A 144,179-nucleotide genomic window follows, 5' to 3' on the forward strand; every position below is an offset into this window, starting at 1 on the left:
CTCTCTCTCTCTCTCTCTCTCTCTCAATTCAATTTAAGGGCTTTATTTAAGGGCTTTATTGGCATGGGAAACGTGTGTTAACATTGCCAAAGCAAGGGAAGTAGATAGTAAACAAAAGTGAAATAAACAATAAATATTAACAATAAACATTACACTCAGAAGTTTCAAAAGAATATAGACATTTCAAATGTCATATTATGTATATATACAGTGTTGTAACAATGTGCAAATAGTTAAAGTACAAATGGGAAAATAAATAAACATAAATATGGGTTGTATTTACAATGGTGTTTGTTCTTCACTGTTTGCCCTTTTCTTGTGGCAACAGGTCACAAATCTTGCAGCTGTGATGGCACACTGTGGTTTTTCACCCAGTAGATAAGGGAGTTTATCAAAATTGGGTTTGTTTTCGAATTCTTTGTGGATCGCTGTAATCTGAGGGAAATATGTGTCTCTAATATAGTCATACATTTGGCAGGAGGTTAGGAAGTGCAGCTCAGTTTCCACCTCATTTTGTGGGCAGTGTGCACATAGCCTGTCTTCTCTTGAGAGCCAGGTCTGCCTACGGCGGCCTTTCTCAATAGCAAGGCTATGCTCACTGAGTCTGTACATAGTCAAAGCTTTCCTTAAGTTTGGGTCAGTCTCTCTCTCTCTCTCTATTAATCTGTCTCTCTCTCTCGTTCATTTCTCTCTCTCTCTCTCTCTCTCTCTCTCTCTCTCTCTCTCTCTCTCTCTCTCTCTCTCTCTCTCTCTGCCATGTAGAGAGGAGGCAGAACTAGGCCTACTTCCTACTTCCTGATTAATTGGGGACGGGGCTTCACCTGTGGTTCTATTTGTGAACATCCTGTCTTTTCTCCAGCGGTCAAAATGCAGTAAGATCCGCGCTGCGAGCCCGTCAGCAGAATCTCTAATGCCTTCTGCCACTATGGGAGCCAAGGATCTGGGAAATATCTCCATTAAATATGCACAAGGTCCACAAGGGACAGGCAGTATTAATATTATTAGAGTCATGAGGTAGGCTATACTCTGGGAAAGGGTCCAACTAAAACGTTAACTCAGGAAGGTTGAAATGGAGCCTTTATTTATGGAGGTGATTAACTGGGACTGGGTAGGGTCAGAAGCAGACTTGTTCGGTGCTTGGCATGCAGTGAGGGGCGTTTTGGAGCCTTCTTCTGGACAAAATGACTGGAAGCTAAACGTAGTGCGGTACATGAACTGTATACTGACTGTCATTTATGGTGCTGCGTTCATGTGCTCTCAGAATTATTGGAAACTTACAGAACTCGTGACTGAGAAACTCCCGGAAATCCCCTGGACTCGTCATAACTACGACTTTTAGACTTCCAAATCAGTTCATAATGAGCTTTGATGAATAGAGGGAAATGTTGGTAACAAAACATTTCAAGTCAAAATACAAAGACATCTTAATCCATGTTTATTGTCATCATAAATAACAGTCTGAAACAGAAAATACATCTTTAATCCGTGTTTATTGTCATCAGAAATAACAGTCTGAAACAGAATCTGTGTTTATTGTCATCAGAAATAACAGTCTGAAACAGAAAATACATCTTAATCCGTGTTTATTGTCATCAGAAGAACTAACAGTCTGAAACAGAAAATACATCTTAATCTGTGTTTATTGTCATCATAAATAACAGTCTGAAACAGAAAATACATCTTCATCCGTGTTTATTGTCATCATAAATAACAGTCTGAAACAGAAAATACATCTTAATCTGTGTTTATTGTCATCATAAATAACAGTCTGAAACAGAAAATACATCTTAATCCTTGTTTATTGTCATCAGAAATAACAGTCTGAAACAGAAAAGGACAACAAATTATAGATGTAAGTGAACAATACGTCACAGGAAAATATGCTATAAAAACAAATAAATTGTAATGGGATGCTGTTTGCATGACAAAGAGTTAAACTTTGATGGTATTGCCACTGTACAAAAAGGATGGCCGTACATAGCTGAGAGACATGTCCAAGTCAGTTTTTCAAACACGGTTTTCTTGTACTGTACTGAGGTAAGGTTCTGTTTTAGTTCATGAGAACAACAAGGAAACAGGATGCGTAGGGGTTCTAGTGTGGTACAACACAGCCATAATCCAAGATCATACTGACCTATCAATCTATTAAACAATGATCTCAAAACATGTCATAAATGAAAGAGTAAGTAAAAATCTGGTTGCTATAAATTTGTCAAACTGCATTAATATCACTCTATTTCTATGTGAAGGAAAAGCATTTACAATTTGGAAGCAATTTTCAGTTATCTAAGTACACAAGCAATTATGGTCATTTTGATTAAATTAAAATGTGTGTAAAGAGAACGTGATTTAATCTGATTTCAATGCATGTTATTTTTTTCTTACTGTCTTTATGTTCTTATGATACGTTCCTACGATCCGGTTTAAATTATAGATATTTTTGAATGATATAATTTGTTAATCAATATGCACTGAAATGCGTCTTAGTGACTGATTTGAAAGCTAGGCATGTCTTCCTGATTCATCCACAGAGAAACAGACCAGGAGAAGATTACTCTACATCCTTCCTCTTCTGTCCATCAAGGGGGACTCCTTTATAATCTTCAGTATCTCACAATCTGACACCAACTTCCCTTTAGTTTTCCTTTTGGACTTCCTGGATTATTTCCAAGTGGACGGATCAGTAACATGTTTGCCACTTGTTAAAGTTGTTGAGTCTCGTTTCTGCTTCTTTTTGTTACTGTCACCTGCTTCACCATGCCCAGTTCTTTACTGTGTGAAGGTTAGAAAAATACATCCATCCATCCATCCATTCAACTCCCATCCAAAATGCTGAGTGGGTTAACAGACTACCATAATGAAGCTCTTGCAGTAATCCAAAATTGCTGGAAAGGCGTGTTCTGCTGCTGCTGCTGCCTCGGCCTGCCCTCTGTGCCCTTTGCCTGAGGTGGGAGAACATACCACGGTGGGGGATCAACACTGAGGTGGGAGAACCTACCACGGTGGGGGATAAACACTGAGGTGGGAGAACCTAACATGGTGGAGAACCAATACTGCATCTGTTGCGACCACATCAACTTATGTACAGAAGGGAAAAGGTGGATCCTACTCTAGTTCACCTGAGTTCTGGTTTCTGTACCTTATCACTTGGCCATACTTTACCTGGCCATGCAGGGAGATAGCAACCAGGTTGGGGGGGACACGACATATACTTGCTGTGTTGTGCTGGAATGAATGGCTGGATGGGGGGGCAGGGGTGTTAGAGTATTGTATTGTTGCCTAGCAATGAGAGCGCAGAGGGAACAAGAGAGAAGAGACATTCATTTCACAGGCAGGCGCAGGCAGAGTGGAGTCTCTGGGCACGTGGTTGGAGTCTTTGTTACATGCTTTGTCGTGGAAAGCCGCACGGCCTCCCTACGTGTCCAGGCGTCTGGCAGGTTTTCTCTTGGCTTTGCGTGCGTACAGGAAGTACATGGTGTGTCCCGTGGTGATGAACAGTACAGATATGATGACCAGGATGCCAAAGTGCTGCGGCTGCGGAGCAGAGATGACCATGATGAAGTGGAGAAGGTCCATCAGGTAGTTCATGGAGCTCTGGACGCCGTTGACCACGCCGCGTTCCGACTCACAGATGTTCTCCTGAAGCAGCTGGGTCACGGTCAGGTCGAAGGACCACAGACCTGGAACACACAGGATACACAGAGAACAGACGGTCAATGGTTGCTATGGTCTATACAGATAGACTACTACACTATGGTCTATACAGATAGACTACTACACTATGGTCTATACAGATAGACAACTACACTATGGTCTATACAGATAGACAACTACACTATGGTCTATACAGATAGACAACTACACTATGGTCTATACAGATAGACAACTACACTATGGTCTATACAGATAGACAACTACACTATGGTCTATACAGATAGACTACTACACTATGGTCTATACAGATAGACAACTACACTATGGTCTATACAGATAGACAACTACACTATGGTCTATACAGATAGACAACTACACTATGGTCTATACAGATAGACAACTACACTATGGTCTATACAGATAGACTACTACACTATGGTCTATACAGATAGACAACTACACTATGGTCTATACAGCTAGACTACTACACTATGGTCTATACAGATAGACTACTACACTATGGTCTATACAGATAGACTACTACACTATGGATCCATTGCTGTAGTCTCCATTCAGTCAGACACTGCAATCAAAACTGGTAAGCATTTTTCTGGTATAATACGAAAATGATTATCTTCCAACACTATTTGAACTAATTTACTGTTGAGTTTCAAAGAACTGAATACCCACAGCCTATGCTAGAAACATATATAGTACAGTTGCTATTGTTAAGCTGTGGATCAGCAAACCACTAACTCAATCTGATTGTGAAGGGCCTGGGCCTGGTCGTCCCTCTTACTCACCGATGCGTGCTGTGATGACACCCAAGAACAGCAGGATTATAGAGATGTAGGAGTCTGGCTCCGTGCCCGACGGCATGTTCTCAAACAGCACTGTGTTATTGGTCCAGTGGATGGACGAGCGGTCGGGCAGCAGCGGCTGATTGATGCCACCCCGCATCGGGTAGGTGTGTTTCTGCCTTTGGCCCGCCACCATCCCCCCGACCGCCGCCAACGACGAATTGGCTTTGGTGTCCAGGAAGGGCATGAGCAGGCTGAGGTCCATGGGGCTGCCAGGGGCAAACACAGAACACACACACAGCAGCAGACAGCAAAGATGGAGACAGCTGGAGATGATGCCTGTGTTGACTAAACCGTAAGCCTTCCTCAGCTTGGTGAACATGACGGTGCCCATGAGGCCTGTTATAGCCGAGACGCCCATCAGCAGACTGAGCAGGGAGCCGCTGATGCCCTGGGTGTAGGCGTAACCCGTGGTGATGCAGTCAAAGCCAAGGACAGTTGTGTAAAGGAAGGCCAGGCCCATCCCAGCCAGGAAGACATCCTGGCGGTAGTAGGCCCTCCAGCCGTCCTTACAGGTGCTCAGGAGCCAGCGGAAGCGTCCGAAACACAGAGGCAGGTTGGTGATCTCCTTCAGGTTCAGGCTCATGTCGTCATCGCTGAGGCCCGGGGCTGATGTCACCACCTCACTCTGCTCTACTGAGAGGGAGAGGACAAACATCAGTCATGCTGCTAACATCATCCATTCACTAACTTAGGGCAATGGTGTTTTCAAGTAGTACTGCTTTTCCATAGAGATGAATAAGCATGTATGTGCTGTGCATGTTGTGGAGTTACAGTTAGGTTTCTTGACCTCACGTATCTTCCAACCAATTTCCAAATTACAGTAAAGCTATACTTCACTGTAAAGTTGGATGAAATAGGTTGGAAGATCCACTATACTTTACTTTACCAACTCAACTACTGAAGCAGTCACACAGTGACCAGGACACCAGGACCCCAAGGAAACTGACCTTGTGACCCCCTTTTCTCCACCAGTCCCTCGGTCCTCTCTTCTGGTCTCTCCAGGGTGGCCTGGCCGTCCTCGGGCGTGGGTGGTTTGACTGACAGCGCCGGGACAATGCGGTAGACCCGGGACAGGAAGATAAACTCCACTATGAGGGACACCAGGTTCCAGCCCAGGATGAAGCCGCAGCCAATCACGTTGGAGGCCAGGGTCATGACCTGTCCCACCGACAGTGGTGCCAGGATGTTGGTCACCTGATCGATGCGCCGCATGGTAGCATTCATCCCTGCAGATCAGAATCAAACCAAACGTACAGGGTTTTGTTTGGTTGTGGTGATATTAGAACTTGTGCTACCAGTTTGTACTAATGCCTAAATTAGCAAACTATTCTACTTCTATTGTAATGCATGTGATACATCCTAGAAAACTAAATACATAGAGTGTTTGATAAACTTGAAGTGCTTTAACCACCAGCCAGTTCAGCAGCTGAAACAGAAACAACAATCCCTCATGATGTAATAGCTTGCGGCAGGTCTGCCAGTCTCACCGGCGAGGTGACCCCGGTTGTAGCCAGTGATAACCACAATCCAGTCCCTCTGGATGGCGATGGTCAGCGCCGTGCTTGCTAGGTTAGCCACATCTGCCAGGACGATCACCACCGTATAACAAACCACCTTGTGTAAGTTTTGTGATGCAACACGTTACTACGCATGACAGCACAGAGCAGCAGGAGGCTCAGAACAGCAGCAGCAGCAACAACATGGACACAGAACAGTGGCAGTAGAAACAGCAACCGTCACAGCAGTTTACAATCATATATCTAGCCTGATTCTCAAGAGACCTGGGGTTTAAATAGTATTCATTTTCTTTAGAATACATTGAGTGTTTGAATGAGCATGCCTGGAGCACAGGATGGGTGGAATTTGTACTTTTAGGACTATTCCATTGGTTCCATTGCACCAGGCATACTCAATCAAGTGCAGATAAAGTCTTTGAAAGAATACAAATACTATTTGAATCCATGTCTGATTCCAAAATATACTGTAGGTTCACATCATGAGAGTTTAGACGGTATGGGAAAGAAAGGGAGAAACATACTCACAGTTAACCAGCCATCCCAAATGCTCTCAATCCACTGTTTATATGAGAAGACCAACATGAGCACAATGCTACACACCGTCACTGAAATGTTCTGAACCAACAACGATGCATGCGCCACTAAAACCAAGGAGGGAGAAGAAACTAAGATTCTAAAATATTCTGTAACAGTGTATCATAAATACATCATTGGTCTTAAAGGGGCAATCTGCAGTTGCTACAGTACATACATTTTGGGACTTTTAAAGTAATGATACAGTGCATTCGGAAAGTATTCAGACCCCTTGACTTTTTCCACATTTTGTTACGTTACAGCCTTATTCTAAAATGTATTAAATAGTTTTTCCCCTCATGAATCTACACAATACCCCATAATGACAAAGAAAAACAGGTTTTTAGAAATTTTTGCAAATGTATTACAATAAAAAACGGAAATATCACATTTACATAAGTATTCAAGACCCTTTAATCAGTACTTTGTTTAAGCACCTTTGGCAGCAATTACAGCCTCAAGTCTTCTTGGGTATGAAGCTACAAGCTTGGCACACCTGCATTTGGGGAGTTTCTCCCATTCTTCTCTGCAGATCCTCTCAAGCGCTATCAGGTTGGAGCGGGAGCGTCGTTGTACAGCTATTTTCAGGTCTCTCCAGAGATGTTCGATCTGGTTCAAGTCCAGGCTCTGGCTCGGCCACTCAAGGACATTCAGAGACTTGTCCTGAAGCCACTCCTGCGTTGTCTTGGCTGTGTGCTTAGGGTTGTTATCCTGTTGGAAGGTGAACCTTCGCCCCAGTCTGAGGTCCTGCACGCTCTGTAGCAGGTTTTCATGAAGGATCACTCTGTACTTTGCTCCGTTCATCTTTCCCTCAATCCTGACTAGTCTCCCAGTCCCTGCTGCTGAAAAACATCCCCACAGCATGATGCTGCCACCACCATACTTCACCGTAGGGATGGTGCCAGGTTTCCTCCAGACGTGACGCTTGGCATTCAGGCCAAAGAGTTCAATCTTGGTTTCATCAGACCAGAGAATCTTGTTTCTCATGGTCTGAGTCCTTTAGGTGCCTTTTGGCAAACTCTAAGCGGGCTGTCGTGCCTTTTACTGAGGAGTGGCTTCCTTCTGACCACTCTACCATAAAGGCCTGATTAGTGGAGTGCTGCAGAGATGGTTGTCCTTCTGGAAGGTTCTCCCATCTCCACAGAGGAACTCTGGAGCTCTGTCAGAGTGACCATCGGGTTCTTGGTCCCCTCCCTGACCAAGGCCCTTCTCCTCCGATTGCTCAGTTTGGCCGGGTGGCCAGCTCTAGGAAGAGTCTTCCTAACTTCTTCCATTTAAGAATGATGGAGGCCATTGTGTTCTTGGGGACCTTCAATGCTGCAGACATTTTTTGGTACCCTTCCCCAGATCTGTGCCTCAACACAATCCTGTCTTGGAGCTCTACAGACAATTCCTTCGACCTCATGGCTTGTTTTTTGCTCTGACATGCACTGTCAACTGTGGGACCTTATATAGACAGGTGTGTGTCTTTCCAAATCATGTCCAATAAATTGAATTGACCACAGGTGGACTCCAATCAAGTTGTAGAAACATCTCAAGGATGATCAATGGAAACAGGATGCACCTGAGATCAATTTCAAGTCTGATAGCAAAGGGTCTGAATACTTTTCTTTTACCAACATTTCTAAAAACCTGTTTTCGCATTGTCATTATGGGTTATTGTGTGTAGATTGATGAGGGGAATGTTTTAATCCATTTTAGAATATGGCTGTAACGTAACAAAATGTGGAAAAAGTCAAGGAGTCTGAAGACTTTCGGAATGCACTGTATATAGCCATTGAGTCTAAAATAATATAACTTGTAAATGACTCATGAGCTTAGCTCATCTGTCGTACCCCATCAGAACCCCAAATATACTATTGTTTTACTTTGTAATTGTAAACTAACACGGTATAGCTTCAAAACATGATTAAAACTATAATTTGCATCTCATGGATGGTCAGTACTTGCGTCCATAGCTCTAACTATGAATTTGAGAGTGGTTACATTTATCCATCCCCATCCCTCAGCAATTTACCAAAACAGTGGCGGGGTGGAACTTTGTTAATGTTTGAACTGCAGAGGGCCCCTGAGAGGCAGGAAATTAGGACTGTGTCCCAAATGGCATCCTATTCCATATTATATTGCAGTACCTTTAGGGTGCCATTTGGGACTAGATATCAGTCCCTATAGATGTAAATAGAAATGATTGTTGGTCTAACCTTTGTTCCTGGGGTTACGGTCAACCCAGTCCCCAATCAATGCCCCCAGCAGCAGCACTGACCCCGCCACCACCAAGCCGAATATTGCGGTCAGCAGCAGGTTACGACCATACAGCTCGATCAGGAACACCGAAATGGCAAAGTGCCACATACGGTCACCCTATTAGAAAGACAAATAGTCATCATGACTGAGAAAAAACGTTTTTAGCTTTTGGCTTTAAGCTTTTTACTCTTTCTAGGGCTTTATGTCATAAGAGAAATGTAAATTGTTTCCATCTTTCATTGATTTGTAAGATACTACCAGGTTGATGACACATAAACTGTATAGTGTCCAGCCGGTATGGCTTTGTAGCTCCCTTACCAATTGTTGTTACATGAAAAGGCTTCTTACCCACATGGACAGTGCTCCACTGACGTAGATCAGGAATTTAGGGCCCCTGAGGTAGATGAGGGCTGATCCTGGTGAGTACATTCAACAGAGACACATAGTAACATGAACAATAACCAGAGGTAACATCATTACGGATCTACAGGACACATTCTGCAAATAAAGCTGTAAAACCACCTAATATTAAGCACTGGTCATCAGAGTATGTCTGAACATATTTAGGACCAGGATGTTTTCTGACCACTTGACCTGATCAAAAAGCAAAAGCATTAAGTTGCTCTTATACCTAACACTTTACATTGAGTAGCTCTTATACCTAACACTTTACATTAAGTATATCTTACACCTAACACTTTACACTAAGTTTATCTTACACCTAACACTTTACATTAAGTAGCTCTTGTACTTAACACTTTAAGTTAAGTTGCTCTAATACCTAACACTTTACATTAAGTTTCTCTTACACCTAACACTTTACATTAAATAGCTCTTATACCTAACACTTTACATTAAGTTGCTCTTATACTTAACACTTTACATTAAGTATCTCTTATACCTAACACTTTACCTTAAATAGCTATTATACCTAACACTTTACATTCAGTTGCTCTTATACTTAACACTTTACATTAAATAGCTCTATACCTAACACTTTACATTAAATAGCTCTTATACCTAACACTTTACATTAAGTTTCTCTTACACCTAACACTTTACATTAAATAGCTCTTATACCTAACACTTTACATTAAGTTTCTCTTATACTTAACACTTTACATTAAGTTGCTCTTATACCTAACACTTTACATTAAGTAGCTCTTATACCTAACACTTTACATTAAGTTGCTCTTATACCTATATAGTAAGGCTGTAGTTCCGACAATCACAACATGTTGTTACATCATCATTTAGTAATAGCTATGTAGTTGTATTGTCAGATCATGAGGTCAGGGTAAAGTCCTGGTCATCTATCTCTCCCCTCCCGCAATAGACGAGCTGACCTGGTGTACTCCTGGCCTTCCTGGCCCGAGCCTCCCTGATGTCATCAGACTCAAGCTCCACCACCACCCCTCCACACTGGGCTGCATCTGCTCGCAGGGACATCGCCTGTACAGGGACCAAGCCAGGTCAGGGGTCAGAGGTCATACAACTACTGTACAATATTACAGAAGGGGCCTGTCAACTCAATGGAACTAGTATAATTAAGAATGGGCCTGCTCAACTCAATTGAACTAGAATAGAACTAGTAGTATTAAGAATGGGTCTGTTCAAGTCAATAGTCTTTGTATAAAGGTCTATGGGTGCATTGCAGAGTCCTAAGGGCATACACTAGTAATAGAAAAACCCACACTCATTGAACATATTCTATAGAACATGTGTCAAACTCATTCCATGGAGGGCAGAGTGTCTGCAGGTTTTTGCTCCTCCCTTGTACTTGATTGAGGAACTAAGGTCATTAATTAGTAAGGAACTCCCCTCACCTGGTTGTCTAGGTCTTAATGGAAAGGAAAAAACAAAAACCAGCAGACACTAGGCCCTCCATGGAATGAGTTGACACCCCTGCTTTATACATTCAATTCCTTATAACAGCACATCAAATTGAAATGACAGGTTTAAGAAAAGTTGAATTTGTTGACATGAAGTAAAAGGCCACCTTATTAAGCCTCAACCATGTAAAACATGTTAATCAGTTGAAGTCAGTATCTATCAACCATGTCCTCATGTCCACTTATCTCTGGCCATTTCCTCATTCACATACCAGGGGGCCATTCTAGAAAAGACCAACACAGAGGCTAGCTACATGACTTTACTAAAACATGGGAAAAGTCTGGTTACATTTGACAAGATCAGATTATGTTCAGTGACAGACACAGGATGGATTCTGATTCATAAACCCTCATGTTAATTATCTTAGTGCCACCAGTCTTCACATCTTGCACCTTATTCTAGATCCCAAGTAACTCCTCTTAATGACGTTTTTTTCGTATCTCAGAAATCATCTCATATAAACGTATCTCAGACAAAACATTGTCAAAGAGAAAGTACATCACACCGCAAATGTTGTTTTTAAGTTGTTTGTGCCTTTGCCCATCTGAAATTAATTCAAATAGTATTTCAGCGTTATTAAACATGACTTGCAGTTCAGATTCTGAGGCCTACATATAAAATGGCTCCCATAGGTCATTAGGTCAAATAATCTGCAGCAGGGTACACATTCTGTTTACCTCAAATCTGGCAATAACATACTGTACCTCAGGAAGACATTTCACAATACATCAAGCCAAGAACACACATTTTAAACACATCTTAAATCCCTAAAATCAAAGAAATTTGAGCATTTCTAGCACTGTACTTCGATGTGCTGCTTCAATGTGCACTAAACTGCAGAGCAAAACCAAGACAACAATTCCAATCCTCCATGGGGGAAAAAAAGATATTAAAATTTCTCAAGACATTTCTCAAACGATCCCAACATCACCTTGGCTCTGATGTTAGGGTGAATCCTTGCTGGTGCTCCTTGACGAGTTGTTTTTTGCCATGTGTCCTACATGGGGGATGCTCCTCTTTCCTGAGAGCTGGAATTCAAGCTACAGTAGTCTGAAAGGCTTGATATAATCAGTGTGTAAAAGTGCAGCATTGTATGAAAGTGCCAGAAAGGCAGAATGAGCAAAGGGAAAACAAAAGCAGCCAGAGTATTCCAAAGCACGTGACGATGAGGGGGACAATATCACCCCCACAGAAAGGGGTAACCATTGATAAGAGAACTTCAGTTCTTACAAAACTGGACCGGTAATAACATGAAACCATAACAAATGACGCAAAAGTTATTCACAGTATGTAAGTTATACTGAACAGAAATATAAACGCAACATGTAAAAGTCTTGATCTCATGTTTCATGAGCTGAAATAAAAGATCCCAGAAATGTTCTATACGTACAAAAATCGTATTTCTTTCAAATTTTGTGCACAAATTTGTTCGCATCCCTGTTAGTGAGCATTTCTCCTTTACCAAGATAATCCATCCAACTGACAGGTTTGGCATATCAAGAAGCTGATTAAACAGCATGATCATTACACAGTTGCACCTTGTGCTGGGGACAATAAAAGGCCACTCTAAAATGTACAGTTTTGTCACACAACACAATGCCACAGATGTCTCAAGTTTTGAGGGAGCGTGCAATTGGCATGCTGACTGCAGGAATGTCCACCAGAGCTGTTGCCAGAGAATTTAATGTTCATTTCTCTACCACAAGCCACCTCCAACGTCATTTTAGAGAATTTGGCAGTACGTCCAACCGGCCTCACAACCGCAGCTACTTGTAACCACGCCAGCCCAGGACCTCCACATCCGACTTCTTCACCTGCGGGATCATCTAAGACCACCCACCCAGACAGCTGATGAAACTGAGGAGTATTTCTGCCTTTAATAAAGCCCTTTTGTAGCAAAAAAGTGGGTGGGCCTATGGCTGCGCCCCTGCCCATTCATGTGAAATCCATAGATTAGGGCCTAATTTATTTATTTAAATTGACTGATTTCCTTATATGAACTGTAACTCCGTAAAGTCGTTGAAATTGTTGCATGTTGTGTTTATATTTTTGTTCAGTATACATGGCATTGTTTAGACATATTACAAATTAAACACAACACAAACAAATAATTGCATCATTCATTGTTGGGTGTATTTAGTCTTGATGGTCATGCTATGCTAATCATGCTATGCTAATCATGCTATGCTAATCATGTATGAGCTGATTGGAAGCCCTACTCTTGCCATGTGAGCCACAAAGTAGTGAACACAGGGAGCATACAGTACATTCTTGAACAATTCATTTTACGTCTGCGTGAGTGGCCAGTAATTGATTAATCCAAACAAATATTTTGATCTGAAAGGAAAGCTAATGTTGATATCACAGACTGTTCAGGAAAGCCAATCAATCCTTCTAAGTGAGTTCTGCATCATTAGCCATGGAAAGATATTTATATCTTCATTAGAACAAATACTGGCACATCAAACAGAGGATGTAAGGAGCTTTCCGTATTTAGTTCCGTTCAGTCTGCCTCTGTTTTTCCATATGGATATCACTGTGCAGTGATGAACTTGGCTGGCTACTGGTCCTCTTGCATCAGTCTCACCAATAACAAGCCACATATGCCATACAAAAAGCAGGAAGCTGTGGGAGTAAAAAATAGTGCTCAAACACTGTTGAATCATATCAATTGAATAAGGTTTATTTACTTAATATTAACCTATAAATTGTATCAATATCATTGCCCATCTGACCTATGTAGCAAAAAGTAATTATGTTTTGAAAAAGAGAAGGTCATTCAATAATGAAAGATTATGATAGTGAGTGTTGTTTTAATGTACAGTGCAGGTAAAAATTATGACACTGAATTGACCACCAAGTACCCTTTCGGGAATGTGTGTGTGTGTGTGTGTGTTTTGTGTGTGTGTGTTTTGTGTGTGTGTGTGTGTGTTTTGTGTGTGTGTGTGTGTGTGTGTGTGTGTGTGTGTGTGTGTGTGTGTGTGTGTGTGTATCAGAGGGGTTGGGTACAGCAGAAGACACATTTCTGTCTGATATGGATAAAGTTTTCTTCTTCACGTTTCTACATGTCTCCGAACTTAAGTGTAATTCTCAAAGGGGATTGTGATTGCCTCTGTCCATGATCCGTTTCTTCAGGAAGAGGGTGGATCTGTAGAGGGCCACTAGAGGGATGGAGACACAGGGTAGAGCAGACAGCGCCACACAGATAGCAAACACCCAGCGGGGATAGGGCTGCACCTCAGCCATGGGGAAGTGGACCTATGGAAAGGAGAGGATGTGTTTTACCCAGTTCATCTAAAAATATATCTCATTTGCATCAATTTACTGGATGTAAAATGACTGGATTAAACAATAAGTAATATAATAATTTATTCATATCTGTATCTTGTCCTACTTCAGCCTGAAGTGATGCAACATTGCAACATGAATCAACATGCAACAAAATCTGTCTCTTACATAGTCAGGGTTCCATGCAGTGTAAGTGGGTAGAGTTTCAGCCTAGACTATCACATAAGCCAGGAAGACCACCAGCAGCATCAGAGGGCTGATCACTCTCCACTTGGCCTGCCAGAAAATGTTAGGCCTTCGCCCCGTCATCCGCTCTATGTCATCACTGAACCTGAGAACATAGAAACATTCTCAGATGAGTTTCAGAAAGAAAAACAAAGGTTTAGTACTATTTTGTTATCTTTGCACTTGAGATTGAGCTTGTTCACAAGTGAGATAATTTATAGATGAAAAAAAAATTATGAAGTAGTACTAAGTTGTTTATCCCATAGATGTAAACCACAGCGATTATCTCAAAGAAGGCTATGATGAGTAGAGGCAGGGATCCTACATAGCTGTTGTGTCAGTGTTTTGAGGTGGATGTGGGGTTGGAGTCAGGCGCAGGACACAGAAGCTTAGTCCAAACAGACTTTACTTGTCAGCAAATGACAATACAAAATAAAGGGCCTCAAATAACGGAGGCGAGCGATACGCAAAACAGTGCGTAAAACACTAAACATAAGCGATGCGCAAACAGTGCGTCAATACACTTAATAACAAGAATGCAAAATCCAAAACCTCAACGGACAGGCGTACAACAACACACAACTACAAACAAAACCAAAGGAAACGTATAGGTGACATAATCAGGACAGGATAAGACACAGGTGCACCAAACAGACAAAACCAAACAAACACAGAGAACATCAAACGGTAGCAGCTAGTACTCCGGGGACGACGAACGCCGAAGCCTGCCCGAACAAGGAGGAGGAGCAGCCTCGGCGGAATTCGTGACATGTTGAAGATCTCCAGCCAGTAGTTTCCTGAGCCCATGGTAAAGATCAGTGCCACAGTGAAGGAGGTGAGGCACATCAACCCTAAGAAAACAAACAGACAAATACATTATTATCCATGACAGTTTTTTAAAAATGTATATTTGAAAGTATTTTCTGACTTTATTAAACAGATAGAGAGAGAGAGAGGATGAAAGTTGGGAAAGCTAGAGAGAGTTTGTGTCAAAGGGCAGTTTAGACCAGATTTGAAACTTATGGCAACACCAGCATTACCGCTAGACTAGCCAGGCCATGACCAGCCAGACCACTACCAGCTAGGCCACCAGATATTAGAATAGCTGGGAACATTGGGTAGAATGTTTTGGAGTCTGTAGGAGCTTGAATGGTATGTCTACAGCCTAGTTAGAGTAGCCAGAAAAATGCATGTTTTTAGACGAGAAGAATAATCTATTTTCACGAAAAGAGTGTAGCATTCACAACCCTTTGCTAGGCTGAGAACATTGTGTAGAAATTGTTTCAAGTCTGTGAAAGCGTGTGTGGAATGCTAATATATACCTAGCAACTACTTTGCGCTATTCTGATTGGACAGATGTAATTTCATTGTTGGAGGAGAACAGAAATTAGTTGAATTGATGTATGACTGTAAATGTAGTCAGTTCATCATTAAATCTGCTAAATAATCTCCATCCAGTGTTTGTCTATATAAAGAGTCATCCATCCACCTTCCAAAGAACCCTCAAACTACATATTATTGTTTACCTGTGAAGATTTCTTTAGGCATCCACGAGGGCACCATTTTCAGGTCCAGCAGTGGTTTGAGGACCCCTTCTAGATTGCTAAACATGGAGGACAGGCCCAGGCAGAAGAGCATGATGAAGAACCGCCCATACCTTTATCACTGCCTCTGTGAACACTATGAAGGCCAGTCCTGTCCCTGAGGCACTCTACAGGTAAGAGACAGGAACACACACACACACGCAGGCAACACAACACACACAGGCACACACACACACACAGATACACGCAGGCAACACAAACACACACACACAAACACAGAGGGAGCGAGAAGAGAGAGGGTGAGATAGACACAGTCTTAAACAGTTTTTCGTAAACAAAATATGATAACATAATGACTTTATTATCCCCATGGGGAACTTTTGGTTGCACCTGGTCAAGCAAGGTTTGAAGATTGCACGTCTTCAAGTTGAGGTTAGCATCTTCCGACTGGTCGGTCTCATTCAGGTGGGTCAGCCAGTCTTTATAGTTTTCAGCTGTTATATTCTCATCTCCAATATTGAATGCATTTGTCAAGGCCATAATATTCCTGTAGAAGTGCATGTATAAAAATCATTATAAAAATGTACCAAGCCAATTGCAATAAAACAAAAATGTATATAAATGTCCAAGCCTGCATTGATTAACAAAATACTGAGACATATCCGATAACACAGTCATTGAGGTTAGCATTCGCCTTGAATCCAAGGATGGCAAAAATAGGAATGGATGCGTAGATGTAAAGCTGTTGGCACATCCCACTATAATCTGGAGGCGAAAGAAATGCACACCTGTTTAGGCGAGATGCTGGCTAATGGAGTAGAACACCTGTTTAGGAGAGGTGCTGGCTAATGGAGTAGAACACCTGTTTAGGAGAGGTGCTGGCTAATGGAGTAGAACACCTGTTTAGGAGAGGTGCTGACTAATGGAGTAGAACACCTGTTTAGGAGAGGTGCTGGCTAATGGAGTAGAACACCTGTTTAGGAGAGGTGCTGGCTAACGGAGTAGAACACCTGTTTAGGAGAGGTGCTGGCTAACGGAGTAGAACACCTGTTTAGGAGAGGTGCTGGCTAACGGAGTAGAACACCTGTTTAGGAGAGGTGCTGGCTAATGGAGTAGAACACCTGTTTAGGAGAGGTGCTGGCTAATGGAGTAGAACACCTGTTTAGGAGAGGTGCTGGCTAATGGAGTAGAACACCTGTTTAGGAGAGGTGCTGGCTAACGGAGTAGAACACCTGTTTAGGAGAGGTGCTGGCTAACGGAGTAGAACACCTGTTTAGGAGAGGTGCTGGCTAATGGAGTAGAACACCTGTTTAGGAGAGGTGCTGGCTAACGGAGTAGAACACCTGTTTAGGCGAGGTGCTGGCTAACGGAGTAGAACACCTGTTTAGGAGAGGTGCTGGCTAATGGAGTAGAACACCTGTTTAGGAGAGGTGCTGGCTAACGGAGTAGAACACTTGATAAAGGAGGAGAGCCTCACACTCTAGGAGCTCAGATGCAATAATTTAATAACCTGATAAACAACGATTCGACAGACAAGCTGTCTTCATCAGGGTATCAGGACACATCCCACTATAACAGCTTCACGTTCACAATTATTCCTGAAGGAAGAATACAATACAAATGTTTTAGTCACAAACAATTGAGCGATATTTTCAATTGTTTTCCGTTGTTGTTTACATATTGTAGGACAGTCACTGTCATGTGTGATGAATGTAGGTGCTCTTACTTCTGAGGATTGTAACTGGAGAACGCAAAGAGGCCTCCAAAGGCCAGTGACAGGGAGAAGAAGAGTTGAGTGGCAGCATCCAACCACACCTTAGGATTCTTCAGTGTTTCCCACTGCCAAGAGATGAGATTCAAAATAGTTACCGGAAATAACTGATATACTGCAGGACAGTGGCTTTACAATGAGGATGTTTTATTTTGAATTGTTTTCTCAGAATGTTGAGGAGGACCGTTCCTCTCTACCTCCCTGGAGGTGGTAGGCCTAATAAATAAAACATGTTTCCTCCTAATATCAGCCATCAGAACTACACAATGTGTTCATAAGGATGCTGTGTAAAGTTTCTCTCACATTTGAAGTGAACAGATATACCAGACCATCAGTTGCTCCTGGCAGGATCATGGCTCGGATCAGAAAGATGGTTAGCACAAGGTATGGGAATGTGGCTGTCACATACACTGCCTTTACAAAAAAAACACAGAAAACAGATACAAAGTCCCAACCTTTCTTGGTAGCATTTAGAAAAGTATACATTCACATTATTGGTGATGAAGAGTATAACTGGTTGATTTATGTCAACATATACAGCGGTAACATTCATTATGTTCCGGAAATGTTGTTCAATAACTTTCCTTTTAGTTATTATTGAGGGGGAGACATCTGTACAATAAAGATGGTTTCTAGCAGTAAAAATAACATTGCAACTGTGTGAATGTAGATTTTTCTGTTCACTTCCAAGGCTTTGTGAAGTCCAGACAACTGCTTGCTGACTGCCCATTGGGCCAGCTGCTTGCTGACTGCCCAATGGGAACCTAGACAACCAGTTTGAATACACACGGAAGCCCATCAGATGTTAATGGGCCATCAGCAGCCAATGAAGCATGTTCATTTACATCCTGTGAGAAGATCTGTGAGAGGGTTTTGTGCATGCAGGAACAGTCATGTATGCTATTTCTTTTTTTTACATAACAGTGTAGGTTAACAGAAAGAATAAACCATATAGATATCAAACAATCTTGATATAATATTGAATTATTGATATTGGTGCCCAGCACTAGTTTCTAGGAAATGTCAGAGATGATAACAAACCTTTCCAGTGGTCTCAATGCCACGAATGAAGCAGACATAGACGATACACCAATCTGTGGCCAGGCACATCACCAGCCACAATTGCAAGGACCCGCTGGTCTCAATATTGGGTGTTATGTTCAGTGTTTTCCAATACCAAAAGTAGTTCACTGCTGTGCTCTTCTCACATTCGCTCACATAACCTGCATAATCAAAGTGACAGAAATGGCTATAAAGATGTTTTAGAAAGTCATTTTGCATACATATGGTTTTTGTAAGAGATTCTGATTCAATACATTACATTTGATACAGTATAAATATTTTATGATAAATATTATTGTTTTCTAAGTCAATGTTGTGTAGTTCTAAAATATATAATTGGAATGGTAATTGATTATCTACCTAGCAACTACGTGCTCTATTCTGATTGGTCAGATGTTGGTTAATTGTTGGAAGGGAACAGGAAGTGGTTGAGTTAATGTATGGCTGTGAATATGGTTAGTTCATTATTAAATCTGCAAAATAGTAATCGGTCTCCATCCAGTGTTTGTCTACAATAAAGAGTCTTAAGTCCACTTTCTAAAGAACCCTCAAACTACGATAACTATTGAATGGCTGAAAAATATTGATTTGAATGGTCATCCATCCACTTTCTAAAGAACTCTCAACCTAAAATTACTTGATAACTATTGAATGGCTGAAAAATATTGACTTGAATAGAGTATTAAATACCTGTGAGGTTTTGGTTAACAGGACAGTCCCTCCAGGGTAGTGGATTTTGGAACGAGTGGAAGAAGTGCCAGAGGACCCAGGCCAGTTTGGTGTTGTAGAACAGCCCCACCAGGAAGCACACTATCATGGAGGCCACACCTGTGCACAGAGATAGTCCATGATTCAGACCCCCAGGCCAGCAGAACCTCTGTCTCCACTGAAGCCCATAAGGTGAGTGGGAACAATTCAATGGGAAAGAAGGGAAGTTAAATTCTCAGCATGAAAAGTAGATGATTGTAACTAGGGTTGCAAAATTCGAGTACATTTAGAAAATTCCCAGGTTTTCCAGAAATCTTGGTTGGAAGATTGCTTATTAATGAATTTTGCATCCATGAAACCTATAAAATACAATTTCTCAGATATTTCCAACAAACCATCACATTTCCAAACTGTTAGTAACAGTACACATGGAATTATTACACATGTAACTATTTCAGATCTGGATTTCCTTGATGCCAAACCAGCCCACCTACTCCTCCTAGATAGGGTGTGATTGAGTTCCAAACTCCAATGCTTCCCATACGGAGCCTCTGTCCAATGGCCAGCTCCAAATGCAGCAGGTGAAGGCCCTCAAACACCAAGGCAATGAGATAAGGGATCAGGAAAGCACCTTTGAAAGCAGAGTTAACTTTTAGTCAGAATAGCACTAGTAATGTTATTATTTATATGTTTATTTGTCAGGGATCATGTACAACATGCCATTGCACCAGATTTAGCAAGACAGCTAATTTTCATCTGTAGTCCCTGGACAGAAAACAATCAACATCAATACATCAATACATCAATACAATCCTACAATATAACACACAATTAATATATATATACACTACCAGTCAAAAGTTTGGACACACCTACTCATTCAACGGTTTTTCTTTATTTTTACAATTTTCTACATTGTAGAATAATAGTGAAGACATCAAAACTATGAAATAACACATGGAATCATGTAGTAACCAAAAAAGTGTTAACCAAGTCAAATATATTTAATATTTGAGATTCTTCAAATAGCCACCCTTTGCCTTGATGACAGCTTTGCACACTCTTGGTATTCTCTCAAACAGCTTCATGAGGTAGTCACCTGGAATGCATTTCAATTAACATGTGTGCTTTCTTCAAAGTTAATTTTTGGAATGTATTTCCTTCTTAATGCGTTTGAGCCAATCAGTTGTGTTGTGACAAGGTAGGGGGGGTAGAGAAGATAGCCCTATTTGGTAAAAGACCAAGTCCATATTATGGCAAGACAGCTCAAATAAGCAAAGAGAAACGACAGTCCATCATTACTTTAAGACATGAAAGTCAGTCAATACGGAACATTTCAAGAACTTTTAAAGTTTCTTCAAGTGCAGTCACAAAAACCATCAAGCGCTATGATGAAACTGGCCCTCATGAGGACCGTCACAGGAATGGAAGACCCAGAGTTACCTCCGCTGCAGAGGATAAGTTCATTAGAGTTACCAGCCTCAGAAATTGCAGCCCAAATAAATGCTTCACAGAGTTCAAGTCACAGACACATCTCAACATCAACTGTTCAGAGGGAACTGTGTGAATCAGGCCTTCATGGTCGAATTGCTGCAAAGAAACCACTACTAAAGGACACTAATAAGAACAAGAGACCTGCTTGGGCCAAGAAACACGAGCAATGGACATTAGACCGTTGGAAATTTGTCCTTTGGTCTGGAGTCCAAATTTGAGATTTTTGGTTCCAACCGCCGTGTCTTTGTGAGACATGGTGTGGGTGAACGGATGATCTCCGCATGTGTAGTTCTCACCGTAAAGCATGGAGGAGGAGATGCTATGTTGTGGGGGTGCTTTGCTGGTGACACTGTCTGTGATTTATTTAGAATTCAAGGAACACTTAACCAGCATGGCTACCACAGCATTCTGCAGCGATATGCCATCCCATCTGGTTTGGGCTTAGTGGGACTATCATTTGTTTTTCAACAGGACAATGACCGAACACACCTCCAAGCTGTGGAAGGGCTATTTGACCAAGAAGGAGAGTGATGGAGTTCTGCATCAGATGACCTGGCCTCCACAATCCCCCGACCTCAACCCAATTGAGATGGTTTGGGATGAGTCGGACCGCAGAGTGAAGGAAAAGCATGTGGGAACTCCTTCAAAACTGTTGGAAAAACATTCCAGGTGAAGCTGGTTGAGAGAATGCCAAGAGTGTCCAAAGCTGTCATCAAGGCAAAGGGTGGCTATTTGAAGAATCTCAAATATAAAATATATTTTGATTTGTTTAACACTTTTTTGGTTACTACATGATTCCATATGTGTTATTTCATAGTTTTGATGTCTTCACTATTATTCTACAATGTAAAAAATAGTACAAATAAAGAAAAACCCTTGAATGAGTAGGTGTGTCCAAACTTTTGACTGGTACTATATATCGATATATAAATAATAATGAAAATATATATAATTATCAAAAATATACAATAGACAATAACATGCTAATTTTACGTCAGAGTTTAAATGTCCCTTGGTCCTACAGTATCTGACATCTTAAGAGTGGGAATATCTTACCGTTCACATGACTGGTTTGCCTTCAGCCACTTCTTCAGGTTTGCCTTGAAGCTAGCAAAGGTATTTTACTCTCTCACACTGGTTGGCAGGTTATTCCATAATCTAGAAGCTCTGACTGAAAATGCTGTCTGGACAAATTTAGTGGACCTAAACTGAGTTGAGCAGTCCCCTCTGGTTGAAGCTCTTGTTGTCCTGGTATTGTCCTTGCAATATGTAACAAACTGCTTAAGAGGTGGTGGGGCAAGGTCATGAGTGACCTTAAACAGCAGAGAAGTGTTGGCAAGGCATAAGAAACTGTCAAAGCTCAGTAGGTTGTATTTCTTAATGACATTGCAGTGGTGATAAGTGTTTGGTTTTTCTATTTATAGAGCTTTTGAAGTGGTTTCATTGCTGTGATACTAGCTTGTGACCAGGTTGTGACACAGTACGAGAGACGGGATAAAATAAATGAGTACATGTACTTGTTTAGCAGCATTTGTTGACATTTGGTTTATGATCAATTTGAAATTTACCAGGTTGCGTTTTGCTGTTCCATATACTTGTTTTTTTTTGTTTTTGGAAGGAAAGGTTAGTCAATAATTAAAGTATTTAAAATGTGACACCAACTCGATCCTCTGTCCCTTTACAGTTACCTCAGGCTGATGGGTGTTTGTGCTAGCTGATAGGTTGTGGGTTGACAGTTTGGATAGCAGCACATTGTGGTTCACTGTGTCGAACACTTCCTTTAAATTTAAGAAAACAGCTCCCACAACTCCACCTTTGTCAAGTTTGGACTTTATTTCCTCGACAAAGAAGCAGTTTGCCGTTTCGGTTGAATGATGTGTCCTGAAACCAAACTGCATTGGATGGAGAGTGAACTGAGTTTAGGTGGGCTATTAATTGGTTGGCCACCACGTTTTCTACCACCTTGGATATGATTGGCAGAATGCTGATGGGCCTATAATTGGCCACATCAGTTGGATCTCTAGCCTTGAACATTGGTGTTATGACAGCAGATTTCCAGTCGTCAGGGAACACTGCTTGTTTAATTGTTAGATTTACCAGATAAGTCACTGTATATGATCGGTCTTATCTTGACAGTTAAGACTACAGTACTGAGACACGTGAGAAGGGTTTTGGATTTACATAAGTATTTATTTTAGGGATATTACTGTAGATCAAGTTTCAAGTTTTAATGTCACATGCACAAGTACAATGAAATGCCTTTCTTGCAAGCTCTAAACCCAACAATGTAGTGATCAACATCAATGTAGTACAAAAAAATTACAAGGTAGAACAAAAACACGAGAAATAAAAATAAGAAATAAGAACACCAGAAAGTAAGAAGCTATATACATAGGGTTGCAAAATGTTGGTAATTATCCCAAAATTACCAGGTTTTCCAGAAATCCTGGTTGGAGGATTCACGGATCTCCTGCTTATTCCCTCCTGATTCCAGAAGTCTTCCAACCAGGATTTCTGGAAAACCTGGCAATTTCTGGAAAGTTATCGGATTTTTGCAACACTAATTTCTCACAATAGATACTCACTTTTAGGAGCTGAGCGCTGGATACTGTACTTGTCCACTGTACAGTCGTGGTCAAAGTTTTAAGAATGACACAAGTATTGGTCTTCACAAAGTTTGCTGCTTCAGTGCTTTTAGATATTTTTGTCAGATGTTACTATGGTATACTGAAGTATAATTACAAGCATTCCATAAGTGTCAAAGGCTTTTATTGACAATTACATTAAGTTTATGCAAAGAGTCAATATTTGCAGAGTTGACCCTTCTTTTTCAAGACCTCTGCAATCCGCCCTGGCATGCTGTCAATTAACTTCTGGGCCACATCCTGACTGATGGCAGCCCATTCTTGCATAATCAATGCTTGGAGTTTGTCAGAATTTGTGCGTTTTTGTTATGTCCACCCGCCTCTTGAGGATCGACCACAAGTTCTCAATGGGATTAAGGTCTGGGGAGTTTCCTGACCATGGACCCAAAATTTCAATGTTTTGTTCCCGAGCCACTTAGTTATCACTTTTGCCTTATGGCAAGGTGCTCCATCATGCTGGAAAAGGCATTGTTCGTCATCAAACTGTTCTTGGCTGGTTGGGAGAAGTTGCTCTCGGAGGATGTGTTGGTACCATTCTTTATTCATGGCTGTGTTCTTAGGCAAAATTGTGAGTGAGCCCACTCCCTTGGCTGAGAAGCAACTCCACACATGAATGGTCTCAGGATGCTTTACTGTTGGCACGACACAGGACTGATGGTAGCGCTCACCTTGTCTTCTCCGGACAAGCTTATTTCCGGATGCCCCAAACAATCGGAAAGGGGATTCATCAGAGAAAATGACTTTACCCCAGTCCTCAGCAGTCCAATCCCTGTACCTTTTGCAGAATATCAGTCTGTCCCTGATGTTTTTCCTGGAGAGAAGTGGCTTCCTCATTGCCCTTCTTGACACCAGGCCATCCTCCAAAAGTCTTCGCCTCACTGTGTCACAACCCGGGCTAGAAACTCCGGTCTCAGATGTGGAGAGCTGGGGGTACTACCCCTTAGCCACAGAGGAGGTGTTGTAGGACCCAAATGAAACACCCAAGGCAATACTCCAGGCAAGTAGATTTAATGTTCCAAAACAGGAGGCAAAACAAAACAACTCCACGAGGGGAGAAAAACAAAACTAAAGATAACTTTGAACAACTTACTAGGACAGACACGGTGGGACAAAGCAGGAGACACATAGTCAGGACGCAATAACCAAGTGAGAAACAAGGGGAAAACACACAGCTAAAATACACAAGGGGAAACAAGGCACAGGTGACCTGGATCAAGCTAATTAGGACACATGAGGAAGAACTAAGGCAGAGGGGAACACAGGTGACCTCTAGAGGCCCGGAGACAAACAGGAGGCAGGAAGCTGACACACACGAGGAAGAACTAAGGCAGAGGGGAACACAGATGACCTCTAGAGGCCCGGAGACAAACAGGAGGCAGGAAGCTGACAGGACCCCTCCTCTAGGAACGACTCCTGACGTTCCTTCCAGAACACCCTGGCCCCAGGGTGCGAAAATCTCGGATCAAACCTGGGTCCAGGATGTCCCTGGCTGGAACCCAGGAGCGCTCCTCCGGCCCGTAGCCCTCCCAGTCCACCAGATACTGCAGAGAGTTCTGGACCCTCCTGGAGTCCAGTATCCGGCGGACTGTGTAGGCTGGCTGGCCGTCAATGATCCTGGGAGGTGGCGGGGGTCTGCGTGGGGGGGCAAAGGGAGAAGACAAGACAGGTTTAAGGAGTGAAACATGGAAAGTGGGGTTAACTCTAAGGGAGCGAGGGAGAACCAAACGATACGACACAGGGTTAACCTTTCTAGCAATGCGGAAAGGCCCGATGTATCTCTGGGAAAGCTTCCTGGATTCGACCTGGAGGGGCAGGTTCTTTGTGGCCAACCAAACTCTCTGACCAGCTCGGAAACTAGGGGCCGTCCGGCGGTGGCGATTAGCCTGACTTTGGTATCTCTGGGAGGTCCGAAGGAGGGCACGCCTGGCCTTCTTCCAGGTCCGCCTACAGCGTTGGACAAAGCGCTGGGCCGAGGGAACACCAACTTGCGCCTCCTCCTCTGGAAACAATGGAGGGTTGTAACCGAACTGGCATTCGAAGGGGGACAATCCGGTGGCTGAGGACTGGAGGGTGTTGTGGGCATATTCAGCCCAAATGATATAGGTGGCCCAAGACGTGGGATTACTGGCCGCCATACACCGCAGGGTGGTCTCCAGATCCTGATTAATCCGTTCCGTTTGGCCATTAGACTCTGGATGGAACCCCGACGATAGGCTGGCTGTGGCCCCAACAAGCCTGCAGAAGGCCCCCAAAACCGGGACGAGAATTGGGGACCTCGGTCAGAGACCACGCTCAGGGGAATACCAAATATCCGGAAGACATGGTTCATGAGGAGCTCAGCAGTCTCCTTAGCCGAGGGCAGCTTGGGCAGGGGAATAAACCGGGCAGCCTTAGAGAACCGGTCTCACCACCACTAGGATGACGGTGTTGCCCTGGGATAGAGGAAGTCCCGTAACAAAGTCCAGAGAAAGGTGTGACCATGGCCTTCGAGGAACAGGTAAGGGATGGAGCAGTCCCTGGGGTCGCTGGCGTGTCGACTTTCCCTGGTTGCACACAGGGCAGGCCTCAACATAGACCTGCATGTCCTTCTTGATGGACGGCCACCAAAACCGCCGTCGGAGGAACTCCAGTGTGCGAGCACTGCCTGGATGGCATGTCAAGGGCGACTCATGACCCCACTGCAAGACGCGGCCCCGAACAGAGAGAGGAACGTACAGGCGACCGGCAGGACCACCGCCTGGATCGGGCTCCTGGACAAGAGCTTCGTACCCTCTTTCTAGTTCCCACTGAAGAGGTGCGACGATCCTAGACCTCGGAATAATCGATGCCAAGGGCTTCTCTTGTAACTCGGGAGAATAGACTCGAGACAGAGCATCCGGCTTGACGTTCTTGGTGCCAGGTCGGTAAGTCAGGAGGAACTGGAATCGATTAAAGAAAAGGGACCATCGTGCTTGCCGAGGGTTCATCCGCTTAGCCTGTTGGAGATATTCCAGGTTCTTGTGGTCTGTGAGAACCTGGAAAGGGTGCTGAGCCCCTCAAGCCAATGGCGCCACTCTTCCAATGCCAGTTTTACCGCAAGCAACTCTAGATCCCCCACGTGGTAGTTGCGCTCGGCCTCAGACAGGCGGCGAGACATGAAGGCACAAGGGTGTAATCTCCCATCCGCACCCCTCTGTGACAGGACGGCTCCCACCCCCCACCTCTGAGGCGTCCACCTCCACCACGAAAGGTCTCTCTGGGTCAGGGGTCACCAGAATCGGAGCAGACGTGAAGCGGCGCTTGAGATCCTCGAAGGCCCCTGCTGCTTCCGGACCCCAGTGAATCTTGGTCCCTCCTCCCTTGGTAAGCGTCGTCAAGGGGGCTACCACCGAGCTGAAATTCTTAATGAACTTCCGATAGAAGTTAGAAAAGCCAATGAACCGTTGAACCTCCTTGACCGTGGCAGGTGTGGGCCAATCGTGGACCGCCTTGACCTTCTTGGGATCCATCTCTAGGTGCCCGGGAGTGACAATAAACCCGAGAAACTGAGTCTGAGAAACATGAAATTCACACTTCTCAGGCTTAACGTAGAGGTGATTGTCAAGGAGCCTCTGGAGAACCCTGCTAACATGCCCCTCATGCTCCTTCAGTGACCTCGAGAAGATGAGGATATCGTCCAGGTACACGAAGACGAACAGATTAAGCATATCCCGGAGAACATCATTAATCAGGGCTTGGAATACTGAGGGGGCATTGGTGAGCCCGAACGGCATCACCCGATATTCATAGTGCCCCGTGGGCGTGTTGAACGCCGTCTTCCATTCGTCTCCTTGCCGGATCCGCACGAGATGGTAAGCATTGCGGAGATCCAGCTTAGTAAAAATGGAAGCCCCTTGAAGCAGCTCAAAAGCAGTGGCCATGAGAGGAAGGGGGGTATCGATTCCGAACCGTGATCTTGTTGAGTCCCCGGTAATCAATACAAGGCCTAAGACCCCCGTCTTTCTTTTCAACAAAAGAAGCCCGCCCCAGCCGGGGAAGTAGAGGCATAGATGAGACCGGCTGCCAAGGACTCCTTAATGTAGGTGTCCATAGCTGCGTGCTCGGGGGAGGACAAGGAAAAGATCCGACCTCTAGGAGGGCAGCACCCAGGGAGTAGATCAATGGCACAGTCATACGTGCGATGAGGCGGTAAGGAAGTAGCCCGGGCCTTGCTGAACACTGCCTTGAACCGATGGTAAACACTGGGGACTCGGGAGACGTCAACAGACTCTTGAAACTGGGTACTAGGGGCTGAGGGACTCTGAAGCATGCAGGTGAGTTGGCAGGCGGGACCCCAGCTTAGAATGGTGCCCGTAGGCCAGTCGATCTGGGGATTATGTCTGCATAGCCAAGGGTGACCCAGGATAATAGGATACTCGGGAGAGTCAATGAGATAGAAGGTCTCCTCCTGCTGGTGTTGAGAGATGGTAAGTCGCAGGGACTGAGTCGCCTCGGTAACCTTTCCTGGTTCCAGAGGTCTGCCATCTAAGGCTGTAACTGCCTGGGGTTGAGGAAGTAGTTGGGTAGGGATCTTAAGTTCCTTAGCCAAGGTTACATCCAGGAAATCACCTGCGGCACCGGAATCGATCATAGCCTGGACCCGATGCTGGTGGCCCCCCCAGGACAGAGTGGCTGGAATAGCCAGGACAGCGTTAGTAGGAGGCGCTCTAACTCTCCCCATCACAGCCCTCCTGTAGCTGGGCGGGGACAGGCGTTTCCCGAAAGCTCGGGGCAAGTGGAGCGGAAGTGGCCGGCAACCCCGCAGTAGAGGCACCGACGTTCCCTCATGTGACGTTCCCTTTCGTTGGGAGAAAGCCTGGAACGGCCTAACTGCATGCTCTCCGGGGAATCCTGGAGCAGTTCAGGAGCCGGGGAAGCTCTGAATGACGGAGTCCAAACAGGAGAAACAGAGCTGCTCAGAGGAACTTGGGAATGAGACACCTGACGGCGAGCCGTTCTCCGCTCTCTTAGACGATTGTCCAGGCGGATGGCCAAGGCTATGAGGGACTCGAGATCACCAGCTGGTTCTCGGGTGGCTAACTCATCTTGAAGGGGCTCAGATAACCCTCCCTGAAAGCAGACCCTCAGCGCTTCATCATTCCATCCGCTCCTTGCTGCTATGGTCCGGAAATCAATGGCAAAATCTGCCGTGCTTCGGGGCCCCTGACGGAGAGACAGTAGGCGCTGGAAGCCTCCCGCCCACTGACAGGATGATCGAACACCCGCTTGAACTCTTCTACAAATGCAGCGTGGGAGTCACAACAGGCCTCCTGGGACTGCCACACCGCAGAAGCCCAGGCGAGCGCCTTGTCTGAAAGAAGGGTAATGATGTAGGCAATCTTGGAACGGTCTGTGGGAAAACTTGAGGGTTGGAGCTCGAAGGTGAGGGAGCATTGGGTGAGGAAACCCTGGCAAGAGCTTGGATCCCCAGAAAAGGGCTTGGGAGGTGGTAGTCGGGGCTCCGCCAACCGAGACGACCTGTCGTCACTGGGGGTGACCTGGGGGAAGGGAGAGGACCAGGGAGGTGTTCAAAGAGCTGGCGGAGGGAACTCATCATTTCGGCCAGGAGTTGAGAATGACTAGCCATCAGCTCCTCTTGTCGGCTGAGAACGGCTTCATGGCGCTGGAAAGAAGCCTCATGTCGAGTGATCACCGCCAACAGGTCCGGGGAACTGAGTGTTTCTGGGTCCATGATTGACTTGGTTATTCTGTCACAACCCGGGCTAGAAACTCCGGTCTCAGATGTGGAGAGCTGGGGGTACTACCCCTTAGCCACAGAGGAGGTGTTGTAGGACCCAAATGAAACACCCAAGGCAATACTCCAGGCAAGTAGATTTAATGTTCCAAAACAGGAGGCAAAACAAAACAACTCCACGAGGGGAGAAAAACAAACTAAAGATAACTTTGAACAACTTACTAGGACAGACACGGTGGGACAAAGCAGGAGACACATAGTCAGGACGCAATAACCAAGTGAGAAACAAGGGGAAAACACACAGCTAAAATACACAAGGGGAAACAAGGCACAGGTGACCTGGATCAAGCTAATTAGGACACATGAGGAAGAACTAAGGCAGAGGGGAACACAGATGACCTCTAGAGGCCCGGAGACAAACAGGAGGCAGGAAGCTGACACACACGAGGAAGAACTAAGGCAGAGGGGAACACAGATGACCTCTAGAGGCCCGGAGACAAACAGGAGGCAGGAAGCTGACACACTGTGCGTGCAGATGCACTCACACCTGCCTGCTGCCATTCCTGAGCAAGCTCTGCACTGGTGGTGCCCTGATCCCACAGCTGAATCAACTTTAGGAGACGGTCCTGGCGCTTGCTGGACTTTCTTGGGCGCCCTGAAGCCTTCTTCACAACAATTGAACCTCTCTCCTTGAAGTTCTTGATGATCCGATAAGTGGTTGATTTAGGTGCAATCTTACTAGCAGCAATATCCTTGCCTGTGAAGCCCTTTTTGTGCAAAGCAATGATGATGTTATGTGTTTCCTTGCAGGTAACCATGGTTAACAGAGGAAGAACAATGATTTCAAGCACCACCCTCCTTTTAAAGCTTCCAGTCTGTTATTCTAACTCAATCAGCATGACAGAGTGATCTCCAGCCTTGTCCTCGTCAACACTCTCACCTGTGTTAACGAGAGAATCACTGACATGATGTCAGCTGGTCCTTTTGTGGCAGGGCTGAAATGCAGTGGAAATGTTTTTTAGGGATTAAGTTCATTTTTATGGCAAAGAGGGACTTTGCTATTAATTGCAATTCATCTGATCACTCTTCATAACATTCTGGAGTATATGCAAATTGCCATCATAAAAACTGAGGCAGCAAAACTTTTGACCACGACTGTATAACATCACAGTCAGGTTATCAAAATGGCATGATCTTGAACCATCCTGATAGTATTTCTACAGTGGGTCAATGATAGGTAGGACTAACATCAAATATTACGGTGACGGTTAAGTTAAGTGCCAAACAAAACAAGCTAAACAATGTGCTCTAACAGTAGGATATTTTCCATCTCACTGCCCTGTTTGAGATCTAATTATCAAGTGTTATGTAAAAAATAGATAAGTTAAAAAAATAAAAATTCAAGAGCAGCAGTAAAATAAAATAACTTTAGCGAGGCTATATACAGGGGGTACCGGTACAGAGTCAATGTGCGGGGGCACCGGGTAGTTGAGGTAATTGAGGTAATATGTACATGTGTGTAGAGTTAAAGTGACTATGCATAGTCATGCATAGATAATAAACAGAGTAGCAGCAGTGTAAAAGAGGGGGTAGGGTGGCTGGAGTCTTTGACAATTTTGAGGGCCTTCCTCTGACACCGCCTGGTATAGAGGTCCTGGATGGCAGGAAGCTTGGCCCCAGTGATATACTGGGCCGTACGCAATACCCTCTGTAGTGCCTTGCGGTCGGAGGCCGAGCAGTTGCCATACCAGGCGGTGATGCAACCAGTCAGGATGCTCTTGATGGTGCAGCTCTATAACTTTGAGGATCTGAGGAACCATGCCAAATCTTTTCAGTTTCCTGAAGGGGAATAGGTTTTGTGGTGCCATCTTTACGACTGTCTTGGTGTGTTTGGACCATGATAGTTTGTTGGTGCTATCGGAAGAATCCCGGAACATATTCCAGTCTGTGCTAGCAAAACAGTCCTGTAGCTTAGCATCTGCGTCATCTGACCACTTCCTTATTAACCGAGTCACTGGTGCTTCCTGCTTTAGTTTTTGCTTATAAGTAGGAATCAGGAGGATAGAGTTATGGTCAGATTTGCCAAATGGAGGGCGAGGGAGAGCTTTGTACACGTTTCTGTGTGTGGAGTAAAGGTGGTCTAGATTTTTTTTCCCTCTGGTTGCACATTTAACGAGCTGGTAGAAATTAGGTAGAACGAATTTAAGTTTCCCTTCGTTAAAGTCCCCGGCCACTAGGAGCGCTGTCTCTGGTTAGGCGTTTTCCTGTTTACTTATACAGCTCATTGAGTGCAATCTTAGTGCCAGAATCGGTTTGTGGTGGTAAATAGACAGCTACGAAAAATATAGATGAAAACTCTCTTGGTGAATAGTGTGGTCTACAGCTTATCATGAGATAATCCTTCTACCCCCCCCAAAAAATAAAATAAAAAAAATAAAAAATAAATTGTAAAGTGGTTAACCCACTGGCTATAGGGTGAATGCACCAATTTGTAAGTCGCTAAATGACTTAAATGTAAATGTAATGAGATACTCTACCTCAGGTGAGAAAAACCTTGAGACTTCCTTAGTATTAGATTTTCTGCACCAGCTGTTGTTTACAAATATACACAGACCGCCACCCCTTGTCTTACCGGAGTCAGCCGTTCTATCCTGCCAAAGCTCAGCTGGTAGAGCACGGCGCTTGTAATGCCAAGGTAGTGGGTTCGATCCCCGGGACCACCCATACACAAAAATGTATGCACACATGACTGTAAGTCGCTTTGGATAAAAGCGTCTGCTAAATGGCATATTATTATTATTATTATTATTATATCCCGCCAGCTGTATGTTATCCATGTCGTCGTTCAGCCACGACTCGGTGAAACATAAGATATTACAGTTTTTAATGTCCCGTTGGTAGGATAATCTTAATCTTAGGTCGTCCAATTTATTTTCAAATGATTGAACATTGGCTAATAGGATTGATGGAAAAGGCAGTTTACTCGCTCGCCGTCAGATCCTTACAAGGCACCCCAACCTACCTCCACGATATCTCTGTCTCTTTCTCATGTGAATGACGGGGATTTGGGCCTTGTCGGGTGTCTGTAGAATATCCTTCGCGTCTGACTCGTTGAAGAACAAATCTTTGTCCAATACGAGGTGAGTAATTGCTGTCCTGATATCCAGAAGCTCTTTTTGGTCATAAGAGACGGTGGCAGAAACATTACAGAATAAATTACAAATAACGCGACAAAACACACATAATAGTACAATTGGTTAGAGGGCTGTAAAACGGCAGCCATCTTCTCCGGCGCCATCTTGAGTTAAGACCATTTTTGATGGTCTCTGTTTTGTTTTTTAAATCCCAAATATTTGATGGTCTTGAATTTGACTCGTCTTGCTCTGGTCGTGATTTGGACTTCAATAGCTTTGATCTCAGTCTTGAGTCTGACTTGAATAAGGTGGTCTCAGCTACAACACTGTTCAGCTCACCACCAATAGAAACATAAATACACTGTAGTGTTCTTCTAGACGTCATACTGTAGATGAAGGACTGTTACCTCCTCCATAGATCTGACACAAGTAAGGGAATCTCCAGACATTATCCAGACCCACAGCAAAACCTATACAAGTCAGCAGATATTGGACCTTGTTGTCCCACTTGGGCCGTTCACTCCTGTCCTTAATATCCTTAGTAGCCTCATCAACCGCACTCATCTCGTTACTATCCATCTCCTGGTGGTTGTGAACTATGGTATGCAACTATTCTGCCCTGACCATGTCCTCTCAGTCTTCATATATTACATGAGGAACCTCCCTAAATCCTTTCTGCCTGACTCTACATCAGTCTCCACCTAGTGTAAAGACAAAAGGAGGGGTACCTGCCATATCAACAGAAATACCAAGGCAGCATCTGAAGGCTCAGCCGTTGCATTGGGATACAAAATAAAAGTCTGTCTCATTGTTTTGTTTAATCACTGTGTTTGTCCAATGCTTTTATTAATGGCGTGTGTTGATGACAGCACCAATAATGTGTACAAGTAATACAAACAGTCTCTTCAAAGGAACAGGAAATCTACAATGGTAGGTAGGCTAAAGCCTCCTTTGAATTAACAATGAAGATGACTTTAGATTGTAGTATTGTATCCATCGTCAGTGGCACACAAATAGTAGTGGTGTAGCAGTGGTACCTTGCCTGTTACAGTGCATTCGGAAAGTATTCAGACCCCTTGACTTTTCCCACATTTTGTAACGTTACTTTCACAGTGTTTTTGAGAATGACTTGAATGTTCTGTTGTTTTGCATGAGTTGAGTACGGGAGTTCATTCATATTGACCTGTGGAGATTCTCACTTCAGTAACTGTGTTGTATCCTGTTATACCCTGCTTTTATATTGTATCTTTAACTACCTAATTTTCCAACTTATTTAGTCTAGTAAATAAAACCTTAAATTAATTATTTGTGGCATTGAGTTAATTTGCGAGTGATTGGGTTCTTGAGGTTCCAGAGCTCGACAACTGTTCAGAATGAGAATATAGTCAAAGTGATTATATTGTTGATAGTATTAACACTATAACGGTTAATGATAACTACTGATGGAGTTAATTCAAGGGTCTCTCTATATCCAACACTTTAATGGTGCCCCTCTTAGATTAATTTGAATAGGATAACCAGATTAATCAAATAAATCAGATCAATGAATTATTCCAGTAATTAATCAGTAAATTATCTTGAATATGAATTAGCTCAAAGTTGCGAGACCAGCACTACACACTGAATGGTAATCCCCTAGGACTATACTATAACAAGACCAGCACTACACACTGAATGGTAATCCCCTAGGACTATACTATAACAAGACCAGCACTACACACTGAATGGTAATCCCCTAGGACTATACTATAACAAGACCAGCACTACACACTGAATGGTAATCCCCTAGGACTATACTATAACAAGACCAGCACTACACACTGAATGGTAATCCCCTAGGACTATACTATAACAAGACCAGCACTACACACTGAATGGTAATCCCCTAGGACTATACTATAACAAGACCAGCACTACACACTGAATGGTAATCCCCTAGGACTATACTATAACAAGACCAGCACTACACACTGAATTGTAATCCCCTAGGACTATACTATAACAAGAACATAACAAGAACAAGGGATATAATTTAGTTTAATGTTGACCTTTCAGCACAATAATTACAACAACGTGTCAATCAATGTAAGCTTTAATGGCTTTCCTGCCGTACCTCGTTCCATACAACCTTGGAGAGTAAAATGTAATTATTGAAAGCAGTATCAAACATATCTATTCCTTTTAGCTCTCAGTGGCCTGAAGTAAACAAATGGAGGCCTGTGATAAAAACAACAAAGGGACTTCACAGTGATCTGATCTGATCACTATCTCCCATCTGCTGTCTCTGGGATCTCTGGTTTGATCTTGGTAGCCTCATCCATCAGGTGAACTTGTTTGGCAATAGTGTTTAAGTCATCTTGTTTAAACTCATTATCCTTCTTGCAGCAGCGGTTCCGCAAACATTTGTAAACAGCCGTTAGAGGTACAGCAAGACCTGGGACTCCTGCCAGGATGAAGATTATAGCAAAGATCCAGGCTGGATATTCCTTCTCCTCTAATGTAGGGAAGTTGTCCTGTAAAGAAACAGTAATAAGCTTGTTAGTGTGCTTATAGCCTACTGATGCCACTGTGTAGTGAGTTCCTTTCATACACCAAATAGGGAACATGTGAATACAAGTTGATTTACTATTAATAAGTGAAAGTCTCCTCATTTCATAACTAATTTGGCCACTGACAACAAAGTGAAACGTTACCGATTCAGGATTCCAGGCTTTGTACATGGGTGTTTCTTGGACTTTAGTGATAAAGTAGAACACAAAGATGACAAACATGATGGCAGGGCTGACAAATCTCCATGTAATCTGCCAGAAGAGGTTGGGCTTGTGGCCGATCATGAACTCAATGTCATTGTTGAACCTGTTAGAATAACATACATAGTCAACATCCCTTTGCAAGTTCCCAGACTCTAATGAATGAATGGCAAATGTAAGGACCATGTTAATCAACAGAATGTTGTTTCAAAACTAACCTGTCAATACCATAGAGTAACATAACCTCCAACATCTCACAGAATGAATGTATTACTCACCGATCAATACCATAGAGGTACACAACCCCGACCATCTCACAGAATGCAATTATCAGTAGAGGAATGGACCCGCCATAGCTGTCAAAGAGGGACAGCCAGTAGTTCCCTGAGCCTTGAACAAATATCAGTCCAACAAGGCAGCAGAGGACACATGTTGTCCCTGTAGAAGAAGAAGAAGAAGAAGAAGAAGAAGAAGAAGAAGAAGAAGAAGAAGAAGAAGAAGAAGAAGAAGAAGAAGAAGAAGAAGAAGAAGAAGAAGAAGAAGAATAAATAAATAAATATATTTAACAAAGGGAACTCCATCCTTTAAAATGGTGTAAGGGACGTTTTTGTCTCATCTCACCAGCGATGGCTTCTTTGGGCCAACTCTTGGGGAAAACCCCTAGGTCCTGAAGTGGAACCAGAACTCCTTCGATATTGCCAAACATGGAGGACAGGCCCAGACAGAAGAGCATGATGAAGAACAAGACTGACCAAACAGGAGATACAGGCATCTTAGTGATGGCCTCTGTGAACACGATAAAGGCTAGACCAGTTCCTTCAACCCCCTACATCAGGACACACAGAGAAGGAGTGGAATTAGATCCTGTTTTAAATAACATTGTGTTACTACACTGTGTAGGAGTAGACTATTATGTCTATAGTTCCCTTTGGGATTGCCATTGCCATATAGTCAAGCTGAAATAATATTCTGATATTGTCAGTATTTATAAGAGACCTTAGACCATTCACAGATTAGGCCTAGTGCTGGACTAAAAAGCGCTTTCAATGGAGAATCTCATTGAGCATGCTTGTTAGTCTGGGACTATGGTTAATCTGTGTCTGGGAAACCAGCCCTAAAAATCCTACCTCGCTGAGGAAAGTGTTTAAGTCGCAGGTCTTCAAGTTGAGCCCCTGAATGACTTCTGGATATGTTCCATTGAGACTATGAAGAACCTGATCATAGTTGCTTTCAGTGACGTTGCCCTCAGGGAGATCAAATGTATTGAGCAGTGTCAGGATATTTCTGCAAACGAACAATGAGAAAACATTTATTTAGAGGGTAGTTCATATCGTCATGCAACGACTCTAGTTTAAGTCTAGTATAGGTACATACCCAGTAATACAGTCGTCAAACTTCTCTGTGGCTCTGAAGCCAATGATGGTGTAAATGACTGTTGCGGCGTAGACAGCAGTGGCTCCATTGACAATAGAGATGATGACTGCATCCTGTTCACAGTTATTACTGGAGAGATAGAAAACATTAAAGGAGCTATCTGGAATTGGTCAATCGTTTTTTTTAACCTATTGGTTCTTGACTTATATAACTTATAAATGCCTCTTGAGTTTAGTTCAACTGTCGTACCCCCATCAGAATCCAGCCATAAGGGTTGAATCTAAACTAGATATATTGCAGCATCACTTTAACTTTTGCATAAATCTTGGCTGCATTAACGTAAATGAAATATTTTATGATGAAAGTTACGCTTGCTCACTTTGAGTTAGGTAGGACTGGGTCTTAAGTTTGCAGTGGTTATGTACAAGTTATGATACGTCTTGAATTGATTTAATGTCTCAACTGTGTTGTAAACAACAAGTCATTTAGTAGTTATTGGCAAGCCGTATGGACTTACTGCACAGAGTTGTAGCTGGAGAAAGACAGAAGACCTCCAAAGGCCAAAGAGAATGAATAGAACACCTGGGCACCCGCATCAAGCCAAGTAGATGGGTTCATTAGTTCATTCATCTGGAGAAACACACACCCAGAGAAACGTTGTTAGGCGTGTCGTTTTAATTCTATCTTACTACAACATAAATGAACGGTAGCTAAAAGGCCTTAGATCTTTGTGGATCTGTATCTGTGGCTGAACTTGGAATATCATATACTTTGAAGAAATACTTTTGTTCGATGACAGGATACTAATTTAAACTACTCACGTCTGGGGTGAAGAGGAACTTCACTCCATTCAAAGAGCCTTTCAAGGTCAATCCTCTGATCAGAAAGATGGTCAGCACCACATAGGGTAATGTTGAGGTGATATACACAGCCTAATGGGAGGAGACTACAGGGTAATGTTGAAGTGATATACACAGCCTAATGGGAGGAGACTACAGGGTAATGTTGAGGTGATATACACAGCCTAATTTGAGGAGACTACAGGGTAATGTTGAGGTGATATACACAACCTAATGGGAGGAGACTACAGGGTAATGTTGAGGTGATATACACAACCTAATGGGAGGAGACTACAGGGTAATGTTGAGGTGATATACACAACCTAATGGGAGGAGACTACAGGGTAATGTTGAGGTGATATACACAACCTAATGTGAGGAGACCACAGGGTAATGTAGAGGTGATATACACAACCTAATGGGAAGATACTACAGGGTAATGTTGAAGTAATATTCACAGCCTAATGGGAGGAGACTACAGGATAATGTTGAGGTGATATTCACAGCCTAATGGGAGGAGGGAGGAATGCTGTTATGAAGTTGGACAATTACTGTTTGGTGTACTACTATAGCAAATATACCATGGACTTATTAGTATATATCAAAATAGTGACATATAACTGCTGTTAATATGTTACGCAAGCTGCCATTAGTTAAATATATGTCACTATGGATACATAAAATAATGACATTTTACCATTGCAGTTTAATGACACAGAAGCTGAGATATATGAGTTACAGTATATGTCATTAGGGTGATATACTACTGATATGTCATTAGGGTGATATACTACTGATATGTCACTAGGGTGAATTACTACTGATATGTCATTAGGGTGATATACTACAGATATTTCATTAGGGTGATATACTACAGATATGTCACTAGGATGATATACTACAGATATGTCACTAGGGTGATATACTACAGATATGTCACTGGGGTGATATACTACTGATATGTCACCATGGCAGACCTGTGATAACTATAGTTTAAACTATGCTTTGTGGAAAGTAAAACTAATTCTGGGGTAACAAATAGTTAGCTCAATTGGTAGAGCATGGCGCTTGTAACGCCAGGGTAGTGGGTTCGATCCCCGGGACCACCCATACGTAAAAATGTATGCACACATGACTGTAAGTCGCTTTGGATAAAAGCGTCTGCTAAATGGCATATTATTATTACTTTGGGGGTGACTACAACTATTTGAATACAGATCACCAAAATTGGCTTTTTTTTCCCTATTTGAATACAGATCTCAGAAAGTAACTACTTTTCAAAACTATTTGAATTGTCACGCCCTGACATAGAGTTCGCTAGTTGGTTTGGTCAGGGTGTGAGTATTCTATGTAATGTGTAATTCTATGTGGAGATCTAGTATGTTTAGATCTATGTTGGCCGGGTGTGGTTCCCAATCAGAGGCAGCTGTCGATCGTTGTCTCTGATTGGGGATCATACTTAGGTAGCCTGGTTGCCTACCTTAGTTGTGGGATCTTGACTCGTGTTTGGCTTGTTGTGTGTAGCCACTGTTTGAGCTTCACGTGTCGTTGTTTTGTTATTTTGTCAAGTGTTTATTCGTCTTAATAAACATGTACGCATACCACGCTGCACCTTGGTCTGACCCGTCTCTCAACGACCGTGACAGAAGATCCCACCAAACAAGGACCAAGCAGCGTGCCCAGGAGGAGCAGAAATCATGGACTTGGGAGGAGATATTAAATGGTAAGAGATCCAGGCTGGGATGGATCGCCTTCCTTGGGAGCAGACAGAGGCAGCAAGGGAGGAGAAACGGCGACTTAAAAGGACTCGGTCACGAAGAAAGCCAGAAAAGCAGCCCCAATAATTTTTTTTGGGGGGCACACGGGGTGGACGACGAGGCAGCAGGAGGCCGTGAAAAGGCTGACTGTAGAGGAGGAGGCCGCTATTTTAGAGGTCCTCCAAGACCTGCGGATATGCAGTTTAAGAGAGGAGGCCACCACATTACGGGGGCTGATAGCGAGAATAGAGCAGGAGAGCTCCATTCAAGAGGAGGCGCTGCAGGAGGCCCGTAGGGAGAAGGAAGTAGTGGATGCACGGAGAGAGGAGCTGGTCAGGCAACAAAAGGAGCGTGTGTTCATTGAGGAACCAAGGTATGCGGGGATACGCACTGTGTCGCCAGTGCGCATTCACAGCCCAGTGCGTCCTGTGCCAGCGCCCCGCACGTATCGTGCGAAGTGGGCATCCAGCCAGGACGGGTTGTGCCAGCTGTACACTCCAGACCTCCAGTACGCCTCCACGGTCCAGTATATCCTGCTCCGGTTCTACGCACTGTGTCACCAGTGCGCCTCCCCAGCCTGGTATGCCCTGTGCCTGCTCCTCGCACAAAACCAGTGGTGCGTGTTGCCAGCCCGGTACGGCCGTACCTGCTCCCCGCACCAAACCAGTGGTGCGCGTATCCAGTCCGGTACGGCCGTACCTGCTCCCCGCACCAAACCAGTGGTACGTGTTGCCAGCCCGGTACGTCCCGTACCTACTCCCCGCACCAAACCAGCGGTGCGTGTATCCAGTCCGGCACGGCCCGTGCCTGCTCCTCGCACCAAACCAATGGTGCGCATATCCAGTCCGGTACGGCCTGTACCTGCTCCCCGCACCAAACCAGTGGTGCGTGTTGCCAGCCCGGCATGGCCCGTGCCTGCTCCTCGCACCAAACCAGTGGTGCGTGTCTCTAGTCCGGCATGGCCCGTGCCTGCTCCTCGCACCAAACCAGTGGTGCGTGTCTCCAGACCGGCACGACCCGTGCCTGCTCCTCGCACTAGGCCAGTGGTGCGTGTCTCCAGTCCATTACGGCCCGTACCTGCTCCCCGCATCAAACCAGGGGTGCGTGTCGCCAGCTCGGTACGGCCCCGTACCTGCTCCCCGCACCAGACCAGTGGTGCATGTTCCCAGTCCAGCTCCGGTCAGCGGCTCCACTACGGAGCTAGAGCAGTCCGCTCCACCGGGGTCCAGTTCAGCTCCGGTCAGCGGCTCCACTCCGGAGCCAGAGCAGTCCGCTCCACCGGGGTCCAGTTCATCTCCGGTCAGTGGCTCCACTCCAGGCCCAGACGTCACCCCCTCTCCAGGGTCGGGGCCTCCCACACCAGGGTCCAGACAGGGCTTGGTGCATCGCGGGAGGATTGCCGATCCAGGCCCAGACGTCAGCCCCTCTCCAGGTTCGGGGCCTCCCACACCAGGGTCCAGACAGGGCTTGGTGCATCATGGGAGGAAGGAGAGGGGAAGCATCGCGTCGAGGTCCAGACCAGACCAGGGGTGCAACGGGGAGGCAGAGAGGGAGAGGTCGTCACGCCCGGAGCCGGAGCCGCCTCCGAGGCTGAATGCCCACCCGGACCCTCCCCTAATGAGTCAGGTTGGTGCGGCCGGAGTACGCACCATTGAGGGGGGGGGGTACTGTCACGCCCTGACATAGAGTTCGCTAGTTGGTTTGGTCAAGGTGTGAGTATTCTATGTAATGTGTAATTCTATGTGGAGAACTAGTATGTTTAGATCTACAGTGGGGGAAAAAAGTATTTAGTCAGCCACCAATTGTGCAAGTTCTCCCACTTAAAAAGATGAGAGAGGCCTGTAATTTTCATCATAGGTACACGTCAACTATGACAGACAAATTGAGAATTTTTTTTCCAGAAAATCACATTGTAGGATTTTTAATGAATTTATTTGCAAATTATGGTGGAAAATAAGTATTTGGTCACCTACAAACAAGCAAGATTTCTGGCTCTCACAGACCTGTAACTTCTTCTTTAAGAGGCTCCTCTGTCCTCCACTCGTTACCTGTATTAATGGCACCTGTTTGAACTTGTTATCAGTATAAAATACACCTGTCCACAACCTCAAACAGTCACACTCCAAACTCCACTATGGCCAAGACCAAAGAGCTGTCAAAGGACACCAGAAACAAAATTGTAGACCTGCACCAGGCTGGGAAGACTGAATCTGCAATAGGTAAGCAGCTTGGTTTGAAGAAATCAACTGTGGGAGCAATTATTAGGAAATGGAAGACATACAAGACCACTGATAATCTCCCTCAATCTGGGGCTCCACGCAAGATCTCACCCCGTGGGGTCAAAATGATCACAAGAACGGTGAGCAAAAATCCCAGAACCACACGGGGGGACCTAGTGAATGACCTGCAGAGAGCTGGGACCAAAGTAACAAAGCCTACCATCAGTAACACACTACGCCGCCAGGGACTCAAATCCTGCAGTGCCAGACGTGTCCCCCTGCTTAAGCCAGTACATGTCCAGGCCCGTCTGAAGTTTGCTAGAGTGCATTTGGACGATCCAGAAGAGGATTGGGAGAATGTCATATGGTCAGATGAAACCAAAATAGAACTTTTTGGTAAAAACTCAACTCGTCGTGTTTGGAGGACAAAGAATGCTGAGTTGCATCCAAAGAACACCATACCTACTGTGAAGCATGGGGGTGGAAACATCATGCTATGGGGCTGTTTTTCTGCAAAGGGACCAGGACGACTGATCCGTGTAAAGGAAAGAATGAATGGGGCCATGTATCGTGAGATTTTGAGTGAAAACCTCCTTCCATCAGCAAGGGCATTGAAGATGAAACGTGGCTGGGTCTTTCAGCATGACAATGATCCCAAACACACCGCCCGGGCAACGAAGGAGTGGCTTCGTAAGAAGCATTTCAAGGTCCTGGAGTGGCCTAGCCAGTCTCCAGATCTCAACCCCATAGAAAATCTTTGGAGGGAGTTGAAAGTCTGTGTTGCCCAGCGACAGCCCCAAAACATCACTGCTCTAGAGGAGATCTGCATGGAGGAATGGGCCAAAATACCAGCAACAGTGTGTGAAAACCTTGTGAAGACTTACAGAAAACGTTTGACCTGTGTCATTGCCAACAAAGGGTATATAACAAAGTATTGAGAATCTTTTGTTATTGACCAAATACTTATTTTCCACCATAATTTGCAAATAAATTCATTAAAAATCCTACAATGTGATTTTCTGGATTTTATTTTCTCAATTTGTCTGTCATAGTTGACGTGTACCTATGATGAAAATTACAGGCCTCTCTCATCTTTTTAAGTGGGAGAACTTGCACAATTGGTGGCTGACTAAATACTTTTTTCCCCCACTGTATGTTGGCCGGGTGTGGTTCCCAATCAGAGGCAGCTGTCGATCGTTGTCTCTGATTGGGGATCATACTTAGGTAGCCTGGTTGACTACCTTAGTTGTGGGATCTTGACTCGTGTTTTTGCTTGTTTTGTGTAGCCACTGTTTGAGCTTCACGTTTCGTTGTTTTGTTATTTTGTCAAGTGTTTATTCGTCTTAATAAACATGTACGCATACCACGCTGCACCTTGGTTTGACCCGTCTCTCAACGACCGTGACATGAATACAGATCTCAGGAAGTAACTACTTTTTTAAATACTTGAATACAGATCTCAGGAAGTGTCTACTTTTCTGAAACTATTGGATTGGCTGCCTTCAACTAATGGCAAGGCTTTATCTAGAACTGCATGTTGAAGATAGAAATAGAATGAATAGAGCACACACAATGCCCTATACTATTCCAATTTATCTGACAGTCATATATTTGATCTACACAATACATTCTATCTGAACTTTTTGTAAATGTACATTCTCCTGAAGTGCACATAATCAAGTCAAACCAATTAACCAGAGAAGTATAAATACGTTGTGACGCTCAACTACTGTATGACTCTTTCAACATGCCACTGAAAAGGTCGAAAGCTGCATTTAATTGTATGATACCTGAAAATACTGCACAGTAATTCAAAGCCATTTGCAAACATTGCTAACCGCAAGTTGAATGCTTAGCAAAAACAACTTCGAACCTCTTTGTCCATCTGAGGGTAAGTGTTCTTGTTTAAAACACACACTATACCATTTTTAAAGGGATAGTTTACTCAGAAAACAAACTAACATGATTTTCCACCTACCTTGGCTGTAGTTGGGACATTTAGTTTCCCTTCGACACTTAATGGCCATATTTTGTTACAGTTAGCTTTCTCAGTAACACTTAACATTTAACAGTTATTGTACCTGTGTAATAAACTTTAATTACTTTTGGAGCAACATTTTATTAGCATGTTGTTACATGATACATTGTCAATTGCATTTTAATCGCATAGCGATGACCTGAGTGTTTTTGTAACTACTGTACACAAGAGGAATAGTGACTGTTCCTTATTACACTTATGCAATAACTCCATTATTATTCAATTATAAAGCAATTGCCAAAGTCCTATGTAACAACAATGTTGTTGTTGTAATAATGACAAAGTTACTACACATGTATAAGAACGTAATGTAATGTGTTACTGTATTACCTTGTGTCTCACTCATTATGAAAATATATTTGTTAGTTTAAAGCTGTAAAAGTGGTTTACTCTAATGCTGAGGTGATTCCATGTCCCTCATGTATTTGATTATAGGTTGTAGGCTATATTAAGATTCATATCTAAGAGCCCTCCAAACCATGTGCTTGTAATAAAATATTTTGACTAATTCAACTAACTGTTTTATTTTTTGGTTCTTCATCAAATATTTGACAGCCATATATTCCAATACCTTAAAAAAAAATTTGGTTTTCTGAGAGGTATTCAAAATACTTCCATATATATTGTGACGTCACGAGAGGCTACACAGCTTTCAGCGGGATTGCTCAAGTAGTGCAAGGAGACAAGGTTCAAACAAAACAAGGATTTTATTATAGGTCTTGGGAAATTAACGAAAATATAACAAAATTCTGTTCTCTTGTGGCTCTTTAAGGGTTAACAGTTCAGGGATGTCTCTTCCACATCCAAAATCATAATTCTCACTCGCTCAGATAACTTTTCCCCAGCCTTACTGTAGTCCACGTTGCAGCTAGTGGCCAACCCAGCAAAAAGTCCTTCCAAATGTCTCTCACGTATTTCCACAGGTGCATATATCCAAAGGTGAGTATTTCCCAAAGGTAAGTATCTCCAAATCCTTATATTCCTCATGGAAGTGGACGTGCAGCACTCTTGTCCTCCAGAGAGCCCAGGTTGGAGACTGTGTCTCTTCACCCCCCACACACTCCCTCAGTGTGTCTCTTCCCTTCCCAAACCTTCAGCTCATCAGCTCCTCATTTGTTTCAGCTGCGTGGGAAGATTGGCCATAGAGGGGTGGAGTTCCCGACCATACCAGCAGATGGAGCCATAGCTGTCTGGGTTTGCAGCCACCTCAGGGGGATGTAACGTCCCTCCAGGACACAGCCTCTCGTGACATCACAATATATATATATATATATATATATATATATATATATATATATATTCGACTACCTCGAGTGTTTGAAAAGTTGGTATTTTCAAATAAACTACAAACTACAACAATTTTCTGCCCAGGTTTGCACCATGGTGACATACACTGTATAGACAATATATAATACAATATGCAATACAAATATATAAAATACGTTAAAATTAGAAAGTGAACACTGTCTACAACTGTTTACACTGTCAAATTGGTGTCAGAAAGGTCAACAAGGCTGTTATTAAAAACAGCTAGGTCATTTGAGTGTTATGGTAACATGCTTTATTGTATCAATATAATATCAAACCAATCATTCTGTAATTTTTTGTATATGGCTATAATATCATAAAAAGGAAACCTTGATTTAGCGCTTTATAACCAAATGCCTATAAACATAACCTTGATAACTTTGACATTGACAGCTGCTGCTGCTAAAGTGATTTGCTGTCCAGAGGTAATGCCGTACCTTCCCAGTAGTCTCAATGCCTCGACTTATGCAGAGAAACAGCAACGCCCAGGCAGACACATGGCATAGGACCATCCACCACTGTAGCCCACCTGTGTTATCTATGTCTGGGGTGGTGTTCAGGGTCTCTCTGTACCAATAGTAATCCACTGGAGAGCTTCTCTCACACTCTGACACCAGGCCTGGGTAAAGTTAATTTCATTCATTCACATGGCACAATACAATAGAATGAAGCAATTGAAGACAGAGTTACAGGTAACGGAATAAGGGGGTGTGTATAAAGTGAATAATTTTCCATCATTATAGCTTAGCAAAAAAATAAAAAATCTCCCTGCTGTCCATGGAGACCTTACCTGTCATGTTGGCATTGACTGGACATTGGCTCCAAGGCAGCGGTTCTTGGAAGGAGTTAAAGAAGTACCACATCACCCAGGCCATGATGGTGTTGTAGTACAGGCTGACCAGAAAGGACACACACATGGATCCAATGCCTATGGAACAAAACACAAAACCGTGCCCCAATGAGATTTGGTCTATTTTTGCCCATGTCTAAATTCCTATGGAGTGTTTTGCTTACCAATGCCAGTCAAGTATGGATGGATGGCAGACCAGACACCTACACTGCCTTTCCTTAGACGTTGACCGATAGCAAACTCCAGATGGAGCAGGGGAACACCTTCTAGAACCAGTAGGATCAGGAAAGGAATCAGAAATGCACCTGAGAACAGACCAAGAAGCAGGGTGGTGGAGATGTTCCCTGTTGCTGTTGTATGTACAGTACATAAAAAACAGTGGTCAGTCTAAAATGAACACAGGGTTGCAAAGTTACGGTAACTTTCCCCAAATTTCCAGATTTCCTGCTTATTCCCTTCTGTATTCAGGGGATCTTCCAACCCTGGATTTCTGGAAAACCCGTGAATTATGGGAAAGTTACCGGTATTCTGCAACACTACTACTCAACAACACCTATCTCCCCCATGGCTCTGGCAAAGGTAAGGGAAGCGCCAGACGTTCCCCAGTCCCACACAGAAACCTACGATAGTCAGCATATACTGGGCCTTGTAGTCCCATTTGGGCCTGTCCCCAGCCTCCTCATTCTCCAGCTTGTCCAGTTCCTCATAGGACGGGATCCTGTCTTCCAGGTCTTGGTTGGATACCTGTAAACACCTCATGGTTCCTCCGACGCAGATGGACAGGCTCAAATCAATTGGAAAGTATTACTACTTTCTATGGAGTCCAATGTATGTGTAATCTGTCCACAGTTCAAAGGAGGCTATTTATAAGGGCAAACTGTTCCTGATTATAATAAATATCTTATCCAGTAGGGATGATGGATTTGAGGCACTAGCCTCTTGCTAGTACACCCTGGGAATCTATAGTCATTAGCCTCTTATAATGATCTTTATGACTCTTATATGAGTAATATGAAATCCAATGAAGGTCCAACATTCAACATTGTTATTTGTATCCAATATACTGTAGGGTTCTACTTTGTAGAGTAGAAATAACTCCAATTAGATGGTGAATGTGATGGTAAGGGTCATTATGTTATTGTTGGTTACTGTATCTGTGTTATTCATGTGTATTCTCTGTATTAATATATGGCATAAGAATTATTATAAACTGGGTGGTTCGAGCCCTGAATGCTGATTGGCTCAAATGACAGAACATTGCTTTTTACAGCGTCTCATCGTGTCTAAGAACAGCACTTAGCCGTCGAATATTGGCCAAATACCACACCCCCTCGGGCCTTATTGCTAAAATATACCATCTACACACTTATCTCCAGTGGGCAGCCTCCCAACTCACCCTCGTGGAGTCTGTACAGCACATCCATGGTCAGACCAGTCACTACCATTTATTGGCTCTCAGGCCTGACAGCAGTATCCATTCATATTGAAATGACATCATATTAGAGTCAATCGTGCCATCAACCCCATCAAAAAAGTTTAAATGTATTAGGAAAGATTTAGTTGGAGGATGGGCATGCTACCCTTTTAGAAACAACAACCTGAACCTAAACCCTCAAAAGTGCAGGCTAATAAAGAGTAGCAGAAACAGATTTATATAAAAGACTACAGCATGACATAATAAGAACTATATTTGAAGAGGAGTAATTCATGAGTTAAATAGCTAACTCTGCCCTCTAGTGCTGCAAAATGAAACTATGCCCTCAGAATAGCCTCAATTCGTCGGGGCATGGACTCCTACAAGGTGTCAAAAGCATTCCACATGGATGCTCGCCCATGTTGACTTAAATGCTTCCCACAGTTGTGTTGTCCTGGCTGGATGTCCTTTGGGTGTTGGACCATTCTTGATACACAGGGGAAACTGTTGAGCATGAAAAACCCAGCAGCGTTGCAGTTCTTGACTCAAACCGCTGCGCCTGGCACCTACTACCATACCCCGTTCAAAGGCACTTAAATATTTTGTCTTGCCCAGTCACCCTCTGAATGGCACACATACGCAATCCATGTCTCAATTGTCTCAAGGCATAGCAATCCTTCTTTAACCTGTCACCTCCCCTTCACCTACACAGATTGAAGTGGATTTAACAAGTGACATTAATAAGGGATCATATCTTTCACCTGGATTCACCTGGTCAGTCTATGTCATGGAAAGAGCAGATGTTCTTAATGTTTTGTACACTCAGTGTATATTAAGTATTATGTTTACCAATAGATGGCAGTATTGACTCAATATGGAGTTTGCTTCCCGCTATCCGTAGCCCTTTAATGTCTGCCATATAACCTCAAGAGGCCTCAGGTAGCTTACGCCAGCTAGCTAATTTTCCCCCAACATCGGACACCCGTACCAGCGCTGCAAGGACATGCGCTATGTGGTGGAAGGGTTTAAGAAGTGTGGCCTCTTCCCTTTTGACCCTTCAGCCATTGAAGGGTCCCGTTTAATGCCGTCTCGGTCCCTTCCGGGTCCCACCACCGCCTCTCCTGGAACCAGCAGCACTGTGCCGTCCATCAGCACCTCCTCCCCAGTGACCACAGGAGGACCCTCAGCCCCTGCTCCAGTCCAAGCCCCTGCTCCAGTCCCAGCCCTAGCTCTAGAACACCCCATAATAGAGGGGGGGCTGATAGCGAAGGACCTGGGGCACATCCTTACTGTCCTTATGTATCGATCTAGCCGATACAGAAGACTCCCTGTGGTCGCCACATGCCTCACCGGGGAGGAATACACACGCCAGTGGCAGGAGAGGGGTGAGAAGGAGAGGGCCGAGGCAGAGGAGAAAGAGCGTTGGGCAGCCCTCAGAACACAGAGGGCACAGGAGAGGGCTGCCATGGATGTGACCATTGACGCCATCGCCTCTACTGGACCCCCTGCTGGAACCACTCCTGACAGCTGCATCACCACTGCCAGTGCCTCCCAGTGTGCAACACCTGTAGGAGCCGCCGGAGTCCCCAGCTGCAGAAGATGGCTACGTGCCTACTCTCCCGGCCACACCATCGTTGGCCCCTCAACCCCACCATTACAAGCACCAGCTCCTCCAAGCCATCGTCGGCGGTTTTGTCCACCACCACCACGATGCACACCACCCCCCCTGTCTGTCACCACCAACATGGCCTTCTCTGGACCAACTGCCTCCTCAGTCTCCCCTGGTCACACCACCATAGCAGCCTCGTCTGGTGTCCCTGCCCCATGCAATTTGAATACAGCCACCTCCACAGGTAAACACATGTTAAATTACAAAAAAATGACTGTTATCTGTTTTATAAAACAGCAATGTAAAAAAAAAGAAATCTCTCTTTACATATCTACAGTCCATAGCACCATCCCTCAAGTCATCTCCACCTCCTCCAAAACCTCTGCAGCTTCCTCCAGAGGTATTGATGTAAGCACTACTCTCAGGTACTTCTTAATGGATTTTTCTCTCTCTCAGTTGTATCAATTACTATTGTTGTTGAAGAACTTCTACATTTTGCAAAACCATATTAATCAATTTTTATTATTATTTTATTTTTTATAAAAGAAGACACCACCTGCTGTGCAGAAATTGCATCCCAAATTAATGCTTCGTAGAGTTCAAGTAACAGACACATCTCAACATCAACTGTTCAGAGGGGACTGTGTGAATCAGGCCTTCATGGTCAAATTGCTGCAAAGAAACCACTACAAAAGGACACGAATATGAAGAAGAGACCTGCTTGGGCCAAGAAACACGAGCAATGGACATTAGACCGGTGGAAATTTGTCTTTTGGTCTGGAGTCCAAATTGGAGATTTTTGGTTCCAACCGCCGTGTCTTTGTGAGACGTGGTGTGGGTGAACGGATAATCTCTGCATGTGTATTTCCCACCATAAAGCATGGAGGAGGAGGTGTTATGGTGTGGGGGTGCTTTGCTGGTGACACTGTCTGTGATTTATTTAGAATTCAAGACACACTTAACCAGCATGGCTACCACAGCATTCTGCAGCAATACGCCATCCCATCTGGTTTGGGCTTAGTGGGACTATCATTTGTTTTTCAACAGGACAATGACCCAACACACCTCCAGGCTGTGTAAGGGCTATTTTACCAAGAAGGAGAGTGATGGAGTGCTGCATCAGATGACCTGGCCAACACAATCCCCCGACCTCAACCCAATTGAAATGGTTTGGGATTAGTTTGACCGCAGAGTGAAGGAAAAGCAGCCAACAAGTGCTCAGCATATGTGGGAACTCCTTCAAGACTGTTGGAAAAGCATTCCAGGTGAAGCTGGTTGAGAGAATGCCAAGAGTGTGCAAAGCTGTCATCAAGGCAAAGGGTGGCTATTTGAAGAATCTCAAATATAGAATATATTTTGATTTGTTTAACACTTTTTTGGTTAATACATGATTCCATATGTGTTATTTCATAGTTTTGATTTCTTCACTATTATTCTACAATGTAGAAAATAGTCAAAATAAAGAAAAACCCTTGAATGAGAAGGTGTGTCCAAACGTCTGACTGGTACTGTACGTTAAAGGCTTTGTATTTATTTAGTTTTGATTGGTGGAGAATTATTGCAAGTAATCAGGCACGGGATTTGACGTTCTGAGCCTTGTCGTTCAAGTCAATTTGGTTAGAGACAGTTTTGAGCTCTTGCTGTTCAGACTTTCTATCGCTCGCTGTTCAGACTTTCTATCGCTCTTCCTCCGTAAACATTTGAAGAGAGCAGTGCCAGGCACAGATAGACTGGGTATCCCTGCCAGGATAAAGATGATCACATAGATCCAGGCTGGATAGGGCTTCTCCTCCAACGTAGGGAAGTTGTCCTATAATGGAAGATTAATGGTATAAGGCTTTTAGTATGTTATTGTTGTCAATGTAATGTACAGTACCATATGGAGATTATATGCATAATGTAGCTATACATGTAAATATAGGCATATGGGAAATCTTTGTCATGCCGTTTTCTTTGTGGGTAGTATGTTAAGAGGCCTAGAAGCAAATTACAGCAACATTTAGGTGTTGCAATTTGGATTTTAGATTTCAACAGATTTGCAGACTTGACAGAGTAAAAACCTTACCGATTCAGGATTCCAGGCTTTGTACATGGGTGTTTCTTGGACTTTAGTGATAAAGTAGAACACAAAGATGACAAACATGATGGCAGGGCTGACAAATCTCCATGTAATCTGCCAGAAGAGGTTGGGCTTGTGGCCGATCATGAACTCAATGTCATCGTTGAACCTGGCACAGAGAGAGAGACCCACAAAACTATTGTTATTATACATATCTTCAACACCTAACAAGTCCAGTTTACTATGGATGGAAATTAAGTTAGCCCGTTAGCACGAGGTTAGTATTTTTCAGACCGGGCTAGTAGAAAATGTGCCAACCTGGCCCACTGGCGGGTGACATTTTGTCTTCTCAAATATGTCACAGATTTTGGACCCGGACAAGTAGAATTTGAGGTCTACCAACCCGGCTGGCCAGTACCCAAAATCCTTGAGTTCCATCCAATCACAGTTTGTTGTGGTAATTGTGTGTCTTCTACTGTAGCGTTTCTAACACAACCCCGACCATCTCACAGAATTAATTGATTATACTCACCGATCAATACCATAGAGGTACATAACCCCGACCATCTCACAGAATGCAATGATCAGTAGAGGTATGGACCCAGCAAAGCTGTCAAAGAGGGACAGCCAGTAGTTCCCTGAGCCTTGGACAAATATTAATCCAACAAAGCAGCAGAGGACACATGTTGTCCCTGTAACAGAATAAAGAACATGAGTTAAAGATATTTAACAAAGAGGTCTCAATCTCTCAACGTAGTAGACAATAAGTCTGGATTGCTCTTGTCCAGAAATGGACTGGCCATAGGGCAGTTCGGGCAAATGATAGATAGGCTGGTCCATCGTTAGCCCAGTGGGCCTGTTTAAATTGGTGGTTTTGGTCAGAAGGAAATAAATGGGCCGGTGTGTTGCCTGAGCTGATGTCCGGTCCCAGTCTGTCCCAGCTCTTGCCTCACCTGTGGTGGCCTCCTTGGGCCAACTCTTGGGGAAAACCCCCAGGTCCTGAAGTGGAACCAGAACTCCTTCGATATTGCCAAACATGGAGGACAGGCCCAGACAGAAGAGCATGATGAAGAACAAGACTGACCAAACAGGAGATACAGGCATCTTAGTGATGGCCTCTGTGAACACGATAAAGGCTAGACCAGTTCCTTCAACCCCCTACATCAGGACACACAGAGAAGGAGTGGAATTAGATCCTGTTTTAAATAACATTGTGTTACTACACTGTGTAGGAGTAGACTATTATGTCTATAGTTCCCTTTGGGATTGCCATTGCCATATAGTCAAGCTGAAATAATATTCTGATATTGTCAGTATTTATAAGAGACCTTAGACCATTCACAGATTAGGCCTAGTGCTGGACTAAAAAGCGCTTTCAATGGAGAATCTCATTGAGCATGCTTGTTAGTCTGGGACTATGGTTAATCTGTGTCTGGGAAACCAGCCCTAAAAATCCTACCTCGCTGAGGAAAGTGTTTAAGTCACAGGTCTTCAAGTTGAGCCCCTGAATGACTTCTGGATATGTTCCATTGAGACGCTGGAGAACCTGATCATAGTTGCTTTCAGTGACGTTCCCCTCAGGGAGATCAAATGTATTCAGCAGCGCCAGGATATTTCTACAGAATCATTGTGGAAAATGAGTTGATGTCATGGCCTCTTTCACGGTAACATTAAATCTAACTATAACACACCGCCTATCATACTGTCATATCGGATGTAGGGGACACTGTTAGGGACATGTAGGGTTGCAAAATTCCCAGATTTTCCAGAAATAATGGTTGGAGGATTTCCAGATGTCCTGCGTATCCCATCCTGATTCCAGGACTCTTCCAACTGGAATTTCTGAAAAACCTGGGAATTTTGGGAAAGGTGACACATTTTTGGCAACTTTCTGCAACTGTACTCTTATCCTATTAGATGCAGTGATACATAGTAGATACATGTCATCTACAGAGACGGGTAAATTCCTACCCGCCAAGACAGCTGTCGAATCTCTCTGTGGCTCTGAAGCCAATGATGGTGTAGATGACTGTTGCAGCGTAGACAGAGGTGAAGCCATTGACGGCAGAGATGATCACTGCGTCCTGTTCACAGTTGTTACTGGGAATCGAAAACAACACACAACTCCTGCTGAGACTGGGGCTGTACTAATCGTAACGGTCTGATTCAGCACGGTTGTCGTGCTTTATAACGCAATTCAAAAGTGGTCCCAATACAACATAGTAAACAACTGTTTCTAAAATATATAATACATTGATTAAACCATAGTAGTTTAGATGGGTGATTGTGACTTACTGCACTGAGTTATAGCTGGAGAAAGAGATGAGGCCGCCAAACGCTATGGAGAAGGAATAGAACACCTGGGCACCTGCATCCAGCCAGGTAGTTGGGTTGGCCAGCTCTGCCAACTGGGACAACAACACAACATTTTGTTACATCAGCAAGCTCTGCCAACTGGGACAACAACACAACATTTTGTTACATCAGCAAGCTCTGCCAACTGGGACAACAACACAACATTTTGTTACATCAGCAAGCTCTGCCAACTGGGACAACAACACAACGTTTTGTTACATCAATCAGATTTACCTGACTATATATGACATTTATAGCTGATATCATTTCAGGGATGGGTTTGTATTTCTTTTAGTGTGAGTTTTTTGTGTAACAGTGTCCCAAATGGCACCCTATTCTCTATGTAGTGCATTACTTTTAACCAGGGTCCATAGGGCTCTAGGTAAAAGTAGTGCACTATGTAGGGAATAGGGTGCCATTTGGGACACTGTTACACAAAAAACTCACACTAAAAGAAATACAAACCCATCCCTGAAATGATATCAGCTATAAATGTCATATATAGTCAGGTAAATCTGATTGATGTAACAAAACGTTGTGTTGTTGTCCCAGTTGGCATAGCTTGCTGATGTAACAAAATGTTGTGTTGTTGTCCCAGTTGGCAGAGCTTGCTGATGTAACAAAACGTTGTGTTGTTGTCCCAGTTGGCAGAGCTTGCTGATGTAACAAAATGTTGTAAACACGTGACTTACGTCCGGGGTGAAGAGAAACACGACTCCACTCAAAGAGCCTTTCAAAGTCAGACCTCTGATCAGGAAAATGGTCAATACTACGTAGGGTAGCGTTGAGGTGACATACACAGCCTATGAGGAGAGGGGAGACGGTGATGTCACTATACCTTCGCAATCACTGAGACATGATAACATAAAACTACCTTTATACTATTTTATTTGTCAATTTCCAATTTTCATCCATTGTTATTGGTCATAATTGGTCATAAATGTGAATGTTAACATGTAGTCCTTGTCTCAGATATGTTGAGCTGCTATACCTTCCCAGTGGTCTCGATGCCTCGGATTATGCAGATATAGAGCATAGCCCAGGCACTGACTAGACACAGCACCATCCACCACTGCAGACCCCCATTCTCACCAATGTCTGGGGTGGTGTTCAGGGTCTCTCTGTACCAGAAGTAATCCACTGGGGAGCTCAGCGCACACTCTGACACCAGGCCTGGGACATTTATGTAAAAAAAATGACAAATAATACATTATTAGAATTAGACATACATGATTGGATTATTCATACATAGGCTGCATCCCAAATAGCACCCTATTCCCTAGTGCAGGGTTTCCCAAACTCGGTCCTCAAACTCATAATAAATATACTTCTTCCTTGTAATGTAGCTATCATCCTGAGGGTGAAGCATGTTTATCAGGATTGAGGTCAATTCCATTTCAATTCAGTTAATTAATTCAGGAAGTAAACTAACATTTTTCTCAGTTCTCCTCTATGGAATATCTGTTGACTTCCTGAATTTGCTGAATTTTAAATGGAATTGACCCCTGAACCCTGACTCCCATAATGTTTCAAATACTATACAGTACATCTCATTTTTTTAATGAATGTGTTTTCCCAGTCTTGCATGAAGACTGTGTCTGTACTGCACTCTTACCTGTTAGATTGACATTGAGGGGACACTGGCTCCAAGGCAGCGTCTCTTGGAAGGAGTTAAACAAGTACCACATCACCCAGGCCATGATGGTGTTGTAGTACAGGCTGATCATCAGAGAAACAAACATGGACGCAATGCCTGGCAAGAACACAGAGCAGTGCTTGATTACCAACAATGACGAGACCGCCTACAGGGAGGAGGGAGTGTGGTGCCAGAAAAATAACCTCTCACTCAACATTAACAAAACAAAGGAGATGATCGTGGACTTCAGGAAACAGCAGAGGGTGCACCCCCCTATCCTCATCGACGGGACCGCAGTGGAGAAGGTGGAAAGCTTCAAGTTCCTTGGTGTACACATCACCGACAAACTGAAATGGTCCACCCACGCAGACAGTATGGTGAAGAAGGTGCAACAGAGCCTCTTCAACCTCAGGAGGCTGAATAAATTTGGCTTAGCACCTAAAACCCTCACAAACTTTTACAGATGCACAATTGAGAGCATCCTGTCGGCTGTATCACCGCCTGGTATGGCAACTGCACTGCCCGCAACCGCAGGGCTCTCCAGAGGGTGGTGCGGTCTGCCGAACGCATTACCGGGGGCAAACTACCCGCCCTCCAAGACACATACAGCACCCGATGTCACAGGAAGGCCAAAAAGATCATCAAGGACATCAACCACCCGAGCCACTGCCTGTTCACCCCGCTATCATCCAGAAGGCGAGGTTAGTACAGGTGCATCAAAGCTGGGACAGAGAGAATGAAAAAGCTTCTATCTCAAGGCCATCAGACTGTTAAATAGCCATCACTAACACATTAGAGGCTGCTGCTGCCTATTGAAATCACTGGCCACTTTAAGAAATGGAACACTAGTTACTTTAATAATGTTTACATATCTTGCACTACTCATCTCATATGAATATACTGCATTCTATTCTATAATATTCTACTGTATCTTACTTAGTCCATGCCGCTCTGTCATTGCTTGTCCATATATGTATATATTCTTAAATCCCATTCCTTACTACTTTTGTGTGTATTGGGTATATGTTGTGAAATTGTTAGATATTGCTTGTTAGATATTACTGCACTGTCGGAGCTAGAAGCACAAGCATTTCGCTACACCCGCTATAACATCTGCTAAACACGTGTATGTGACAAATAAAATTTGATTTATTTGATTTATTTGAGTCCATGATGACTGAAGGTTTATTGAAGCAGCATGTGTAGCTCTGGTCCCGGGGCGTTTACCTGCTGCTTACATGCAGCAAACTGCACGTAAAATATGTGCCCTGGACCAGAGATAGGGAAAGTGTTGCTTACCAACTCCAGCCAAGTAAGGATGGATAGTTGACCACACCCCTAAACTGCCTTTCCTTAGACGTTGACCAATAGCAAACTCCAGATGGAGCAGGGGAACACCTTCTAGAACCAGCAGGATCAGGAAAGGAATCATGAATGCACCTGAGAACAAAGGGGGGACAATCAAAGCTCTTAAAACGTTGGTAAATATCCATGACTCTTAATGACATCTCATGACATACAGACACCTGCAGATGTAATGGAGTACATATTACCAGTCCTCTGTATGATATAAAACTCCTGTACTGGGGTATGGATAAAAACAGGGGGCTCATAGATACACATACCTGTCTATCTAAACATACTGCCAAAAAAAAGGATGGAGAGAAACAGCGAGAGAGAGAAACAATTAAACCACTTGGGAATCACATAACACTGACGTCCTTTTACGGAGACAAGTCAATACACCTGTTGCAGGCAGGAATGGCTAAAGTAAAGGATTTACTGGGGCACGGGATAGTGTTGGTGCTGGTGGTTCAATGTACAGGTGACTATCCCTCCGTCCACAACAAACACTTCTCAAGGCTTTCCGGTCCATCAGCAGTCTTCAGTACATAACAGTCCTTATCTGCCTTAACAGTCCTTATCTGCCTTATCAGTCATTCAGGCGCTTGTAGTCAAACAGTTTCCATAGAACATGATGGGATGTTACTGTAAGTCCATTTACGCATTCTCTCTGTATTTAGATAAGATAAGAGCAGAAGTGTTTCCGTACATTCCATTTATCACACTAGGAGGATTTTACTGGGCTAAAGCACCCTATCTACCCTAGGTCGGCACAAGAAAGCCCATGTTCTACTTACATCCCTCATTTATCCCAGTTTAGAACCATTAGAAATAGTATTCTCAATGTTTGCCTAAAATACAGTAGATGGCTATACAGTGCCTTCAGAAAGTATTCACACCCATTGACTTTTTCCACATTTTGTTGTGTTACAGCCTGAATTTAAAATTGATTACATTTAGATTTTGTGTCACTGGCCTACACACAATACCCCATAATGTCGAAGTGGAATTATGTTTTATGAAATTCTTACAAATGAATAAAAAATGTATTCAACCCCTTTGTTATGGCAAGCCTAAATAAGTTCAGGAGTAAAAATTTGCTTAACAAGTCACAATAAGTTGCATTGACTCTACAATAATAGTATTTACCATGATTTTTTTTGAATGACTGCCTCATCTCTGTACCCCACACATACAATTATCTGTAAGGTCCCTCAGTCGAGCAGTGAATTTCAAACACAGATTCAACCAAATAGACCAGGGACGTTTTCCAATTTCTCACAAAGAAGGGCAAATATTGGTAGATGGGTAAAAAAAATAACAGACATTGAATATTCCTTTGAGCATGGTGAAGTTATTAATTACACTTTGGATGGTGTATCAATAAACCCAGTCACTACAAAGATACAGGCGTCCTTCCTAACTCAGTTGCCGGAGAGGAAGGAAACCGCTCAGGGATTTTTCCATGAGGCCAATTGTGAATTTAAAACAGTTACAGAGTTTAAAAGCTGTGATAGGAGAAAACTGAGGATGGATCAACAATATTGTAGTTACTCCACAATACTAACTTAAATGACAGAATGAAAAGAAGGAAGCCTGTACAGAATAAAAATATTCCAATACATGCATCCTGTTTGCAATAAGGCACTAAAGTAAAACAAAGACAAAGAAATTAACTTTATGTCCTGAATACAAAGCGTTATGTTTGGGCAAATCCAACACAACACATCACTGAGTCCCACTCTCCATATTTTCTAGCATGGTGGTGGCTGCATCATGTTATGGGCATGCTTTACATCGACTAGGGAGTTTTTTTGGATAAAAAGAAACCGAATAGAGCTAAGCACAGGCAAAATCCTAGAGGAAAACCTGGTTCAGTCTGCTTTCCAACGACACTGGGAGACATTCACCTTTCAGCAGGACAATAACCTAAAACACAAGGCCAGATATACACTGAAGTTGCTTACCAAGACGACACGCAATGTTCCTGAGTGGTCTAGTTACAGTTTTGACTTAAATCAGCTTGAAGATCTATGGCAAGAGTTGGAAATGGCTGTCCAGCAATGATCAACAACCAACTTGAGCTTGAAGAATGTTAAAAAGAACAATGGGCAAATATTGTACAATCCAGGTGTGCAAAGCTCTTAAAGACTTACCCAGAAACACTCACGGCTGTAATCGATGCCAAAGGTGATTCTAACATGTACTGACTCAGGGGTGTGAATACTTATGTAAATTAGATATTTCTGTATTTAATTTTCAATACATTTTCAAAAATGTCTAAAAACATGTTTTCACTTTGTCATTATGGCGTATTGTGTGTAGATGGGTAAAAAAATTAATGTTTTATCCATTTTGAATTCAGGCTGTAACACAACATAATGTGGAATAAGTCAAGGGGTATGAACACTTTCTGAAGGCATTGTAGCATCATGTTTTTGGCGACATGGGCAAAGTGCAAGTTAATAACTGTTATACTAACTGACAAACAGTTAGATATTTTTCCTGGGATCCATCTCTAGACTCCGGGCCTGTCCTCTCCGTCAGTCATTCACAGCTCATTATGCTGCTGCTCTTTCATTCTTTTTTATTTTTTATTTTTTACTTATCTATTTTTTAAACTTTTTCTTATAATAATAATATAATATGCCATTTAGCAGACGCTTTTATCCAAAGCAACTTACAGTCATGCGTGCATACATTGTTTGTGTATGGGTGGTCCAGGGGATCGAACCCACTACCTTGGCGTTACAAGCGCCGTGCTCTACCAGCTGAGCTACAGAGGACCACCTTAAAACTGCATTGTTGGTTAAGGGCTTGTAAGTAAGCATTTCACTATAAGGTATACCTGTAATACCTGTTGTATTCGGCGCATGTGGCAAAAACATGTTGATTTGATTTGATTTGACTGGAGGTGTGACGTATATCAGGCCTTAATACCTATGCAAGGCCTGTCAGCATAAGTCATAGTAATAAGTTACTACATTTGCTAATTAAATGCAGTGTTTGTGGTGCTGGAGCCTCCATAGAGACAGATCCACATGGTTAGACTGCACATAAACCAGTGACACCTCCATAGAGACAGATCCACATGGTTAGACTACATATAAACCAGTGATACCTCCATAGAGACAGATCCACATGGTTAGACTACACATAAACCAGTGACACCTCCATAGAGACAGATCTACATGGTTAGACTACACATAAACCAGTGACACCTCCATAGAGACAGATCCACATGGTTAGACTACACATAAACCAGTGACACCTCCATAGAGACAGATCCACATGGTTAGACTACACATAAACCAGTGACACCTCCATAGAGACAGATCCACATGGTTAGACTACACATAAACCAGTGACATAAACAACATACATGTTTTGCAGTGTTCTCATTAGTTCTGTGTTTTATTGTATTGTAAGTACACACAATGTACCTGAGAACAGTGGAACAATGTGTCCAATGTGTAATTAGAATATTTGTTAAACTGCACGTACAATAATAAGAAAGAACACTGTAAAGTAAAATCAGTATTTTCTCACAGACACCAAATACAGACTGTACATCAAACAAATCAGAGAAGAACAGCTTTCCTCATACAAGTGACCCCATTCAACCCCATACAAGTGACCCCATCCAACCCCATCCAACCCCATCCAACCACATCCAATCCCATCCAACCCCATCCAACCCAATCCAACCACAGCACACCCCATCCAACCACACCACACCCCATCCAACCACACCACACCCCATCCAACCCCAGCATACCCCATCCATCCAACCACACCACACCCCATCCAACCCCATCCAACCACACCACACCCCATCCAACCCCATCCAACCACACCACACCCCATCCAACCCCATCCAACCCCATCCAACCCAATCCAACCACACCACACCACACCCCATCCAACCCCATCCAAACCCACTGCAGCACAACACCACCTACCTCCTCCATGACTCTGGCACAGGTAAGGGAATCTCCATACGTTCCCCAGCCCCACACAGAACCCCACGCAGGTGAGCATGTACTGGGTCTTGTTGTCCCATTTGGGCCTGTCTCCACTCCCAGCCTCCTCCGTCTCCAGCTTGTCCAGCTCCTCATGGGACAGGATCCTGTCTTCCAGGCCTGGGTTGGGCAGCTGTATTCTCATGGTTCCTCCAATGTAGATGGCCAGATTCAGCAGTGTGACAGGGGAGAGCTGGTCAATAGGGTACCTGTAGCTGGTACACTATAGCTGAGGTGTGGAAAAACGTGTACACTATAGCTGAGGTGTGGAAAAACTGGTTGCCAACTTTGCAAAACAGCCTTTATACTGAACTTGTTTTAGGAGATGATTGCTTTACCAAGCGGAAGAGTGACACGTGAAGTTATCTTGTCAAGTGTGACTCAACCAAAATAACATGTTCAACAATAATTAATATGTTATCTGAGAGGGAGGTGTCAGGGATGCACAGAGCCATCCTGTATCTCTTTGTGTATCCTACTGTGTACTCTTTCTGAAAATGATGTTTACGACACCCAAAGTTCAAATATTGATGTTTAACCACTAGGCTATAGGGCAGGGGTGGGCAAACCTTTTGGCTCAAGGGCCACATTGAGTTTTTGAAACCAAGTGAAGGGCCACACACTATATGCTTGACAAAACATGTGATGCCTTTATTCATTTTAACATTGACACGCAACTACTAGTGTACTGTAGGTGTACATATGCTTGCAGAACAATTCTACCCTTGTACCATTTCTACCCTTGTTTTTTGTGAACAAAATTCTCACAAAATTGATATAATTTATAAGATCACAGACACAGTCAAACACACACACAGATCCTGCATCTCTACCCTTGTAAAGTACAATCAAACTTACAGTCACAATATGCAAACTTAAAAATAGATATATAAATTATTATATGACTGGAGAAATGCAAAATGTAACAGCAAAAAAAAACTATTCTAACATTTGAGTGAAACATATGGTAAGAGCATTCGTTTCATTTGGAATGGTCCGTTTTTGAAAGCATATTAAGAAACAATTCTCATCTCCATTGTGAGCCATATTTACAGTTATCCAATCACCTCAGCCCAAATCTGACTGATTAGTTATTACCTGTATCCAAGTGCATTGCTGCATAATTCTCACTGCATGACCATCACCATGAAAAAGCATAATCCTTGCCTACCCCAGTCACGGTTATTCAAGTCTTAATGTGAACAATGGGTCTGGTCACCTCTCTTGGCAAGGGCATCAAAGTCTGGTGTCATCTTTGATGTAGAGATTCTCAGAACAGCTGACAAGTTAAATTTGTTTGTTAAATTTGACCTGTGACAGGATTTGTTGTAATTCATGACTGTGAACGTTTGTTCACACATATGTGGACCCGAATAAAACAAGCATCCTTTGGGCGTGCTTTTGAATGTTTGGAAACTTTGTTTCATTCAGTGATCCATAGAAGTGGTCTATTGTTGCTGTTAGCATGCTTGCTTGAAAAAAAATGAAGATTGAGATTATATTCCTTAAAAACGGCAACACTTTCTTGTTATATCAGACATTAAGTCCAATATTAGCAAAAAAAAGTATTTTGCTGTCCATTCTTCTTTAAACACACAACATTCAGAGTCCACTTTTCTCATTTCCGCAGCACCCATTTTTCACGTCAAAAGTCGTCAAGCAATGAAGTGGCTGTGATGACTGAGCGCATGTATGAAAAAAAAAAAATGTATGCACTCACTAACTCTAAGTCGCTCTGGATAAGAGCGTCTGCTAAATGACTAAAATGTAAAAAATCTAATTCTGAATCTGACTGTAGGCCCAAATACAGAGCGCGCTGCCAGGCTACATCGCCATCTATTGGAAGTTGTTTATATAATAAATCGTAACTCAAATATAATAATATTTAATACGTTTTAAAAATGTCTTGCGGGCCGTACTTTGCCCCCCCCTTGCTATAGGGTTCAACATTCAATGTCAGAGAGGTTATCAACTCCAGGTGTAAAAAATAAGCTCAGTGAAACGGTAAATGGTTTATGATTCTAGATCAGTGATAGTGTTTAGGGCCCTGAGTGTTTCTAGATCAGTAATCATGTTTAGGGCCCCTTAATCATGTTCCTTGCATCTCTCATCTATAGAAAATCAGCAGAGTGGAATAATTTGTAATGAACATGGCAACACAAAACCAGAACAAATCATCATCGTTATTAAGATAATTATAGCTATAGGTAAAATGTTATCATTTTCCTTTACCAATCAATTCATTCAACAACAATCTTTCGAAGTTGCAGTATCTGTCAGTAAGCCAATGTACAGTCGTGGTCAAAAGTTTTGAGAATGACACAAGTATTGGTCTTCACAAAGTTTGCTGCTTCAGTGTTATGAGATATTTTTGTCAGATGTTACTATGGTATACTAAAGTATAATTACAAGCATTCCATACGTGTCAAAGGCTTTTATAAGGTCGCAGTTGTAAATGAGAACTTGTTCTCAACTGGCTTACCTGGTTAAATAAAGGTGAAATAAAAATAAATAAATTATGCAAAGAGTCAATATTTGCAGTGATGACCCTTCTTTTTCAAGACCTCTGCAATCCGCCCTGGCATGCTGTCAATTAACTTCTGGGCCACATCCTGACTGATGGCAGCCCATTCTTGCATAATCAATGCTTGGAGTTTGTCAGAATTTGTGCGTTTTTGTTTGTCCACCCGCCTCTTGAGGATCGACCACAAGTTCTCAATGGGATTAAGGTCTGGGGAGTTTCCTGGCCATGGACCCAAAATGTCGATGTTTTGTTCCCCAAGCCACTTAGTTATCACTTTTGCCTTATGGCAAGGTGCTCCATCATGCTGGAAAAGGCATTGGTCATCACCAAACTGTTCTTGGATGGTTGGGAGAAGTTGCTCTCGGAGGATGTGTTGGTACCATACTTTATTCATGGCTGTGTTCTTAGGCAAAATTGTGAGTGAGCCCACTCCCTTGGCTGAGAAGCAACCCCACACATGAATGGTCTCAGGATACTTTACTGTTGGCATGACACAGGACTGATGTTAGCGCTCACCTTGTCTTCTCTGGACAAGGTGTTTTCCGGATGCCCCAAACAATCGGAAAGGGGAATCATCAGAGAAAATGACTTTACCCCAGTCCTCAGCAGTCCAATCCCTGTACCTTTTGCAGAATATCAGTCTGTCCCTGATGTTTTTCCTGGAGATAAGTGGCGTCTTTGCTGCCCTTCTTGACACCAGGCCGTCCTCCAAAAGTCTTTGCCTCACTGTGCGTGCAGATTCACTCACACCTGCCTGCTGCCATTCCTGAGTAAGCTCTGCACTGGTGGTGCCCCGATCCCGCAGCTGAATCAACATTAGGAGACGGTCCTGGCGCTTGTTGGACTTTCTTGTGTGCCCTGACGCCTTCTTCACAACAATTTAACCTCTCTCCTTGAAGTTCTTGATGATCCGATAAATGGTTGATTTAGGTGCAATCTTACTAGCAGCAATATCCTTGCCTGTGAAGCCCTTTTTGTGCAAAGCAATGATGACAGCACTTGTTTCCTTGCAGGTAACCATGGTTAACAGAGGAAGAACAATGATTTCAAGCACCACCCTCCTTTTAAAGCTTCCAGTCTGTTATTCTAACTCAATCAGCATGACAGAGTGATCTCCAGCCTTGTCCTCGTCAACACTCTCACCTGTGTTAACGAGAGAATCACTGACATGATGGCAGCTGGTCCTTTTGTGGCAGGGCTGAAATGCAGTGGAAATGTTTTTTGGGGATTAAGTTAATTTTCATGGCAAAGAGGGACTTTGCAATTAATTGCAATCCATCTGATCACTCTTCATGACATTCTGGAGTATATGCCAATTGCCATCATCAAAACTGAGGCAGCAGACTTTGTGAAAATTTGTATTTGTGTCATTCTCAAAACTTTTCACCACGACTGTACTGCTCCCACAGGCTACAGGCAACGATGCATTGTATTTCAAGTCTCTCTTCACACGGCCACAGGAGGTCGCCAACACGCGTACAATGTGAAGGTCCAATCCTGCATCGTCCTGACAGCGCGCTGGCTGCTGCTACTGGCCGAGTTTACGCTAGAGGAGGGAGTCCCTATCCCACTACAGTCAGACACCACAAGCCTAGCCGTCGCGTCCGCAGCACCTTGCCTGCCTGGCTGCCTGCAATGCCCTTGGATACTGCAGTCCCTCTCATCTCTACACAACTTACATTATTCTGAACGCGAGAATAATAGCTGGAAAATACTTCAGGACAGGACAAGGGATACTGGATTTATATTACAGTGTGACGGCGTTCAGTGTCTTTATTTCTGTGAGCCTGTATGGGGCGAATGGAGAGGAGGGTGCATCGATAATTGAGGGAGCAGAGCAGGAATTGCTGCCTGCTGCAGAAAACCTGACGGCTCGGTGGATTTTGATTTGTTGCTGGGACCAGCAGTCGGGCGCGGGGTTGCGGGTCATATCAAAGGATTTCGCCAGACAGAGCGCTTCTACTTTTTGAGACCCGAGTTCTAAAAAACCGTCTTGCATGGATACAACATCATGGCTACGTTTGTATGCAGGGTACAGTTCTTAGATGATACTGATCCATTCAACAGCACCAGTTTTCCTGAGCCGACCAGACCCCCTCAGTACACTTTCAGAGAAGATATCCCCCTTATCAATCAGATTGCTGGAGTCCACAGGCTTCTCAAAGCCCCACACAAAGTATGTGAAGTGTTTTATGGCTTTATTAGTTCTGACAACTGAATTCTTTAGTATTCTTCGAACTTTTTCTATGCATAGAAATTGGCGAATGTAGCCAATTTGGGTTGTTTTGTCATATCAATATTGAAGTCCTAGAATAGTGGTGTCAATGGTTATGACACAATAATGCAATTGCAAACTCATATCCCTAACTCAAAATTGTTAGTCAACATAGTTATTTTACTGTGATCACTTTCACATGTGAATTAGTTTTAGGCATCTGCACCACTGATTCACCAGCATGCAAAAGTTGATGTTTTGAAAACATTTTTTAAATCTTGCAGCCAAGGTATTTTGAAATGGAGGACATATTGATCTATTTCAGGACCAAATGTAACCAATCATAACCAATAAAGTGTCCAGTCAAGTGTTAACAGGTTTCAGGATGGGTACAGTACTGTACATCAGTGATTTGAGTCAGCCTACACAGGATATCTATGGCTATGACTCCCCACAATAGCAGTGACTCCATGTAATCCACAGCTCAGTGGCTTTAATACTTTCCTCTAATCAGGATGGAGAAACCATTAATGGTAAAGTAAACATTCTCGTGATTGATGCTACCGGCCTGGGAGAATAAGACATCAATGGTTTGACAGTCAATTCAGACCATGTCGAAAATGTAAACAAACTATGAATACCATGCCCAGAGGGCTAGTTTTAGTGTGGTATTCACTGGGGTCTAGTGGAACGCTGCATGCATGGACAGCTGATGAGGACCATGCTGGAATGGATGGACAGACCTAGGTTGCGTCCTAAATGGCACCCTATTCCCTATATAGTGAACTGCTTTGGACCACGGCCCATAGGGTATTCAGAATTCCATAACATTGAGGACCTAGGTCAAAATAAGTCTACTATATACCTAGGAGATGGGGTGCCATTTGGGACGCAGTCTATAGGCTGGACGGGTGGGAACTAGACTGCCATGCCATGGCCTTGGTCAGGGGGACAAGCAGCTGTGACCGTTAAATGGTGTTCTCCCTAGGCAGACGGGTTGCCTTGCCTAGCCCACATTAACCATCATCCTGTTGCCCTAGGTCTGGAATTTCTGAGACTAGTTAAATGGTGACCACAACAGTAAACCTCTGTTTAGCTGACCTGATCTCTTCACCACAACCAGTAATTGACCAAAGTTATCGGAATCTTCTGAAAATTTGGTAATTAACAAAAAGTCTATTGCAATCTAACGTAACTTTGGTAATTTATACTTGAATAACTTAAAAAAATATATATATTAATATATATATATATATATATATATATATATATATATATATATATATATAGTATTCAATTTTTATATCTGTGTCCATATTGTCCATGAGTTTCTAGTAGATAGACCATATGGTTGAAATAAAAATAGCCTAATTATTTTTAAAAAGTATCTAATCAACAATGGCATTATTTTCAATTACTATTGACTTTTTTCACACCTGCCACCAGTTTGACACCAAAACATTGATAAGAAATACATGTTGACAGGATATTTCATGCTGAAACCCTCATATTAAACACCAATGGTATTCACTAAGTTGATGGTTTAAATTTAGGATCATGTTTTACAGCTTTGTCATTATATTTTCTGTTTTAAAATCATCTTATTAAATAATTTCATATATTTTACATGTGAAAATGCCAGAGAGAGGGCCAGATATAATTACAGATACCTGTGATAATCTGAAGTACCCAAAAGGGCCAGTAGATGTCTTGTGGTAGAGTACATAAAATCCTTGAAAGATACCAAAATTATGGTAGTTTACTGTTAAACTTAGAACGTTTCTAGTAATATACCCTCCCTTTGCAACCTAACCACGACTCTATTAACGTAGAACCGTGTTTCCCAACCAGGGGTACTAGGACAATCCACAGGGGGTACTTGAGAAGACTGGTAAAATACACATGAGGGGGTACTTGAGGGGTACTCCGGGCAGAGCAAAATTCAGTTGGTGGTACAGTAACCAAAAAAGGTTGGGAACCGCTGCCGTAGAGGACTGATGCAACAACCACACAATGGCTAATGTGCCCTTTGGTTTCTAACGGGGCCGCTGGGAAAGACAATATTATTGTGCTGTTTTAGTGAAAAGACAAACAATCAAACAAACAAACAAAGAAATGTAACAGTTAACGCTAACCTAGGTTTGACATCTTGTCATCTTGTGGTTCTTTGCACAACTTTTGACTTCCAACTCAGATTTCCCACTCCTATTTGGTAGTTTTAGACCACATCCAATGATCTATTGTTCATACGGAATGGTATTTAGACACTGCTTGTAATTTTGATTAACCAGTCTTTGAAAATCTATACTCAGAATGTTTTTCCAGTACCAAGTCTCTCTTGTGACTGTGACATCATAGGTATAGCATCCTTGCCTTGTTTAAGCATCTCTGTGTCAACTATGCTGAATCATTGGCTGGCTCCTTTGAATAGTAAACATTTTGACCTATCGTCCTCAACATAGCCCTCAAAATTAGCCTACTTTTCCATTTCAATGTCATTTCTCATCTTCACTGGATTTCTTTCCTTTTTCCATTCCCCTCCGGCTTCACTGTAGATTTTTGGACACCTCAGCGTTCCTGTATTTGGCCACTCATGCCTCATGTCTGTCTTCATTTATCCCCACTTATTCCAGGAGGCGATATGTTCCTAGATATTCATTGTTATGTCTGCTTTGGCTAAATAGTTGGCCTACACCCATATCATTGTATTGCCAGTTTCAAACAGATCAAAGAAAGTGGGCTCTCCTTCTCAATATCTTTCTTTTAGAAAATCCCTAACAGTGACAAATGATGTCAACCAGATGCTTAGCTATTCTTTGTCTCTGACGATCATTCAGAGGATCCCTCCCTCTCCAGTTGAGATATAAACCTACTTCCCAGTCCTGATGGATTTATCTGGATCTAAACACATTGTCAGAGGGCCTCATCCTCTGACCATGACATTTAAACAGAGTGAAGAGGAGAAGAGGCCCATTGGGTTTGGAGACAGAGGAGCTGACTCTTATGTTGAGCATTCATCAGCCCCGGTTGAAAAGTCACGCAGGTCCCTAATACAAAGTTAATTTGGGATCTTTCTTCATTCTGTCAGATCAATTGTCTTTTTCACTGGGTTTGAGAAGAGCTCGGTAGATAATAAGTCACGGAAACCCACAGGATGCTGTGGATCACCACAAGAGCCTGGTTTTCATTCTAGAACCCGTTCCACTCCACTCTGCTCTGACCAACAGGATGGGAAGGGAACTCTCTCCCTGCTGCCTGCTCTGATGAAAAGGGGAGGGAAGGAGGCTGACAAAAAGTCTGGCTGGACTTGTTTGGTTTCCACACTCGGTTGGTCTCCATCTCCTGCTGCACCAGCCTTAGTTTAAGCAGAAGGCAGTTTAGCAGAAGGCCTACGGCACCACAAAGTGCCAACGAAAGGCTCTGTGATTCCCTGCCTGTGAACTAACTGATGCACTAGCGGTTAGTTTCAACTGGCTAACCAGACAGCAGCAGCTGTAGTTGTCAATAAGAGCCCAGGCAGATACCATAGGACTGTCTCAAAGGGGAAACCTCATTATTTATGTCTATGTTGAAACTCGAAAGTATCCATGGCTCTGTGTTTTAACATTTTCACATCCACTTGTCTTCAGTGAGTTATTGGTAGGCATTTACTACCATAGACACCAGTAAACACACGTACAAACACATTCAGACAGATATGCAAGTTCCCAATTGCACAGTCATATATTGACCACCTGTGTCTCAAAGGGTTGCCTCCCCACCCGCTACATCTCTGGGGATGACTGAGAGTGGATATGCAGACTGGGATGAATAGCCCAGTGCTAACACATGGTACCAGGGGAGCCAGACAGGACAGCACACTAGCAGATGCTGCTGCTGTCCCAGACTTGCTTCCTCCCTCTCCTGCTCCTGTCAGTTCCAACCTGACTGACTGCAGTCTCTCTGGGGTTGAGAGGTGGAGATGGCTGGGGATGGAGTGGGGGGGGGGGAGCGGTGGAGACGGCTGCCTAGAGATGGTGATGCCATGGGGACCTGCCTGCCTCATTGCTTACATTGACAATCAGCTCAAATAGGCAATGCCCTCTGAGCATTCATACACAATCAGTATCATATTCAGTTTGTGTTGGATTTAGAACGTCTTTGTGCACGAGCATGGATTGCGTTATTTTACTTACACACGAAGTCTAACCTTCAAATAGCACTCAGCATCCTCTGTTTGTAGATACCACTGAAACTCTTTGATCAGAGTTAGATAGAACAGAACGTACGAGGCATGGCCTGACTCAGGATTTCATCTCATAATTCAGTCCTGCGTAATGTATTGTCCTTTTGGATGACTAGGCAGACTGTGAATAGACACAGTGTGTTCAGTATGCTAGGGCTGTGTCCCACAGTCAGCCCAATGTATCACCGTGGGCACACTGCCTGTCCCCCAGGACATCTACAGCACATGGTGTCACAGTCAGGCCAAGAGGATCATCAAAGACCTCAGCCACCTGAGCCACGGCCTGTTCACCCCGCTACCATCTAGAAGGCGGAGACAGTACAGCTGCATCAAAGCTGGCACCGAGAGTCTGAAAAACAGCTTCTATCTCCAGGCCATCAGACTGTTAAATAGTCACCACCAGCCTGCCTCCGCCCAGTACCCTGCCCTGAACTTAGTCACTGTTACTAGCTGGCTACCACCCGGTACTCAACCCTTAGAGACTGCTGCCCTATGTACATAGTCATTGAACACTGGTCACTAATAATATTTACTGTTTTACCCACTTCATATGTATATACTGTATTCTAGTCAAGGCTCATCCTATATAACTACTGCTGTACACACCTTTTCTATTCATATACTGTCCATACTGTCTATACACACCATCATATACAGTTTTTCTTAGTCACTTCTTCTGATGTTTTCCAGCCCCTCTAAAATACTCTGAGGGGCCAGGGTCAATTTATTTGGAATGCCAGAAAGCATCCGCTCTGACACATTTCAACGTTATGCGAAGGAGAAATGCAGGACAGGCAGTCGTTGGAAGATGGACAGATTCACTTTTTTGGGAAGCTTGTCTTCCTGCTAATTATTCCAAAGAAATTCCAGAGGCCCATAATGAGAAGTTATGCTAAATGCTGTAAGATCTAGGTTTGTTCTCCTTGACTGTGGGTGGACTGTAGTTCTCTTACTCATTGTTATGTACAGTTGAGGTTTAGCCTGTCAGTTTCTCTGTGTTTCGGAGCATACAGTTCTACATTCACACAGAGCTACTGTGGCTCCTTGTTCAGGCTCATCCCTTGCACGCTTGACAGAAGATTACTGTTGTGGTCTCTCTCATGTGTATTGTGTGTTTTAAAGAGCGTGCTAATTCCACTGTCTTGGGATAGAGACCACAGACAACATATCCACCGTAGACAGAAATAAGGTTGGAACTCTGCCCAGACTGTAGAGGCAGTACCATCAAAACCTTCACTGGTTCCAACTGAAACCTTCAAGTAAAGGGCAGACAAAAGGTCATTTACCCTCAAAAGTTTCCAATTGTTCATTTACTAATGAACGGTTCCAATTACTAAATGTTCCAATTGTTCCTTCCCCCCACAAATAAATAGTGTTTTAAAAAATGTACATGCAGCGCTGATAATTGAGTTATTTATAAACATCCAAACTTGGGGTATTTTCTCCCCTTGTCAGCCTCTACGCCTGCAACAACGCAGCGGCAGGAAGAAATTGAGGGTGAGATTTCGTTTGGAATTGGAGAATTGTATGCTTTTTATTTTTAGCTGTCACTGCCTAACTGCCTGCCTCTCTGGCCGGTGGACCACAGTGCGGTGGAAGGGAGAGGCCAGGCCTCAGTGTGAGACTGTGAGCAGGATTGGTGGTTACTTCTCTGGACACTGGGACCACAGGGCCTTGTTGCTCGGGTTCAAATCCTGGGCTGGGCAGGGGAGAACACATCTACTGCCACTGCCGTTAATCTATGAGCACTGTTCCTGGATTAAGGGCCATTTCTTTGGATCACTAATGCATTTCTGGCCTGGATACTAAGGCTGTAATCTGTAATCCATCAGGTCTATTATGTAATGGGAGGTGTGTGTGTGTGTGTGTGTGTTTGGTTCACTAGTGTGGCCTGTCTGCTCTGGCCTGACTTGCAGAGGTTTGGAGTCATAACCTCTATGTAGAGAAATGCATTTCTTGGATTCACACTAATTGCTGGTTACTGCTTTGACTTCTGCCCCATGTTTTTGTCCATTTCAGCTCTTGATACTGAGTATACTGTGTTAGAGTGTCTTAAGAGAAGAGGAACTCAATGTCTTTTCTGTAGTCTTCATTTTCTTTATTCAGTCAATAGACATCAGTTGTATGAACAGAAGTGGACTCACAACGTCCTACACTAGACTGAAACAATCTGCTTGTACTGTATGTCGTTCTGTTATGTTCAGTCCCTACACCCAAACGAGGGCATTGCGCTCATCCACCTCTGGCCTGCTGGCTCCCCTTCCTCTGCGGAAGCATAGTTCCCGCTCAGCCCAGTCAAAACTGTTCGCTGCTCTGGCACCCCAATGGTGGAACAAGCTCCCTCACGACGCCAGGACAGCGGAGTCACTCACCACCTTCCGGAGACATTTGAAACCCCACCTCTTTAAGGAATACCTGGGATAGGATAAAGGAATCCTTCCCCCCAATTGTAAAGTGGTTATCCCACTGGCTATAGGGTGAACGCACCAATTTGTGAGTCGCTCTGGCTAAGAGCGTCTGCTAAATGACGTTAATGTGCCCTTGAGCAAGGCACTTAACCCTAATTGCTCCTGTAAGTCGCTCTGGATAAGAGCGTCTGCTAAATGACTAAAATGTAAATGTAAATGTTATGTAACCCTTTCAGTCCAAGATGATTTATCTAGCGTCTCCTTACAGATGATAGACCCCTGGATAGTCTTTTTAGTCCTTTCCATGTCCTGCTTAGTTTCATTTCACACCCATTCCATTCCATCCTATAGGTCTTCAAGGCATGCCTGCTCTTCATGGACCTAAATATAGTGGGCCTAACTTTGGCCTGCACGAAACACTGGTCAGTGCTGAATCTGTCCTGTAATCTGCTGAAACTCTCTCTCTCAGATTTACAGTAAGAGCATCTTAAAGAAGACTTATCCCAGGCCTTGAAGTTGTCTGTTTTCCCAAGGGTAGCTCTTCACTGTGTCTGTCCACTCCTGAATAGATCAGCCTTGTGTGACGCTTGTGATATTTCAGGTAGAACATTGAGAAGAATGTTTCCAATAATACATTGTTTTTTTTTGTTTTTTTGTTGCTTTATACTGCTTTAAAGCAAAGAGACAAGACAGTTTCAGTCAGTCAGTGTGTTATCCTAGCTGACCACATGTTTTGTTTCAGTTCTCCATCTTGACACAGTCCTTGGGCGCCGCAGTACAGCCAAAAACAAACATGAGTGGCTGAACAGATCAAAGCTGCTCCCCTCCATAATGTATTTTCCAGTTAGCAACCTCCCTTTACCCTTTCTCCATGTTTAATTAAGTTACAGTAATTCAAGGGGAGGAAGTGGAACCACATCAGAGCTAGCACAAATCACAATTGTAATTTCCAAAACAGTTGGTATTGGATTTTCACATTGGTTGTTTTTCTTCAGTGGGTAGTGGTTACCACTCTCGATGCAGCTAGTTTGTGGCACATATTTGACAAACTAGTCTTCAATGATGGTCTTCTCTCTGCCTTGTGTTGTCTGTCTCTGTATAGGCCTGCTAACCCTGAAAACCAAACACTGCTGGGTCAATGACAGGAGGAAAGAGCCAATTGATTCCTTCTCAAACGGTTTATTTATTCTCTGTAGCAAACGCAGACACCCTAGACAGAGTAGAGCAGCACAGACTCAGACACCTTAGACAGCCTAGAGAACCACAGACTCAATACCCTAGACAGCCTAGAGCACCACAGACTCAATACCCTAGACAGCCTAGAGCACCACAGACTCAATACCCTAGACAGAGTAGAGCACCACAGACTCAATACCCTAGACAGAGTAGAGCACCACAGACTCAATACCCTAGACAGAGTAGAGCACCACAGACTCAATACCCTAGACAGAGTAGAGCACCACAGACTCAATACCCTAGACAGCCTAGAGCACCACAGACTCAATACCCTAGACAGCCTAGAGCACCACAGACTCAATACCCTAGACAGCCTAGAGCACCATAGACTCAATACCCTAGACAGCCTAGAGCACCACAGACTCAATACCCTAGACAGCCTAGAGCACCACAGACTCAATACCCTAGACAGCCTAGAGCACCACAGACTCAATACCCTAGACAGCCTAGAGCACCACAGACTCAATACCCTAGACAGCCTAGAGGAGCTCTCTGTAGCAGACTCAACACCCTCAGTGTTTCCCCTATATCATTGCCGCCACTCCAAAAGATATGATAAAAATATATATTAGTGGAGGAGGCGTAAGGGAGCAGGGGGGATAAGCAGGTTATGAAGGTGCTCACTGTTCCTACACCTCTCTATCCTCACTTATCTTGGTTGCTTCCCAAATGGCACTCTATAGGGCTCTGGTCAAAGGGAGTGCACTATATAGGAATAGGGTGCTATTTGAGATGCAGACCTTTTCACTGCATGGGGCAGTGCTGCTGACAGTGGTCGATAAACACTCCCTCACTGCCATTGGAGGTTGGAGAATAACCTCAAATACACCTAGCTAGGTCCTGTTCCAATACGTTACAAATGCTTCCTTCCTTGTTTCATTGAGGTAAATCTTGATTACCCAGAAGAAAGTTTGTCATTTCACATGAACAATTGTGATTACCTTTGTGCAAAGGAAGGAAGCGAAGTCTTCTCCCTCGCAAAATGGAAACTCTTGGGCAAATCCCTCCCTTCCGCTAATTTCACCCGTGTTTATCATGGCCAAAAAGCAAATATTTGTTTTCATGAATTTTTATGATAAAGCCAATTTTGACTTCATGGCTGTGGAATCTAGTGGAAACTGTTTATCATCCGCACACAGGCTTGAAAATCAATGCACCAATATAAGCACCACCTTCACCCAACCTGATTTGTCCAAATAATGAAAACCAAAAACCAGGAACTACTGCTGCTCGTAATCACACAATTCCACGTGAGCCTTGATAGATTCTTGCTGTTTCATGTCCACGAGAATCTGTTCACGAGAGATAACACTGAGGTAATTGCAGCTCTATCAGTAATTGGATAGCCTAAACAAAGCAAGGGTACATACCGCCCTTTTATTTACGTACATCAATCCAACCAATTCAGATCTGTGAATCCTTTAAAAGGAAGCTAGGAAGGAAGGATGCATTTCTAAAGTATTCAAACAAGGGCCTAGTTTAGCCTATGACCTGTTATTCACAGAACCTTGAGATGTTATGAACCGTATGAAAGCATTGAAGGGATATTTTTCATAGAACAAGCATACCTAGTTATTTTCACAGTGATGCAAGACATAATGAAATGAGTGATGGATTGATAACAGATTGATAGGATAACAGGAGAGGTTGGGAGACGTCACCCCATTACCTCACTCAGAAATGTTAGCTATGGACGTATACATCCATCCAGCATACAAACAGCCCATGTTTTGACTGAGTTCAAACGTTCCTCTGGGCAGTTGGAGGGAAACCGAGCACCATGGATTGTCCATGGATAGCCAAATTGTGTGCTATTGGCTGGGGTTAGCGTTGAGGAAATCAAGGGTGTGTCGTAGCTTTAGCTGTATAATATATAATAGCTATAGTGTGTCGTAGCTTTAGCTGTATAATATATAATAGCTATTGTGTGTCGTAGCTTTAGCTGTATAATATATAATAGCTATAGTGTGTTGTAGCTTTAGCTGTATAATATATAATAGCTATAGTGTGTCGTAGCTTTAGCTGTATAATATATAATAGCTATAGTGTGTCGTAGCTTTAGCTGTATAATATATAATAGCTATAGTGTGTCGTAGGTTTAGCTGTATAATATATAATAGCTATAGTGTGTCGTAGCTTTAGCTGTATGAAGCGGGAGGTATTAATGATGCAATCTCTCTCTTTATCTCCTATCTAGCTTGATGACTGTTCCCTCCAGCTCTCCCAAAATGGGAGCTACCTGGACTTGGAGTCTACCCTGGCAGAACAGAGAGATGAACTCGAGGGATTTCAGGAGGGAGGGTAAGCACTCTTTTTATTCTACCTTTTAATAACGCTCTGTCTCATTAACCTATTTCAATAGCTGATCGTACCCTTATAGCTCCATTACACGGGGTCTTTACAAAGTAAGAAAACAAACGTATAATCTTTAAAAATGGTATGTTCACTGCGGAATATGTACAGGATTGTAAGCCTTGTACCGGCAGCACTTTTATATTTGTACAGGTAAAAAATGTAGGTCATATTCTCTACACTTCAAAAGATCAGGCTGGGATTGAGTCCAGAGTGGTTCTGATTGAAGATCAGGCTGGGATTGAGTCCAGAGTAGTTCTGATTGAAAGCACAACTGGCACTACCTTGCAGGTGCATGCATCACAAGCCAAGCTACAGTGGTCTAAGTAAGAATACCTTTTCATGTTCCTTTCTGTGGTTTCAATGAGCTGTTATGAACCATAAATACAACTATATTTAAACCATTTATTACTCAAGACTGGCTTGAAGTCTGTTGTACAGCAGTGCTGTACTGTGGTTAGTACAAAGCAGATTTTGAAAAGCACCCAGGGAGGGAGGGAGGGAGGGAGGGAGGGAGGGAGGGAGGGAGGGAGGGAGGGAGGGAGGGAGGGAGGGAGGGAGGGAGGGAGAGAGAGAGAGAGAGAGAGAGAGAGAGAGAGAGAGAGAGAGAGAGAGAGAGAGAGAGAGAGAGAGAGAGAGAGAGAGAGAGAGAGAGAGAGAGAGAGAGAGAGAGAGAGAGAGAGAGAGAGAGAGAGAGAGAGAGAGAGAGAGAGAGAGAGAGAGAGAGAGAGAGAGAGAGAGAGAGAGAGAGAGAGAGAGAGAGAGAGAGAGAGAGAGAGAGAGAGAGAGAGAGAGAGAGAGAGAGAGAGAGAGAGAGAGAGAGAGAGAGAGAGAGAGAGAGAGAGAGAGAGAGAGAGAGAGAGAGAGAGAGAGAGAGAGAGAGAGAGAGAGAGAGAGAGAGAGAGAGAGAGAGAGAGAAAACTGTTCTGTTCAGAGGTATTCCTCCAGCTGTAACTAGCAGGTCAATACAATGTCATCATTGTTTTGAGGAAGAGAAGAGAGAGACAAATATATTTCAATCCCTTGCCTGGGGGATATGTATTCATTCATATGTATTCATATTCCCCCAGTCTAATGTGATTTTATTACAGTGATGAGGATCACAATGACACCCATTCTGGTTCAGGTTGAATGACTGAAATAATCCCTTATCCTGGCCTCCCCCCCTTTTAGCCGATTGAGATGTCCCGCCCTTAAACTGCTCTCTGTAGGCGGGGTGGGTGGAGTGTGGGGAGTTAGGGGGGGGTTGAAGAGCTAAGATGACAGTCTTTACCTCACCTAGAGCCCAGCGCTCTCTAGGCTAGGGAATAAGGCCAATCCTGTGATTCAACTACAAGGGATTTCAACAGTAATACCAAAAGCCTTATGATTCATTTGTCAGTCAATGGAGCCTGTTGTAGACCAACTTTCAGAAGCAGACGAAACACTTTCTGAAATTTGTCTCACACATTTTCTTACATCTATGGAGGGTTTGATACGGTATCAGCCGAGTTTCAACAGCCGCTGGTACAGAACATTCCATCTGTCATTCCTTCAGAGGGTTGTCAGTGACATCTGGGTGGGTATCTTGAAGGCCTTGGATGTGGGTGCCAACACTTATCAAAGTGGCAAGGGAGGGATGGCATTGGTTGGTTGTTTTTCAACCCTACAAATGCCATAGAGTTTACATGGCATTCCTCCACCCATGTCACTTAAAATACCTGGGCGACGTCCCAAATGGCACCCTATTCCCTACGTGGTGCACTACATTTTACCTGAGTCTTAGTAGTGAATAGGGTGCCATTTGGGATGCAACCCTGGTCTCTCTGTTTGGCAGAGGGAGTGAGCAGTGATGACATCTGAACAATTTAAGCAGGGTGGACACCATGATTTTGGCCCCAATTTGGCTGTCCCAGACAAGTTTTTGAGATTGGAGACAAAATCCCAATGTCGTTGCCTACTCGGGGAGCGCGGCCATCACCGACGCTCGTTTCATGTGAGAGGGTCAGAGACGCAATCTGAGGGCTACCAATCTCGTCTTTGAGCAGTCCCAGACGTCCCGTTGATTTTATCGGCACAAAATCTGCAATGTTCTTGTAGTGTGAGATGTGCAACCACAAGTTTTGAGAAGGGTGATCAACAATAGCCAATTAGAGCTCGCCAGTGAAGAAGCCAGTGAGATGATGACGTTGTTTTGCATCACCCAGAATGTGTAGACTCTCGAGAAGGAGCGATGACTACTACGATTATGCGTTTGTACTTGCCTTTAACCAAAGCCAAAGTGTCAAATCGTTACAGGTCTGAAGTTCACAAGTAATGTTATTCAATTCAAATTGTTGGCTAGATATTTCAACTCTGTATGGCAAGAGTGAATGTCTGACTGAACATGTTTGAGGCTGCTTTGAGCCACAGCTTGTTGTAGCTACGTTAAATCTAATCACATCAAAACATCATTGTTTTGGCGAGACAGCATGGTATGGAGAATCCTCACGACCCGGTGAAGAATCTTGTAGTGTGTGACCCTCCGTCTGTGCCACATCGTTAAGTGTGCGCACCACTACGTTGGCAAGACAGGAAACGACAGGAAAGATGGTGGTTTATTGTGAGAGGCTCAGCGATGTTAGGATTTTAAAAGTTGTGTAGTGTACACCCGGCTTTAAGAACAGTGGGCACTGGGCATGAAGGATCATGGGTAATCACTTCCTCACCTTAGGATTGGTTGTACTCTCAACGCTCTTGATAAAGATGCCCTCACTTTAAAAATTTTTTATGTAGTATTTATTAGGATCCCCATTACAGCCAAGGCAGCAGCTACTCTTCCTGGGGTTCAAACATGGTTAAAACAGTTACATCACAACAAAACACAACTACAGCCTACATAATCAATAACACAATACGTCACACAAGACATTATTACTCTAGTATTACACATTTACAATATCAAATCAAATGTACAATATCAAATCCAATCTGTATTTGTAAATAGCCCAGTATTTTGTCTCAAAGTTATTTATCTTCAAAAACATATACTGTATTTTGACAGCACAAGGGCTGAATGAACAGGGCTTTGCATTTGAGATAACTTTCCTCAAGTCCAACCAAAGAATGATACCTATCATATATACACAGAAATGTGTGGCTTGAATCTGTCTTTTTTATATGAAAGTACATTTGAGTACAATATCAACCTCCATGTTATTTTATTCAGTCCATATGGTTTTATGTGCTCAGCTCTACCCTGCAGTGTGTTGATATGAAATCCATGTTCCGCCCAGCTCTCAGTCGATGTCAGACCGACCCACAGTTGGCATGAGATTTCCTGGTCGGCCAGACCACAAGCATCTATGGATTTATTTGTGTTACTTGGAATTCATAGGCTGTTCACTGGGCTCGGTGTTTCCATTGGACCCGAGGCACTACTCTCATTTCCCAGTTTCATCAAAAGTCATTGTGAGGCTTATGGAAGTCTAGAGAGAGCCTTGTGAGGTTAAAGTGGTCTACTTCTTCTCTCGTCAAAGAGGGAGGCTGCCAGGGGCATCACTGTGCCAACTGTCTCTGTCTGGTATGGATGTGTGTCATTAAACCCACACAGTGCGTCTGAGAAGGCCAGGGGGTGTAGAGGGGGATTGAGGGGGTTTAGGGGGAAGGCGGCCGGGCATTATTTGTAATAGCAGGGTAATTCTGCCTGCTGGCTTTTTATTGAGTGGATGTGCCCAAGTTCACAACCCCCCGCTGTTCACTGTTGTTGATTCGTTATGATTATTAGGCTTGTAAAAAGGCCTGATGAGGTATTTCACCTTTACTTGTTCATTTTGGTTTATTTTCTTTCTCTGTTTTTTTTGCCGTATGGGATCTTTCAGCAACTCAACTTCAACTTTGTAATATATTATTTACTGTATTTTACCCCAAGTTTGCTGGTGCTTTACATATTCCAGCAGCGGCTACAACTTCAACAGACCTAAGACTGGCCACTTTGTATCTAGAGGCTACAACCTCAACAGACCTAAGACTGGCCACGGTGTATCTAGAGGCTACAACTTCAACAGACTTAAGACTGGCCACTGTGTATCTAGAGGCTACAACTTCAACAGACCTAAGACTGGCCACTGTGTATCTAGAGGCTACAACTTCAACAGACCTAAGACTGGCCACTGTGTATCTAGAGGCTACAACTTCAACAGACCTAAGACTGGCCACTGTGTATCTAGAGGCTACAACTTCAACAGACCTAAGACTGGCCACTGTGTATCTAGAGGCTACAACTTCAACAGATCTAAGACTGGCCACTGTGTATCTAGAGGCTACAACTTCAACAGACCTAAGACTGGCCACTGTGTATCTAGAGGCTACAACTTCAACAGACCTAAGACTGGCCACTGTGTATCTAGAGGCTACAACTTCAACAGACCTAAGACTGGCCACTGTGAATCTAGAGGCTACAACTTCAACAGACCTAAGACTGGCCACTTTGTATCTATAGGCTACAACCTCAACAGACCTAAGACTGGCCACTGTGTATCTAGAGAATACAAATTCAACAGACCTAAGACTGGCCACTGTGATCGATCTAGAGGCTACAACTTCAACGGACCTAAGACTGGCCACTGTGTATCTAGAGGCTACAACTTGAACAGACCTAAGACTGGCCACTGTGTATCTAGAGGCTACAACTTCAACAGACCTAAGACTGGCCACTGTGTATCTATCTAGAAGCTACAACTTCAACAGACCTAAGACTGGCCACTGTGTATCTAGAGGCTACAACTTCAACAGACCTAAGACTGGCCACTTTGTATCTAGATGCTACAACGTCAACATACCTAAGTCTGGCCACTGTGTATCTAGAGGCTACAACTTCAACAGACCTAAGACTGGCCACTGTGTATCTAGAGGCTACAACTTCAACAGATCTAAGACTGGCCACTGTGTATCTAGAGGCTACAATTTCAACAGACCTAAGACTGGCCACTGTGTATCTAGAGGCTACAACTTCAACAGACCTAAGACTGGCCACTGTGTATCTAGAAGCTACAACTTCAACAGACCTAAGACTGGCCACTGTGTATCTAGAGGCTACAACTTCAACAGACCTAAGACTGGCCACTGTGTATCTAGAGGCTACAACTTCAACAGACCTAAGACTGGCCACTGTGTATCTATCTAGAGGCTACAACTTCAACAGACCTAAGACTGGCCACTGTGTATCTAGAGGCTACAACTTCAACAGACCTAAGACTGGCCACTTTGAATCTAGAGGCTACAACATCAACAGACCTAAGACTGGCCACTTTGTATCTATAGGCTACAACCTCAACAGACCTAAGACTGGCCACTGTGTATCTAGAGAATACAAATTCAACAGACCTAAGACTGGCCACTGTGATCGATCTAGAGGCTACAACTTCAACGGACCTAAGACTGGCCACTGTGTATCTAGAGGCTACAACTTGAACAGACCTAAGACTGGCCACTGTGTATCTAGAGGCTACAACTTCAACAGACCTAAGACTGGCCACTGTGTATCTATCTAGAAGCTACAACTTCAACAGACCTAAGACTGGCCACTGTGTATCTAGAGGCTACAACTTCAACAGACCTAAGACTGGCCACTTTGTATCTAGAGGCTACAACGTCAACAGACCTAAGTCTGGCCACTGTGTATCTAGAGGCTACAACTTCAACAGACCTAAGACTGGCCACTGTGTATCTAGAGGCTACAACTTCAACAGACCTAAGACTGGCCACTGTGTATCTAGAGGCTACAATTTCAACAGACCTAAGACTGGCCACTGTGTATCTAGAGGCTACAACTTCAACAGACCTAAGACTGGCCACTGTGTATCTAGAGGCTACAACTTCAACAGACCTAAGACTGGCCACTGTGTATCTAGAGGCTACAACTTCAACAGACCTAAGACTGGCCACAGTGTATCTATCTAGAGGCTACAACTTCAACAGACCTAAGACTGGCCACTGTGTATCTAGAGGCTACAACTTCAACAGACCTAAGACTGGCCACTGTGTATCTAGAGGTTACAACTTCAACAGACCTAAGACTGGCCACTGTGTAACTATCTAGAAGCTACAACTTCAACAGACCTAAGACTGGCCACTGTGTATCTAGAGGCTACAACTTCAACAGACCTAAGACTGGCCACTGTGTATCTAGAGGCTACAACTTCAACAGACCTAAGACTGGCCACTGTGTATCTAGAGGCTACAACTTCAACAGACCTAAGACTGGCCACTGTGTATCTAGAGGCTACAACTTCAACAGACCTAAGACTGGCCACTGTGTATCTAGAGGCTACAACTTCAACAGACCTAAGACTGGCCACTGTGTATCTAGAGGCTACAACTTCAACAGACCTAAGACTGGCCACTGTGTATCTAGAGGCTACAACTTCAACAGACCTAAGACTGGCCACTGTGTATCTACTAGAAGCTACAACTTCAACAGACCTAAGACTGGCCACTGTGTATCTAGAGGCTACAACTTCAACAGACCTAAGACTGGCCACTTTGAATCTAGAGGCTACAACTTCAACAGACCTAAGACTGGCCACTGTGTATCTAGAGGCTACAACCTCAACAGACCTAAGACTGGCCACTGTGTATCTAGAGAATACAAATTCAACAGACCTAAGACTGGCCACTGTGATCGATCTAGAGGCTACAACTTCAACGGACCTAAGACTGGCCACTGTGTATCTAGAGGCTACAACTTGAACAGACCTAAGACTGGCCACTGTGTATCTAGAGGCTACAACTTCAACAGACCTAAGACTGGCCACTGTGTATCTATCTAGAAGCTACAACTTCAACAGACCTAAGACTGGCCACTGTGTATCTAGAGGCTACAACTTCAACAGACCTAAGACTGGCCACTGTGTATCTAGATGCTACAACGTCAACAGACCTAAGTCTGGCCACTGTGTATCTAGAGGCTACAACTTCAACAGACCTAAGACTGGCCACTGTGTACTATCTAGAGGCTACAACTTCAACAGATCTAAGACTGGCCACTGTGTATCTAGAGGCTACAACTTCAACAGACCTAAGACTGGCCACTGTGTATCTAGAGGCTACAACTTCAACAGACCTAAGACTGGCCACTGTGTATCTATCTAGAGGCTACAACTTCAACAGACCTAAGACTGGCCACTGTGTATCTAGAGGCTACAACTTCAACAGACCTAAGACTGGCCACTTTGAATCTAGAGGCTACAACTTCAACAGACCTAAGACTGGCCACTTTGTATCTATAGGCTACAACCTCAACAGACCTAAGACTGGCCACTGTGTATCTAGAGGATACAAATTCAACAGACCTAAGACTGGCCACTGTGATCGATCTAGAGGCTACAACTTCAACGGACCTAAGACTGGCCACTGTGTATCTAGAGGCTACAACTTGAACAGACCTAAGACTGGCCACTGTGTATCTAGAGGCTACAACTTCAACAGACCTAAGACTGGCCACTGTGTATCTATCTAGAAGCTACAACTTCAACAGACCTAAGACTGGCCACTGTGTATCTAGAGGCTACAACTTCAACAGACCTAAGACTGGCCACTTTGTATCTAGAGGCTACAACGTCAACATACCTAAGTCTGGCCACTGTGTATCTAGAGGCTACAACTTCAACAGACCTAAGACTGGCCACTGTGTATCTAGAGGCTACAACTTCAACAGATCTAAGACTGGCCACTGTGTATCTAGAGGCTACAATTTCAACAGACCTAAGACTGGCCACTGTGTATCTAGAGGCTACAACTTCAACAGACCTAAGACTGGCCACTGTGTATCTAGAGGCTACAACTTCAACAGACCTAAGACTGGCCACTGTGTATCTAGAGGCTACAACTTCAACAGACCTAAGACTGGCCACTGTGTATCTATCTAGAGGCTACAACTTCAACAGACCTAAGACTGGCCACTGTGTATCTAGAGGCTACAACTTCAACAGACCTAAGACTGGCCACTGTGTATCTAGAGTTTACAACTTCAACAGACCTAAGACTGGCCACTGTGTAACTATCTAGAAGCTACAACTTCAACAGACCTAAGACTGGCCACTGTGTATCTAGAGGCTACAACTTCAACAGACCTAAGACTGGCCACTGTGTATCTAGAGGCTACAACTTCAACAGACCTAAGACTGGCCACTGTGTATCTAGAGGCTACAACTTCAACAGACCTAAGACTGGCCACTGTGTATCTAGAGGCTACAACTTCAACAGACCTAAGACTGGCCACTGTGTATCTAGAGGCTACAACTTCAACAGACCTAAGACTGGCCACTGTGTATCTAGAGGCTACAACTTCAACAGACCTAAGACTGGCCACTGTGTATCTAGAGTTTACAACTTCAACAGACCTAAGACTGGCCACTGTGTATGTATCTAGAAGCTACAACTTCAACAGACCTAAGACTGGCCACTGTGTATCTAGAGGCTACACCTTCAACAGACCTAAGACTGGCCACTTTGTATCTAGAGGCTACAACTTCAACAGACCTAAGACTGGCCACTTTGTATCTAGAGGCTACAACCTCAACAGACCTAAGACTGGCCCCTGTGTATCTATAGAATACAAATTCAACAGACCTAAGACTGGCCACTGTGATCGATCTAGAGGCTACAACTTCAACGGACCTAAGACTGGCCACTGTTTATCTAGAGGCTACAACTTGAACAGACCTAAGACTGGCCACTGTGTATCTAGAGGCTACAACTTCAACAGACCTAAGACTGGCCACTGTGTATCTATCTAGAAGCTACAACTTCAACAGACCTAAGACTGGCCACTGTGTATCTAGAGGCTACAACTTCAACAGACCTAAGACTGGCCACTTTGTATCTAGAGGCTACAACGTCAACATACCTAAGTCTGGCCACTGTGTATCTAGAGGCTACAACTTCAACAGACCTAAGACTGGCCACTGTGCTATCTAGAGGCTACAACTTCAACAGATCTAAGACTGGCCACTGTGTATCTAGAGGCTACAACTTCAACAGACCTAAGACTGGCCGCTGTGTCTATCTAGAGGCTACAACTTCAACAGACCTAAGACTGGCCACTGTGTATCTAGAGGCTACAACTTCAACAGACCTAAGACTGGCCACTGTGTAGCTAGAGGCTACAACTTCAACAGACCTAAGACTGGCCACTGTGTATCTATCTAGAGGCTACAACTTCAACAGACCTAAGACTGGCCACTGTGTATCTAGAGGCTACAACTTCAACAGACCTAAGACTGGCCACTGTGTATCTAGAGGCTACAACTTCAACAGACCTAAGACTGGCCACTGTGTATCTAGAGGCTACAACTTCAACAGACCTAAGACTGGCCACTGTGTATCTAGAGGCTACAACTTCAACAGACCTAAGACTGGCCACTGTGTATCTAGAGGCTACAACTTCAACAGACCTAAGACTGGCCACTGTGTATCTAGAGGCTACAACTTCAACAGACCTAAGACTGGCCACTGTGTATCTAGAGGCTACAACTTCAACAGACCTAAGACTGGTCGCTGTGTATCTATCTAGAGGCTACAACTTCAACAGACCTAAGACTGGCCACTGTGTATCTAGAGGCTACAACTTCAACAGATCTAAGACTGGCCACTGTGTATCTAGAGGCTACAACTTCAACAGACCTAAGACTGGCCACTGTGTATATATCTAGAAGCTACAACTTCAACAGACCTAAGACTGGCCACTTTGTATCTAGAGGCTACAACTTCAACAGACCTAAGACTGGCCACTTTGAATCTAGAGGCTACAACTTCAACAGACCTAAGACTGGCCACTTTGTATCTATAGGCTACAACCTCAACAGACCTAAGACTGGCCACTGTGTATCTAGAGAATACAAATTCAACAGACCTAAGACTGGCCACTGTGATCGATCTAGAGGCTACAACTTCAACGGACCTAAGACTGGCCACTGTGTATCTAGAGGCTACAACTTGAACAGACCTAAGACTGGCCACTGTGCTATCTAGAGGCTACAACTTCAACAGACCTAAGACTGGCCACTGTGTTATCTAGAGGCTACAACTTCAACAGACCTAAGACTGGCCACTTTGTATCTAGATGCTACAACGTCAACAGACCTAAGACTGGCCACTGTGTATCTAGAGGCTACAACTTCAACAGACCTAAGACTGGCCACTGTGTATCTAGAGGCTACAACTTCAACAGATCTAAGACTGGCCACTGTGTATCTAGAGGCTACAACTTCAACAGACCTAAGACTGGCCACTGTGTATCTAGAGGCTACAACTTCAACAGACCTAAGACTGGCCACTGTGTATCTAGAGGCTACAACTTCAACAGACCTAAGACTGGCCACTGTGTATCTAGAGGCTACAACTTCAACAGACCTAAGACTGGCCACTGTGTATCTAGAGGCTACAACTTCAACAGACCTAAGACTGGCCACTGTGTATCTATCTAGAGGCTACAACTTCAACAGACCTAAGACTGGCCACTGTGTATCTAGAGGCTACAACTTCAACAGACCTAAGACTGGCCACTTTGAATCTAGAGGCTACAACTTCAACAGACCTAAGACTGGCCACTTTGTATCTATAGGCTACAACCTCAACAGACCTAAGACTGGCCACTGTGTATCTAGAGAATACAAATTCAACAGACCTAAGACTGGCCACTGTGATCGATCTAGAGGCTACAACTTCAACGGACCTAAGACTGGCCACTGTGTATCTAGAGGCTACAACTTGAACAGACCTAAGACTGGCCACTGTGTATCTAGAGGCTACAACTTCAACAGACCTAAGACTGGCCACTGTGTATCTATCTAGAAGCTACAACTTCAACAGACCTAAGACTGGCCACTGTGTATCTAGAGGCTACAACTTCAACAGACCTAAGACTGGCCACTTTGTATCTAGAGGCTACAACGTCAACATACCTAAGTCTGGCCACTGTGTATCTAGAGGCTACAACTTCAACAGACCTAAGACTGGCCACTGTGTATCTAGAGGCTACAACTTCAACAGATCTAAGACTGGCCACTGTGTATCTAGAGGCTACAATTTCAACAGACCTAAGACTGGCCACTGTGTATCTAGAGGCTACAACTTCAACAGACCTAAGACTGGCCACTGTGTATCTAGAGGCTACAACTTCAACAGACCTAAGACTGGCCACTGTGTATCTAGAGGCTACAACTTCAACAGACCTAAGACTGGCCACTGTGTATCTATCTAGAGGCTACAACTTCAACAGACCTAAGACTGGCCACTGTGTATCTAGAGGCTACAACTTCAACAGACCTAAGACTGGCCACTGTGTATCTAGAGGCTACAACTTCAACAGACCTAAGACTGGCCACTGTGACTATCTAGAGGCTACAACTTCAACAGACCTAAGACTGGCCACTGTGTATCTAGAGGCTACAACTTCAACAGACCTAAGACTGGCCACTGTGTATCTAGAGGCTACAACTTCAACAGACCTAAGACTGGCCACTGTGTATCTAGAAGCTACAACTTCAACAGACCTAAGACTGGCCACTGTGTATCTAGAGGCTACAACTTCAACAGACCTAAGACTGGCCACTGTGTTATCTAGAGGCTACAACTTCAACAGACCTAAGACTGGCCACTGTGTATCTAGAGGCTACAACTTCAACAGACCTAAGACTGGCCACTGTGTATCTAGAGGCTACAACTTCAACAGACCTAAGACTGGCCACTGTGTATCTATCTAGAAGCTACAACTTCAACAGACCTAAGACTGGCCACTGTGTATCTAGAGGCTACAACTTCAACAGACCTAAGACTGGCCACTGTGTGATCTAGAGGCTACAACTTCAACGGACCTAAGACTGGCCACTGTGTATCTAGAGGCTACAACCTCAACAGACCTAAGACTGGCCACTGTGTATCTAGAGAATACAAATTCAACAGACCTAAGACTGGCCACTGTGATCGATCTAGAGGCTACAACTTCAACGGACCTAAGACTGGCCACTGTGTATCTAGAGGCTACAACTTCAACAGACCTAAGACTGGCCACTGTGTATCTAGAGGCTACAACTTCAACAGACCTAAGACTGGCCACTGTGTTATCTAGAGGCTACAACTTCAACAGACCTAAGACTGGCCACTGTGTATCTAGAGGCTACAACTTCAACAGACCTAAGACTGGCCACTGTGTATCTAGAGGCTACAACGTCAACAGACCTAAGACTGGCCACTGTGTATCTAGAGGCTACAACTTCAACAGACCTAAGACTGGCCACTGTGTATCTAGAGGCTACAACTTCAACAGATCTAAGACTGGCCACTGTGTATCTAGAGGCTACAACTTCAACAGACCTAAGACTGGCCACTGTGTATCTAGAGGCTACAACTTCAACAGACCTAAGACTGGCCACTGTGTATCTAGAGGCTACAACTTCAACAGACCTAAGACTGGCCACTGTGTATCTAGAGGCTACAACTTCAACAGACCTAAGACTGGCCACTTTGTATCTAGAGGCTACAACTTCAACAGACCTAAGACTGGCCACTGTGTATCTAGAGGCTACAACTTCAACAGACCTAAGACTGGCCACTGTGTATCTAGAGGCTACAACTTCAACAGACCTAAGACTGGCCACTGTGATCGATCTAGAGGCTACAACTTCAACGGACCTAAGACTGGCCACTGTGTATCTAGAGGCTACAACTTGAACAGACCTAAGACTGGCCACTGTGTATCTAGAGGCTACAACTTCAACAGACCTAAGACTGGCCACTGTGTATCTATCTAGAGGCTACAACTTCAACAGACCTAAGACTGGCCACTGTGTATCTAGAGGCTACAACTTCAACAGACCTAAGACTGGCCACTGTGTATCTAGAGGCTACAACGTCAACAGACCTAAGACTGGCCACTGTGTATCTAGAGGCTACAACTTCAACAGACCTAAGACTGGCCACTGTGTATCTAGAGGCTACAACTTCAACAGACCTAAGACTGGCCACTGTGTATCTAGAGGCTACAACTTTCAACAGACCTAAGACTGGCCACTGTGTATCTAGAGGCTACAACTTCAACAGACCTAAGACTGGCCACTGTGTATCTAGAGGCTACAACTTCAACAGACCTAAGACTGGCCACTGTGTATCTAGAGGCTACAACTTCAACAGACCTAAGACTGGCCACTGTGTATCTATCTAGAGGCTACAACTTCAACAGACCTAAGACTGGCCACTGTGTATCTAGAGGCTACAACTTCAACAGACCTAAGACTGGCCACTGTGTATCTAGAGGCTACAACTTCAACAGACCTAAGACTGGCCACTGTGTCTATCTAGAGGCTACAACTTCAACAGACCTAAGACTGGCCACTGTGTATCTAGAGGCTACAACTTCAACAGACCTAAGACTGGCCACTGTGTATCTAGAGGCTACAACTTCAACAGACCTAAGACTGGCCACTGTGTATCTAGAGGCTACAACTTCAACAGACCTAAGACTGGCCACTGTGTATCTAGAGGCTACAACTTCAACAGACCTAAGACTGGCCACTGTGTATCTAGAGGCTACAACTTCAACAGACCTAAGACTGGCCACTGTGTATCTAGAGGCTACAACTTCAACAGACCTAAGACTGGCCACTGTGTATCTAGAGGCTACAACTTCAACAGACCTAAGACTGGCCACTGTGTATCTATCTAGAGGCTACAACTTCAACAGACCTAAGACTGGCCACTGTGTATCTAGAGGCTACAACTTCAACAGACCTAAGACTGGCCACTTTGTATCTAGAGGCTACAACTTCAACAGACCTAAGACTGGCCACTTTGTATCTATAGGCTACAACCTCAACAGACCTAAGACTGGCCACTGTGTATCTAGAGAATACAAATTCAACAGACCTAAGACTGGCCACTGTGATCGATCTAGAGGCTACAACTTCAACGGACCTAAGACTGGCCACTGTGTATCTAGAGGCTACAACTTGAACAGACCTAAGACTGGCCACTGTGTATCTAGAGGCTACAACTTCAACAGACCTAAGACTGGCCACTGTGTATCTATCTAGAAGCTACAACTTCAACAGACCTAAGACTGGCCACTGTGTATCTAGAGGCTACAACTTCAACAGACCTAAGACTGGCCACTTTGTATCTAGAGGCTACAACGTCAACATACCTAAGTCTGGCCACTGTGTATCTAGAGGCTACAACTTCAACAGACCTAAGACTGGCCACTGTGTATCTAGAGGCTACAACTTCAACAGATCTAAGACTGGCCACTGTGTATCTAGAGGCTACAATTTCAACAGACCTAAGACTGGCCACTGTGTATCTAGAGGCTACAACTTCAACAGACCTAAGACTGGCCACTGTGTATCTAGAGGCTACAACTTCAACAGACCTAAGACTGGCCACTGTGTATCTAGAGGCTACAACTTCAACAGACCTAAGACTGGCCACTGTGTTATCTAGAGGCTACAACTTCAACAGACCTAAGACTGGCCACTGTGTATCTAGAGGCTACAACTTCAACAGACCTAAGACTGGCCACTGTGTATCTAGAGGCTACAACTTCAACAGACCTAAGACTGGCCACTGTGTATCTATCTAGAGGCTACAACTTCAACAGACCTAAGACTGGCCACTGTGTATCTAGAGGCTACAACTTCAACAGACCTAAGACTGGCCACTGTGTATCTAGAGGCTACAACTTCAACAGACCTAAGACTGGCCACTGTGTATCTAGAGGCTACAACTTCAACAGACCTAAGACTGGCCACTGTGTATCTAGAGGCTACAACTTCAACAGACCTAAGACTGGTCGCTGTGTTCTATCTAGAGGCTACAACTTCAACAGACCTAAGACTGGCCACTGTGTATCTAGAGGCTACAACTTCAACAGACCTATGACTGGCCACTGTGTATCTAGAGTTTACAACTTCAACAGACCTAAGACTGGCCACTGTGTATCTATCTAGAAGCTACAACTTCAACAGACCTAAGACTGGCCACTGTGTATCTAGAGGCTACACCTTCAACAGACCTAAGACTGGCCACTTTGTATCTAGAGGCTACAACTTCAACAGACCTAAGACTGGCCACTTTGTATCTAGAGGCTACAACCTCAACAGACCTAAGACTGGCCACTGTGTATCTAGAGAATACAAATTCAACAGACCTAAGACTGGCCACTGTGATCGATCTAGAGGCTACAACTTCAACGGACCTAAGACTGGCCACTGTGTATCTAGAGGCTACAACTTGAACAGACCTAAGACTGGCCACTGTGTATCTAGAGGCTACAACTTCAACAGACCTAAGACTGGCCACTGTGTATCTATCTAGAAGCTACAACTTCAACAGACCTAAGACTGGCCACTGTGTATCTAGAGGCTACAACTTCAACAGACCTAAGACTGGCCACTTTGTATCTAGAGGCTACAACGTCAACATACCTAAGTCTGGCCACTGGGTATCTAGAGGCTACAACTTCAACAGACCTAAGACTGGCCACTGTGTATCTAGAGGCTACAACTTCAACAGATCTAAGACTGGCCACTGTGTATCTAGAGGCTACAATTTCAACAGACCTAAGACTGGCCACTGTGTATCTAGAGGCTACAACTTCAACAGACCTAAGACTGGCCAATGTGTATCTAGAGGCTACAACTTCAACAGACCTAAGACTGGCCACTGTGTATCTAGAGGCTACAACTTCAACAGACCTAAGACTGGCCACTGTGTATCTAGAGGCTACAACTTCAACAGACCTAAGACTGGCCACTGTGTATCTAGAGGCTACAACTTCAACAGACCTAAGACTGGCCACTGTGTATCTAGAGGCTACAACTTCAACAGACCTAAGACTGGCCACTGTGTATCTAGAGGCTACAACTTCAACAGACCTAAGACTGGCCACTGTGTATCTAGAGGCTACAACTTCAACAGACCTAAGACTGGCCACTGTGTATCTGAGAGGCTACAACTTCAACAGACCTAAGACTGGCCACTGTGTATCTAGAGGCTACAACTTCAATGGACCTAAGACTGGCCACTGTGTATCTAGAGGCTACAACTTCAACAGACCTAAGACTGGCCACTTTGTATCTAGAGGCTACAACTTCAACAGACCTAAGACTGGCCACTGTGTATCTAGAGGCTACAACTTCAACAGACCTAAGACTGGCCACTGTGTATCTAGAGGCTACAACTTCAACAGACCTAAGACTGGCCACTGTGTATCTAGAGGCTACAACTTCAACAGACCTAAGACTGGCCACTGTGTATCTAGAGGCTACAACGTCAACAGACCTAAGACTGGCCACTGTGTATCTAGAGGCTACAACTTCAACAGACCTAAGACTGGCCACTGTGTATCTAGAGGCTACAACTTCAACAGACCTAAGACTGGCCACTGTGTATCTAGAGGCTACAACTTCAACAGACCTAAGACTGGCCACTGTGTATCTAGAGGCTACAACTTCAACAGACCTAAGACTGGCCACTGTGTATCTAGAGGCTACAACTTCAACAGACCTAAGACTGGCCACTGTGTATCTAGAGGCTACAACTTCAACAGACCTAAGACTGGCCACTGTGTACTATCTAGAGGCTACAACTTCAACAGACCTAAGACTGGCCACTGTGTATCTAGAGGCTACAACTTCAACAGACCTAAGACTGGCCACTGTGTATCTAGAGGCTACAACTTCAACAGACCTAAGACTGGCCACTGTGTAACTATCTAGAGGCTACAACTTCAACAGACCTAAGACTGGCCACTGTGTATCTAGAGGCTACAACTTCAACAGACCTAAGACTGGCCACTGTGTATCTAGAGGCTACAACTTCAACAGACCTAAGACTGGCCACTGTGTTATCTAGAAGCTACAACTTCAACAGACCTAAGACTGGCCACTGTGTATCTAGAGGCTACAACTTCAACAGACCTAAGACTGGCCACTGTGTATCTAGAGGCTACAACTTCAACAGACCTAAGACTGGCCACTGTGTATCTAGAGGCTACAACTTCAACAGACCTAAGACTGGCCACTGTGTATCTAGAGGCTACAACTTCAACAGACCTAAGACTGGCCGCTGTGTCTATCTAGAGGCTACAACTTCAACAGACCTAAGACTGGCCACTGTGTATCTAGAGGCTACAACTTCAACAGACCTAAGACTGGCCACTGTGTATCTAGAGGCTACAACTTCAACAGACCTAAGACTGGCCACTGTGTATCTAGAGGCTACAACTTCAACAGACCTAAGACTGGCCACTGTGTATCTAGAGGCTACAACTTCAACAGACCTAAGACTGGCCACTGTGTATCTAGAGGCTACAACTTCAACAGACCTAAGACTGGCCACTGTGTATCTAGAGGCTACAACTTCAACAGACCTAAGACTGGCCACTGTGTATCTAGAGGCTACAACTTCAACAGACCTAAGACTGGCCACTGTGTATCTAGAGGCTACAACTTCAACAGACCTAAGACTGGCCACTGTGTATCTAGAGGCTACAACTTCAACAGACCTAAGACTGGCCACTGTGTATCTAGAGGCTACAACTTCAACAGACCTAAGACTGGCCACTTTGTATCTAGAGGCTACAACTTCAACAGACCTAAGACTGGCCACTGTGTATCTAGAGGCTACAACTTCAACAGACCTAAGACTGGCCACTGTGTATCTAGAGGCTACAATTCAACAGACCTAAGACTGGCCACTGTGTATCTAGAGGCTACAACTTCAACAGACCTAAGACTGGCCACTTTGTATCTAGAGGCTACAACGTCAACATACCTAAGACTGGCCACTGTGTATCTAGAGGCTACAACTTCAACAGACCTAAGACTGGCCACTTTGTATCTAGAGGCTACAACTTCAACAGACCTAAGACTGGCCACTGTGTATCTAGAGGCTACAACTTTCAACAGACCTAAGACTGGCCACTGTGTATCTAGAGGCTACAACTTCAACAGACCTAAGACTGGCCACTGTGTATCTAGAGGCTACAACTTCAACAGACCTAAGACTGGCCACTGTGTATCTAGAGGCTACAACTTCAACAGACCTAAGACTGGCCACTGTGCTATCTAGAGGCTACAACTTCAACAGACCTAAGACTGGCCACTGTGTATCTAGAGGCTACAACTTCAACAGACCTAAGACTGGCCACTGTGTATCTAGAGGCTACAACTTCAACAGACCTAAGACTGGCCACTGTGTAACTATCTAGAAGCTACAACTTCAACAGACCTAAGACTGGCCACTGTGTATCTAGAGGCTACAACTTCAACAGACCTAAGACTGGCCACTGTGTATCTAGAGGCTACAACTTCAACAGACCTAAGACTGGCCACTGTGTATCTAGAGGCTACAACTTCAACAGACCTAAGACTGGCCACTGTGTATCTAGAGGCTACAACTTCAACAGACCTAAGACTGGCCACTGTGTATCTAGAGGCTACAACTTCAACAGACCTAAGACTGGCCACTGTGTATCTAGAGGCTACAACTTCAACAGACCTATGACTGGCCACTGTGTATCTAGAGTTTACAACTTCAACAGACCTAAGACTGGCCACTGTGTATCTATCTAGAAGCTACAACTTCAACAGACCTAAGACTGGCCACTGTGTATCTAGAGGCTACAACTTCAACAGACCTAAGACTGGCCACTTTGTATCTAGAGGCTACAACGTCAACAGATCTAAGACTGGCCACTGTGTATCTAGAGGCTACAACTTCAACAGACCTAAGACTGGCCACTTTGTATCTATCTAGAGGCTACAACTTCAACAGACCTAAGACTGGCCACTGTGTATCTAGAGGCTACAACTTCAACAGACCTAAGACTGGCCACTGTGTTTATCTAGAGGCTACAACTTCAACAGACCTAAGACTGGCCAATGTGTATCTAGAGGCTACAACTTCAACAGACCTAAGACTGGCCACTGTGTATCTAGAGGCTACAACTTAAACAGACCTAAGACTGGCCACTGTGTATCTAGAGGCTACAACTTCAACAGACCTAAGACTGGCCACTGTGTATCTAGAGGCTACAACTTCAACAGACCTAAGACTGGCCACTGTGTATCTAGAGGCTACAACTTCAACAGACCTAAGACTGGCCACTGTGTATCTAGAGGCTACAACTTCAACAGACCTAAGACTGGCCACTGTGTATCTAGAGGCTACAACTTCAACAGACCTAAGACTGGCCACTGTGTATCTAGAGGCTACAACTTCAACAGACCTAAGACTGGCCACTGTTTATCTAGAGGCTACAACTTCAACAGACCTGAGACTGGCCACTGTGTATCTAGAGGCTACAACTTCAACAGACCTAAGACTGGCCACTGTGTATCTAGAGGCTACAACTTCAACAGACCTAAGACTGGCCACTGTGTATCTAGAGGCTACAACTTCAACAGACCTAAGACTGGCCACTGTGTATCTAGAGGCTACAACTTCAACAGACCTAAGACTGGCCACTGTGTATCTAGAGGCTACAACTTCAACAGACCTAAGACTGGCCACTGTGTATCTAGAGGCTACAACTTCAACAGACCTAAGACTGGCCACTGTGTATCTAGAGGCTACAACTTCAACAGACCTAAGACTGGCCACTGTGTATCTAGAGGCTACAACTTCAACAGACCTAAGACTGGCCGCTGTGTCTATCTAGAGGCTACAACTTCAACAGACCTAAGACTGGCCACTGTGTATCTAGAGGCTACAACTTCAACAGACCTAAGACTGGCCACTGTGTATCTAGAGGCTACAACTTCAACAGACCTAAGACTGGCCACTGTGATCTATCTAGAGGCTACAAATTCAACAGACCTAAGACTGGCCACTGTGTATCTAGAGGCTACAACTTCAACAGACCTAAGACTGGCCGCTGTGTATCTAGAGGCTACAACTTCAACAGACCTAAGACTGGCCACTGTGTATCTATCTAGAGGCTACAACTTCAACAGACCTAAGACTGGCCACTGTGTATCTAGAGGCTACAACTTCAACAGACCTAAGACTGGCCACTGTGTATCTAGAGGCTACAACTTCAACAGACCTAAGACTGGCCACTGTGTATCTAGAGGCTACAACTTCAACAGACCTAAGACTGGCCACTGTGTATCTAGAGGCTACAACTTCAACAGACCTAAGACTGGCCACTGTGTATCTAGAGGCTACAACTTCAACAGACCTAAGACTGGCCACTGTGTATCTATCTAGAGGCTACAACTTCAACAGACCTAAGACTGGCCACTGTGTATCTAGAGGCTACAACTTCAACAGACCTAAGACTGGCCACTTTGTATCTAGAGGCTACAACTTCAACAGACCTAAGACTGGCCACTGTGTATCTAGAGGCTACAACTTCAACAGACCTAAGACTGGCCACTGTGTATCTAGAGGCTACAACTTCAACAGACCTAAGACTGGCCACTGTGTATCTAGAGGCTACAACTTCAACAGACCTAAGACTGGCCACTGTGTATCTAGAGGCTACAACTTCAACAGACCTAAGACTGGCCACTGTGTATCTAGAGGCTACAACTTCAACAGACCTAAGACTGGCCACTGTGTATCTAGAGGCTACAACTTCAACAGACCTAAGACTGGCCACTGTGTATCTAGAGGCTACAACTTCAACAGACCTAAGACTGGCCACTGTGTATCTAGAGGCTACAACTTCAACAGACCTAAGACTGGCCGCTGTGTTATCTAGAGGCTACAACTTCAACAGACCTAAGACTGGCCACTGTGTATCTAGAGGCTACAACTTCAACAGACCTAAGACTGGCCACTGTGTATCTAGAGGCTACAACTTCAACAGACCTAAGACTGGCCACTGTGTATCTAGAGGCTACAACTTCAACAGACCTAAGACTGGCCACTGTGTATCTAGAGGCTACAACTTCAACAGACCTAAGACTGGCCGCTGTGTATCTAGAGGCTACAACTTCAACAGACCTAAGACTGGCCACTGTGTATCTATCTAGAGGCTACAACTTCAACAGACCTAAGACTGGCCACTGTGTATCTAGAGGCTACAACTTCAACAGACCTAAGACTGGCCACTGTGTATCTAGAGGCTACAACTTCAACAGACCTAAGACTGGCCACTGTGTATCTAGAGGCTACAACTTAAACAGACCTAAGACTGGCCACTGTGTATCTAGAGGCTACAACTTCAACAGACCTAAGACTGGCCGCTGTGTCTATCTAGAGGCTACAACTTCAACAGACCTAAGACTGGCCACTGTGTATCTAGAGGCTACAACTTCAACAGACCTAAGACTGGCCACTTTGTATCTAGAGGCTACAACTTCAACAGACCTAAGACTGGCCACTTTGTATCTAGAGGCTACAACCTCAACAGACCTAAGACTGGCCCCTGTGTATCTAGAGGCTACAACTTCAACAGACCTAAGACTGGCCACTGTGTGTCTAGAAGCTACAACTTCAACAGACCTAAGACTGGCCACTGTGTATCTAGAGGCTACAACTTCAACAGACCTAAGACTGGCCACTGTGTATCTAGAGGCTACAACTTCAACAGACCTAAGACTGGCCACTGTGTATCTAGAGGCTACAACTTCAACAGACCTAAGACTGGCCACTGTGTATCTAGAGGCTACAACTTCAACAGACCTAAGACTGGCCACTGTGTACTATCTAGAGGCTACAACTTCAACAGACCTAAGACTGGCCACTGTGTATCTAGAGGCTACAACTTCAATAGACCTAAGACTGGCCACTGTGTATCTAGAGGCTACAACTTCAACAGACCTAAGACTGGCCACTTTGTATCTATAGGCTACAACCTCAACAGACCTAAGACTGGCCACTGTGTATCTAGAGAATACAAATTCAACAGACCTAAGACTGGCCACTGTGATCGATCTAGAGGCTACAACTTCAACGGACCTAAGACTGGCCACTGTGTATCTAGAGGCTACAACTTGAACAGACCTAAGACTGGCCACTGTGTATCTAGAGGCTACAACTTCAACAGACCTAAGACTGGCCACTGTGTATCTATCTAGAAGCTACAACTTCAACAGACCTAAGACTGGCCACTGTGTATCTAGAGGCTACAACTTCAACAGACCTAAGACTGGCCACTTTGTTATCTAGAGGCTACAACGTCAACAGACCTAAGACTGGCCACTGTGTATCTAGAGGCTACAACTTCAACAGACCTAAGACTGGCCGCTGTGTATCTATCTAGAGGCTACAACTTCAACAGACCTAAGACTGGCCAATGTGTATCTAGAGGCTACAACTTCAACAGACCTAAGACTGGCCACTGTGTATCTAGAGGCTACAACTTCAACAGACCTAAGACTGGCCACTGTGTATCTAGAGGCTACAACTTCAACAGACCTAAGACTGGCCACTGTGTATCTAGAGGCTACAACTTCAACAGACCTAAGACTGGCCACTGTGTATCTAGAGGCTACAACTTCAACAGACCTAAGACTGGCCACTGTGTATCTAGAGGCTACAACTTCAACAGACCTAAGACTGGCCACTGTGTATCTAGAGGCTACAACTTCAACAGACCTAAGACTGGCCACTGTGTATCTAGAGGCTACAACTTCAACAGACCTAAGACTGGCCACTGTGTATCTAGAGGCTACAACTTCAACAGACCTAAGACTGGCCACTGTGTATCTAGAGGCTACAACTTCAACAGACCTAAGACTGGCCACTGTGTATCTAGAGGCTACAACTTCAACAGACCTAAGACTGGCCACTGTGTATCTAGAGGCTACAACTTCAACAGACCTAAGACTGGCCACTGTGTATCTAGAGGCTACAACTTCAACAGACCTAAGACTGGCCACTGTGTATCTAGAGGCTACAACTTCAACAGACCTAAGACTGGCCACTGTGTATCTAGAGGCTACAACCTCAACAGACCTAAGACTGGCCACTGTGTATCTAGAGGCTACAACTTCAACAGACCTAAGACTGGCCACTGTGTATCTAGAGGCTACAACTTCAACAGACCTAAGACTGGCCGCTGTGATCTATCTAGAGGCTACAACTTCAACAGACCTAAGACTGGCCACTGTGTATCTAGAGGCTACAACTTCAACAGACCTAAGACTGGCCACTGTGTATCTAGAGGCTACAACTTCAACAGACCTAAGACTGGCCACTGTGTATCTAGAGGCTACAACTTCAACAGACCTAAGACTGGCCACTGTGTATCTAGAGGCTACAACTTCAACAGACCTAAGACTGGCCACTGTGTATCTAGAGGCTACAACTTCAACAGACCTAAGACTGGCCACTGTGTATCTAGAGGCTACAACTTCAACAGACCTAAGACTGGCCACTGTGTATCTAGAGGCTACAACTTCAATAGACCTAAGACTGGCCACTGTGTATCTAGAGGCTACAACTTCAACAGACCTAAGACTGGCCACTTTGTATCTAGAGGCTACAACTTCAACAGACCTAAGACTGGCCACTGTGTATCTAGAGGCTACAACTTCAACAGACCTAAGACTGGCCACTGTGTATCTAGAGGCTACAACTTCAACAGACCTAAGACTGGCCACTGTGTATCTAGAGGCTACAACTTCAACAGACCTAAGACTGGCCACTGTGTATCTAGAAGCTACAACTTCAACAGACCTAAGACTGGCCACTGTGTATCTAGAGGCTACAACTTCAACAGACCTAAGACTGGCCACTGTGTATCTAGAGGCTACAACTTCAACAGACCTAAGACTGGCCACTGTGTATCTATCTAGAGGCTACAACTTCAACAGACCTAAGACTGGCCACTGTGTATCTAGAGGCTACAACTTCAACAGACCTAAGACTGGCCACTGTGTATCTAGAGGCTACAACTTCAACAGACCTAAGACTGGCCACTGTGTGTATCTAGAAGCTACAAATTCAACAGACCTAAGACTGGCCACTGTGTATCTAGAGGCTACAACTTCAACAGACCTAAGACTGGCCGCTGTGTATCTAGAGGCTACAACTTCAACAGATCTAAGACTGGCCGCTGTGTATCTAGAGGCTACAACTTCAACAGACCTAATACTGGCCACTGTGTATCTAGATACTACAACTTCAACAGACCTAAGACTGGCCACTGTGTATCTAGAGGCTACAACTTCAACAGACCTAAGACTGGCCACTGTGTATCTAGAGGCTACAACTTCAACAGACCTAAGACTGACCACTGTGTATCTAGAGGCTACAACTTCAACAGACCTAAGACTGGTCGCTGTGTATCTATCTAGAGGCTACAACTTCAACAGACCTAAGACTGGCCACTGTGTATCTAGAGGCTACAACTTCAACAGACCTAAGACTGGCCACTTTGAATCTAGAGGCTACAACTTCAACAGACCTAAGACTGGCCACTTTGTATCTATAGGCTACAACCTCAACAGACCTAAGACTGGCCACTGTGTATCTAGAGAATACAAATTCAACAGACCTAAGACTGGCCACTGTGATCGATCTAGAGGCTACAACTTCAACGGACCTAAGACTGGCCACTGTTTATCTAGAGGCTACAACTTGAACAGACCTAAGACTGGCCACTGTGTATCTAGAGGTTACAACTTCAACAGACCTAAGACTGGCCACTGTGTATCTATCTAGAAGCTACAACTTCAACAGACCTAAGACTGGCCACTGTGTATCTAGAGGCTACAACTTCAACAGACCTAAGACTGGCCACTTTGTATCTAGAGGCTACAACGTCAACATACCTAAGTCTGGCCACTGTGTATCTAGAGGCTACAACTTCAACAGACCTAAGACTGGCCACTTTGTATCTATCTAGAGGCTACAACTTCAACAGATCTAAGACTGGCCACTGTGTATCTAGAGGCTACAACTTCAACAGACCTAAGACTGGCCGCTGTGTATCTAGAGGCTACAACTTCAACAGACCTAAGACTGGCCAATGTGTATCTAGAGGCTACAACTTCAACAGACCTAAGACTGGCCACTGTGTAGCTAGAGGCTACAACTTCAACAGACCTAAGACTGGCCACTGTGCTATCTAGAAGCTACAACTTCAACAGACCTAAGACTGGCCACTGTGTATCTAGAGGCTACAACTTCAACAGACCTAAGACTGGCCACTGTGTATCTAGAGGCTACAACTTCAACAGACCTAAGACTGGCCACTGTGTATCTAGAGGCTACAACTTCAACAGACCTAAGACTGACCACTGTGTATCTAGAGGCTACAACTTCAACAGACCTAAGACTGGCCACTGTGTATCTAGAGGCTACAACTTCAACAGACCTAAGACTGGCCACTGTGTATCTAGAGGCTACAACTTCAACAGACCTAAGACTGGCCACTGTGTATCTAGAGGCTACAACTTCAACAGACCTAAGACTGGCCACTTTGTATCTAGAGGCTACAACTTCAACAGACCTAAGACTGGCCACTGTGTATCTAGAGGCTACAACTTCAACAGACCTAAGACTGGCCACTGTGTATCTAGAGGCTACAACTTCAACAGACCTAAGACTGGCCACTGTGTATCTAGAGGCTACAACTTCAACAGACCTAAGACTGGCCACTGTGTATCTAGAGGCTACAACTTCAACAGACCTAAGACTGGCCACTGTGTATCTAGAGGCTACAACTTCAACAGACTTAAGACTGACCACTGTGTATCTAGAGGCTACAACTTCAACAGACCTAAGACTGGTCGCTGTGTATCTATCTAGAGGCTACAACTTCAACAGACCTAAGACTGGCCACTGTGTATCTAGAGGCTACAACTTCAACAGACCTAAGACTGGCCACTGTGTATCTAGAGGCTACAACTTCAACAGACCTAAGACTGGCCACTGTGTATATATCTAGAAGCTACAACTTCAACAGACCTAAGACTGGCCACTGTGTATCTAGAGGCTACAACTTCAACAGACCTAAGACTGGCCGCTGTGTATCTAGAGGCTACAATTTCAACAGATCTAAGACTGGCCGCTGTGTATCTATCTAGAGGCTACAACTTCAACAGAGCTAAGACTGGCCACTGTGTATCTAGAGGCTACAACTTCAACAGACCTAAGACTGTCCACTGTGTAGCTAGATACTACAACTTCAACAGACCTAAGACTGGCCACTGTGTATCTAGAGGCTACAACTTCAACAGACCTAAGACTGGCCACTGTGTATCTAGAGGCTACAACTTCAACAGACCTAAGACTGACCACTGTGTATCTAGAGGCTACAACTTCAACAGACCTAAGACTGGCCACTGTGTATCTAGAGGCTACAACTTCAACAGACCTAAGACTGGCCACTTTGTATCTAGAGGCTACAACCTCAACAGACCTAAGACTGGCCACTGTGTATCTAGAGAATACAAATTCAACAGACCTAAGACTGGCCACTGTGATCGATCTAGAGGCTACAACTTCAACGGACCTAAGACTGGCCACTGTTTATCTAGAGGCTACAACTTGAACAGACCTAAGACTGGCCACTGTGTATCTAGAGGCTACAACTTCAACAGACCTAAGACTGGCCACTGTGTATCTATCTAGAAGCTACAACTTCAACAGACCTAAGACTGGCCACTGTGTATCTAGAGGCTACAACTTCAACAGACCTAAGACTGGCCACTTTGTATCTAGAGGCTACAACGTCAACATACCTAAGTCTGGCCACTGTGTATCTAGAGGCTACAACTTCAACAGACCTAAGACTGGCCACTGTGTATCTATCTAGAGGCTACAACTTCAACAGATCTAAGACTGGCCACTGTGTATCTAGAGGCTACAACTTCAACAGACCTAAGACTGGCCGCTGTGTATCTATCTAGAGGCTACAACTTCAACAGACCTAAGACTGGCCAATGTGTATCTAGAGGCTACAACTTCAACAGACCTAAGACTGGCCACTGTGTAGCTAGAGACTACAACTTCAACAGACCTAAGACTGGCCACTGTGTATCTAGAAGCTACAACTTCAACAGACCTAAGACTGGCCACTGTGTATCTAGAGGCTACAACTTCAACAGACCTAAGACTGGCCACTGTGTATCTAGAGGCTACAACTTCAACAGACCTAAGACTGGCCACTGTGTATCTAGAGGCTACAACTTCAACAGACCTAAGACTGACCACTGTGTATCTAGAGGCTACAACTTCAACAGACCTAAGACTGGCCACTGTGTATCTAGAGGCTACAACTTCAACAGACCTAAGACTGGCCACTGTGTATCTAGAGGCTACAACTTCAACAGACCTAAGACTGGCCACTGTGTATCTAGAGGCTACAACTTCAACAGACCTAAGACTGGCCACTTTGTATCTAGAGGCTACAACTTCAACAGACCTAAGACTGGCCACTGTGTATCTAGAAGCTACAACTTCAACAGACCTAAGACTGGCCACTGTGTATCTAGAGGCTACAACTTCAACAGACCTAAGACTGGCCACTGTGTATCTAGAGGCTACAACTTCAACAGACCTAAGACTGGCCACTGTGTATCTAGAGGCTACAACTTCAACAGACCTAAGACTGGCCACTGTGTATCTAGAGGCTACAACTTCAACAGACCTAAGACTGGCCGCTGTGTATCTATCTAGAGGCTACAACTTCAACAGACCTAAGACTGGCCACTGTGTATCTAGAGGCTACAACTTCAACAGACCTAAGACTGGCCACTGTGTATCTAGAGGCTACAACTTCAACAGACCTAAGACTGGCCACTGTGTATCTAGAAGCTACAACTTCAACAGACCTAAGACTGGCCACTGTGTATCTAGAGGCTACAACTTCAACAGACCTAAGACTGGCCACTGTGTATCTAGAGGCTACAACTTCAACAGACCTAAGACTGGCCACTGTGTATCTAGAGGCTACAACTTCAACAGACCTAAGACTGGCCACTGTGTATCTAGAGGCTACAACTTCAACAGACCTAAGACTGGCCACTTTGTATCTAGAGGCTACAATTTCAACAGATCTAAGACTGGCCGCTCTGTATCTATCTAGAGGCTACAACTTCAACAGAGCTCAGACTGGCCACTGTGTATCTAGAGGCTACAACTTCAACAGACCTAAGACTGGCCACTGTGTATCTAGATACTACAACTTCAACAGACCTAAGACTGGCCACTGTGTATCTAGAAGCTACAACTTCAACAGACCTAAGACTGGCCACTGTGTATCTAGAGGCTACAACTTCAACAGACCTAAGACTGGCCACTGTGTATCTAGAGGCTACAACTTCAACAGACCTAAGACTGGCCACTGTGTATCTACAGGCTACAACTTCAACAGACCTAAGACTGGCCACTTTGTATCTAGAGGCTACAACCTCAACAGACCTAAGACTGGCCACTGTGTATCTAGAGAATACAAATTCAACAGACCTAAGACTGGCCACTGTGATCGATCTAGAGGCTACAACTTCAACGGACCTAAGACTGGCCACTGTTTATCTAGAGGCTACAACTTGAACAGACCTAAGACTGGCCACTGTGTATCTAGAGTTTACAACTTCAACAGACCTAAGACTGGCCACTGTGTATCTATCTAGAAGCTACAACTTCAACAGACCTAAGACTGGCCACTGTGTATCTAGAGGCTACAACTTCAACAGACCTAAGACTGGCCGCTGTGTATCTAGAGGCTACAATTTCAACAGATCTAAGACTGGCCGCTGTGTCTATCTAGAGGCTACAACTTCAACAGAGCTAAGACTGGCCACTGTGTATCTAGAGGCTACAACTTCAACATACCTAAGACTGTCCACTGTGTAGCTAGATACTACAACTTCAACAGACCTAAGACTGGCCACTGTGTATCTAGAGGCTACAACTTCAACAGAGCTCAGACTGGCCACTGTGTATCTAGAGGCTACAACTTCAACATACCTAAGACTGTCCACTGTGTATCTAGAGGCTACAACTTCAACAGACCTAAGACTGGCCACTGTGTATCTAGAGGCTACAACTTCAACAGACCTAAGACTGGCCACTGTGTATCTAGAGGCTACAACTTCAACAGACCTAAGACTGGCCACTGTGTATCTAGAGGCTACAACTTCAACAGACCTAAGACTGGCCACTTTGTATCTAGAGGCTACAACCTCAACAGACCTAAGACTGGCCCCTGTGTATCTAGAGAATACAAATTCAACAGACCTAAGACTGGCCACTGTGATCGATCTAGAGGCTACAACTTCAACGGACCTAAGACTGGCCACTGTGTATCTAGAGGCTACAACTTGAACAGACCTAAGACTGGCCACTGTGTATCTAGAGTTTACAACTTCAACAGACCTAAGACTGGCCACTGTGTATCTATCTAGAAGCTACAACTTCAACAGACCTAAGACTGGCCACTGTGTATCTAGAGGCTACAACTTCAACAGACCTAAGACTGGCCACTTTGTATCTAGAGGCTACAACGTCAACATACCTAAGTCTGGCCACTGTGTATCTAGAGGCTACAACTTCAACAGACCTAAGACTGGCCACTTTGTATCTATCTAGAGGCTACAACTTCAACAGATCTAAGACTGGCCACTGTGTATCTAGAGGCTACAACTTCAACAGACCTAAGACTGGCCGCTGTGTATCTATCTAGAGGCTACAACTTCAACAGACCTAAGACTGGCCAATGTGTATCTAGAGGCTACAACTTCAACAGACCTAAGACTGGCCACTGTTTAGCTAGAGACTACAACTTCAACAGACCTAAGACTGGCCACTGTGTATCTAGAAGCTACAACTTCAACAGACCTAAGACTGGCCACTGTGTATCTAGAGGCTACAACTTCAACAGACCTAAGACTGGCCACTGTGTATCTAGAGGCTACAACTTCAACAGACCTAAGACTGGCCACTGTGTATCTAGAGGCTACAACTTCAACAGACCTAAGACTGACCACTGTGTATCTAGAGGCTACAACTTCAACAGACCTAAGACTGGCCACTGTGTATCTAGAAGCTACAACTTCAACAGACCTTAGACTGGCCACTGTGTATCTAGAGGCTACAACTTCAATAGACCTAAGACTGGCCACTGTGTATCTAGAGGCTACAACTTCAACAGACCTAAGACTGGCCACTTTGTATCTAGAGGCTACAACTTCAACAGACCTAAGACTGGCCACTGTGTATCTAGAAGCTACAACTTCAACAGACCTAAGACTGGCCACTGTGTATCTAGAGGCTACAACTTCAACAGACCTAAGACTGGCCACTGTGTATCTAGAGGCTACAACTTCAACAGACCTAAGACTGGCCACTGTGTATCTAGAGGCTACAACTTCAACAGACCTAAGACTGGCCACTGTGTATCTAGAGGCTACAACTTCAACAGACCTAAGACTGGCCGCTGTGTATCTATCTAGAGGCTACAACTTCAACAGACCTAAGACTGGCCACTGTGTATCTAGCGGCTACAACTTCAACAGACCTAAGACTGACCACTGTGTATCTAGAGGCTACAACTTCAACAGACCTAAGACTGGCCACTGTGTATCTAGAAGCTACAACTTCAACAGACCTAAGACTGGCCACTGTTTATCTAGAGGCTACAACTTCAATAGACCTAAGACTGGCCACTGTGTATCTAGAGGCTACAACTTCAACAGACCTAAGACTGGCCACTTTGTATCTAGAGGCTACAACTTCAACAGACCTAAGACTGGCCACTGTGTATCTAGAGGCTACAACTTCAACAGACCTAAGACTGGCCACTTTGTATCTAGAGGCTACAATTTCAACAGATCTAAGACTGGCCGCTGTGTATCTATCTAGAGGCTACAACTTCAACAGAGCTCAGACTGGCCACTGTGTATCTAGAGGCTACAACTTCAACATACCTAAGACTGTCCACTGTGTAGCTAGATACTACAACTTCAACAGACCTAAGACTGGCCACTGTGTATCTAGAGGCTACAACTTCAACAGACCTAAGACTGGCCACTGTGTATCTAGAGGCTACAACTTCAACAGACCTAAGACTGGCCACTGTGTATCTAGAGGCTACAACTTCAACAGACCTAAGACTGGCCACTGTGTATCTAGAGGCTACAACTTCAACAGACCTAAGACTGGCCACTTTGTATCTAGAGGCTACAACCTCAACAGACCTAAGACTGGCCACTGTGTATCTAGAGAATACAAATTCAACAGACCTAAGACTGGCCACTGTGATCGATCTAGAGGCTACAACTTCAACGGACCTAAGACTGGCCACTGTGTATCTAGAGGCTACAACTTGAACAGACCTAAGACTGGCCACTGTGTATCTAGAGGGTACAACTTCAACAGACCTAAGACTGGCCACTGTGTATCTATCTAGAAGCTACAACTTCAACAGACCTAAGACTGGCCACTGTGTATCTAGAGGCTACAACTTCAACAGACCTAAGACTGGCCACTTTGTATCTAGAGGCTACAACTTCAACAGACCTAAGACTGGCCACTGTGTATCTAGAAGCTACAACTTCAACAGACCTAAGACTGGCCACTGTGTATCTAGAGGCTACAATTTCAACAGACCTAAGACTGGCCACTGTGTATCTAGAGGCTACAACTTCAACAGACCTAAGACTGGCCACTGTGTATCTAGAGGCTACAACTTCAACAGACCTAAGACTGGCCACTGTGTATCTAGAGGCTACAACTTCAACAGACCTAAGACTGGCCACTGTGTATCTAGAGGCTACAACTTCAACAGACCTAAGACTGGCCGCTGTGTATCTATCTAGAGGCTACAACTTCAACAGACCTAAGACTGGCCACTGTGTATCTAAAGGCTACAACTTCAACAGACCTAAGACTGGCCACTGTGTATCTAGAGTTTACAACTTCAACAGACCTAAGACTGGCCACTGTGTATGTATCTAGAAGCTACAAATTCAACAGACCTAAGACTGGCCACTGTGTATCTAGAGGCTACAACTTCAACAGACCTAAGACTGGCCGCTGTGTATCTAGAGGCTACAACTTCAACAGATCTAAGACTGGCCGCTGTGTATCTATCTAGAGGCTACAACTTCAACAGACCTATTACTGTCCACTGTGTAGCTAGATACTACAACTTCAACAGACCTAAGACTGGCCACTGTGTATCTAGAAGCTACAACTTCAACAGACCTAAGACTGGCCACTGTGTATCTAGAGGCTACAACTTCAACAGACCTAAGACTGGCCACTGTGTATCTAGAGGCTACAACTTCAACAGACCTAAGACTGGCCGCTGTGTATCTATCTAGAGGCTACAACTTCAACAGACCTAAGACTGGCCACTGTGTATCTAGAGGCTACAACTTCAACAGACCTAAGACTGGCCACTTTGTATCTAGAGGCTACAACTTCAACAGACCTAAGACTGGCCACTTTGTATCTAGAGGCTACAACCTCAACAGACCTAAGACTGGCCCCTGTGTATCTAGAGAATACAAATTCAACAGACCTAAGACTGGCCACTGTGATCGATCTAGAGGCTACAACTTCAACGGACCTAAGACTGGCCACTGTTTATCTAAAGGCTACAACTTGAACAGACCTAAGACTGGCCACTGTGTATCTAGAGTTTACAACTTCAACAGACCTAAGACTGGCCACTGTGTATCTATCTAGAAGCTACAACTTCAACAGACCTAAGACTGGCCACTGTGTATCTAGAGGCTACAACTTCAACAGACCTAAGACTGGCCACTTTGTATCTAGAGGCTACAACGTCAACATACCTAAGTCTGGCCACTGTGTATCTAGAGGCTACAACTTCAACAGACCTAAGACTGGCCACTTTCTATCTATCTAGAGGCTACAACTTCAACAGATCTAAGACTGGCCACTGTGTATCTAGAGGCTACAACTTCAACAGACCTAAGACTGGCCGCTGTGTATCTATCTAGAGGCTACAACTTCAACAGACCTAAGACTGGCCAATGTGTATCTAGAGGCTACAACTTCAACAGACCTAAGACTGGCCACTGTGTAGCTAGAGACTACAACTTCAACAGACCTAAGACTGGCCACTGTGTATCTAGAAGCTACAACTTCAACAGACCTAAGACTGGCCACTGTGTATCTAGAGGCTACAACTTCAACAGACCTAAGACTGGCCACTGTGTATCTAGAGGCTACAACTTCAACAGACCTAAGACTGGCCACTGTGTATCTAGAGGCTACAACTTCAACAGACCTAAGACTGACCACTGTGTATCTAGAGGCTACAACTTCAACAGACCTAAGACTGGCCACTGTGTATCTAGAAGCTACAACTTCAACAGACCTTAGACTGGCCACTGTGTATCTAGAGGCTACAACTTCAATAGACCTAAGACTGGCCACTGTGTATCTAGAGGCTACAACTTCAACAGACCTAAGACTGGCCACTTTGTATCTAGAGGCTACAACTTCAACAGACCTAAGACTGGCCACTGTGTATCTAGAAGCTACAACTTCAACAGACCTAAGACTGGCCACTGTGTATCTAGAGGCTACAATTTCAACAGACCTAAGACTGGCCACTGTGTATCTAGAGGCTACAACTTCAACAGACCTAAGACTGGCCACTGTGTATCTAGAAGCTACAACTTCAACAGACCTAAGACTGGCCACTGTGTATCTAGAGGCTACAACTTCAACAGACCTAAGACTGGCCACTGTGTATCTAGAGGCTACAACTTCAACAGACCTAAGACTGGCCGCTGTGTATCTATCTAGAGGCTACAACTTCAACAGACCTAAGTCTGGCCACTGTGTATCTAGAGGCTACAACTTCAACAGACCTAAGACTGGCCACTGTGTATCTAGAGTTTACAACTTCAACAGACCTAAGACTGGCCACTGTGTATCTATCTAGAAGCTACAACTTCAACAGACCTAAGACTGGCCACTGTGTATCTAGAGGCTACAACTTCAACAGACCTAAGACTGGCCGCTGTGTATCTAGAGGCTACAATTTCAACAGATCTAAGACTGGCCGCTGTGTATCTATCTAGAGGCTACAACTTCAACAGAGCTCAGACTGGCCACTGTGTATCTAGAGGCTACAACTTCAACATACCTAAGACTGTCCACTGTGTAGCTAGATACTACAACTTCAACAGACCTAAGACTGGCCACTGTGTATCTAGAAGCTACAACTTCAACAGACCTAAGACTGGCCACTGTGTATCTAGAGGCTACAACTTCAACAGACCTAAGACTGGCCACTGTGTATCTACAGGCTACAACTTCAACAGACCTAAGACTGACCACTGTGTATCTAGAGGCTACAACTTCAACAGACCTAAGACTGGCCACTGTGTATCTAGAAGCTACAACTTCAACAGACCTAAGACTGGCCAGGAGGCAGGTAGCTTAGTGGGTAAGAGCGTTGTGCCAGTAACCGAAAGGTCGCTGGTTCTAATCCCCGAGCCCACTAGGTGAAAAATCTGTCGATGTGCCCTTGAGCAAGGCACTTAACCCTAATTGCTCCTGTAAGTCGCTCTGGATAAGAGCGTCTGCTAAATGACCAATTATTATTATTATTATGGCCACTGTGTATCTAGAGGCTACAACTTCAACAGACCTAAGACTGGCCACTGTGTATCTAGAGGCTACAACTTCAACAGACCTAAGACTGACCACTGTGTATCTAGAGGCTACAACTTCAACAGACCTAAGACTGGCCACTGTGTATCTAGAAGCTACAACTTCAACAGACCTAAGACTGGCCACTGTGTATCTAGAGGCTACAATTTCAACAGACCTAAGACTGGCCACTTTGTATCTAGAGGCTACAACCTCAACAGACCTAAGACTGGCCCCTGTGTATCTAGAGAATACAAATTCAACAGACCTAAGACTGGCCACTGTGATCGATCTAGAGGCTACAACTTCAACGGACCTAAGACTGGCCACTGTTTATCTAGAGGCTACAACTTGAACAGACCTAAGACTGGCCACTGTGTATCTAGAGTTTACAACTTCAACAGACCTAAGACTGGCCACTGTGTATCTATCTAGAAGCTACAACTTCAACAGACCTAAGACTGGCCACTGTGTATCTAGAGGCTACAACTTCAACAGACCTAAGACTGGCCACTTTGTATCTAGAGTTTACAACTTCAACAGACCTAAGACTGGCCACTGTGTATCTATCTAGAAGCTACAACTTCAACAGACCTAAGACTGGCCACTGTGTATCTAGAGGCTACAACTTCAACAGACCTAAGACTGGCCACTGTGTATCTAGAGTTTACAACTTCAACAGACCTAAGACTGGCCACTGTGTATCTATCTAGAAGCTACAACTTCAACAGACCTAAGACTGGCCACTGTGTATCTAGAGGCTACAACTTCAACAGACCTAAGACTGGCCACTTTGTATCTAGAGGCTACAACGTCAACATACCTAAGTCTGGCCACTGTGTATCTAGAGGCTACAACTTCAACAGACCTAAGACTGGCCACTTTCTATCTATCTAGAGGCTACAACTTCAACAGATCTAAGACTGGCCACTGTGTATCTAGAGGCTACAACTTCAACAGACCTAAGACTGGCCGCTGTGTATCTATCTAGAGGCTACAACTTCAACAGACCTAAGACTGGCCAATGTGTATCTAGAGGCTACAACTTCAACAGACCTAAGACTGGCCACTGTGTAGCTAGAGACTACAACTTCAACAGACCTAAGACTGGCCACTGTGTATCTAGAAGCTACAACTTCAACAGACCTAAGACTGGCCACTGTGTATCTAGAGGCTACAACTTCAACAGACCTAAGACTGGCCACTGTGTATCTAGAGGCTACAACTTCAACAGACCTAAGACTGGCCGCTGTGTATCTATCTAGAGGCTACAACTTCAACAGACCTAAGACTGGCCACTGTGTATCTAGAGGCTACAACTTCAACAGACCTAAGACTGGCCACTGTGTATCTAGAGTTTACAACTTCAACAGACCTAAGACTGGCCGCTGTGTATCTATCTAGAGGCTACAACTTCAACAGAGCTCAGACTGGCCGCTGTGTATCTAGAGGCTACAATTTCAACAGATCTAAGACTGGCCGCTGTGTATCTATCTAGAGGCTACAACTTCAACAGAGCTCAGACTGGCCACTGTGTATCTAGAGGCTACAACTTCAACATACCTAAGACTGTCCACTGTGTAGCTAGATACTACAACTTCAACAGACCTAAGACTGGCCACTGTGTATCTAGAAGCTACAACTTCAACAGACCTAAGACTGGCCACTGTGTATCTAGAGGCTACAACTTCAACAGACCTAAGACTGGCCACTGTGTATCTAGAGGCTACAACTTCAACAGACCTAAGACTGGCCACTGTGTATCTACAGGCTACAACTTCAACAGACCTAAGACTGACCACTGTGTATCTAGAGGCTACAACTTCAACAGACCTAAGACTGGCCACTGTGTATCTAGAAGCTACAACTTCAACAGACCTAAGACTGGCCACTGTGTATCTAGAGGCTACAACTTCAACAGACCTAAGACTGGCCACTGTGTATCTAGAGGCTACAACTTCAACAGACCTAAGACTGACCACTGTGTATCTAGAGGCTACAACTTCAACAGACCTAAGACTGGCCACTGTGTATCTAGAAGCTACAACTTCAACAGACCTAAGACTGGCCACTGTGTATCTAGAGGCTACAATTTCAACAGACATAAGACTGTCCACTGTGTATCTAGAGGCTACAACTTCAACAGACCTAAGACTGGCCACTGTGTATCTAGAAGCTACAACTTCAACAGACCTAAGACTGGCCACTGTGTATCTAGAGGCTACAACTTCAACAGACCTAAGACTGGCCGCTGTGTATCTATCTAGAGGCTACAACTTCAACAGACCTAAGACTGGCCACTGTGTATCTAGAGGCTACAACTTGAACAGACCTAAGACTGGCCACTGTGTATCTAGAGTTTACAACTTCAACAGACCTAAGACTGGCCACTGTGTATCTATCTAGAAGCTACAACTTCAACAGACCTAAGACTGGCCACTGTGTATCTAGAGTTTACAACTTCAACAGACCTAAGACTGGCCACTGTGTATCTATCTAGAGGCTACAACTTCAACAGACCTAAGACTGGCCACTGTGTATCTAGAGGCTACAACTTCAACAGACCTAAGACTGGCCACATTGTATCTAGAGGCTACAACGTCAACATACCTAAGTCTGGCCACTGTGTATCTTGAGGCTACAACTTCAACAGACCTAAGACTGGCCACTGTGTATCTATCTAGAGGCCACAACTTCAACAGATCTAAGACTGGCCACTGTGTATCTAGAGGCTACAACTTCAACAGACCTAAGACTGGCCGCTGTGTATCTAGATGCTACAACTTCAACAGACCTAAGACTGGCCGCTGTGTATCTAGAGGCTACAACTTCAACAGACCTAAGACTGGCCGCTGTGTATCTATCTAGAGGCTACAACTTCAACAGACCTCAGACTGGCCACTTTGTATCTAGAGGCTACAACGTCAACATACCTAAGTCTGGCCACTGTGTATCTAGAGGCTACAACTTCAACAGACCTAAGACTGGCCACTTTGTATCTATCTAGAGGCTACAACTTCAACAGATCTAAGACTGGCCACTGTGTATCTAGAGGCTACAACTTCAACAGACCTAAGACTGGCCGCTGTGTATCTATCTAGAGGCTACAACTTCAACAGACCTAAGACTGGCCAATGTGTATCTAGAGGCTACAACTTCAACAGACCTAAGACTGGCCACTGTGTAGCTAGAGACTACAACTTCAACATACCTAAGACTGGCCACTGTGTATCTAGAAGCTACAACTTCAACAGACCTAAGACTGGCCACTGTGTATCTAGAGGCTACAACTTCAACAGACCTAAGACTGGCCACTGTGTATCTAGAGGCTACAACTTCAACAGACCTAAGACTGGCCACTGTGTATCTAGAGGCTACAACTTCAACAGACCTAAGACTGACCACTGTGTATCTAGAGGCTACAACTTCAACAGACCTAAGACTGGCCACTGTGTATCTAGAAGCTACAACTTCAACAGACCTTAGACTGGCCACTGTGTATCTAGAGGCTACAACTTCAATAGACCTAAGACTGGCCACTGTGTATCTAGAGGCTACAACTTCAACAGACCTAAGACTGGCCACTTTGTATCTAGAGGCTACAACTTCAACAGACCTAAGACTGGCCACTGTGTATCTAGAAGCTACAACTTCAACAGACCTAAGACTGGCCACTGTGTATCTAGAGGCTACAATTTCAACAGACCTAAGACTGGCCACTGTGTATCTAGAGGCTACAACTTCAACAGACCTAAGACTGGCCACTGTGTATCTAGAAGCTACAACCTCAACAGACCTAAGACTGGCCACTGTGTATCTAGAGGCTACAACTTCAACAGACCTAAGACTGGCCACTGTGTATCTAGAGGCTACAACTTCAACAGACCTAAGACTGGCCGCTGTGTATCTATCTAGAGGCTACAACTTCAACAGACCTAAGACTGGCCACTGTGTATCTAGAAGCTACAACTTCAACAGACCTAAGACTGGCCACTGTGTATCTAGAGGCTACAACTTCAACAGACCTAAGACTGGCCACTGTGTATCTAGAGGCTACAACTTCAACAGACCTAAGACTGGCCACTGTGTATCTAGCGGCTACAACTTCAACAGACCTAAGACTGACCACTGTGTATCTAGAGGCTACAACTTCAACAGACCTAAGACTGGCCACTGTGTATCTAGAAGCTACAACTTCAACAGACCTAAGACTGGCCACTGTTTATCTAGAGGCTACAACTTCAATAGACCTAAGACTGGCCACTGTGTATCTAGAGGCTACAACTTCAACAGACCTAAGACTGGCCACTTTGTATCTAGAGGCTACAACTTCAACAGACCTAAGACTGGCCACTGTGTATCTAGAAGCTACAACTTCAACAGACCTAAGACTGGCCACTGTGTATCTAGAGGCTACAATTTCAACAGACCTAAGACTGGCCACTGTGTATCTAGAGGCTACAACTTCAACAGACCTAAGACTGGCCACTGTGTATCTAGAAGCTACAACTTCAACAGACCTAAGACTGGCCACTGTGTATCTAGAGGCTACAACTTCAACAGACCTAAGACTGGCCACTGTGTATCTAGAGGCTACAACTTCAACAGACCTAAGACTGGCCGCTGTGTATCTATCTAGAGGCTACAACTTCAACAGACCTAAGACTGGCCACTTTGTATCTAGAGGCTACAACTTCAACAGACCTAAGACTGGCCACTGTGTATCTAGAGTTTACAACTTCAACAGACCTAAGACTGGCCACTGTGTATGTATCTAGAAGCTACAAATTCAACAGACCTAAGACTGGCCACTGTGTATCTAGAGGCTACAACTTCAACAGACCTAAGACTGGCCGCTGTGTATCTAGAGGCTACAACTTCAACAGATCTAAGACTGGCCGCTGTGTATCTATCTAGAGGCTACAACTTCAACAGACCTATTACTGTCCACTGTGTAGCTAGATACTACAACTTCAACAGACCTAAGACTGGCCACTGTGTATCTAGAAGCTACAACTTCAACAGACCTAAGACTGGCCACTGTGTATCTAGAGGCTACAACTTCAACAGACCTAAGACTGGCCACTGTGTATCTAGAGGCTACAACTTCAACAGACCTAAGACTGGCCGCTGTGTATCTATCTAGAGGCTACAACTTCAACAGACCTAAGACTGGCCACTGTGTATCTAGAGGCTACAACTTCAACAGACCTAAGACTGGCCACTTTGTATCTAGAGGCTACAACTTCAACAGACCTAAGACTGGCCACTTTGTATCTAGAGGCTACAACCTCAACAGACCTAAGACTGGCCCCTGTGTATCTAGAGAATACAAATTCAACAGACCTAAGACTGGCCACTGTGATCGATCTAGAGGCTACAACTTCAACGGACCTAAGACTGGCCACTGTTTATCTAAAGGCTACAACTTGAACAGACCTAAGACTGGCCACTGTGTATCTAGAGTTTACAACTTCAACAGACCTAAGACTGGCCACTGTGTATCTATCTAGAAGCTACAACTTCAACAGACCTAAGACTGGCCACTGTGTATCTAGAGGCTACAACTTCAACAGACCTAAGACTGGCCACTTTGTATCTAGAGGCTACAACGTCAACATACCTAAGTCTGGCCACTGTGTATCTAGAGGCTACAACTTCAACAGACCTAAGACTGGCCACTTTCTATCTATCTAGAGGCTACAACTTCAACAGATCTAAGACTGGCCACTGTGTATCTAGAGGCTACAACTTCAACAGACCTAAGACTGGCCGCTGTGTATCTATCTAGAGGCTACAACTTCAACAGACCTAAGACTGGCCAATGTGTATCTAGAGGCTACAACTTCAACAGACCTAAGACTGGCCACTGTGTAGCTAGAGGCTACAACTTCAACAGACCTAAGACTGGCCACTGTGTATCTAGAAGCTACAACTTCAACAGACCTAAGACTGGCCACTGTGTATCTAGAGGCTACAACTTCAACAGACCTAAGACTGGCCACTGTGTATCTAGAGGCTACAACTTCAACAGACCTAAGACTGGCCACTGTGTATCTAGAGGCTACAACTTCAACAGACCTAAGACTGACCACTGTGTATCTAGAGGCTACAACTTCAACAGACCTAAGACTGGCCACTGTGTATCTAGAAGCTACAACTTCAACAGACCTTAGACTGGCCACTGTGTATCTAGAGGCTACAACTTCAATAGACCTAAGACTGGCCACTGTGTATCTAGAGGCTACAACTTCAACAGACCTAAGACTGGCCACTGTATCTAGAGGCTACAACTTCAACAGACCTAAGACTGGCCACTGTGTATCTAGAAGCTACAACTTCAACAGACCTAAGACTGGCCACTGTGTATCTAGAGGCTACAATTTCAACAGACCTAAGACTGGCCACTGTGTATCTAGAGGCTACAACTTCAACAGACCTAAGACTGGCCACTGTGTATCTAGAAGCTACAACTTCAACAGACCTAAGACTGGCCACTGTGTATCTAGAGGCTACAACTTCAACAGACCTAAGACTGGCCACTGTGTATCTAGAGGCTACAACTTCAACAGACCTAAGACTGGCCGCTGTGTATCTATCTAGAGGCTACAACTTCAACAGACCTAAGTCTGGCCACTGTGTATCTAGAGGCTACAACTTCAACAGACCTAAGACTGGCCACTGTGTATCTAGAGTTTACAACTTCAACAGACCTAAGACTGGCCACTGTGTATCTATCTAGAAGCTACAACTTCAACAGACCTAAGACTGGCCACTGTGTATCTAGAGGCTACAACTTCAACAGACCTAAGACTGGCCGCTGTGTATCTAGAGGCTACAATTTCAACAGATCTAAGACTGGCCGCTGTGTATCTATCTAGAGGCTACAACTTCAACAGAGCTCAGACTGGCCACTGTGTATCTAGAGGCTACAACTTCAACATACCTAAGACTGTCCACTGTGTAGCTAGATACTACAACTTCAACAGACCTAAGACTGGCCACTGTGTATCTAGAAGCTACAACTTCAACAGACCTAAGACTGGCCACTGTGTATCTAGAGGCTACAACTTCAACAGACCTAAGACTGGCCACTGTGTATCTAGAGGCTACAACTTCAACAGACCTAAGACTGGCCACTGTGTATCTACAGGCTACAACTTCAACAGACCTAAGACTGACCACTGTGTATCTAGAGGCTACAACTTCAACAGACCTAAGACTGGCCACTGTGTATCTAGAGGCTACAACTTCAACAGACCTAAGACTGGCCACTGTGTATCTAGAGGCTACAACTTCAACAGACCTAAGACTGGCCACTGTGTATCTAGAGGCTACAACTTCAACAGACCTAAGACTGGCCACTGTGTATCTAGAGGCTACAACTTCAACAGACCTAAGACTGGCCACTGTGTATCTAGAAGCTACAACTTCAACAGACCTAAGACTGGCCACTGTGTATCTAGAGGCTACAATTTCAACAGACCTAAGACTGGCCACTTTGTATCTAGAGGCTACAACCTCAACAGACCTAAGACTGGCCACTGTGTATCTAGAGAATACAAATTCAACAGACCTAAGACTGGCCACTGTGATCGATCTAGAGGCTACAACTTCAACGGACCTAAGACTGGCCACTGTTTATCTAGAGGCTACAACTTGAACAGACCTAAGACTGGCCACTGTGTATCTAGAGTTTACAACTTCAACAGACCTAAGACTGGCCACTGTGTATCTATCTAGAAGCTACAACTTCAACAGACCTAAGACTGGCCACTGTGTATCTAGAGGCTACAACTTCAACAGACCTAAGACTGGCCACTTTGTATCTAGAGGCTACAACGTCAACATACCTAAGTCTGGCCACTGTGTATCTAGAGGCTACAACTTCAACAGACCTAAGACTGGCCACTTTGTATCTATCAAGAGGCTACAACTTCAACAGATCTAAGACTGGCCACTGTGTATCTAGAGGCTACAACTTCAACAGACCTAAGACTGGCCGCTGTGTATCTATCTAGAGGCTACAACTTCAACAGACCTAAGACTGGCCAATGTGTATCTAGAGGCTACAACTTCAACAGACCTAAGACTGGCCACTGTGTATCTAGAGGCTACAACTTCAACAGACCAAAGACTGGCCACTGTGTATCTAGAAGCTACAACTTCAACAGACCTAAGACTGGCCACTGTGTATCTAGAGGCTACAACTTCAACAGACCTAAGACTGGCCACTGTGTATCTAGAGGCTACAATTTCAACAGACCTAAGACTGGCCACTGTGTATCTAGAGGCTACAACTTCAACAGACCTAAGACTGGCCACTGTGTATCTAGAAGCTACAACTTCAACAGACCTAAGACTGGCCACTGTGTATCTAGAGGCTACAACTTCAACAGACCTAAGACTGGCCACTGTGTATCTAGAGGCTACAACTTCAACAGACCTAAGACTGGCCGCTGTGTATCTATCTAGAGGCTACAACTTCAACAGACCTAAGACTGGCCACTGTGTATCTAGAGGCTACAACTTCAACAGACCTAAGACTGGCCACTGTGTATCTAGAGTTTACAACTTCAACAGACCTAAGACTGGCCACTGTGTATGTATCTAGAAGCTACAAATTCAACAGACCTAAGACTGGCCACTGTGTATCTAGAGGCTACAACTTCAACAGACCTAAGACTGGCCGCTGTGTATCTAGAGGCTACAACTTCAACAGATCTAAGACTGGCCGCTGTGTATCTATCTAGAGGCTACAACTTCAACAGACCTAAGACTGTCCACTGTGTAGCTAGATACTACAACTTCAACAGACCTAAGACTGGCCACTGTGTATCTAGAAGCTACAACTTCAACAGACCTAAGACTGGCCACTGTGTATCTAGAGGCTACAACTTCAACAGACCTAAGACTGGCCACTGTGTATCTAGAGGCTACAACTTCAACAGACCTAAGACTGGCCGCTGTGTATCTATCTAGAGGCTACAACTTCAACAGACCTAAGACTGGCCACTTTGTATCTAGAGGCTACAACTTCAACAGACCTAAGACTGGCCACTTTGTATCTAGAGGCTACAACTTCAACAGACCTAAGACTGGCCCCTGTGTATCTAGAGAATACAAATTCAACAGACCTAAGACTGGCCACTGTGTCGATCTAGAGGCTACAACTTCAACGGACCTAAGACTGGCCACTGTGTATCTAGAGGCTACAACTTGAACAGACCTAAGACTGGCCACTGTGTATCTAGAGTTTACAACTTCAACAGACCTAAGACTGGCCACTGTGTATCTATCTAGAAGCTACAACTTCAACAGACCTAAGACTGGCCACTGTGTATCTAGAGGCTACAACTTCAACAGACCTAAGACTGGCCACTGTGTATCTAGAGGCTACAACTTCAACAGACCTAAGACTGGCCACTGTGTATCTAGAGGCTACAACTTCAACAGACCTAAGACTGGCCACTTTCTACTATCTAGAGGCTACAACTTCAACAGACCTAAGACTGGCCACTGTGTATCTAGAGGCTACAACTTCAACAGACCTAAGACTGGCCGCTGTGTATCTATCTAGAGGCTACAACTTCAACAGACCTAAGACTGGCCAATGTGTATCTAGAGGCTACAACTTCAACAGACCTAAGACTGGCCACTGTGTATCTAGAAGCTACAACTTCAACAGACCTAAGACTGGCCACTGTGTATCTAGAGGCTACAACTTCAACAGACCTAAGACTGGCCACTGTGTATCTAGAGGCTACAACTTCAACAGACCTAAGACTGGCCACTGTGTATCTAGAAGCTACAACTTCAACAGACCTAAGACTGGCCACTGTGTATCTAGAGGCTACAACTTCAATAGACCTAAGACTGGCCACTGTGTATCTAGAGGCTACAACTTCAACAGACCTAAGACTGGCCACTGTGTATCTAGAGGCTACAACTTCAACAGACCTAAGACTGGCCACTGTGTATCTAGAAGCTACAACTTCAACAGACCTAAGACTGGCCACTGTGTATCTAGAGGCTACAATTTCAACAGACCTAAGACTGGCCACTGTGTATCTAGAGGCTACAACTTCAACAGACCTAAGACTGGCCACTGTGCTATCTAGAGGCTACAACTTCAACAGACCTAAGACTGGCCACTGTGTATCTAGAGGCTACAACTTCAACAGACCTAAGACTGGCCACTGTGTATCTAGAGGCTACAACTTCAACAGACCTAAGACTGGCCGCTGTGTATCTATCTAGAGGCTACAACTTCAACAGACCTAAGTCTGGCCACTGTGTATCTAGAGGCTACAACTTCAACAGACCTAAGACTGGCCACTGTGTATCTAGAGTCTACAACTTCAACAGACCTAAGACTGGCCACTGTGTATCTATCTAGAGGCTACAACTTCAACAGACCTAAGACTGGCCACTGTGTATCTAGAGGCTACAACTTCAACAGACCTAAGACTGGCCGCTGTGTATCTAGAGGCTACAACTTCAACAGACCTAAGACTGGCCGCTGTGTATCTATCTAGAGGCTACAACTTCAACAGAGCTAAGACTGGCCACTGTGTATCTAGAGGCTACAACTTCAACAGACCTAAGACTGGCCACTGTGTAGCTAGATACTACAACTTCAACAGACCTAAGACTGGCCACTGTGTATCTAGAGGCTACAACTTCAACAGACCTAAGACTGGCCGCTGTGTATCTAGAGGCTACAACTTCAACAGACCTAAGACTGGCCACTGTGTATCTAGAGGCTACAACTTCAACAGACCTAAGACTGGCCACTGTGTATCTACAGGCTACAACTTCAACAGACCTAAGACTGACCACTGTGTATCTAGAGGCTACAACTTCAACAGACCTAAGACTGGCCACTGTGTATCTAGAAGCTACAACTTCAACAGACCTAAGACTGGCCACTGTGTATCTAGAGGCTACAACTTCAACAGACCTAAGACTGGCCACTGTGTATCTAGAGGCTACAACTTCAACAGACCTAAGACTGACCACTGTGTATCTAGAGGCTACAACTTCAACAGACCTAAGACTGGCCACTGTGTATCTAGAAGCTACAACTTCAACAGACCTAAGACTGGCCACTGTGTATCTAGAGGCTACAATTTCAACAGACCTAAGACTGGCCACTTTGTATCTAGAGGCTACAACCTCAACAGACCTAAGACTGGCCCCTGTGTATCTAGAGAATACAAATTCAACAGACCTAAGACTGGCCACTGTGATCGATCTAGAGGCTACAACTTCAACGGACCTAAGACTGGCCACTGTTTATCTAGAGGCTACAACTTGAACAGACCTAAGACTGGCCACTGTGTATCTAGAGTTTACAACTTCAACAGACCTAAGACTGGCCACTGTGTATCTATCTAGAAGCTACAACTTCAACAGACCTAAGACTGGCCACTGTGTATCTAGAGGCTACAACTTCAACAGACCTAAGACTGGCCACTTTGTATCTAGAGGCTACAACGTCAACATACCTAAGTCTGGCCACTGTGTATCTAGAGGCTACAACTTCAACAGACCTAAGACTGGCCACTTTGTATCTATCAAGAGGCTACAACTTCAACAGATCTAAGACTGGCCACTGTGTATCTAGAGGCTACAACTTCAACAGACCTAAGACTGGCCACTGTGTATCTAGAGGCTACAACTTCAACAGACCTAAGACTGGCCACTGTGTATCTAGAGGCTACAACTTCAACAGACCTAAGACTGGCCACTGTGTATCTAGAGGCTACAACTTCAACAGACCTAAGACTGACCACTGTGTATCTAGAGGCTACAACTTCAACAGACCTAAGACTGGCCACTGTGTATCTAGAAGCTACAACTTCAACAGACCTTAGACTGGCCACTGTGTATCTAGAGGCTACAACTTCAATAGACCTAAGACTGGCTACTGTGTATCTAGAGGCTACAACTTCAACAGACCTAAGACTGGCCACTTTGTATCTAGAGGCTACAACTTCAACAGACCTAAGACTGGCCACTGTGTATCTAGAAGCTACAACTTCAACAGACCTAAGACTGGCCACTGTGTATCTAGAGGCTACAATTTCAACAGACCTAAGACTGGCCACTGTGTATCTAGAGGCTACAACTTCAACAGACCTAAGACTGGCCACTGTGTATCTAGAAGCTACAACTTCAACAGACCTAAGACTGGCCACTGTGTATCTAGAGGCTACAACTTCAACAGACCTAAGACTGGCCACTGTGTATCTAGAGGCTACAACTTTAACAGACCTAAGACTGGCCGCTGTGTATCTATCTAGAGGCTACAACTTCAACAGACCTAAGACTGGCCACTGTGTATCTAGAGGCTACAACTTCAACAGACCTAAGACTGGCCACTGTGTATCTAGAGTTTACAACTTCAACAGACCTAAGACTGGCCACTGTGTATCTATCTAGAAGCTACAACTTCAACAGACCTAAGACTGGCCACTGTGTATCTAGAGGCTACAACTTCAACAGACCTAAGACTGGCCGCTGTGTATCTAGAGGCTACAATTTCAACAGATCTAAGACTGGCCGCTGTGTATCTATCTAGAGGCTACAACTTCAACAGAGCTCAGACTGGCCACTGTGTATCTAGAGGCTACAACTTCAACATACCTAAGACTGTCCACTGTGTAGCTAGATACTACAACTTCAACAGACCTAAGACTGGCCACTGTGTATCTAGAAGCTACAACTTCAACAGACCTAAGACTGGCCACTGTGTATCTAGAGGCTACAACTTCAACAGACCTAAGACTGGCCACTGTGTATCTAGAGGCTACAACTTCAACAGACCTAAGACTGGCCACTGTATATCTACAGGCTACAACTTCAACAGACCTAAGACTGACCACTGTGTATCTAGAGGCTACAACTTCAACAGACCTAAGACTGGCCACTGTGTATCTAGAGGCTACAACTTCAACAGACCTAAGACTGGCCACTTTGTATCTAGAGGCTACAACGTCAACATACCTAAGTCTGGCCACTGTGTATCTAGAGGCTACAACTTCAACAGACCTAAGACTGGCCACTTTGTATCTATCAAGAGGCTACAACTTCAACAGATCTAAGACTGGCCACTGTGTATCTAGAGGCTACAACTTCAACAGACCTAAGACTGGCCACTGTGTATCTAGAGGCTACAACTTCAACAGACCTAAGACTGGCCACTGTGTATCTAGAGGCTACAACTTCAACAGACCTAAGACTGGCCACTGTGTATCTAGAGGCTACAACTTCAACAGACCTAAGACTGACCACTGTGTATCTAGAGGCTACAACTTCAACAGACCTAAGACTGGCCACTGTGTATCTAGAAGCTACAACTTCAACAGACCTTAGACTGGCCACTGTGTATCTAGAGGCTACAACTTCAATAGACCTAAGACTGGCTACTGTGTATCTAGAGGCTACAACTTCAACAGACCTAAGACTGGCCACTTTGTATCTAGAGGCTACAACTTCAACAGACCTAAGACTGGCCACTGTGTATCTAGAAGCTACAACTTCAACAGACCTAAGACTGGCCACTGTGTATCTAGAGGCTACAATTTCAACAGACCTAAGACTGGCCACTGTGTATCTAGAGGCTACAACTTCAACAGACCTAAGACTGGCCACTGTGTATCTAGAAGCTACAACTTCAACAGACCTAAGACTGGCCACTGTGTATCTAGAGGCTACAACTTCAACAGACCTAAGACTGGCCACTGTGTATCTAGAGGCTACAACTTTAACAGACCTAAGACTGGCCGCTGTGTATCTATCTAGAGGCTACAACTTCAACAGACCTAAGACTGGCCACTGTGTATCTAGAGGCTACAACTTCAACAGACCTAAGACTGGCCACTGTGTATCTAGAGTTTACAACTTCAACAGACCTAAGACTGGCCACTGTGTATCTATCTAGAAGCTACAACTTCAACAGACCTAAGACTGGCCACTGTGTATCTAGAGGCTACAACTTCAACAGACCTAAGACTGGCCGCTGTGTATCTAGAGGCTACAATTTCAACAGATCTAAGACTGGCCGCTGTGTATCTATCTAGAGGCTACAACTTCAACAGAGCTCAGACTGGCCACTGTGTATCTAGAGGCTACAACTTCAACATACCTAAGACTGTCCACTGTGTAGCTAGATACTACAACTTCAACAGACCTAAGACTGGCCACTGTGTATCTAGAAGCTACAACTTCAACAGACCTAAGACTGGCCACTGTGTATCTAGAGGCTACAACTTCAACAGACCTAAGACTGGCCACTGTGTATCTAGAGGCTACAACTTCAACAGACCTAAGACTGGCCACTGTATATCTACAGGCTACAACTTCAACAGACCTAAGACTGACCACTGTGTATCTAGAGGCTACAACTTCAACAGACCTAAGACTGGCCACTGTGTATCTAGAAGCTACAACTTCAACAGACCTAAGACTGGCCACTGTGTATCTAGAGGCTACAACTTCAACAGACCTAAGACTGGCCACTGTGTATCTAGAGGCTACAACTTCAACAGACCTAAGACTGACCACTGTGTATCTAGAGGCTACAACTTCAACAGACCTAAGACTGGCCACTGTGTATCTAGAAGCTACAACTTCAACAGACCTAAGACTGGCCACTGTGTATCTAGAGGCTACAATTTCAACAGACATAAGACTGTCCACTGTGTATCTAGAGGCTACAACTTCAACAGACCTAAGACTGGCCACTGTGTATCTAGAAGCTACAACTTCAACAGACCTAAGACTGGCCACTGTGTATCTAGAGGCTACAACTTCAACAGACCTAAGACTGGCCGCTGTGTATCTATCTAGAGGCTACAACTTCAACAGACCTAAGACTGGCCACTGTGTATCTAGAGGCTACAACTTGAACAGACCTAAGACTGGCCACTGTGTATCTAGAGTTTACAACTTCAACAGACCTAAGACTGGCCACTGTGTATCTATCTAGAAGCTACAACTTCAACAGACCTAAGACTGGCCACTGTGTATCTAGAGTTTACAACTTCAACAGACCTAAGACTGGCCACTGTGTATCTATCTAGAAGCTACAACTTCAACAGACCTAAGACTGGCCACTGTGTATCTAGAGGCTACAACTTCAACAGACCTAAGACTGGCCACATTGTATCTAGAGGCTACAACGTCAACATACCTAAGTCTGGCCACTGTGTATCTTGAGGCTACAACTTCAACAGACCTAAGACTGGCCACTGTGTATCTATCTAGAGGCCACAACTTCAACAGATCTAAGACTGGCCACTGTGTATCTAGAGGCTACAACTTCAACAGACCTAAGACTGGCCGCTGTGTATCTAGAGGCTACAACTTCAACAGACCTAAGACTGGCCGCTGTGTATCTAGAGGCTACAACTTCAACAGACCTAAGACTGGCCGCTGTGTATCTATCTAGAGGCTACAACTTCAACAGACCTCAGACTGGCCACTGTGTATCTAGAGGCTACAACTTCAACAGACCTAAGACTGGCCACTGTGTATCTAGAGGCTACAACTTCAACAGACCTAAGACTGACCACTGTGTATCTAGAGGCTACAACTTCAACAGACCTAAGACTGGCCACTGTGTATCTAGAAGCTACACCTTCAACAGACCTAAGGCTGGCCACTGTGTATCTAGAGGCTACAACTTCAACAGACCTAAGACTGGCCACTGTGTATCTAGAGGCTACAACTTCAACAGACCTAAGACTGACCACTGTGTATCTAGAGGCTACAACTTCAACAGACCTAAGACTGTCCACTGTGTATCTAGAAGCTACAACTTCAACAGACCTAAGACTGGCCACTGTGTATCTAGAGGCTACAATTTCAACAGACATAAGACTGGCCACTGTGTATCTAGAGGCTACAACTTCAACAGACCTAAGACTGGCCACTGTGTATCTAGAGGCTACAACTTCAACAGACCTAAGACTGGCCGCTGTGTATCTATCTAGAGCAGGGGTGTCAAACTCATTTTAGCTCAGGGGCCACATGGAGGAAAATCTATTCCCAAGTGGGCCGGACCGGAAAAATCATGGTGTATATATAACTTAAAAACAACAACTTCAGATTGTTTTCTTTGTTTTAATACGATCAACATACAACATAAAGCTGGAGCCTGAGGACAGTGTGTCCAAAATAGTACAAGCACAACATCACTATTAATCATAAAACACGTCAAGTTTATTTGAAAATTCTAAAGAAAAAGAACACACAAACACACAATGCCTCAGTGATTAACATAACTGTTTCACAGATCACAGAACTATATCAGGGTGTCATTTCTCAGGCAGAAATGTAGATAAAAAGAATGAAATCCTGTTCCCCAAACAAGTGCAAGAACCACAGAGTCAAGAATAGGTTAAATATACAAATAAAATAAAATCAATTAAAAACAATAGCACATCAACATAAAAACATATAAACATAAAGCTGGAGCCTGAGGACAGTGTCCAAAAGCACAACATCACTATTAATCATAAAAGACCTCAAGTTATTTGAAAGTTCTGAGGACAAAGAACACACAAACACACAATGCCTCAGTGATTCACAGAAGTATATCACAGATCACAGAACTATATCAGGGTGTCATTTCTCAGGCAGAAATGTAGATAAAAATAATGAAATCATGTTCCCCAAACAAGTGCAAGAACCACAGAGTCAAGAATAGGTTAAATATACAAATAAAATCAATTAAAAACAATAGCATATCAACATAAAACCATAAACATAAATCTGAAAGCGTTGCTCAAACTCCCGTAACAGTCCCGTTATTTTATCTTTGAACCGCTTCATGTCTGCCACATGTTGGGTCGCGCACACATTTTTCAGACAGGGGAAGTGAGCTGCATCACCACCGGCAAGTTGCGTCTCCCACAATGACAGCTTCAACTTGAAAGAACGTATGCTGTCATAATACTGCGTGACAACTTTGTTGCGCCCTTGCAGCTGTTTGTTCAAGTTATTCAGGTGCTCTGTAACATCCACCATAAATGCAAGGTCCTGCATCCATTCTGCGGAATGAAATTCTAACACTGGTTTGCCCTTTTCTTCCATGAACTGTTCAATTTCTTCTCGTAAATCAAAGAAACGCCTCAGCACAGCACCTCGGCTTAACCATCTTACCTCAGTGTGGTATGGCAGGCCATAGATGTGGTCTTTCTCTCTGAGAAGGCTGTCAAACTGACGGTGATTCAGGCTTCTGGATCAGATGAAATTAACAGTTTGGATGACCACCTTCATGACGTTATCCATCTTTAATGACTTGCAACACAAAGCCTCCTGGTGCAAAATACAGTGAAAAGTCAAAAAATCACGTCCTCCATTTGCAGATTGCACTTTCTCTCTGAACTTTGTCACAACGCCTGCTTTTTTCCCGATCATTGAGGGCGCACCATCTGTTGACAGCGCGGGACCAGTCCACTCCGACACTGTCCAGCGCGCCGACGAGTGCGGTAAAAATATCAGCTGCTGTCGTTGTATCTGTCATCGGCACCAACTCCACGAACTCCTCGGTGACGGTCAATGTGTCATCAACTCCGCGGATGAAAATGGCCAGTTGTGCAACATCTGTAATGTCCGTGCTTTCATCAATTGCAACCGAAAACGCAATAAATGACTTTACTTTTTGCTTCAACTGGCTATCCAAATCCACTGAAAGATCGGAAATCCTGTCTGCAACTGTGTTTCTTGTCAGGCTGATATTTGCAAAAAGCCTGCCGCTTTTCAGGGCACACAATCTCCGCTGCCTTCATCATGCATGTTTTTACAAATTCACCCTCACTAAATGGTTTTGAAGCCACTGCGATTTCATTAGCAATGAGGTAGCTAGCTTTCACGGCAGCGTCACTGATGTCTCGGCTGTGAGTAAACACAGACTGCTGTTTCTTCAGACCCGCCAACAGTTCATTCACCTTCTCTCATCTCCGCTGTCCTTGAAAGTTGTCATATTTGTCGGCATGAAGACTCACATAGTGGCGACGAAGGTTATATTCTTTCAGCACTGCAACATGCTCTGAACACACCAAACATACAGCTTTCCCATTCAATTCCGTGAATAAATAGGATGACCATTTTTCTTGGAACACTCTGCACTCTGCGTCCACTTTTCTCTTTTTTGACAGAGACATATTGGGGCAATGAGGGTGCCAAAGCACATAATGTTAAAAGTAGAAGCCGTAATAAATATCGCGGGCAAAACAAAGTAGCTCATTGGCTGCACGTGCTTGACCTACTTGCTCTGCCCCGGTATAAACAGTTTGCTTGCTATTGCGCCATCCAGTGGACGCAATTGGAACAGCAGTTTATTTTATTGAAAAATTGCAGCGCATTTTTATACTTTACCATAAAAAATAAAATAAAAAATTCTTTAAAAAAAAAATAAAAAATCATCTCGCGGGCCGGATTAAACCCGTTTGCGGGCCTGATCCGGCCCGCGGGCCGTATGTTTGACACTCCTGATCTAGAGGCTACAACTTCAACAGACCTAAGACTGGCCACTTTGTATCTAGAGGCTACAACGTCAACATACCTAAGTCTGGCCACTGTGTATCTAGATGCTACAACTTCAACAGACCTAAAACTGGCCACTTTGTATCTATCTAGAGGCTACAACTTCAACAGACATAAGACTGGCCACTGTGTATCTAGAGGCTACAACTTCAACAGACCTAAGACTGGCCACTGTGTATCTAGAGGCTACAACTTCAACAGACCTAAGACTGGCCACTGTGTATCTAGAGGCTACAACTTCAACAGACCTAAGACTGACCACTGTGTATCTAGAGGCTACAACTTCAACAGACCTAAGACTGGCCGCTCTGTATCTATCTAGAGGCTACAACTTCAACAGACATAAGACTGGCCACTGTGTATCTAGAGGCTACAACTTCAACAGACCTAAGACTGGCCACTGTGTATCTAGAGGCTACAACTTCAACAGACCTAAGACTGGCCACTGTGTATCTAGAGGCTACAACTTCAACAGACCTAAGACTGGCCACTGTGTATCTAGAAGCTACAACTTCAACAGACCTAAGACTGGCTACTGTGTATCTAGAGGCTACAACTTCAACAGACCTAAGACTGGCCACTGTGTATCTAGAGGCTACAACTTCAACAGACCTAAGACTGACCACTGTGTATCTAGAGGCTACAACTTCAACAGACCTAAGACTGGCCACTGTGCTACACTGGAGGTTAGAACATCAACACTTCTCCAGGTTCAACACAAGCTGTATCCCATTCTGAAGGAGAAAGTCCCTCCGTCTACCATCTATAATAGAGGTTACCAGTGATGTAAAGTACTTAAGTAGAAATACTTTAAAGTACTACTTAAGTCGTTTTTTGGGGTTGTCTGTACTTTACTTTACTATTTATATTTTTGACAGCTTTTACTTTTACTTCACTACATACCTAAAGAAAAGTATGTACTTTTTACTCCATACATTTTCCCTGACAACCAAAAGTACTCGTTACATTTTGAATGCTTAGCGGGACAGGAAAATGGTCTAATTCACACACTTATCAAGAGAACATCCCTGGTCATCCCTACTGCCTCTGATCTGGCGGACTCTCTAAGCACATGCTTAGTTTGTAAATGATGTCTGAGTGTTGGAGCGTGCCCCTGGCTATCAGTAAATAAAATAAAAACAAGAAAATGATGCTGTCTGGTTTGCTTTATATAAGGAATTTTAAAGTATTTATACTTTTACTTTTACTTTTGATACTTAAGTATATTTTAGCAATTACATTTACTTTTGATACTTAAGTATATTTAAAACCAAATACTTTTAGACTTTTACTCAAGTAGTATTTTACTGGGTGACTTTCATTTTTACTTGAGTCATTTTCTATTAAGATATCTTTACTTTTACTCAAGTATGACAATTGGGAACTTTTTCCACCACTGGAGGTTACAGATTACAATCTACATTCCAGAGGCGCCTGTGTCATGCCTAGTGTCTTTCCAACCTGATTAAAGTATGACCCTCTGACAGAGTGTTTAAAAAGCGTGGAGATATCCATGTCACGGGAGCTTAGGGGCCATAATCACTTCCACACCCTGTGTTGTGGAGGGCTGGAGGCCGGCTGGATGGAACCATAAACTACCCAGTGTGATTGTGACTACCAATCCCCAGCATCATTTCTAACCCTGCTCTCTCTGCTGTAATCTCAGTCAGTGATTACAGTTGACCGTGGCACCTGGCCATAATGTGGTGGGAGAGAGGCTGAGGTCCCAGGAATATTTGTGCAGATTACATGGATGAGAAGTGGGAGCCTGACTAAGCCTTCCTGGGGAGAGTCTGTCTGATGTTGTGCGTATAGGGGCTATATGGAATTCTGTGTGGAATTCTGGGAACATTTAGGTGTTGGCCCTGGTGTTGTTTTTACATGGATGTGTGACAGTGATTGACACCTGATTAGTGAATGTGTAAATCCTCTAGAACTTATTTCGCTGGTTTGACACAGAAAGATAACACAAGGTACTGTTATTGACCACCTAATGGATTCCACATGTGTAATGCATTAGAACATCATATTTTTTTATCTTATGTTATGTAGCCTAGCTAGCTGCCATAAGCACACATGAAGTTCACACTTTTTAGCATTCCGATCCTGGCTTCAAGGCAAATGTTTAGAAGCCAGAAACCTTGTTTCTACATTGTTGTATTGATGGTGTGTTGGTGACGTTTTTGACAGCCAGTTAGAAGTCAGCTGTGTTAAACCTCCAGCCATCCCAGCCCTGTTGAAGGCCTCAGATACTCCACTGTTTCCCATCAGATCCAGTCATCCCTCACATACTCCACTGTTTCCCATCAGATCCAGTCATCCCTCAGATACTCCACTGTTTCCCATCAGATCCAGTCATTCCTCAGAGGACGGCTCATTTTCATTTATTTCCTTTCTTTCTGACCGACTTGGCCATACTTCTATAGACACCCAGCTCTAGTTCTCCAGATCAAAAACGTTCAGAAACAACCAGAGGAATTTTGAAACTAGGGGAAAAAAAGTCAAGTAGATCTTTAACTTACTATGAGGAAAATAAAACCATATTAAAATCCCTGAGGTGTTTGCAGAGCAGTATAGTGATCTTAGCAGTGGTTTTGTGTGTGTGTGTGTGTGTGTGTCTGTGGGCATGGGCATGAGTGTGCGTGTGACACCATGATCAGTCCCAGCCAATGGTTAGCCAGAGAGCTGACTTGACAAACATGTTCACAGACCAGGCTAGAATATGACCTCTGGGGCTGTAGAAGAGAGACAGACCAGGCTAGAATATGACCTCTGGGGCTGTAGAAGAGAGACGGACCAGGCTAGAATATGACCTCTGGGGCTGTAGAAGAGAGACGGACCAGGCTAGAATATGACCTCTGGGGCTGTAGAAGAGAGACGGACCAGGCTAGAATATGACCTCTGGGGCTGTAGAAGAGAGACGGACCAGGCTAGAATATGACCTCTGGGGCTGTAGAAGAGAGACGGACCAGGCTAGAATATGACCTCTGGGGCTGTAGAAGAGAGAGATGCAGGAACACAGACCAGGCTAGAATATGTCCCTCCAAGCAGCCAGATCTGCTGAGTCAGCCAGCCAGGGGGCCTCCATGGGGCCTTCTAGTCTGCCTCTAATTGGCCGACACTACAGTGTGAGGTATGAGGGGGGAAGTGCAGTGCTGTGCTGGGTTTGACTGCTCTCCAACTCTAAGTCTGCGTGCCGCAGCTGAGGTAAACGGCTAAATGCTCCCCACCCTCCTTATCCTCTCTGTGGGCACAAACCACACGAACGTGCAAACACACACACACACACACACACACACACACACACACACACACACACACACACACACACACACACACACACACACACACACACACACACACACTGTGTGATGTCTTTATAAACAGGCCTTGTAATGCTCAGGCAAATAAAGCCTGAGAGAGAGCAAGGAGCCTCTTGTCTCAGCCTGGCAGACCAGACCTCCCATTGGTCCAGGAGGGAGTTGATAGCCTGCGACTTGGACTGTGTCCCAAATTGCACCCTATTCCCTATGGGCCCTGGTCAAAAGTAGTGCAATACAGTTATATAGGGAATAGGGTGCCATTTGGGACGTATACTTTGACTAGGGCATTAGGATTACCACAGGGCTTTATGGGCATGCTGGTCATAGTGGTGAAAAGGAGAGAGTGGTAGCTGCTGGTCGTAGTGGTGAAAAGGAGAGCGGAGTAGCTGCTGGTCGTAGTTGTGAAAAGGAGAGCGGAGTAGCTGCTGGTCGTAGTGGTGAAAAGGAGAGCGGAGTAGCTGCTGGTCGTAGTGGTGAAAAGGAGAGCGGAGTAGCTGCTGGTCGTAGTGGTGAAAAGGAGAGCGTAGTAGCTGCTGGTCGTAGTGGTGGAAAGGAGAGAGGAGTAGCTGCTGGTCGTAGTGGTGAAAAGGAGAGCGGAGTAGCTGCTGGTCGTAGTGGTGGAAAGGAGAGAGGAGTAGCTGCTGGTCGTAGTGGTGAAAAGGAGAGCGGAGTAGCTGCTGGTCGTAGTGGTGGAAAGGAGAGAGGAGTAGCTAGTCTATAGGAGATGGAGAGGGGATAGTTTTAAAGGCACAATCTTGGATATTTCCTGCTGTTTGAAAATATCATGTTGCTCTCATGCACTGTCAGTCTTTCTATCCAATATTGTTCCTACACCTCCTCCATCCCTTAGCTTTATACCATTCTAAGTGGCAGGGCTGTTGTTGGGATGCAACTATAATGATTGTCAGTTAGACTCCTCTCTGGTTACCAAAGTTAATCCCTTGTCTATTTATGATACTGTAGTAGATATGCTGAATGATACCAGAGTGGGAGTTACCTTTAGTGCAGAGTAGATTGATTGTATTCCCAGATGCGATAGTACTTGCCTCCAGTCTGGGGAACGATCAGAGCAGGTTTTATTTTAATGTTGTTCCCCACGATGAAATCAGGGAGGGGACTGTGGATCTGGCTCGTCCGTTAGTGTATTCGTTCGTATGTTAGTCACACGCGATATCTCAGACAGCACTGGCCTGATTTGGACTAAACTTGGGTGAATGATATGTCTTGCCATAGAAATCCGGCATTTACAAAATGACACTGATTGCCTTGTTTTATTTATACGGCCATCTATATTCGACTCATCTTCTTCAACATGAAAGGTCTGGTTTCTTTCTGCAAAGTTTATTGGTGTTGTTAGGATCTGTTGCGTACTATACATGCATGGCAAGATATCAACAAAGACCTACAGAAGCATGCTCCCCTCACACCACAAACAACAGTCACATTACAGTGTCCACAGACAAATTATCTGTTGAGCTAATGTATGCATGTTTGCTTCGGTAATCTGATTCGCTTGTCATAAGACCTCTGGTACACTCTGTTTAGGTCCTCTGGTGGAAAAGCTTCTTGGACCAAACAAATATTCTAGAGAAAGAACTCTAGAGAAGCGTAGGATAGTGAGATGATTGCTTATCAAACGTTTATTATTTGTATAATCAAAGCGTATTTTGAATATGAATCATGATCGTCTCTAGGTTTCTTCATAGGTTTCTTCCTTCTAGGGAGTTTTTCCTGGCCGCTGAGCTTTTGTTTCTTCTTTGCTTGCTCTTTGGGGTTTAGACCGGTTATCTGTAAAGCACTTTGTGACAACTGCTTTATAAAAAATACATTCAATTTGATTTGAATGAATCATATTAACCATATGAATTTGCTGGTTCAGTCCATCTCAGGGTTGACAATCTAAGTCAGGATGATTTCTGCTGTAGTAGGTCACCTACGTCATCACATCACCCACGTTGCACTTACATGTTATTCTCCCCTGTTTCATATTATGACTGGTAACAACTAACGAGTGCCTAAATGTCTCTCTCATATTCCGTGCACCTCTGTTTAATTTGATAATGAGCATGTTGGCCTGTGTAGGCTGTGGCAGCGGGGCATGGTACAGGTCACGGTTAGTAGTAATGAGGATAGAGTTGCAATTTGCAGGACAAGAGAGAAAGCAGAAGTTCATTACAAAATGTCTCTGGTTTCTACTACCTGGCTCTGAATTCAGCCTCCAACATCAGAGGATTAAATTCCTCTCTGCTGCCTTCTCATTCCACAGGCAGCACGGGCCCAATCCCACAGATGTTGCTTCTGTGTCGCCTCTGTCTGTTGGTGGGTATTATATCTGATAAACAGTGAGCTCACACAGCCTCTGTTTGTTGGTGGTTATTATATCTGATAAACAGTGAGCTCACACAGCCTCTGCCATGTGTGTGTGAGTGTAATCTGCTGTTGTCTGCGTGTCAAAGTGTAGCACTGACAACAGCCATAGGGGAGGATGGGAGGATGTTGGTGGCCTGTATGTCTGTGAAGAATAATGTTACCTCCCCCTCTCTCTCTGTCTCTCTGTCTCTCCCCTCTCTATAGTGTTTTTGCAGTTGATTATGTACTGCAGGGGCCATAGGGTTGAGCATGCACCCGGGCCCTAGGGCCTACTTCAGTCGGCTCTCAGTGTGATCCAGTGCTGGTGGATTGTCTCTAATGTCTCTAATTGTGATCCTCTACTGCTGGCACTGGGCCACTGCAGACTGAGTGGAGCATCATACTTCCATTGTGCGGGCCACACAAAAGGGTGTTTGTTACAGAGCTGAATCGGACGGGGCTGTTGTGCAAGCCTACCTGCTGTGCTGTGCGTGTGTGTGTATGTGTGTATGTGTGTTTGTGTGCATATTTGTGTGTGTGTGTGTGTGTGTGTGTGTGTGTGTGTGTGTGTGTGTGTGTGTGTGTGTGTGTGTGTGTGTGTGTGTGTGTGTGTGTGTGTACCGCTTGGCCTTATCTGTTAGGCCTGGTACGGTGGTGCCTGGTGTTATGTCTGTATGGGGGTTGTCTGCACGCTTCTCCCGCTGGTTGTTTTGAACGTTTGTTTCCGTCCAGAGGGCTGTCATCCTCAGGATGGCTCTCATCTACAAACCCCCATAGCACATTTTGTCACCATTCTGTCAGGGATGTTTTTGTTGTCCTTGTTTAAGATTGTCACTGGGGAAGCTGTGTTGTTGTTGACAGGGGGTATGACCTTGTCTCCATGGAGACGTGAGGCGGAGTCGATCTCTGTGTATCTGAACACCCTCTTGTTGACCTCTGAAGACCTGTGACACCCCCCTTTGTTCTCCCCTCTGTTGTCTCCTCTGTTGTCCCTCAACAGACATTGTTGTCATGGGATTGCTTTGGGGGAGGAGAGGATTTGGATAAAGACAAGTGTGAAACTAGATGATTTAGTGTCTCTTGCTGCTAAATATGCATACGTAAGTTATGTGTTCATAGTAAATAAAATGTATTCAGGGTAGCATAGTATTCTGTAGCTGTGTACCACTAGGGTTACCTGCCCTGTGAGAGTAGTTCACCCCAGAGGGTTGATGTTTATGTCCATAACTCTCTGCATCAGACCATGTGGAAATGATACAGTTGAATGATACAGTAGGCTATGTACCTGCCTGGCTGTCACAACTGGAGGCCTCATTCATAAACCCCCACATTCCAGTATTATATGTCTTCTCTTTAGAAACCTGGTGGCCATATATGAGGTCCGTAAGGTTAAATTGCAGGAAACAGTTTTCCAACCAAAATGAGCTTTCATTCTGTGTGGTTTTTAAAAGGTGAAATCAGACAAGTTTATATTTAACACCAAACCATTTACTTAGGTTCACTGTTTTGTGGAACAATGTTAGTAAAATACTTTCTCTCTCTCTCTCTTTCTCATCAGAAGAGGCAAGAAGCACAGCATCATCCTCCGGACACAGTTATCTGTCAGAGTTCATGCTTGTATCGGTGAGTGAAACACTTTTCATTTTGAAGCACTGTCTTTTCATTTGGTATTTAAGTTGCAACTGTAAAATGTGGAGGTATCTGGAGTCAGACAGTGTTGTTAATGTCAACCTCTCTGCTGCGTCACCTGCACATCTCATATAGTTTCTGTGTGACTTCTTACTGGATGACTGAAAACTATCTCACTATCACTCACAGCTGTCAGGTACAGTAAATAATAATCAAAATCATAATAATAATACATAATCATGATAATACATAATAATAATAATAATAATACATCATCATAATAATAATACATCATAATAATAATACATCATAATACTAATACATAATAATAATGCATAATAATAATAATACATCATAACAATACATCATAATAATACATCATAATAATAATACATCATAATAATAATACATCATAATAATGCATAATAATAATAATAATACATCATAACAATACATCATAATAATACATAATAATAATAATAATACGTAATAATAATACATCATACTAATAATAATACATCATAACAACACATCATAATAATACAAAATAATAATAATAATAATACATAATAATAATAATACATAATAATAATACATAATGATAATACATAATAATAATAATAATACATAATAATACGTAATAATAATAATAATAATACTAATATTAATAATAATAATACATTGCCCAATTACAGATTGCATGGCTGTGTGTCAGCAACGGGTGTTGCTGAAATAGCCGAATCCACTAATTTGAAGTGGTTTCTACATACTTTTGTATATGTAGTGTACATGGTATTTACAGTGTATTTGGAAAGTATTCAGACCCCTTGACTTTTTCCACATTTTGTTACGTTACAGCCTTATTCTAAAATTGATTAAATTGTTATTTTTCCTCATCAATCTACACACAATACCCCATAATGACAAAGCAAAAACAGGTTTATAGAAATGTTTGCACATTTATTAAAAACAAAACACTTTACTCAGTACTTTCTTGAAGTACCTTTGGCAGCGATTACAGCCTCGAGTCTTCTTGGGTATGACGCTACAAGCTTGGCACACCTGTATTTGAGGGGTTTCTCCATTCTTCTCTGCAGATCCTATCAAGCTCTGTCAGGTTGGATGGGGAGCATCGCTGCACAGCTATTTCCAGGTCTCTCCAGAGATGTTAGATCGGGTTCAAGTCCAGGCTGGGCCACTCAAGGACATTCAGAGACTTGTCCCGAAGCCACTCCTTTTTTGTCTTGGCTCTGTGCTTAGGGTCGTTGTCCTGTTGGAAGGTGAACCTTCGCCCCAGTTTGAGGTCCTTAGTGCCCTGGAGCAGGTTTTCATCAAGGATCTCTCTGTACTTTGCTTCGTTCATCTTTCCCTCGATCCTGACTAGTCTCCCAGTCCCTGCCGATGAAAAATATCCCTACAGCATGATGCTGCCACCACCGTGCTTCACCGTAGGGATGGTGCCAGGTTTCCTCCAGACTTGACGCTTGGCATTCAGGCCAAAGAGTTCAATCTTGGTTTCATCAGACTAGAGAATCTTGTTTCTCATGGTCTGAGAGTCCTTTAGGTGCCTTTTGGCAAACTCCAAGCGGGCTGTCATGTGCCTTTTACTGAGGAGTGGCTTCTGTCTGTCCACTCTACCATAAAGGCCTGATTGGTGGAGTGCTGCAGAGATGGTTGTCCTTCTGGAAGATTCTGCCATCTCTGCAGAGGAACTCTGGAGCTCTGTCAGAGTGACCATCAGGTTCTTGGTCACCTCCCTGACCAAGGCCCTTCTCCCCTGATTTCTCAAGTTGGCTGGCGGCCAGCTCTAGGAAGAGTCTTGGTGTTTCCAAACTTCTTCCATTTAAGAATGATGGAGGACACTGTGTTCTTGGGGATCTTCAATGCTGCAGACATTTTTTGGTACCCTTCCCCAGATCTGTGCCTCAACACAATCCTGTCTCAGAGCTCTACGGACAATTCATTCGACCTCATGGCTTGGTTTTTGCTCTGACATGCAGTGTCAACTAGATAGATGTGTGCCTTTCCAAATCATGTCCAATCAATTGAATTTGCCACAGGTGGACTCCAATCAAGTTGTAGAATGATCTCAAGGATGATCAACGGAAACAGGATGCACCTGAGCTCAATTTCGAGTCTCATAGCAAAGGGTCTGAATACTTATGTAAATAAGGTATTTCTGTTTTTTATTTGTTACATTTGCACACATTTCTAAAAACCTGTTTTCGCTTCGTCATTATGTTGTTGTGTGTAGATAGATGAGGAAAAATGTGTATTTAATACATTTTAGAATAAGGCTGTAACGTAACAAAATGTGAAAAAAGTCAAGGGATTTGAATACTTTCCGAATGCACTGTATATAATGCTTTTCAATGAGCCAAAGTCTCTGTGTAGTCAATGTGAACTACTCTATATCATCATTATGTCATCTGCCACTTCTCCACTGTCTCCCACTGCATCGGTTGGTGCATCTGAAAAGATGAAACCCTCTGGGAGAGTGAGGAATGTGTAGATGTTGTTATTCTGGTTGTTTTAGAGCTGTTTCCCTCCATCATGTTTTATGGCCTTGTTTTAACACGCTCCACACTTGATTCCTACGTCAATAAAACAGGCCTCGTAATGAGAGGAAATAAGGAGAGTGATTATAGGCCTACACACACACACACACACACACACACACACAATCACTTAGTAAATCAGTCAAAACTATTGTTTGGGTCACGGTCTTTCTACTTTATTGATTTATTTCTGTGTTGAGCTCACTGTTTCCATGTGGATGTTAATACTGTGTTTAGTTGAGAACGCGTTCCTCCTCCTGATTTATCTTGATGTCCTGTCCTGTCTCTCAGGTGGCAGCCAAGTGCTGAGACACACCAGCACATGACTCTATTACCTGCCAGTTCGGCCTTGGAGAGGACATGGAGAGGGGTGTGTGTGTGAGATAGAGAGAGAGGGATAACTGCTCTATAATACTGGTCTGAATGATAATTAGTGAGAGACTAGCCCAGTTATGTCCCAGTCTAAACCTGACTCAAACCTGCCCTCCACATCACATTCAACAGCAGTAGCAAAGTGTCACAGTACATTCATAGGTTGTGTGTAATACGTTTAAGTGCATAATTGTTTTTAATAAGTATTATAATACAAACACGCCCAGCCTGTTTCACTTAATGATGAGACAGAGCTTGTCTGTGCTCTGGGGATCCTTGCGTGCCCATATACCAAGATGTTCTGTCCTGTGCAGGTTGGCAGCGTGGTAGTGCTGCAGGCTGCTGCACGTTGACAGTAAATGCATCTCAAATGTCACCAACTTCTCTAAATAGTGCACTACTTTTGACCAGGGCCCAGATGTAGCTTGTATAGTGAATAGGGTGCCATTTGGGATGCAACCAGTGGCAGAGACCATGGAGAGGAGTGCACGTGGCTCTCTCCTGCAGACACACAGGGCCTCCTCTCCTCCTCCTCTCCTCCTCCTCTCTCCTCTCCTCTCCAGGCTGCCAGGGCTAAAATAACTCAGCAGGGTTAGCCTGGAAAAGCCATTAAGCCACGAGCTGTCAGATTTTAATTTGGCCTTTTTCAAAAGTGTTATGTAAATGTCCAAGGCAAGGACGGAGGCGTTATAACTTTGAAATGCCGTGTGAAATCCAGGCTATGATTTTCAGAAACTATCTCTGGCAGTCGTTTTCTCTGCTAATCCATTATACCTGCTGCTTGCATGAAATGTGTCATAGAAACATTAGGAAACTCCACTGGATTTTATTTATTTTTACTGGGAGTTTTTTTTCTAGCCCTAAAAATACTGTATTTGAACTATTGGCAAGACACGAGACAGCTCTAGCCCAGCCTGCCAGGTGAACCTGACCTGCCTAGCTCCTGTTTGTACATGCTGAGTACAATGTGGATCTTCCTCTTATTTCCTGGCACTTTCATTTTGTAATTAAAAACAGTATCGTATCTCATCCTGATGATATCCTGAAGCGTTGCAACATTCAGACTAATCACTGTGTTGTTAAAGAACATGTTGTGTCGAAAGATGGTTCCAAGCTGTAGGATTTTACTGTTAGTTTACTGACTTTGCTCCAGGGGACTTCTGTGTCATATATTTCATCATATCAAAGGTGGCTTAATGAGTGTACAGCTATAAATCATGTAGAGCAGGGATGGGCAACTGGCGGCCTTTTGAAGACCGTCGGATCAATTTCAACAAAATTCGGGAACTCAGTCGGGTTCTCAACTTACTGTTAGAATAGTAGAATACACAAGGTGCAATTTCTAAATTTGGTAGTGCATCAGCAGTTTTCCTCTTGTTATGTCAGTCACTGACAGTCACTCAATTAGCCCATGTCAGCTAACAATTTTTAGATTGGTAAGTTAGTCTAGCGGCCAGCTACTAAGCGTAGTAATCATGGTTTAATTGATTTTATTAGTCAGTCTCACTCGGATATCATATTAAAAACAGCAAACATTTCTCTCCACCTTTTGGCAAAATGAGTAGAATTGCAACACACTTGCTTTAAAACTGCAACATTTTTCTATACCCCATGGCAAAATGTGTAGAAATGCACAAAATTAAATCTAAAACGTAAACAATTTCTCTGCACTGTCAAGAGGGGGGCCGCTAAAATGTTTTGCTCGCAATGTGGGGGTTTGGATGTGGGTACGCAGAAAATGTGGTCTTAGTGACTGGACGAGCTGTTGATCAGTGACCACCTCACCTACAGGAGATACATCAGCCTACTTTCCTGTGAGGGGCTCAGCTCTGCTCTGCTCTGCAGTGAGGGGCAACAGGTGGCTGTCAACTTAGTGAGTAGTAGGAGCATCATCATCCACTTAGAGAAGGCCAGACCTGGGCGGTTAATCTGTCTGCTGTGACTGACTGACTGCCCCCCTCCCCAGGATCAGATGAACCCTCTGTACTGTACACACAGGTTACATTCCAAATGGCACCCTACATAGTGTACTACTTTTGACCAGAGCCTGGGCACTATATAGGGAATAGGGTGCCATTTGGGACACAGCCACAGAGCAGAGGAAGAGCAGGCAAAAGGAGAGCAGGGATTTCATGGAAAGATGTGGGCTAATGCCAATCTTATTAGTTTTGAGGGAAAAACATGACTTGGCCCAAGTAGGATTAGGGCTAGTCTCTTCTCTGTCCTCTCTTCTCAGCTCCAATTGTCCGTATGGAATGGATGCATCCTATTGTGCCAGTTGGTTTATTGATATTGTCCAGACTAAAATATATTGTTTTCTTCTAGAGACAGTTTGTATATCATGAAACATCAAGGTATCTCCTGTTCTGTTTCCTCTAAGTTACTGCACCATGGGAGAAGCAGGCCCCTGTTCCCTCTAAGTTACTGCACCATGGGAGAAGCAGGCCCCTGTTCCCTCTAAGTTACTGCACCATGGGAGAAGCAGGCCCCTGTTCCCTCTAAGTTACTGCACCATGGGAGAAGCAGGCCCCTGTTCCCTCTAAGTTACTGCACCATGGGAGAAGCAGGCCCCTGTTCCCTCTAAGTTACTGCACCATGGGAGAAGCAGGCCCCTGTTCCCTCTAAGTTACTGCACCATGGGAGAAGCAGGCCCCTGTTCCCTCTAAGTTACTGCACCATGGGAGAAGCAGGCCCCTGTTCCCTCTAAGTTACTGCACCATGGGAGAAGCAGGCCCCTGTTCCCTCTAAGTTACTGCACCATGGGAGAAGCAGGCCCCTGTTCCCTCTAAGTTACTGCACCATGGGAGATGCAGAGTCTACTGTCTATTCTATAGAGTCTTCTGTCATGAGCCCTCTCACTCCACCGGGTTACCACCTTAATGTGTTTCCATTATCTTCCACTCTGCTCATCTCTCTCTCTACTCAGCCTAACGAGCTCCACCTGTCCCTGCTCTGCTCGGCTCTAATTACTCTGCCAGCTGCGCTGCATTACCCACTAACCTCTCCCAGTATTTAAAGTCCTGTCTTTCAGCTCTCCTTTGTCAGATCGTCTGCAAAGCTCACACCCGGAACCTGTGTGCTCGCGCTTCTGGCTCACCCTTGTTTTGTGACCCCGGACCTGCCTGATTCTTGGATACTCTTCTGCCCCAGGAAACCAGACCTGCTTTCTGCCATTACGACTCCTGACTACTCTTCGACCCCGTTTAAATAAACTTTCTGGTGTGACGCAACTGTGGTCCTCTTGTCGTCTGTCTGAACCGTGACAGTACGATCTGACCATCATGGACTCAGCGCACACTTCCCCCGACATGGAAGCCGAAGAACCTGAGCAACCCACCGCCATGCTACGCCTGGAACACACTGAGAGAGAGCTAGGCCGCATGAGCGGCGACATCACCTCTCTGCTTCAGGTCGGCCACCAACAGCATCAGCAGTTCCAGCAGCACCAGCAGCAGTCCCAGCAGCAGCAACAACAACTCGCCAGGATCATCCAACTCCTCACCAACCTTACCCCAGCCAGTCTGCCCACCAGCCCTGCCTCCGAGTTACCTGCCCCGGTCATAGCAGCCGCTGCCCGGAACCCAAGATTGGAAACCCCGAGCGGTTCAACGGCGATTCTACCCAGGTCCGGCCATTCCTGACTAGCTGCCGACTTCAGTTCTCCTTGCAGCCAAGGACCTTCGCCACGGAGGGGGCTAGGGTCGGGTATGCCATCACTCACCTGACGGGCCGAGCTCGACTCTGGGGAACAGCAGAGTTCGAACGTCAAACCCCCCGCATGTGCAACCTTCGACCTGTTTGCTGAGGAGATGCTGAAGGTGTTTGACCTGGATTCACCAACCGCAGAGGCGTCTCGTGAACTGTTCAGTATTCGACAAGGCAGACGTACAGTCGCAGACCATTCCATCGACTTCCGAACCCTGGCAAGACGAAGTTCTTGGAACACACCATCGTTGGTGGACGCGTTCTTCCATAGCTTGGCTGACTATATCAAGGACGAGTTGGTCTCCCATGAACTGCCTTCCACTCTTGATGAAGCCATCGCACTGACTGTCCGGATCGACAGAAGGATACAGATCCGTCGTCGTGAGAGGGGGCGCCAAGGTCCACCAACTACCGGCATTCGGAGAGATCCGACTGGGCTCCTGTCAGCTACTGCCACTCACCCAAGTCAGCTTGATCAGTCTGAGCCTATGGAGATTGGGCGAGCCTCTCTTACTCCTGCAGAGCGCCAGCGCCGCTTCACCTCAAACCTCTGCCTCTATTGTGGAGGTGATGGACATCGTGTGGTAACCTGCCCTTTAAAAGGCCGAAGCTCACCGGGCATAGGGGGAGTCCGGTTGAGCTCAATGACCACCCAGTCCTCCGACCGCAAACCCTTGCTGCAAGTTCACCTCCGCCTCTCTGACTCAACTCACACCCTGGCTGCTCTGGTGGATTCGGGCGCCGAAGCCAACATAATGGACATCAAGCTGGCACGCCAACTGGGACTGGAGAACCTCCGTTTGACACCTCCTATTCCTGCCCGGGCACTGGACGGACACTTACTCGGATCGGTCACTCATGTCACGGCCCCGGTCTTGATGGGTCTGTCCGGAAACCATCAAGAAACTATCCAGTTTCACCTGCTCCCCTCTCCAGGCCAACCCCTCATCCTGGGTTACCCATGGCTCCGCCCGGCACAACCCTCAGCTCGACTGGGTGACCGGGGTGATCAGGGAGTGGGGAGAGGACTGCCACCGAACCTGCCTGCTTGCTGCCGCACTTACCCCCTCGGCCAGTACCTACTAACTCCGCTCCTGACCTCTCCCATGTCCCAGAATGCTACCATGGTCTCAGAGAAGTGTTTAACAAAGCAAGAGCCACATCTCTGCCCCCTCACCGACCGTACGACTGTGCCATCGACCTCCTCCCTGGAACAGCCCCTCCAAGGGGCCGTCTTTATTCGTTGTCTGCTCCTGAAAGAAGGTCCATGGAGGACTACATCAATGGCTCTCTGTCCACAGGATTGATCCGTTCATCTTCATCTCCGGCTGGTGCTGGCTTCTTCTTTGTGGGGAAGAGGGACGGATCTCTTCGCCCCTGCATCGACTACAGGGGACTCCAACGACATCACAGTGAAAAACCGTTACCCTCTCCCTCTGCTCACCTCTGCTTTTGAGTTGCTCCAGGGAGCCACTGTTTTTACCAAGTTGGATCTCAGAAACGCTTACCACCTAGTGCGGATCCGGGAGGGAGATGAATGGAAGACCGCATTCAATACACCAACAGGTCACTACGAGTATCTGGTTATGCCTTTTGGCCTCACCAATGCTCCTGCTGTGTTCCAGGCTCTAGTGAATGATGTACTGCGGGACATGTTAAACAAGTTTGTCTTCGTTTACCTGGATGACATCTTAATCTACTCCAGAAACCTGTCTGAACACACCCGCCATGTCCAGCAAGTCCTTCATCGTCTTCTGGAGAATTCCCTCTACGCCAAGGCAGAGAAATGTGAGTTTCACGTCAAGACAGTGGCCTTCCTGGGGTACATAGTGGCAGAGGGAAGTATCCAAATGGATCCTGCCAAAGTATCAGCAGTCACTTCATGGCCAGTTCCGGAGAACAGAAAGAAGCTGCAACAGTTTCTGGGGTTTGCTAACTTCTATAGAAAGTTTATCCGGAACTACAGTACCGTTGCTGCCCCTCTCACTGCTCTAACCAGCACCAAGCAACCCTTCACCTGGACCCCAGCAGCCGACAAGGCCTTCAGTACCCTCAAGGTAAGGTTCACCTCCGCTCCCATCCTCCAGATGCCTGACGTGGACCGGCAATTCATGGTGGAGGTGGACGCCTCGGATGTGGGAGTTGGTGCTGTGATTTCTCAGTGGGCTGCGGAGGATAGGAAGCTCCATCCCTGTGCCTTTTCTCACGTCGGTTGTCCCCCTCTGAGTGCAATTACGACATAGGGAACCGAGAGCTGCTGGCTGTGAAG

General features: G+C 44.4%; 4 protein-coding genes and 1 pseudogene across 4 annotated transcripts in view; 1 reads left to right on the top strand and 4 right to left on the bottom strand.

Moving 5' to 3' along the window:
• Window positions 1-1,691: 1,691 nt before the first annotated feature.
• Window positions 1,692-11,769, bottom strand: LOC121586933 (solute carrier family 40 member 1-like). The gene is made up of 9 exons (XM_041903994.1): window positions 11,676-11,769; window positions 10,198-10,303; window positions 9,200-9,267; window positions 8,809-8,968; window positions 6,560-6,675; window positions 6,005-6,131; window positions 5,465-5,743; window positions 4,458-5,150; window positions 1,692-3,680 (listed from the first exon to the last, which is right to left on the bottom strand). Exons 2-9 carry the CDS (start codon window positions 10,298-10,300, stop codon window positions 3,415-3,417), a joined length of 1,812 nt encoding a protein of 603 aa, XP_041759928.1. The 5' UTR covers window positions 10,301-10,303; window positions 11,676-11,769; the 3' UTR covers window positions 1,692-3,414.
• Window positions 11,770-13,834: 2,065 nt separating this feature from the next.
• LOC121585848 lies at window positions 13,835-32,907 on the bottom strand (annotated as a pseudogene).
• A 1,594-nt stretch (window positions 32,908-34,501) lies between these two features.
• Window positions 34,502-46,275, bottom strand: LOC121585717 (sodium-dependent neutral amino acid transporter B(0)AT1-like). Its single transcript, XM_041902038.1, has 12 exons — window positions 46,015-46,275; window positions 45,628-45,768; window positions 45,404-45,541; window positions 45,051-45,232; window positions 37,274-37,384; window positions 36,970-37,082; window positions 36,453-36,581; window positions 36,206-36,362; window positions 35,700-35,904; window positions 35,357-35,516; window positions 35,022-35,184; window positions 34,502-34,841 (listed from the first exon to the last, which is right to left on the bottom strand). Exons 1-12 carry the CDS (start codon window positions 46,220-46,222, stop codon window positions 34,593-34,595), a joined length of 1,956 nt encoding a protein of 651 aa, XP_041757972.1. The 5' UTR covers window positions 46,223-46,275; the 3' UTR covers window positions 34,502-34,592.
• A 3,667-nt stretch (window positions 46,276-49,942) lies between these two features.
• Window positions 49,943-60,158, bottom strand: LOC121585715 (sodium-dependent neutral amino acid transporter B(0)AT1-like). Its single transcript, XM_041902037.1, has 12 exons — window positions 59,843-60,158; window positions 55,836-55,976; window positions 54,516-54,653; window positions 53,892-54,073; window positions 53,593-53,703; window positions 52,841-52,953; window positions 52,517-52,645; window positions 52,005-52,161; window positions 51,499-51,703; window positions 51,078-51,237; window positions 50,552-50,714; window positions 49,943-50,296 (listed from the first exon to the last, which is right to left on the bottom strand). The coding sequence occupies exons 1-12, from the start codon at window positions 60,045-60,047 to the stop codon at window positions 50,090-50,092; spliced, it is 1,911 nt and encodes a 636-aa protein (XP_041757971.1). The 5' UTR covers window positions 60,048-60,158; the 3' UTR covers window positions 49,943-50,089.
• A 3,860-nt stretch (window positions 60,159-64,018) lies between these two features.
• The window catches only part of LOC121585846 (FH1/FH2 domain-containing protein 3-like), a 229,971-nt gene continuing 149,810 nt past the window's right edge, over window positions 64,019-144,179 (top strand). Inside the window, exons 1-3 of the mRNA XM_045226596.1 lie at window positions 64,019-64,602; window positions 74,708-74,811; window positions 135,205-135,269. Coding sequence (XP_045082531.1) covers window positions 64,438-64,602; window positions 74,708-74,811; window positions 135,205-135,269 — 334 coding nt within the window. The 5' untranslated portion in view covers window positions 64,019-64,437. The remainder of the gene's footprint in view (window positions 64,603-74,707; window positions 74,812-135,204; window positions 135,270-144,179) is intronic.

This window comes from Coregonus clupeaformis, chromosome 17 (assembly GCF_020615455.1).
Source record: "Coregonus clupeaformis isolate EN_2021a chromosome 17, ASM2061545v1, whole genome shotgun sequence".
Lineage (NCBI taxonomy): Eukaryota > Metazoa > Chordata > Actinopteri > Salmoniformes > Salmonidae > Coregonus > Coregonus clupeaformis.

Excerpts from the sequence above, each read along its gene's own strand:
- LOC121585715 (XM_041902037.1), bottom strand. The coding sequence starts at position 60,047 with ATGAGAATACAGCTGCCCAACCCAGGCCTGGAAGACAGGATCCTGTCC. Across the intron at positions 54,654-55,835 it reads TCCTTACTTGGCTGGAGTTG|GCATTGCGTCCATGTTTGTT; the intron begins GTAAGCAACACT and ends TGTTCTTGCCAG. Across the intron at positions 52,162-52,516 it reads TTCGACAGCTGTCTTGGCGG|AAATATCCTGGCGCTGCTGA; the intron begins GTAGGAATTTAC and ends ATGATTCTGTAG.
- LOC121585717 (XM_041902038.1), bottom strand. The coding sequence starts at position 46,222 with ATGAGGTGTTTACAGGTATCCAACCAAGACCTGGAAGACAGGATCCCG. Across the intron at positions 45,769-46,014 it reads GAGCCATGGGGGAGATAGGT|GTGCATTTCTGATTCCTTTC; the intron begins GTTGTTGAGTAG and ends GTCTGTTCTCAG. Across the intron at positions 45,233-45,403 it reads AGTCAATGCCAACATGACAG|GCCTGGTGTCAGAGTGTGAG; the intron begins GTAAGGTCTCCA and ends AACTTTACCCAG.
- LOC121586933 (XM_041903994.1), bottom strand. The coding sequence starts at position 10,300 with ATGTCCCTGCGAGCAGATGCAGCCCAGTGTGGAGGGGTGGTGGTGGAG. Across the intron at positions 9,268-10,197 it reads GAAGGCCAGGAGTACACCAG|GATCAGCCCTCATCTACCTC; the intron begins GTCAGCTCGTCT and ends TGTACTCACCAG. Across the intron at positions 6,132-6,559 it reads TTTGGGATGGCTGGTTAACT|GTGGTTTGTTATACGGTGGT; the intron begins GTGAGTATGTTT and ends AACTTACACAAG.